Here is a 112,500-nt window from a genome sequence, read left to right as displayed (position 1 = left end):
AAAGTGTATTAAACAAATTGTTATAATAAATAACAACAAGAATAATAAATTAATAATGATAATTTAAAAAAAAATAAATCACTGTTGGATTGTGCAATTTGCACAATATTATCAACTGCATAATATTATCATTGTTTTTAAGTATTATAAACAACAACAACAAACAAACAAACAAACAAATAAATAAATACTACTATACTACTATATATTACTGCTGCTGGTACTATAGATTTAATAATAAATAAAAATTATATTATTATTATTATTATTACTATTACTACTACTACTGGTACTATTATTGACATCATTGATTTAATAATAATTTAAACAGTATATTAATATTATTATCACTGCTGGTATTCTTCTTTAACAAATAAAGAAATAATTAAATTAAAATGAAATGACTACTACTGCGTATACTATTATTACTGGAACTATTATTGACTTTAAATAAATAAATAAATAAATAAATAAATACTACTATATACTACTATTATATTATAATGGAACTATTATTAATTTAATTATTGATAATAATTATTAAATCCATAATACCAGTAACAGTATAAATAAATAAATAAATAAATAAACAAATAAATGTATATTATTATATATTATCACTAGTGGTGCTATTATTGATTTAATAATAATAATAATAATTATTATTATTATTACTATTATCATCATCATCAATATTATCATTCTTCTTCTTATTATTATTATTAAATCCATAATACCAGTACCAGAATCAAAGAAACAAATAAAAAAACAAACAAATAAATAAAAGTGTTTACTATTACATTATTACTACTGGTACTATTATTGATTTAATAAAAATAAATAAATAAATAAAAATGTATACCACTATAAATCACTATTATATTATTACTACTGGTACCATTACTACTTCAATAAAAATAAATAAATACATAAATAAAAATAACGATATATTCTACACATTCTACACATATTATATTATAATCACTGGTACTATTATTGATCTAGTAAAAAATTAAGAAATAAAATTATTTCTACTTTTACTGTTATTGAACGAATAATAATAAAAATAATAATAACAACACCAACAATAATAAAGCTTTACTGTCTGCACTCCCATTTTCCATTCATTGGATAGTGTCATGTTTTGCATAATATTATCAAATGATTTGCATAATATTATCAAACGAAAGATAGCACATGAAATAAATTATAACAACAACAACAAATAAAACAAAATAAAATTCTGGGACTGCATCACTTGCAAAATGCTGAAATGCTCAACTTGTTGCAAGCGTAATATCACAATGTCACCTAAAATCACATCAACTAAAATTCAGGTCACTCAGTCACTGTAAACTACTGTCAGTGTCAGATATGAACATAAACAAAAGAAATCTATTTATCAAGCCTAACCCAACAAAATTACAAGGTCTAAACCCAAGGTACAAATGAGAAGACATATAATTGTAAGCACACAATGGCATACAAACGGTTAATGGCACTTCCTTTCATCAGTCGGATTTTCCCCACAATGGTTATATATATATAAAACACAACAGGCGTTTTTCAAAACCAAGTAAGATTTGCTTATCCAAAAAGCATTTTCAGGCATCGGAGGCGTGTTTGACCATTCAAACACACCTCCAACCTCAAATATGTCTTGTAGACAGGCACCTCAACAGGTTTTGTGACGCATCCTGTATTTGCTGAACTTTGATCTGCCCTCAATCTCAACTTCAAGGACGACTGCGATAACAAAACAAGTTAGAAACTCTAATCAAATCACTGCTACTAGAAAGTTAAGGCCCAAAACAAAAGCACACTAGCTCGTCCCACATTTAGACCTACGTGGCATATTCTTGTGTTTGGCCCCCTACTGTTACCTGTTACTCCATATGCCGTACAGCAGCTCCACGAACGCGAACGACAGGTTCAGACACAGGAAGAAAAACAGATTGCGAGAGGTTTTATCGGCAAGAATGGATCTGGGGAAGGACACAAACACAAAAGGAGAAAGTGGTTTAGGACGCATTCATTAATGAGGTGGCCTGACCAGACAGACTGGCTGTAGGAAGCCACAGCTAGGCAAATACACTACTGTAGTTTATTAAAATAAAATGACACGTGGTCGAAATAACCTCTTGATAGACGTATTTTATCGCGGAATATCTCTGAACACAATTTATGAAGTAAAATGAAAGATATTGCAGAATGTGTCAAATGTTTACTTCGTCGTGCTAACATCTGTCTGCCTGAAAAATGACTTGAAAATGTCCGCTTTTGTGTTGTATCTATTACATTAACATTTAATCTCATAATTATTGTCTTTGAAACACAATTCAAAAGGTTAAACAGCGTTTAATTTCTAATAAAGTCGAGCGAGCTAACTAGCATGCTAGCTGTCGTAGCCGGACGGAGCCGACAGCTGTGAGTGAAACTCAATGAAATTTTTCGCATTGTGCCGTCTTTACCTGAACCAGCCCGATATCTTGACGAACAGGTTGAATTTGGCAGGCTTGTACTCGTCATCTTTGATGGATAGCGGGAGCATTTTTCAGCTAAGCGTCTCCGGTAGCCGTTGAGCAGCACTGCGGCTTCACGAGCGTCTGGACGCAACGCAGTGATGAGTCCTAACGTCGACGTCGCCTGCGTCATGTCACTGACCCGTGTAGTAGGATTAAACAAAACCAATAGAAATGTCATTCGTTCATTCATGTTAGAAGTATTCTGTTTTATTTAGAAGTCCATTCATTCATTCTTTCATTCTTTCATTCTTTCGTTCATACATGCTAGAAATTCATGCTAGGTTAAATTCATTGATGAAATATTCTTCTAATAGCCTGATAATATAAATTATTCTTTCATGCAATTAACTATTTGCTAACCATTTATTTATTTATTTATTTATTTATTTATTTATTTATTTATTTATTTATTTATTTATTTATGGTTAATGGAATACATAAATTAATTAACATTTAAAACAAAAAATAAAATATATTAATGTTTTATATATTTTGTAAGAGTAATTGTGTGGCTGTAGGCATTCATACATTATTATTTTATTACTAAATAAAAAAAAGCTTAAGCTGATTTTTTCTAATGATTTTATAAATTTTATTTTTTCTATAAAAAAAATAATGATATAATTACAGAACTATATATATATAACTCTCTATATATATAATTACAGAACTGATATAATTACAAAACTATTTTGTATTATTCAATAAGTCTGAGTATTTCTAATAAAATATTTTTTAAGATTATTAAAAATATCCTTCAATGCGATAAATTATTCTTTCATGCAATTTTTACAAACAGCTGCAAAACAATTATTTAATGTCTTTATTTGTTGTTTTTGTTATTATTATTATGCAATAATGCCATACATTAATTAACATTTAAAATAAAAATAAAAATAAATGAACGTTTTATATATTTTATAATTGTATGGCTGTAGGCATTCATAAATTCAAAGCGATGCGTGATATTTATAATTCTTTTATAAGAATTCTTTTTAAAAATGTATAAATAATTCTTTTTTTTGTTTGTTTGGATAACTTTTTAAATCTACCCAACAATTTTAAGCATTTGCTAACAATTTAACCAATGATTATTATTATTATTATTATTATGCATTAATACAATACATAAATTAAATGACATTTCAAATAAAAATAAATTAATGTTATATATATTTTGTAAAAATAACTATATGGCTGTAGGCATTCATAAATTCTTATTTTATTACTAAATAAGTAAAGCTGAATTTGTCTAATAATTTTATTGTATAAATGTTTTTTTTTTCTATAAAAGAATAATTATAGAGTTACCGAATTCAGAAACTATTTTGTATTATTTAAGGAGTCTGAGTTTTTTTCTTATTTTTTTTTTATTTATAATTATTAGAAATTTTCTTCAATAACATAATAAATTATTCTTTCATGCAATTTTCATAAACAGGTGCAAAATTATTTATTTAATGTATTTTTTTGTTTGTATTGATTACTTTTTAAATCTATCGAACAATTTCAACCATTCGCTAACCATTTAACCAACAATTTATTATTATTATTATTATTATTATTATTATTTTGCATTAATGCAATGCACCAATTAATATTTAAAATAAAAATAAATTAAATTAATTATTAAAAATAATTAATTATATGGTTGTAGGCATTCATAAATTATTATTTTAGTACTACATTTTTTTTTTTTTTTTTTTGCATTAATGTCATGAATAGATTAAAAATAACTAATATTTTAAGAACTGTTATATTAATGTTCCCCAAATGTATGTTGTTGAAGTACAAGAGTATTTTAATTAATTCAGTTATTTTTTAATACTTTATAATATCTTCTCAACACAAAAGGCAGAAGTTTTCTATGAAAATATTTTTGAACTAATACTGTTTTTCATCTCACACTGCATGTGAATTTACTGATATGATATAATATATTTTAAAAGTAAGTTGACAATGTCATATAGACACTTTTTTTTTTTTTTACAGCACAACACCAGCAGATGTCACTCTTATCTCAGGCAGGTCCATTAAAGTTACGTACACGTTTGTAGAGCAAACTTTGTAGAAAGATTTGTTCTCTTAAACTGAGTTTATAACATTTTTTTGGTTCAGACTCCAGGTCATTATAACTTCCTTTTCAAAAAAACTCAGGCCTATAAAATTTAAAACGAATAATAATAAAGAGAAATTACGATCTATGACTGTTGTTACAGGAAATACTTAAAGTCAAATAAAACATGATATACACTACTGTAAAAAAGTGAGGTATATCTCATCATTAAGATAAACCTTAGCCTTTTTGTTAATCTCTAAACTAAATAACGAAGAAATAAATTTATAAATCTCAATAAATACACATATAACGTACAAATTAAATTAATAAACTGCATGAATAAAGTACTAAAGCAGAATAAATGCAATAAATAGCTAGTAAAACACAAGTTTTAACGCGCAAAGATGAACAGAAACTAAATGCAAAACTGTGCAAGACCTGCATTTCAAATACTTCAAAACAACACTTCAATGCTCCCTCAATACTAGGGGAAAAAAGGGTGTTCCCATGGTAACTGCTTCAGCAGACAGGAATGGGAGCTCAAGCACAGCCTGTGCAACACGATCGCCAGACGCTCACAATATGCTTTCCCTGATATACAGAAATGTGAAATGACACTTCGGTTATATAACGCTGATCATAAACTAATCTGAAAAATGCTGGTTTCTTGTAGAGCTTGTAGAGCATCCACGGATTCCAGTGCAGATGAAGTGCGAGTTTTTGATCAACATTTTGCATGCGCTGATGCACTGATTCAAACAATCGGATCCTTATGTTGAATCGCAGTTTGACACGCACGAGTATCTTAAAGGGCATGGGAGAGGCTTCAAAGTGAGATTGTATTCTCAAAGACATCACACATCTCATTCATTAATCTCATTAATATGCATGAGGAGACCCATCGCGGGCTTTTGTTAGTCTGGAAATATTATCAAACTTGAGGCGCTTTCTATTAATAACCTCTCAGAAGCGCTGCAGAACGTCAGTTTGCTGTTTAACTAATGGTTAATGTGAGGTAATAGACTTGTGCAACATCTAATATAGACTACGTGTTCAAAAACAAGGAAAACATTGCTCACGTGGGACATGGTGGGGGTTTTCCGGTTTTGAACTCAACAAGTTGTTCTTTCCAAGCAAATACATGTGGGGTACAAAATACAAACAGGATACAAAAGCCTTAAATTGTATTGGATGTCTTCTCACAGTCAAGGCCTGTTCACACCAAGAGTTTACCCTGGTGAAAAAAACAGCATATGCTGGTAGGTATGTTTTGATGCTGGTTTAAGATGGTCCTTTGCTGGTTTATGCTGGTCCTTAGCTGGTTTATGCTGGTCATGTTGCTGGTCAAGGACCAGCATGAACCAGCAAAGGACCAGCTTAAACCAGCATCAAAACATACCTAACCAGCATTCCAGCATCGAAACATACCTAACCAGCATATGCTGGTTTTTCACCAGGGTAAGCTGCTGTAGTGCCCACACCAACAGACGATAACATTTTGCTGGTTTATGCTGGTCCTTAGCTGGTTTAAACTGGTCCTTAGCTGGTTTAAGCTGGTCCTTAGCTGGTTTATGCTGGTCATGTTGCTGGTCAAGGACCAGGATGAACCACCAAAGGACCAGCATAAACCAGCTCGGACCAGCATAAACCAGCAAAGGACCAGCTTAAACCAGCATCAAAACATACCTAACCAGCATATGCTGATTTTTTCACCAGGGTAAGCTGCTGTAGTCCCCACACCAACAGACAATAACATTTTGCTGGTTTATGCTGGTCCTTAGCTGGTTTAAACTGGTCCTTAGCTGGTTTAAGCTGGTCCTTAGCTGGTTTATGCTGGTTTAAGATGGTCCTTAGCTGGTTTATACTGGTCATGTTGCTGGTCAAGGACCAGGATGAACCAGCAAAGGACCAGCATAAACCAGTTCGGACCAGCATAAACCAGCAAAGGACCAGCTTAAACCAGCATCAAAACATACCTAACCAGCATTCCAGCATCGAAACATACCTAACCAGCATATGCTGGTTTTTTCACCAGGGTAGGCTGCTGTAGTGCCCACACCAACAGACGATAACATTTTGCTGGTTTATGCTGGTCCTTAGCTGGTTTAAACTGGTCCTTAGCTGGTTTATACTGGTCATGTTGCTGGTCAAGGACCAGGATGAACCAGCAAAGGACCAGCATAAACCAGCTCGGACCAGCATAAACCAGCAAAGGACCAGCTTAAACCAGCATCAAAACATACCTAACCAGCATTCCAGCATCGAAACATACCTAACCAGCATATGCTGTTTTTTTCACCAGGGTAAGCTGCTGTAGTGCCCACACCAACAGACGATAACATTTTGCTGGTTTATGCTGGTCCTTAGCTGGTTTAAACTGGTCCTTAGCTGGTTTAAGCTGGTCCTTAGCTGGTTTATGCTGGTCATGTTGCTGGTCAAGGACCAGGATGAACCAGCAAAGGACCAGCATAAACCAGCTCGGACCAGCATAAACCAGCAAAGGACCAGCTTAAACCAGCATCAAAACATACCTAACCAGCATTCCAGCATCAAAACATACCTAACCAGCATATGCTGTTTTTTTCACCAGGGTAAGCTGCTGTAGTGCCCACACCAACAGACGATAACATTTTGCTGGTTTATGCTGGTCCTTAGCTGGTTTAAACTGGTCCTTAGCTGGTTTAAGCTGGTCCTTAGCTGGTTTATGCTGGTTTAAGATGGTCCTTAGCTGGTTTATACTGGTCATGTTGCTGGTCAAGGACCAGGATGAACCAGCAAAGGACCAGCATAAACCAGTTCGGACCAGCATAAACCAGCAAAGGACCAGCTTAAACCAGCATCAAAACATACCTAACCAGCATTCCAGCATCGAAACATACCTAACCAGCATATGCTGGTTTTTTCACCAGGGTAAGCTGCTGTAGTGCCCACACCAACAGACGATAACATTTTGCTGGTTTATGCTGGTCCTTAGCTGGTTTAAACTGGTCCTTAGCTGGTTTATACTGGTCATGTTGCTGGTCAAGGACCAGGATGAACCAGCAAAGGACCAGCATAAACCAGCTCGGACCAGCATAAACCAGCAAAGGACCAGCTTAAACCAGCATCAAAACATACCTAACCAGCATTCCAGCATTGAAACATACCTAACCAGCATATGCTGGTTTTTTCACCAGGGTAAGCTGCTGTAGTGCCCACACCAACAGACGATAACATTTTGCTGGTTTATGCTGGTCCTTAGCTGGTTTAAACTGGTCCTTAGCTGGTTTAAGCTGGTCCTTAGCTGGTTTATGCTGGTCATGTTGCTGGTCAAGGACCAGGATGAACCAGCAAAGGACCAGCATAAACCAGCTCGGACCAGCATAAACCAGCAAAGGACCAGCTTAAACCAGCATCAAAACATACCTAACCAGCATTCCAGCATCAAAACATACCTAACCAGCATATGCTGTTTTTTTCACCAGGGTAAGCTGCTGTAGTGCCCACACCAACAGACGATAACATTTTGCTGGTTTATGCTGGTCCTTAGCTGGTTTAAACTGGTCCTTAGCTGGTTTAAGCTGGTCCTTAGCTGGTTTATGCTGGTTTAAGATGGTCCTTAGCTGGTTTATACTGGTCATGTTGCTGGTCAAGGACCAGGATGAACCAGCAAAGGACCAGCATAAACCAGCAAAGGACCAGCATAAACCAGCAAAGGACCAGCTTAAACCAGCATCAAAACATATCTAACCAGCATATGCTGATTTTTTCACCAGGGTAAGCTGCTGTAGTCCCCACACCAACAGACAATAACATTTTGCTGGTTTATGCTGGTCCTTAGCTGGTTTAAACTGGTCCTTAGCTGGTTTAAGCTGGTCCTTAGCTGGTTTATGCTGGTCATGTTGCTGGTCAAGGACCAGGATGAACCAGCAAAGGACCAGCATAAACCAGCTCGGACCAGCATAAACCAGCAAAGGACCAGCTTAAACCAGCATCAAAACATACCTAACCAGCATATGCTGTTTTTTTCACCAGGGTAAGCTGCTGTAGTGCCCACACCAACAGACGATAACATTTTGCTGGTTTATGCTGGTCCTTAGCTGGTTTAAGCTGGTCCTTAGCTGGTTTAAGCTGGTCCTTAGCTGGTTTATGCTGGTTTAAGATGGTCCTTAGCTGGTTTATACTGGTCATGTTGCTGGTCAAGGACCAGGATGAACCAGCAAAGGACCAACATAAACCAGCTCGGAACAGCATAAACCAGCAAAGGACCAGCTTAAACCAGCATCAAAACATACCTAACCAGCATATGCTGATTTTTTCACCAGGGTAAGCTGCTGTAGTCCCCACACCAACAGACAATAACATTTTGCTGGTTTATGCTGGTCCTTAGCTGGTTTAAACTGGTCCTTAGCTGGTTTAAGCTGGTCCTTAGCTGGTTTATGCTGGTTTAAGATGGTCTTTAGCTGGTTTATACTGGTCATGTTGCTGGTCAAGGACCAGGATGAACCAGCAAAGGACCAGCATAAACCAGTTCGGACCAGCATAAACCAGCAAAGGACCAGCTTAAACCAGCATCAAAACATACCTAACCAGCATTCCAGCATCGAAACATACCTAACCAGCATATGCTGGTTTTTTCACCAGGGTAAGCTGCTGTAGTGCCCACACCAACAGACGATAACATTTTGCTGGTTTATGCTGGTCCTTAGCTGGTTTAAGATGGTCCTTAGCTGGTTTATACTGGTCATGTTGCTGGTCAAGGACCAGGATGAACCAGCAAAGGACCAGCATAAACCAGCTCGGACCAGCATAAACCAGCAAAGGACCAGCTTAAACCAGCATCAAAACATACCTAACCAGCATATGCTGTTTTTTTCACCAGGGTAAGCTGCTGTAGTGCCCACACCAACAGACGATAACATTTTGCTGGTTTATGCTGGTCCTTAGCTGGTTTAAGCTGGTCCTTAGCTGGTTTATGCTGGTTTAAGATGGTCCTTAGCTGGTTTATACTGGTCATGTTGCTGGTCAAGGACCAGGATGAACCAGCAAAGGACCAACATAAACCAGCTCGGAACAGCATAAACCAGCAAAGGACCAGCTTAAACCAGCATCAAAACATACCTAACCAGCATATGCTGATTTTTTCACCAGGGTAAGCTGCTGTAGTCCCCACACCAACAGACAATAACATTTTGCTGGTTTATGCTGGTCCTTAGCTGGTTTAAACTGGTCCTTAGCTGGTTTAAGCTGGTCCTTAGCTGGTTTATGCTGGTTTAAGATGGTCTTTAGCTGGTTTATACTGGTCATGTTGCTGGTCAAGGACCAGGATGAACCAGCAAAGGACCAGCATAAACCAGTTCGGACCAGCATAAACCAGCAAAGGACCAGCTTAAACCAGCATCAAAACATACCTAACCAGCATTCCAGCATCGAAACATACCTAACCAGCATATGCTGGTTTTTTCACCAGGGTAAGCTGCTGTAGTGCCCACACCAACAGACGATAACATTTTGCTGGTTTATGCTGGTCCTTAGCTGGTTTAAGATGGTCCTTAGCTGGTTTATGCTGGTCATGTTGCTGGTCAAGGACCAGGATGAACCAGCAAAGGAACAGCATAAACCAGCTCGGACCTGCATAAACCAGCAAAGGACCAGCTTAAACCAGCATCAAAACATACCTAAGCAGCATTCCAGCATCAAAACATACCTAACCAGCATATGCTGGGTAAATATGAGGGTAAATTTGACATTGTTCTCTCTTCTGACTGCCGATATCAGTCTCTCTCAATTTTTTTTCTTTATATGAAAGCTGTGAAAACACTATCTTGTAGTTTCTCTTTTGTTATTTGAGCAAATGAGAAGGCAAAAAATATATTTGTGGTACTCTCCCATTCACTGCTACGACGACTTCCACTATGAGAAACTCGGAAATGTGAGAAAGGTCCATTAAAAGAAAGACGTTTGCCGCTTTAAATGCTGGAGCGCTTCAAAGTCAGGTGGATTCTGATTGGCCGTCGTTGTCTTCAGCGTTCATCACGTGGAAAAAACGTTCCGTAAATAATTCCAACAATATTTTCCTTTTTGTCGTTATCATTAGTTGTGGTGTAGATCGCGCTATTCAGTACGGACTAAAATATAACATAGAAGGAAAAAATAGATTTTAAAGCTTCTGAAAAAAAGCTTCTGAGTTCCCCAAGATGATGTTGTGTTTCCTTGAGAACACGAGGACTTTGCGAGTGAATGTTAGCCTAAGTTTTTCATGGGAACACAAAAGTTTTTTCAATGAACGCAAAGTTTCTTCATAAAATGCAAATGTTTTGCAAATGAACGCAATGTTTCTCTGGAAAATGACGAAAGTTTTGAAAAAGTATACAAAGTGTCTCGAAAACCATTTTGCGATTAATCACCAAGTTGGTGGAACGCAAAATCCTTTGCGAGCAGACACAAAGTTTCCTGGAAAGACACAGGTTTTGCGAGCAAACACTAAATTTCTTGAGGGACTGCGAAAGCTTTGCGAGTGAACGCAAAGTTTCTCTGAGAAACAAAAGTTTAGTGAGCGAACAATGTTTCTCAAGAAAACGCAAATGTTTTGAATGCTAAATTTCTTAGGGGAATGCTAAAGCTTTGCGAGCGAACACAAAGTTTCTCTGGGGAATAAAATTTTAGTAAGCAAACAACCCAGTAAACACTCCACATCATAAGACATTGACATTTGGTTGAGACATCATGTGACCAAAATTCAATGTCAATTCAAAATCTAACCACAACGTTAATTTGATGTCCAATACCGAAGTCAGCTGACGTGGATATTTTGTTGTTTTTAGGTTGTGTAACCAAAATCCAACGTTAAGTCAATGTCAAATTGATGTCAAATACTGACGTCAGCCCAATTTTCATTCTCAACTAAAATGCGATGTCTTTTCGACATCTAGTCCAACGTCAACCTGACGTTATATTGATGTCTGGTGCCTGCTGGGAATGTTTCTTAGGAAAACGCAAATGTTTTGCGAAGGAATGCAACATTTCTTGATAAATCACAAAGCTTTCGAGAGAGAACACAAAGTTTTTTGGGAAAACGCAAAGGTTTTGCAAGCGAATGCTAAATTTCTTGGAGGAATGCTAAAGCTTCACGAGGGAACGAAAGTTTCTCTGAGGAACTCTGAGAAAAGTTCAGTGAGCAAACAAATGTTTCTCAGGAATGCAACATTTTGCGATAAAACAGAAATTTTGTGAGCCAAATGTTAAGCTTCTCTGGAAAACACAAAGGCATTGCGAACAACATACAGTTTCTCTGGAAAATGCAAAGGTTTTGAAAACTGAAAGCAACATCAAGGTTTTGCGAGCAGATGCCAAATTTTTTGGAAGGAATGCTAAAGCTTCATGAATGAACGCAAAGTTTCTCTGTGGAACAAAAGTTTAGGGAGCAAACATAATGTTCCTCAAGAAAACGCGAATGTTTTGCAAAGGAATGCAACATTTTGCAGTAACAAGGTTACAGGTTTTGTGAACCGAACCCTAAGTTTCCTGGAAAACATAAAGGCATTACGAACAAACGCAAGTTTTTCTGGCAAAACACAAAGGCTTTGAATAGTGAAAGCAAAATTCTCAAGGAAAATGCAAAGGTTTTGCGAGCAAATGCTAAATTTCTAGAGGGAATGCAAAAGTTTTACAAGCGAACTCCAAGTTTCTCTGGGGAGCAAAAGTTTAATAAGCGAACACAATGCTTCTCAGGAAAACGCAAAAGTTTTGCGAAGAAATAGAACAATTTTTAATAAAAGTGGGAACTTGGGAACATGCAGAGGTTTTTGACTGAAATCTAAGTTTCTTGGGAAAACACAAAGGTTTTGTGGGCAAATACTACATTTCTTGGGTGAACATCAAAGCTTTGTGGGCAAACGCAATGTTTCTCTGGGAAACAAAAAAACAAATATTTCTCAAGAAAACACAAATGTTTTGCGAAGGAATGCAACATTTTTCGATAAAACTGAAATTTTGTGAGCCAAACGGTACACTCTAAAAACAAATGGTGCTATATAGCACTAAAAGTGGTTCTTTGGCTCGTAATCATAGGGGAACCACTTTTAGTGCTATATAGCACTTATTTTAAAAGGTGCTATATGGCACCTTTGTCAAATGGTTCTATGTAGAACCATCAGATGTACCATACACAGTTAATGAGATAATTAGGTGATTAACAAAGTGATGATTGATCATTATTGAAGACACCTGATGTTAATAAGCAGAATCACCAAAGGAGAAAACCAAAATTTTTAAGCAACCATTATAGTGGTCAGTGTTTGCATTAGTTGGGCTCTTGACCCTTTGAGTTGAAGCTCAAGTCACTAGGTGATTATGTTTTAACATATTCATTGTTTGACGTAAATCACCTAGAATCTAATCTCTAAGTTAGTTTTATTTTTTTTTTATTTTTTTTTTTTTTACTTATTGTAATAGCCTTGACAATCCACAGAAGATCCAGCACTTCCTATACATTTTGGAAAGATTTTCAAAAAAAAAAAAAAGAAAGTATTTCACCTAGGCACACACAGACATCAAGAACCAGCCCATGAATCTCAACAATGGTGACAAACGGCATATTCAGATAAATAGATCAACTCTGAACTCTCATAATTTATTCATGCCGCAATGCATGATACGAGTCATGGATGAGTTCTGATTGGCTACAACATGCTTTTTGATGGTCACCGTTGTTGTGATTCTCACACTGATTCTTTATGTCTGTGTGTCTAAATTAAGATAAACCTTTTTTCATCATCTGTCTGATTATGGCAAAACTGATTGATCAGGTTTTTTTTTGTAATCTGTAAGGAAATTCTATGTCAAATACTCAAGTCACTATATGATGATTAAGTCAAGCACAGTCAATGCCATCTTACTGACTTTTGCTCTTTGCTTGTCTGGCTGTTATAACTCAGTAATTGCAGCCAAACAAGACCTAATATTGATGATTTAAGGGTCAAGAGCCCAACTAATGCAAACACTGAACACTATAATGGTTGCTTAAAAATTTTGTTTTTCTCCTTTGGTGATTCTGCTTATTAACATCAGGTGTCATCAATAATGATCAATCATCACTTCGTTAATCACCTAATTATCTCGTTAACTTCAACACTGCTTCAGTGTTTATATGTGTCCACACTCAGTGTGTTAAATTAACACTGGGGATTTTGCTGTGTATAGCATTTTATTACTTCAACAAAAATGGTGCTCAATAGAAACAATCATAGGGGCTTGTATTACTACAATAGTAGTAAATATATGTCTTGAATCACTTTTATGCTTTTCTAAGGTCAAAAGGTCTTATGTGGGAAATATTTCCTTATGGGGGCCTTAGGGGCAAAAAGATCTTCAGGAAATACACTGTATGTTAATGTTGTTTTTAATCCTTTCCCCAACTGAAGAGTTTAAGAGAGAGTTAGAGATCCTTATTCAGAGGCTTAACAGGTTCTTTGTATGGCAGTGGTGCTATATAGCACCTTAACGACCCCAAAGAACCACTGAAGAACCACTGAAGAACCAGACAGGGGCTTGACCGGTTCTTTATACATTAACGGTGCTATATAGCACCACAATCACACCAAAGAACCGCTGAAGAACCACTGAAGCACCATTTTTTTTCTGTGTGTAAGTTTCTCTGGAAAATGCAAAGATTTTAAATAGTGAAAGCAACATTCTCGGGAAAATGCAAAGGTTTCGAGAGAGAACACAAAGTTTCTAGGGAACATAATGAGATTTTTGGACTGAAATCTAAATTTCTTGAGAGAATGCAAAGGTTTAGCGAGTTTTGCAGTAAAATAGGTTTTGTGAGCTGAATGCTATGTTTCTCTAAAAATCATAAATATACTGTGAGCATACGCAAAGTTTTGCAGAGACTGAAAATGCACATTTGAAAACACAAATGTTTTGCGAAGAAATGCACCATTTTGCAATAACACTGAAATTTTGTGATTCAAATGCTCAGTTTCCCTGGAAAACGCAAAACGTATTGCAAGCAAACGCAAACTTTCTCTGTAAAATGCAAAGATTTTAAATGGTGAAAGCAACATTCTTGGGAAACCGCAAAGGTTTCGAAAGTGATCACAAAGTTTCTTGGAAAAACCCAAAGGTTTGGTGAAAAAATGGTTTGTGAAGGAATTACATATTTTTTCGATGAAACACGTTTAGTAAAGTTTCTTTGGAAAACACAGAGGTGTTCAAACAAATGGAAAATTTATCTGGCGAAAGCAACATTCTCAGGAAAATGCTGAGATTTTTTGTTGTGGGGGAGGCGCAAAGGTTTTGCAAGCAGGTGCAAAATTTCTCAGAAACCTCTGGCTGGAATGCAAAACATTTGTAAGAGAATGCATTGAAAAACACCTAAAATATATTTCCCTCCAGTCTGATATTTTATCCGTCACCATTTCCCTTTAGGGGGTTATTTTTATTAAAACTTCATGGTTATAGTTAGCACTTGGTGTGAACGACCCTTTAGAAGTGTTTACAAAGCCATAACAGGATTTTGTAGTCCGACAAAGTTTCAACAAAATTAAGGGGTCATGATCTCATATTACAACTGCTTATTTCCATAAGAAAATGAATGCAAGCTAAGAACACAAACGTGTGTATGTTGTGAAAGGACTGGAGATGGTTTTTCACAGTATTCGAAGTTTGGACTGGACAGATACAGCATTAGATATTAAACATTAGAGGCCTCTATTTGGCTACATTAACTGTAAATTAAACAGGAGGAAGGTACAAATGTTTGTTCTGGTCGGGTTGTATCTGATAAAAAGAGAGAAAGAGATAGTCAGTGGGGCGCTAAAACTTAGTGGGAGATGTTTTTGAATAACAACATAAGTGAACAGGGTATTTTGCATGTAGTCATTTAAAGTGCAAGTGTAATTTAAAGGTATTTAAACCTTAGTTTTAATTCACATGTTCCGGTGTTTCCTTTTCAGTTGCTAGGGTAAGGAAGAAGGTTGCTTCAAAAGTATTTTTGGCCAGGTTCATCGTCCACTAGGCGAATAAGTCAAAAGTCCAACTGGTTAGAAAAATAATTTCTTCTCCAAAAGCATATTTGAGATATTAATGTGTGTACCACAAACATTACGGTTAAATATAAGCAAAAATAATAGCAATCATCACTAACGATGATGAATCTCAGTGCAGTTTTCTAAATGCTCTTGTTAATCAGAATAAACAGGGTCAATAAGTACTTTAAGACCACTTAAAAAGTCTTCAAAACTATTTTCCTCACAGGCAGCTCGTCAGGTCATAGCGTCACAGTGTCTGAACAACTGAAGCACAGTTTGTACTGTGGTTGGCAGACCATGTGCTGAGCTTGCACCTCAAGCGTCACGCCAAACATGTCTTAATAATCACTGTCTTCAAGATGTGCGCCGTATACATGGGAAGGTCACAAAGCCGTATTGTGGGTCAACCTGTGTTCCGGAGTACATGCTGATAGAGTATACAAACCTCTGCTTCCTGTGGAACAGCATGAGGTTTATGCCATGTTATGTCACGAATTCATTATGCATGGTATCCTCACAAATTTGAAGAAAAGCCAATGCTAACAGAAGGATTTACATTTGACATTTTCATTGTGCTAAGGTGGAAAACACACGTTTCACATGAATGGGGCCAGAGCTCAGAGAGGGCACTGGATATTCAAGGTCATTTCGAATTAAAAATAGACCACTCTGGTAAATATGTAGGCATGCATGCTTATCTATATAGGCTAGGCTGATGTGGGCATGAGTATTACATTACACGAACTATGGTGAGGTTTGTATTGTTAAAGCAAGGCAAAAATCACTATTACTATTGCTTATGCTCGAGATTATGAATTTAAAAAAGAAGCCTAGCTCTAAAAATTGATTTTCTAAATGAAACTTTTGATATAGACATAAACGTTACCTCAAATCATAACAGAAAAACGCGCATCATACACAATATAGTATCTGATGCTGGAACGGCGTTTCACGTGTCGTCTATTTAATAAGAACGCTGTGACGTTTCGCCGTTTGAACACGCCATTTCGCGGGCTTTTTTAAAGTTAAGCCGTTTGTGTTTACCTCGTGTAAATAAGCCGAGCGGTGTGACTAGCTCAGCAAGGAGCGGGTTTTTTTTCAATGTCGGACCGAACGCGTTTTCTCGTGCGACTTTCTCTGACGTTCCGAGCTCGGTTTGTTGTTCTGTAAAGGACCAGTATTTGAGGTAAAAAGAGGAGTGTAATTAATTAAAGAATGATTACAGAATGTACGGTTATATATCACTGTTGGGCGAATTTTCGCGGGCGATTTCCAGTCATAGGAATAGGAATGCGATAGGAATGCGATTGGATTTCCAAACGCAGATTTTGTATCTGATCCACACATTTTTTTGCTGTGTTGCTACTTCGTTTGAAAGTGTGAGACCCTAAATTTAGCAGAAAATTGAAATAATAATAATTTGTGTTGCTGCTTAACTCCTACACAAAAATCTGCACAGTTTATGCATTACTTGGAAACACACACAGGATTTGTGTGGTTTTGAATGTTTTAGGTTGGCATATTTTTAATGTGCTATGTTTTTTTATTATTATTTAACAAAGGCGTTTTTATAAGTATTTCTTATATATACACTATACCAGTCAAAAGTTTTTGAAAAGTAAGATTTGTAATGTTTTTTAAAAAGTGTCTTCTGCTCACCAAACCTGCATTTATTTGATCCAAAGTACAGCAAAAACAGTAAAATTTTGAAATAGTTTTACTATTTAAAATAACTGTTTTCTATTTGAATATATTTTAAAATTTAATTTATTCCTGTGATTTTAAAGCAGAATTTTAGCATCATTACTCCAGTCACACGATCCTTCAGAAATCATTTTAATATTCTAATTTGCTGCTCAAAAAAACATTGAAACATTGATTATTATTATTATTATTATTATTATTATTATTATTATTATTATAAAACAGTTGAGTAAAAAATATTTCGGATAAATGCTGATCTGGAAAGAATCTTAAAAAAAATGTACTCCACTGTTTTAAATATTATGAATAATAATAATAACAATAATAAATTAAAATTACATTTTAAAATATATTTAAATAGAAACCAGTTATTTTAAATAGTAAAAATGTTTCAACATTTTACTGTTTTTGCTGTTCTTGAATCAAATAAATGCAGGCTTGGTGAGCATTAGAGAATTCTTAAAAACATTCAAAACTTTTGACTGGTAGTGTAATATGCTTGCATATGCATATGCTGATATTCATACTGACATCAGCATCTTTTTGTTGCCATGCTCACATAATCCAAGTTTTGACAAACAAAACTAATGTTGCTACATTAAAACGGATGTTGTCTTACAAAACTACAGTACATGGGAAGTTTTATTGCATAGCACTCAGTGCTGTCTGATGTTCAAAAGCAACATTTGGGGGAGTCAGCATGAAACAGTCTGTAAGTGATGAAAAGAATACTCATCTGACTTGCTCTGATGAACTTGCCAGCCAAATGAAACATTCCTCATGTTATTGCCTGTTTTTCTTGGAAGAGATAATCTTCCATTTAATACACAGATGGACCTGTGAGGCATCTGTGTGCAGTTTAGTGCTTATCTGCATCTGTTTGTGCATATCTATAATGTACCAGTGCCCAAAGAAATACAAATACATGTAAGGGAAACAATAAAAAAAAACACAACAAATCTCTTTTGGAAAAGACAAAGCACTGGGGACGTTGTTAAAAAGCTGCTGATCTGCTATATCGCCAAAGGATGCGCCGCAAGAACACAGAGACCCTGGGTCAAACGCCATCTGCTGAACCAGGGGGTTCATCTCCATAAATATTCTGTTTTTCTTTTTAGACGGCAATCAAACAAACAAGCTGGAGTGGAGGCGTTCAGAGACGCTATGCTCGAGAGATGTTCTGTGTCTGCACAGAACCAGGAAATACCAGTGTCTTTAAGTGATTAAAAAAGACAGGACTCTGCACAAATCATTGTTGCTGTTCTTTTTCACTGGAGGGTTGCATAACCAGGGGCTTTTAGGGGCCTTCGGGTTAAAATGTGTGACAGTCTTGCACAAACTCATCATAAGAAAGCTTTTAAAGTGATGGTGGTTTTGCAAGCTGTATAAACTATTGATCTTTCTCGTCCTTGGAGGGGTTTTGTGCTAAATGTCACAGGAATGGTTCATTCCCCTCGTCTAAGCAAACAGAGTACAAAAAAACATACTGTAACTGTCAGGGACCACCACAATGGCCAATGAAAAACAAGCAAACAATGATATTGTAATTCACTGTAATGGTGTATTAGAGGAAAATTGGGAAAATGCAGTTTCTAAGGTGTTTTAAGTTTTAAGCATGCGGTGTTCTGAGTGGTTTCTGGTTTGAAATAACTGCCCAATTTCTATCATAATAGACCTTAGGGTAGGACCATATTTAATCTTTAACAGAAATTAGATGAGGGACAAACCTGTGAGGGTTAGAAGTGTAATGTGTTCATTGAACTGTACTGTTTAACAACATATCAACTGTTCAGCTGATGAAAGATTTATGAAAAAAACAATTTTGAAAGTTATGAGACTTTTATAGAGTGCACTACGTGCCATTGTAAAGACAGCAAATCTATCCCTCACATCTTATTTTTCATTAAAAAAAAAATCAGTATTGCTCCTAAACTGACTAAGGTCTATTTTGCTGGATTTTTGACACCCATTTTGAACAAACCACACATTTTGAGGTGTCATTTATGGCCGTAATACAAAACTGCAGGCCAGTGTTAGGTGTTTGTTAATTTCACTCATAGAGAGTTGGTTTGCACTTACGTCATACTGACGATACTCAGATGTAAACAACAGCATGGACTGCATGGTTAATGCACTACTGAATATGTTGTTCTGCTAATTTATGTTGTCTAAACCACAGACAAATGTGTGGAAGCTGTTAAATCATACTGAGAAGGACTTAGTAAGCAGGAAAATATTTTGACAAACTAAAGTTAATAGGTGGTAAAGATACGTACGAGCAGTATTAATTAAAATATTAGCCTAATATTTCACCTACCTGACCGAAAATGAAAAGAACAAACACGAATATTGTTAACATTCTTGCCCTGGAAATCCTGGTTCAGCTTGGCCAAGACAAACACCTGTTGTTCCTCAGTTTTCTCCACTCTTCTCCTTGATTTGTTACAACTTTTGGCAGTCTATAGTAAGCTACTCAAAGTGTTTTTCCTGGTCCAATGATTAGTACAGCCCAAAACAAGACAATAATTGACCATTTTCAGCAGAAATAATTAGCAAAATATGCTAGCTTCGCTCGGTTCATTAGCATTGTTTACTTTCAAGGCCGCCTATATGGAGGATTTATATTGGGAAAGAAACATGAATCTTAAAAATAAAGACCTAACCTGTGGTTGAGACTATACGACCTAAATGCGACAAAAAAATAAAAAAATACCACAATAATATTTTAAAATCTAGTCAGACATAATTCTATTAGATATATCACCTGGTTATTAGAGTTTGCGCCAGTTCCTTCACGCAATGATTCTCGAACGGTTAATGACTGAGATCAAATTCACCACACAGTTTTGAACTCCCTCACAGGTTGGCGGTTTCATACTCACGTAGTCAGTGAATCATTTACAGCCGTTAATAAATTCCGCGAGTCGTTTTGCGATTCGAAATTAACCCGGAATCGTTACTCAAAGTGATTCGGTCTGAACTTGTGCCGCGCAATTCTCTAATTTATCAACTAGAAATGTTTTACGGCTCCTAAATGTTTTATTCCTGTAGCCAACAGCATTATTTTTTTCTGGGGCCCTGCTAAAAACTAGATACTAGATAAGAATCACTGTTGAAGTGTTATGAGTCACTTCAAAGAATCAGATGTCAGCAGACATACTGATTCTTTATAAGGGGTTTAGTGACTGAGATAAAATAACTTAATTAATTAAAATGAATCGAATTATTAAATTAACTCGCTCGCAGCTTAGCAGTTTACTCACGTGACATAGTGAATCATTTAGAGCCGTTGATGAATTTCGCGAGTCGTTTTTCGATTCGAAATGAACCGGGAATCGTAAAGTACATCGGTCTATTTATGGACTGGTCTGAAGGAACCGTGCAATTCTGTAGTTTATCAACTAAAATATGGCTCCTAAATATTTTATTCTTGTTACCAATAGCATTTATTTTTTTCTGGAGTCCTGCTAAAAATACACTAGATAAGATCACTGTTGAAGCTTTCTTTCAAACATGAGTCACTTCAAAGAATCCGATGTTAGCAGACATACTTATTCTTGTAAAGTGGTTATTTTAAATGACTGAGATGAATTTAATTAATCAAAATTAACTGAATTATTAAATGAACTCGCTCGCAGGTTAGCGGTTTGAATCATACTCACGTAGTGAATCATTAGAGCCGTTGATGAATTCCGCGAGTCGTTTTTCGATTCGAAATGAACCGGGAATCGAATTCCTTCAAACATGAGTCACTTCCAAAGAATCAGATGTCAGCAGATAGACTGAGTCTTATGAACCGGTTCTTTTAAGTGACTGCGATAAAATAATTTAATTAATTAAGATATATTGAATTATTAAATTAACTCGCTCGCAGGTTAGCGATTTAATTCATTTAGAGCCGTTGATGAATTCCCCAAATCGTTTTTCGATTCGAAATGAACCGGGAATCGTTACTTAAAGTGATCTGGTCTTTTTACAGACTGGTCCGAACAGCCATTTGTACCACTTAAAAACGTCATATGGCTCCTAAATGTTTAATTCTTGTAGCTAATAGTATTCATTTTGTCTGGAGCTCTGATAAAAAAATAGAAACTAGATAAGATGAATCACTGTTGAAGTGTTCCTTCAAACATGAGTCATTTCAAAGAATCAGATGTCAGCAGACAGACTCCGAAAACAAGAATGAGATGTTCTTGACCATGATCCAATTATTCTGAGTAGGTTCACAAGGACGGCACTTACAGCACTAACACACAATTCTCACATAATCACCATGTTCAAAAACACTTCAAGTGCAATGCCCATAAGGACGTGGTAAGTGTTTTACTGTTTTACTGGAAAACGCTTATAAATCAGGATGTCAGTTATCACTATTATTACTCATACTTAGTCAAACACATGCAGCTTATTTGGAAACATTTGTGAGGTATAGTGTCAAAATAAAGACAAATATTAGCGCAAGTATGATAAAATGCTGCCATTTTTATTACACAAGAACATCACATACTGCTGGTTCTTTAAAAGGACTGTGCTAAATTTAATATCAAGAGGTTAAAAAAAGAAATGGGTGAGTGGCACTCCATCTTTCTAAAAGAACACAGTTCCATTCGCACCTTTGCTTCTCCTTCTTTTCCCTGTGGAACATGAAAACACGACCCACCCCCATTTCCCACTGCATCTGGATGGTCACCATAGCAACAGCCTTTTATAGCAACACTGACAAAAAAAATCAATAGAAGACACTAAAAAAGGAGCGAGGAACTCGATTTTGAATCGCTTGGTCTTAATTTGCAGGCCAAAATAAATGGGGACCAAAAACGGGTGTTTTTCAGAGGGTGTAATTGGTCTTGAAAGCTAAGGACGGAGGCACATGCGTGGAGTGGTTTATTTTTAGAACATGTGCTAGTTGTTATTTTGACTTTGTCTTGTTGGAATTTTGGAAATGCCTTGTGCATATGCAGTGAAGGTGCTTTTCCAAATCACCCCACCTTTCATTGTGCTTAACAAATAGTTTACAGGAAAGCGAAAGTGAAATATCAAAAAGTAAGTGAAGCTAAAACAGACGCTGTGGATTCCTGTTACTCCCCAGATTTTCCAATAAAAACTTCCCAGATCAAATCACAGAGAGCTGCTAGTTTAATAAATATGAAAATGTATTTGACAAGACTTCACACATAATTAAATACAGATTTTTTTAGGACATAGTATTTACTTCGGTACATCAGATATCTAAAATGTACCAAACAGTTCAGCTAAAACTCTGTGGTTATTTTCTCTCAATGCTAAAATGTTTAAATCTATATTTCATAGTTTTACATTCATGCTTCAAGCTTAGACTTTCACACTTCTTTAAGTGGAGACAAGGTGGTTTTTAAAACAGCAGACACTTCCCAACACAAAGACCACGAAGAAACCGCACCGCTTCGATTTCCTTCCTCTGCGGATGGGCAGCAAATCACGGTCACATTGATTGTCTCTGGCTGTGGAGAATGCAGGTTCCCATCCAGCTGGGGTTATTGTCACCTAATGTTCAAGGTGATGAATCCAGTCACCTGCAGTTCTCACTTTAGGGGGGCCCTGGGCCCTGACAAGACAGTTCAGCCTAGCGTAGCTGCTTCCAAATCAGTCCATGGAATGTAAACACAGTCTACACAGTACTCGGATTGCACTTGGTGAGGTCGTATGATCCCTTCTTTCTAGCTCTCCACACGTACACCACAACACCGAGCAGCGCAGAAGCGACTCCCAGGCAAATCGCAAGGCTTAAAAAGTCATTCCAGCCTAATGGAGGATTGACTCTTTTCTCTGTAATGAAAAGTCAAAGAGATCGGCAAATTTGAAATATGTTGGAAAATGTAAAAACTGTAAGTCTCCCTAATAGCCTAATTTTCAACAATATTACATTTAAAGGGATAGTTCACCCAAAAATGAAACCTCTGTCATTAATTATTCACCCTCATGTCCTGTAAGTGTTACTGACGTGAACATGCATCAAAGACTGACACGGAAGAGAATAAAATGTTGTTTTTTTGCACACAAAAGCTCGTAGCTTCATAACATTATGGTTGAACCACTGATGTCACATGGACTATTTTAACAACATTCTTACAGCGTTCTTAAACATGGTAGCTGCTTTGCTGTCTTTGTAAGGTCAGAAAGCTTTTGGATTTCATCAGAAATATCTTAATCTTTGTCCCATAGATGAACGAAGGTCTTACAGGTTTGGAACAACATGAGGGTGAGTAATTAATGACAGAATTGTCATTTTTGGGTGAGCTATCCCTTTAATGTGGCATATAACCTGACTGAAAAACAGAATGTGAAAACAGTAATATGTCTGAAGTTCCTAAAATATTCATAAAACATGCTATCAGGCCATGGGAGAGAAGATATCTGATGCCGGATATCAGTGAAGCGATGCAATTAATGCTGGATATCACATAACAATGACAAGTTCATTCCTCGCCAAATTTAGGACATTCAGAATACTTCACATAAATGTACATTAAGCATAGAGGGCCAGATTTACTAACAGCTTGCACCAGCACAAACCGTCTTTAGGCGTTAAAATAGTACTGTCAGGATTTACAAAAGGCACACAGTGAAGAATTAGACCTTATTGACTGACCTTACTGAATATGCATTTGTAGGTGTTTCCCTTTCAGACGCAAGATGCAAAATTACTGGTATTACTCGTCAAATTACTGGTATTTGCGCCATTATTTAACGCCCAAAAGAACCTTGCACTGGTCATTATGATAATGATCTGGCAGCGTCTGTGTTCCTTAATGTGCGCGCTGTTAGTAAATCAAATGCAGAATTTCCCCTCCCATTTGCGTTTTTATGGGATTGTGCTCCAACGCTAATTTGCCTTTTTCAGTAAATCTGGCCCCAAATATGTTTCAATCGGTTGGAATTTTGCCAATTTAAACAAGTTACTTGTGCAAATGTTGATTATGACATTGTGTTCATTCACAAGCTGTTTTATTTAGTCAAAAAAAGCAATAACCTAATATGAAGTATGACCAGTTGCACTCACCAATCACGTTGATCGTAAAAGTCTCCGTCTCGTAGCCCAGGTCGTTGGTGACGTTGATCTGATATAGGCCTGTGTCGTTAGGAGTGAGGTTGATCAGCAGGAATACACCATCAAGGGAGTAGACATTTTTCTCACTATCCAGCTTGCTGAGGACCACCGCAGGTGGAGGAAAGCTCACGGAGCGACAACAGATGGTGATATTCTGCCCCTCTTGAACATCCGTAGATGGAAAGATGTCTACTGTTGTATTTCTGGGTGGTGCTAGAATAAAAGAGGCATAATAATAGTCAGTCCCTTAGACAGGATCCACTTAATGAGAGCAAAAGCACAGTGGAATCGAAATTTATCCATTTTGATAAAAAAGGAGAACAAGGCAAAATGGAGAGCAAGGCACTTAAAATGTTTTAACTGTTGATATTTCAAATACTTCAACATGTTGATACTATGGCCACTGATTGATTTTGACCGGATGCAGTTAGTATCATACCTTTCACGGTAATCTCCACACTATCATTTTGGCTTCCATACATATTTGAGGTTTCGCAAATATAGATGCCTGTGTCATCCAACTTGACCGAAGGAATGGTAAACACTGTTTCAAGCCCATCGCTGGTCATTAGCTCTGTTTGTACGCCATCCATCACCCTGCTCAGCACCATACGCCCCACTGGAAAGCTGTCGAAAAGGCAAGAAATGCTCATGGATTCTCCTTCTTTCAACTCCATCAGTGGGCTCACTGTAATTCTGGTTGCTCTCGGTGGATCTGTAAAAGGAATGTTAAAAACCGTTAAAAAAGAGCCAAGACAAAGTCATTTTTGAAAGGAACAAAGAAAAATCCTTCACTTACAGTGAACAGACAAAGCAGTAGATGCTGTCTTTACTGCTTGAGCAGCTGGCATTTCCAGCAGAACTTTGCAGGTGATGCGTTTGTCCTGGTCTTCGGTGTTTACGCGGTAAGAATACTCTGAAGTCAGATTTATTGTACCACTTGAAAATGACCCAGTTTCCGAATGCATTTTTCTATCTCCATCCATCCATAGGATTTGGAAAAGGTTGGCTGGGAAAACTTCCTGAACAGTGCAAGTCAATTTCATCATCTCTCCCACCAGAGAAGGTCCAGAGTTCTTTACGACGGGACTTGTTGGAAATGCTGATAAGAGAAGAAAATGGAACATCTAAGTATTTTCAAGTATAAACTCACACCGGCTAATAAATACAAAAAGATTAAGGAGAACCTTGAATGAGGACATCCGATATGTAGTACAACATGTAATGTAAACAAAGCTACACTCCCTCGCACATTCTAAGAGCTGACGTCCACTGAGAGCAACCAAACATTTTAAAGAATTCTCTATGACCTTGAAAGCAATAATGCTTTCTATCAGAGGAGTGTTAAATGTTGACAACATTATCCATTTAGATAACCTCTTCATTCTTCAAGTCTTCATTCTCATTCTGGAACATATAATAAATGCTCTATTTCCTGCATCAAGTCAATGTCAAAGTCAAAGAGAGCTATTTTTAAAACTTTCCACAAAGAGACTGGACTGAATTACTGTTCCCCGATGATTCACAGTTCACATTTGTTTAATTGCAACTCAAAATCCAAGGAGTTAAAGGGAAGGCAACCCCAACTCCCAACTAGCCAAACACAGCAATATTGGGTCAATAAGTTTTGGATGGGATTATCTGTTTTGTCGACCAACGGTAGATGTGGGGAATGTTCAAAAAACTTTTTCGATTCCATCTGGTGATGCTAGTGATGTGGAAATTACTAGGGCTGCGGCGATAAACCGATGCATTGTGATTTGTGCATGGATTCTGAGATTTTCCAAATGCATCGCGATTCTTTAGTTTTTATCGTAATTTTTAACAGCAGATGGCACTCTGCTGCTGAATTGTTCATGAAAGAATCGCAATGCATTTGGAAAATCTCAGAATTGATGCGGAAGCATTTCTCGATACACGATGCATCAATTTATTTTCCCAGCCCTAGAAATGACACATTTCACCTTGAGATGTTGAAAACTTGATTATACATTCTCCATTGGTCAACCAGCTGGAGAACTTTTCCCCATACAAACAATTTTTTACGTAAGCTCGAGGCTGGATAGTAAACCTTTAGAGATACTTACAAAAAACCTTCAGGTTGGTCTGTTTGGACTTCATGATCGAGCCACATGTGACCTCACAAAGGTAAGTTCCCTCATCTTCCAACTCTACTAGATCGAAAATCAGCTGAGACTGGAAGCCATCTGTCTTAATTTGCCTGAGGATTGGATTATTTGCAAGATTCTTCCAGGAGAACTCGGGTTGAGGGCAACCTGAAGCCTGACAGGAAAGGACCAAGTTGGAGCCTTTCTCCAACACATCCTCTGTGTCTGGTTGTAGCGCCACTTCTAGCAAATGAGCTGTAAGGGAAAAAAAGAGTCAGTTTTACTTGGTGCCTCGAACTGAATTTGCAGGACATTGAACTACATAGACTACAACTGATTCCACCTTTCTATAGGCGCTTTTGCATCGTGTAGCTCCAAGAACTTAGTTCTAGGAACTAGCCAGCATGGTGGTTCCTAGAGAAGGAACTAACTTCAGTTCCTGAAGTAGGAACTAATTTAGTTCCCCCAAATGGAGTTCCTAGAACGAAATACGTTCTTAGTTCCTGCAGTGCGAATACCCCAAAAAGTGGGAACTTCTGCCAGTAGTTCTAGAACCTATGAAAAGGTTCCTCCAGTGTAAAAGCCCCTAATTTTACACACCATTACAACCCAGACTGTAACTGTGCTCAAAAGATCAACCTTTGCAGCAACAATATCCACTCATACCAGATGTTTAAGGTCTTACCTTCAACGGTTAGATTGAGAGTGGTCCTCTGACTGCCGTACTCATTGAAAGCCTCACACACAAACGTGCCAGAGTCGGCAAGCTTGACGGAGGGGATCGTATGTGATGTTTCAGCTCCTTTACTAGATTTTAGCTCTGCATCTACACCGTTCACCCTCCTGCTGAGCACCACGTGTGTCACTGGAACGCCGGTGGACTTGCAGAATATGCTCACCGAGTCTCCTTCCTTCAGAGTGGTTTGTGGACTTGCTACAATGAGGGTTTCCATAGGAGGTGCTGTCAAGAAATTCAAAAATCTGATTAATTGAGAACAAAGCAATGTTCTCATCAAAGTTTTTTGGCAGTTTTCCTAGTATTTAGATAGTACAGTAAAGTTGAAGAAAGAACAGGAAACGAAGTGGGAGAGAGGGCGACGGGATCTGGGAAAAACAAAACGGCTGGGAATTCTGTCACTAATTACTCCCATTAGGGTTTAAAAAAAAATGTAAGTCCTTCGTTCATCTTCGGAAGACAAATTAAGATATTTTTGATGAAATCTGAGAGCTTTCTGACCCTGCATAGACAGCAACACAACTACCATGTTTAAGGGCCAGAAAGGTAGTAAGGACATCAATAAAATAGTCTATGTGGTTTAACCTCTCGGATTTCATTAAAAGTATCTTAATTTTTGCTCTGAAGACAAACGAAGGTCTTACAGGCTTGGAACAACATCAGGTTGAGTAATTAATGACAGAATTTTCGTCTTTGTCTGAACTATACCTATAAATAAACCACTAACCTTGAACGACTACTGAAACGCTGGCCATTTGGCTTCCCAAGTCATTGCTAACATCACACTGGTAAGTACCAGCATCCGATAAGGACACGTCTTGCACGAAGAGAACTTGGTGCTTTCCCATTTCCACAGACTGGCCATCTGGTTTAAGAGCCGTCCATGTAAACGCAGGCTTTGGCTTGCCCTCTGCCTCACAGGTCAGATTTAAACTGGATCCCAGTGGGACGGCGGTCACTCCAGATACTTTAACGTTATGCGGTGCAGCTGTGAAAGCAATGGGAAAAACCAATGATCACTGGGGGTCATCTTCTTTAGGGAGGAAGTTTAATTCCCACATCCGTTTTGGGTTCAATTTAAAAATATGATAATAAATGCAAGTGTAGCTTACAGAGAACGTTCATGTGTACAGACGTCTCCCTGGTCATCTCTTCAGATGGTATACCATCCACATTGAGTGATACTCTGCATGTTATTGCCTTCCCATCATCCTCACTTGAAGGTGTGAATGTGTAAGAAAATGAAAATGCATCTCTGTCAGGTTCTCCCTCATCACTGTAAACAACTTTGTCTCCATAGAGCCACTCCACTTCAAGGAACTCCGAAGGATGTATAGAGGACACTTCACAAGTCAAGGTGGCTTCCTCACCCAGTTTCAAGCGATCATGTCCAGATATAACTGGGTTAGTTGGGAAAGCTAAAATGGAATCCAAGATTTAAATATTAGCCAACAAACACAAACTATAAAATGAGTTTAGATATTCAATGCTTATGTGATATGTAGCATCTATTATGAAATAAGCAACCTGATCTCATGACGAAAACTTACCTGTGGGAACTCTTTCCCAAAACATGAATGTGAAATGTCCACTGAGTGCAGTGTTGCCAAGTCTGTGGTTTTCCCGTGGAATTGGGCTACTTTACAGGGATAGTTCACCCAAAAATAAAAATTTGTTGTTTATCTGCTTACCCCCAGAGCATCCAAGATGTAGGTGACTTTGTTTCTTTAGTAGAACACAAACATAGATTTTTAACTCAAACCGTTGCAGTCTGTCAGTCATGTAATGGAAGTCAATGGGACCCATGGCTTTGAGAGTCCAAAAAACGTACACAGACAAAACTAAAGTAAATCCTGCGGCTTGTGACGATACATTGAGAACTTAAGACACGAAACAATCAATCGCAAGAAACTGAATAGTATTTACATAAATTTTTACTTCTGATCCACCACAATGTCCAACTGCATCAACGTGCTCTGGCATAGCAGACACATGCAGGACAGTTGGACATTGTGGTGGATCAGTGGTAAAAAAAATTATATAAATACTGATAAGTTTCTTGCACAGACCAATTGTTTTGTGTCGTAAGACCTCAACGTATTGTCACGAGCCACAGGGTTTAATTTGGTTTTGTCTCTGTATGTTTTTTTTTTTTTGACTCTCAAAGCCGTGGGTCCCATTGACTGCCATTATATGACTGACAGACTGCAACTGTTCGAGTTACAAATATTAGTTTGTGTTCTACTGAAGTAACAAAGTCACCTACATCTTGGATGCCCCGGGGGGTAAGCAGATAAACATCAAATTTTCATTTTTGGGCAAACTATCTCTTTAACACTGTTGCCATGAGTTGTTTTTAGTGTCTGTGGGTTTAAGCTACCCCAATAACGTCATATTTAGCAAGTTTACTAGAGGATCCCACACAAAAAAATGTGTATTTTACACCCCTGAAGCTAATTTTTAATGGGGGACCCCCTCGAAACGGTAGTTTTGAGAAGCAATTGGGCAGGTTTTGTTGTGAAAACCTGGAAACCCTGACTGAGTGACTAAAACAGTGTTCGAAAATCGAACGTTTTGAGACGTTTTACGTGAAATTGGTTTTGTAGGCGTCACCGCAGTTCTAATTTGAAATGTTCGTCGAGTGGCGTTATGGCTCTAACGCTTTGTGACGTTTTAAAATAACGTACCATCTTCACTACACCTAAACCTGCCCGATAGGAACAAAAGTGAATGTGAGGTAAAAACACAATCGCAAGCATGACGTTTTAGCTTGTTTTTCTGTCTCTTATCTTTCAGCTCTTTCATCGTGAGTCTTGTTTTTGACGGGATTCGTAGCTAACTAGCAAGTTTGTCACGTCCAAAAGCGAAACATATGGAGCTGTAATCATACCTCTGTATGAAAATGATTACAAGCGCTCGACGTTTTACCTTCTCTAGTGTTCATTTCTGTTGGAAACTGCAGTGATATGGATTATGTACTTTATTGGTACGTATTTGGCATCTTGCGAAAAAGTTTTCACAGGTACGTTTTCCTCATGAGATCAGGCGGGAAATAAGAGACCGGGTCTAGTTGTCACGCATCTCAAAAGGTGACAACTTAACCCGGTCTCTGCGAATAATGCATTATGAAGCCTGCTGAATCCATAATGAAACTGAAAATGAACTCACAATACACTTTAATAGTCGTTTTCGCCTGTTTTGTCTCCTTTCCACAGGTTGCTTTGCACAGTATGGTGTTTTCGTGATTCTTCATCACACTGTCGAAGACCAGCATAGATTCTTTGTCCTGTGGTTTAACAGTGGCGAATATCGGTCTGTCCTCTAATGGGGTCCAAACAAACTTCACTGTCTCCGGACAGGATAAGATGCTGCAAGTCAGCTCTCTCCTGTCGCCCACTTTGAACAGAACTTTGGACGGCAGGTTCACTACGTGGGAAACAACTGTACGAGAGAACACTGGCCGTTAGTTCATTATTAAGTTATCAGTAAGTCTTACCTTTAAAATATTTATGCAGTTATGTGTAATATTTAATTAAACTCCTGCTGAAAAAACAACAGAACCATCACAGAAAATTCTGATGGTTTTTTGTTGTTGTTGTTGTTTTCAGTAACATTCACAGTTTTAACGTAATTAGAATTTCATGCATCATTAACTAAAAATGCACATTTGTAACTTTGTAACCACATAACCTGAAGTAGCACAGGTATATTTGTATAGCCAAACATACATTGTATGGGTTAAAATTATCAATTTTTCTTTTATGCCAAAAATCATTAGGATAAAGTAAAGATCATGTTCCATGAAGATATTTTGCAAATTCCCTACTGTAAGTATATCAAAACTTAAGTTTTGATTAGTAATATGCATTGCTGAGAACTTCATTTGGACAACTTTAAAGGCGATTTTCTCAATATTTTGATGTGCACCCTCAGATTTTCAAATAGTTGTATCTCGACCAAATTTTGTCCTATCCTAACAAACCATACATCAATGGAAAGCTTATTCATTCATTATTTACTATCAAAAAATGACTGGTTTTGTGGTACAGGGTCACATTTATGAAGGAACTTACTAAAGAGGAAACCTCAAAATGCACAATTATATATCAGATGAGTTGCATATGCAGTAAATATGTTTTATAATGCTTAAATGTGCATATATGATTAGCCAAATAGATAAATAAACAGTTACATTAAAATTTCGATGATTAAAAATGACATAATTATACAAAAAAATACCAATCGAATAAAAATAACTTCAAAAACTTTTTATATTTTCAGTTTTCGTCTTAAATTTTATTTAAAGTTTTAGTCATTTTATTATGTGTTTTTGTCAGTTTTATTAGTTTTTATTTAAATGCATGTATATTTTTTTATTTTAAACTTCTGTTTTAGTTATTTTAGTACATATTCAGTTAAATTGCAATGGAAAATGTTGTTTTGGCAGCTAAAACAGCTTTTTTTTTTTTTTTTTTTTTTTTTTTAATTTATTTCAGTTATTTCGAATAAGAACCCTGCTTAAAGCTGCAATGCCTTAAAGAGGAGCAGATGGCAAGACTCTAATATATGTTAAAATATTCAGGATACTTAGCATACAAAACACTGACATCTACGAGAAAGTCTTAAGTAAAGTTACAAACTTACCTGCAACTGGTAGAAGCAGAGTCAACAGTAAAGCTGAATCCATGCTGTCCACTTCTGAAGAACATTCAAGAGCTCCAAGATGGTAAAACTGAGTTAATGTGCTTTCTTTCATTCAGTGCTGCATCTGATTTATAGGAGTAGGGGGAGGGACCCTAACCCACCTCCTCAGCACTCCAAAAAAGCCGTGGAGGAATTCTCCATCAGACCCGTTGCTTTGTGTTCTCCGTCCCTGCACAGGCTCCCTCTGCTGTCCTAAAGGGATTCTTCCCAATTACAGGAAACTGCTTTGAAGATAAGATTTCCATTATGAACTACCACTGACATATTCAAATTAACACCGATGTTTATACAAGCTCGTGCAGATAAATTTTTCCCAGAAATGCTGAGTGTACAAGAAGCAGCTCTATTTATGGATATGGAGGTTGTGGTGATTTATGTAATTCATTCATTTTAAATTGTTTTAATGATTTCTCATAAGTTATGATTTATCCATGAATACATTTTATTAATTTATGACGTTAAATAGTGTAATTAAAAGACTTGCATATGTAATTCAACTTATAAAACTAGGTTTTATAGGTAATTATGTTTCATGATGTTTTTCACTTGCAGCTGTATTTGTACAGGTGCAATTTTACAACTAATGAGTCTACAAATCAGTGTCATCTTGCGGGTCGCAAGCGAAGATGCTGGCTCAGGTTTTTAACAATAGAGTCTGAGGATTATGTAAGCCAGAGTTGAGAGAGCGGACGTGACTGGATGGAACTTTTTTTATCTTCATGTCAAAGTTTCGTCCTGTTCAAACACGTTTCTCTGCACAGAGCTTCACTACAAAACACATTCTTGCACTGATTAACTGTATAATATTGTGATTGGCTAAAAGAAAAGAACAAAACAGAAGATATTTGACTATTAAAATGGTGTGGAAAAACCTTTACATAACTGAGTTATATAAAAAATTATATAAAACTGAAAATATTAGTGCTTTTACAAAATAAACAAGTTTATTTTATTGAAACTAGTAAACTATATGAATATTAATGGTGTATAAATGTGTAAAATATATTAATATATACTGACATTTAAACAAGCTGTAAACAAAAAATGCACTATTTAAAAAAAAGTTGTTTTTTAAATATATATATTGTTATTATCCTGTATAGATATTATTATTATTATTATTATTATCCTTTATGAATATTAAGTCCAAATAAAATATTTATAATATTTAAAAATAAATGCGCTATTAAATATAAATATATTTTATTATTAATACACTTTTTGAACATGATTTAAAAATGACAAGCATTTTGCAGAATAATATTAATACACTATGGCTTTTTATTTAAAATAAAATCTATTAATATAACTGATTGTTTAAACAAGCTGTTAAATTTAAAAATGCACTATTAAATAAAATGTTAAGAATTATATATACTATTATTCTTATTATTATTCTATACGGATATTATGATATTATTATTATTATTATTATTATCCTTTAAGAAATAAAATATAAATAAAATACTGTTATATTTCAAATTAAATGCACCTTTAAATAAGCATTTTGTATATTTTAATTATTAATATTTTTTTTACATTATTTCAAAATGACATACACATATAATTCATATTTTTAACATGCAAATAAAATACATTGCTAAAATATTAAGCATTTCATAGAATATGATTATTATTATATTAATAGAACTTTTAAACAAGCTGTTAAATAAAAAAAATGCTCTATTAAATAAAATGTTAAGCATTTTATATATTATTATCACCCTATATGGATATTATAATTTTATTATTATCATTATATTATTTATTATTATATGAATATAAAGTACAAGTAAAATCATATTTAGAAAAAACAAATGCACTTTTAAATAAGCATTTTGTATATTTGTAATATTAATACACTTTTTGAACATTATTTCATAAAATACACTGTTAAAATGTTAAGCATATCATAAAATAATACATTATGAATATACATTTTAAAAATCTAAAATAAAATTAAATATAAAATTAAATATTACGCATTTTATATGAGATTATTAGTATACTTAATGAATATTAATTCAAAATAAAATATGAATATAATTGACAATAAACACTTAAAATAAAATGCTCTATTAAATAAAATGAACATTTGATATAATATTAATACACTATAAATATTAATTAAATGAAAATATACATTTTAAAATGTTTAATAATTAACATTACACTGTTAAACAAAAATCATTCTTTAAATATATAAAATATTAACACATACTGACATTTAAACAAGCACTATTAAATAAAATGCATTTTATATATTATTATTATTATTATATGGATATTATTGTTATTATCTTTTTGAATATTAAGTATGAACAAAATCTTAATATTTAAACATCATTTTTATTATATGTATTATGCATATTTTTATTATTACTACACTTTTGAACATTATTTCAAAATTATATATAGTAAAATATAATTGATATTTTAAACATGTTAAATAATATAACTGATAAACACTGTTAAAGTTTCATAGAATATTTTATAGAAAAATATTAATACATTATGAATATTAATTCTAAATAAAATTGATTAATCTAACTGATATTTTTATCTTAACAAGCTGTTAAGTAAAATCCTATATTGAATTTAATATTAAGCATTTTACATAATAACATTATTAATAAATTAAATGAATGTTAATTCAAAATAAAATATGAATATAATTGACATTAAACTCTTAAAAATTAAATGCTCTATTCATATAAAATACTTTAAATATTAATTTAAATGAAACTATAATTAATAAACACTTCAAAATCTCAAATAGTTGAATCAAAATTACTCTATATAAAATATTAAATCATTAATATTAATTTAACACTTTTTTAAATTACAAACGAAGACAAGAAACGACACAAGCTGAGATTTTTCTGATTTATTTAAACATTCATAAACATCTCTCATTGAAAAAGTGGCAGTGCAGCCTTCACAGTTGTGCAAAAACACTTCACACTTCCACAAAAAATGTTACAAAACCTTTACAAAACACTGTAAAACACATGCAGCTCATCGTGACTTAAAAACAATCACCAGCAGATTGTAAAGCATCTCGGACAGGCACGAGCGAAATTTGCCCACAGTATTCGTCGTAAGCTTTCGCAGATCTCAGTTCATCTCTCCCAGAAAAGCCCTGCGGCTGTTTTGTCTGGGGAAGATGTGAGAAATGGTATTGATGGTGATGGGCTCGACTCCAACCGTGGATCCGCGCAAGAAATCTCCTCTCATCACAGACCTGAAAGACTTGCGAAACTCCTCGTTCTTCCAAGTGTACAGAAAGGGATTGGAGACGAATATAGTGCAAAACACAATCCACGTCGACGTCCAAAGCGCGACGGACACCGGAGCGAAAAGTCCAGCGACGAGAACCCAAAAAATCGGTTCGGTCGTGAGGATGAAAATAAAGCAGACCGCGAGAACGTAAAACCCAAGTCGTTTGTCTTTTCTGGGGAACGAATAGGGAAGATTGTTCACGATTTGGAAATTCAAAATACTGACTCTTTTAACACTTATTTGTACACGACGGAAGATTTTAAAGTAGCAGTACAACACAACCAAAGTTTGGCCGATGATAGTGAACGCCAGGGTGCCGGTGGCAAACCGACTGGACAAAACAGACACCGACGTTCCCTTAGCGAACGAAGCGCCTTCGGCGTCCCGGCACCTCTCGGGCGGATACCGAAACGACGTGATCCACGGAAACAAGGAGCCCAAAGAGATCAACCACGATCCTGCGATCATCCATTCGGTGTTTCTCTTCTGATACAGGCTTTGATACACAGCAGGCGTTTTGGTGATCAAAACATACCTGTTGACTGCAATAAGCGAGTGTGAGAGGAGCGAAACAGTGATTCCCAGAAAAAGCAGCGCCTCCTTGAACGCCTGGTAGCCGATCACCAAAAAAGTCCCGGTGGACGTGGCCACCGCTTCGTGGGGCATCCAGAAAGCACAAACCAGCAGGTCGGCCACGCAGCCGTTGACGATAAACGCATTGCTGGCTGTGCGGAGCTTCTTGAACGTCACCACTAAATAGATAACCAGCAGGTTGAGGACGGTTCCCAGAACGCACATGAAGGAGTAGACGGTGGCGAGGGAGATGCGCGAGCCGCGTCCCAGAGCGCACGCCGACAGCGGCACATCTGTTTCGTTTGGCATGATGCGAGATGTGCCGATAATGTCATCTCATCTTATCCCATCTCACATCGTGTGAGGAACGTGTGCGAGAGAGAGCGCAGCTCCCTTTGGCGATGCTGCGGTGGAGAATCGAGGTTTATATGTGTGTGTGTGTGTGTGTGTGTGCGCGTGTGTATGAGAGGCGTGAGATCAACAGGAGCCCACGCTGCATTCTCACGTGTTGTTCATTATTCCCCAAGGCGCACAATCACCATGAAGGCAAGTAATTATTCATAATGGATTGAGTCTGGAATAATCAATAGGGCGGCGTATAATGGGCTTCCCATTGAGAACCTTTAGGAACAAGAGGAAGGGAGTCGGATGTAGTCAGTGTGAATCTACTATTGATTTGCACTTTAATCATAATCTACTGATAATCTACTCACCCCTTGTCATCCGAGATGTTCGTGTCTTTCTTTTTTCAGTCAAGAAGAAATTAAGGTTTTTGAGAAAAAAAATCCAGAATTTTTCCATATACACTCTTAAAAATAAAGGTGCTTCACGATGCCATAGAAGAACCTTTTTTGTTTAAAGGATAAGTCCACTTCCAGAACAACAATTTACAGACAATGTAGTCACCCCCTTGTCATCTAAGATGTTCATGTCTTTCTTTCTTCAGTCGTAAAGAAATTATGTTTTTTGAGGAAAACATTTCAGCATTTTTCTCCATTCTTCCAAAATGCAGTGATAAAAATAATACATAAAAATAATACAGTTTATATACTTTTTAACGTCAAACGCTCGTCTTGTCTTACTCTGCCTGAACTCTGTTTTTTTCCGGTTCGTGACAGTTAGGGTATGTCAAAAAACTCCCATCTCATGTTCTCCCTCAACTTCAAAATCATCCTGTATCGCTGTTTTACCGTTTTTGTTAAGGGTGTTTGATCTTCTTTGCATGTTCACTTTGCAAAGACTGGGTCAGTACTTCTGCAGTGATGTAGGATGATTTTGAAATGATTTTTGAAGTTGAGGGAGGAAATACGATTGGAGTTTGTCAACATACCCTAACTGTCTTGAGCCAGAATACACAGAGTTCAGGGAGAGCAAGACAAGAGGAGCGTTTGAGATTAAAAAGTATTTAAATTGTCTTTTTGTAATGAAAATAACTGATTGTTTCGCTAGATAAGACCCTTCTTCCTCGGCTGGGATCGTTTACAACTTCATTTGGGATCGTTTGAAGCTGCATTTAAACTGTATTTTGGAAGTTCAAACTCAGGGCACCATAGCAGTCCATTATATGGAGAAAAAAACCTGAAATGTTTTCCTCAAAAAACACAATTTCTTTACGACTGAAGAAAGAAAGACATGAACATCTTGGATGACAAGGGGGTGAGTATATTATCTGTAAATTGTTGTTCTGGAAGTGGACTTCTCCTTTAAATAGTTCCACAGAGAACATTTAACATCTGAAGAACCTTTCTGTTTCACAAAAGAGATGGTTTTGACAGAATGGTTCTTCTATGGCATCGCTGCGTAGTGGACTTCAGTGGGGATCAAAGGGTTGAAGGTACGAGTTGCAGTTTCAGTGTAGCTTCAAAGGGCTCTAAACGATCCCAGCTGAGGAATAAGGGCTTTATTTGGCAAAACGATCAGTTATTTTCTAAAGAAAAATGTAAATTTATATACTTTTTACCACAAATGCTCATCTTGCACTAGCTCTGCGATACGCGTATAAGACTTTACGCATTACGTAATCACGTTGGAAAGGTCACACTTGGTTAGTTCTTCCTGTGTGTACTCCTGTTCAAAAAGGTAGGGTAGGGCAAAAAACTCCAACTCATTTTCTCCTCCAACTTCAAAATTGTCCAACGATAAAGCTGCATTTCCATTACCCATCAAATTGCACAAATTAAAATTGGGAATTGAATGGAAATTGCTGTTTCAATGCAGCTTCAAATGGCTCTACACAATCCCAGCTGAGGAATACGTGTCTTATCTAGCAAAACAATTGGTTATTTTTGGAAAAAATTACATTTATACACTTTTTTTAACCACAAATGCTCATCTCATCTCATATATCAAAACTTAATTTTTGATTAGTAATATGCATTCCTAAGAACTTTATTTGGACCACTTTAAAGGTGATTTTCTCAATATTTTGATTTTTTTTTTGCACCCTCAGATTCCAGATTTTCAAATAGTTGTATCACAGCCAAATATTGTCCTATCCTAACAAATCATACATCAATGGAAAGCTTATTTATTATGTATAAATCTCAGTTTCAAAAAACTGACCCTTATGACTCATTCGAGAATCAGACTACCATCACTCTATGTGTTTTTGATTCACGAAAAATAACAAGTCATGCAGTTCACTCATTGGGAATCGGACACTGATCGCAATGTTTCTGATTTTACTAAAAATAACTAGCTCATAAAGTAATTTGTTCGAGAATCAGATTACAACTGGTCATTCGTTGGGGAATCAAAAAACCACTGATGCGATTTATTCATCAGGAATAGAATCACACTGACTGCACTGTATGTTTCTGATTTGGTTACAAAAAAACGGGCTCATATGAGTCATTCATTGGAGAATCAGACAAACACTGATCATGCTATGTGGTTTTGATTTACTAAAAATAACCAAGTCATGTGATTCATTCGTAGTATGTTGATTTACTAACAAAAATGGCTCATAAAAGTTATTTCCTTCAACAATCAGATGACACTGATCGGTCTATTCAAGCTGATTTCACACGGCGAGCGGTGAAATCACCGCGAGGCTGCCGCCTTCTCTTGTAGTGGAAGCGTTTTGTGCCGTTGAGGCGCGTTCAAGGTAACTGTCAAGGTAACATTTGCATTTACTAAAAACGAAATAAAACTTAACGAAAATTTGTGTTTGTGTCATCCTGTCATTAATTATTGTCATTGTTATTTTTTTCTGTTTGGCACAAGTGGAGTTGTTTTTGAAGAACTGCCTTAAGAGCATAAAAAACTCTTAAAGGAGTCATCGGATGCTAAGTTCACTTTTACATGTTGTTTGAACATTAATGTGTGTTGGCAGTGTATGTACAAATCTACCCTATAATGATAAAAATCCATGCAGTAGTTTTTAATTAATCGGTAAACATAATATCCCCTTTTTTAAATCGAGCCATTTTCAAATGCCTGTCGTTGTGGCGTCACACCCACAGAGGCCGCTCCCACAATAGTTGATTGACATGAGCGTCTTACCTCAGATCAGCTGTCAGAGTCCGACCTCCATTGTTTCGATGCCGGAGCAGGGATGTAAGTTAGACAAGAATATCTCCGATTGAGCGATTGAGGTGTTGTGTTGCTGGATGTGATAATGAACATAGTGGTCGTCATTTACTCCCGACATCTGAGCCGCTGAAGATGCAGTTGATTACGTTTGTTTGTGAAGGGAATGCGGCTCCCGATCTACATATATCCGTCTGTGTTCGCGCAAATCATTCGTGATCAGCTTCACTTACAGCAGAAGTGTGTATAAGTTTTTTTTATGAATCTTTGCGATCGCCTTTCCCTTATAATGTGCTAGTTAGCAAGTTTAGCGGCTAAAGTAAACAGGCTCGTCACTCCACAGAGAGAAGAGAGGGGCGGGGCGAGCAGAGCTCATTTGCATTTAAAGCAGCCTCAACCAGAATGAGATGATTTTTGCAGAGCTGATTTTGGCAAGGTAAAAAGGGTGTCGTTTTACAAAACCATTGAGAATTTTTAATCAAAGTGTGTTAGAGACTTTTCATTAAGACCCTAAAGAATGGGCATCCGATGACCCCTTTAAAAATAAAAATAAAAATCTTCTCCACTTCAACTGTCCGTTATAATTTCAGTTGTTAATAATCTGTTCACTGATTGGTTAAAGCCGACGCGCTACCGCTGGCCCTCACAAAAAAGATAAAATATTTTTTATCGTGCTCGTGGAAGCGGCAGGATTTTGGGTGCATGAGCACCGCTTCCGCTCCACCACCGCGCCGCCATCGGTTTGCCGCTTTCCGCAGAGACACTCGCCGCGTCCTGTGTGAAAGGGCCTTTAGCAGTGCAGGAAACACAGCTTGATTACGGTGTTGAACATCGGCGGAAGCCGTTGAGTTTTTCCGTCATTTAAAAGACCAACGTATTTTTTTCATCCGTTTCTCAAGTGCTCAAATCAAGTATAGGTTATGGAAAGAACTATCGTGACGGTTTTCACATCAAGCTGCCTTTCCGAAACCATTTCAAAGATACTTAAGGTCTATTATTATATAACGAGTACAGCAGCAGCAGCCTTGAAACCTGCTATTTGCTTCGAGTTGATCATTGAGTTTAATGTACGTTCAAAGACAGACATTACACCATTAAAAGCTGAATGAAAGGGCTCGGGAATACACGAGACCACGGTTTCAATCAAATATATTACACCTACGACGGCTATAATGTTCAAGTACCGTAACTGAACTATAGAGGCCAATTACATCTCTTAAGATTGAGTGACTTCTGAACATTTGGGCCTACAAAACGGAGATATACAGGCATCTAATTGTGAAGAAATTGAAGCCACATTTTGAAATACTTACCGAATTTATGGCTGTGAACAGTCACTCGACTAGCAGCCATTTTCACAGCTGTCTCCAAACGCCCACAGCCCGACGCCTGCTGCCAGATAGACTCAAAATGAGATTTTAGTTCACAAATGTGTGGCAATTTTTTGCAGCTCACACTTTGTTGGTTGTCAGGGTGAGAGCATCGCTGACAATTTACTTTTGTGGAGCTGTTATATTACAAAAAAGGGGTATTTTTATCACAGAAGAACAATCTGCACAGCACTTGCTGAAGAGGACTAATTGGAAAGCTGCACTTGAGAGACATTATGAAAGAAAACGAACAAGCTAAAGCAAAATTAGTCTTTTATTTGTTCTGCTCTTTGAAATCGTGTTTACATCGTAAAAGAATAATGTACAACCCACTACTTTGTATTTTAAAGTCCATATGTTTGTGAAAAGCAAACACTGCTCTAACATTGTTAGATTTTCTTTACACGCTGCTCCAAAAATATGTATATATTTATATTTTTATAAGCAAGAAAGTAGTTTACATCATGTATATGTCAAAGAGGTAGAATACTTCAATCAAATAAGATTCTCCCAAAACATATATACATACACATAATTCATAACACCATCTGGAATGTACAGAGTGCTACAGGACTAATAGATACAGAACAGTCAAAATATAATTGCATAAATTTGCACTGAAGTGTCTGATCAAATAGAAACTCTTAGGTTAGTTTAACCCCAAAATAAAAAGTGTTATCACTTATTGAACTAATATCCACCTGTATGAGTGACTTTCCTCCGTGGAACAGAAAATGTGATATTGAGAAGAATGTTCAAGCTGCTCTTTTCCATTTAATAAAAATAAGTCCAAACGTGCACGTGCAAGTATTTTTTGCTGTTTTCTGAAGAAATATGATACTAAATTTTACCATCGTAATGGCGTTTTGCGCCAGATTTGAAATCGTGACCTTGATGAGCGATTTTTCAATTTAATGAAATTTTACGAATTTATTTTTAACCTGTATAATTACGCAAAGATATCTTAACGTAAAATTGATGACTTGCGGTACTTTTATGGTGCTTTCTTCATTAAAAGAGCTCTGCGAATTGCACAAAATCTTATTTTGTGTTTCACGGAAGAAATATGGTGAAGTATGGAATAACTCAAGGCTAAATGTATTACTACGTGAGGTAAATAATCCAATTGTAATTATTTATTGAACTAATATCAACTTGTATGACCGACTTTCCTCTGTGGAACAGAAAATATGATATTGAGAAGAATGTTCACGCTGCTCTTTTCCACTCAATAAAAATAAGTCCAAATGTGCACATAACCATATAAGTATTTTTTGGTGTTTTCTGAAAAAATATGATACTAAAGTTTACCATCGTAATTTGCAAAATTCTTCCCTGCTTCTATAGCTCAACAATTTTTTTTATGATGCTTTGCGCTAGATTCGATATCATGATCGTAAATGAAGCAATCTGGAGCAAACATGTTTTGACGAGCGTTTTTTGCAATTGAATGAAATTTGACAATTTTTTTTTTTATCTGTAAAATGATGCAAAAATATTGTTTAACGCAAAATTTACGAATTGCGGTACTTTTATGGTGTGTTCTTTATCAAAAGAGCTCTGCGAATCGCATAAAATTTTATTTTGTGTTTCACGGAAGAAATATGGTGAAGTACGGAATGACTCGAGGCTAAATGTATTATTACGTTATGCAAATAATCCAATTGTCATCATTTATTGAACTAATATCAACTTGTATGACCGACTTTCCTCTGTGGAACAGAAAATGTGATATTGAGAAGAATGTTCACGCTGCTCTTTTCCACTCAATAAAAATAAGTCCAAACGTGCACCATATAAGTATTTTCTGCTGTTTTCTGAAGAAATATGATACTGAAGTTTGCCATCGTAATTTGAAAAATGCTTCACTGCTTTTATAGCTCTACAATTTGATTTAAATACATTCAATTGTATTTTTAATGGCGTTTTGCGCCATGATCTGGAGCAAACACGTTTTGTCAAGCGATTTTTCAAATGAATGAAATTTGACGAATTTACTTTCAATCTGTATAATTGCGCAAAGACATCTTATTAACGTAAAATTGATGACTTGCGGTACTTTTATGGTGCTTCATCAAAAGAGCTTTGCGAATTGCTCAAAATCTTATTTTGTGTTTGACAGAAGAAATATGGTGAAGTATGGAATGACTCGAGGCTAAATGTATTATTACGTGATGTAAATAATATGTAAGGTTTTATCTTAAACCCTGCTGGTCACCTTTAAGAACACTGTACTATAAATAATTTGCGCTAGATTGTAAACATTCTAAAGTAACCAAATTTGAGACACCGCTGGAACAACCTATTCAGATTAGTTTGTACATTCATTATGTGCACTAACATAAAAGTTTAGTTATGCATATTACTGCCTACACATAAGCTCATCTACTGTAACAGTTATTTGCATTTATACTTGTATATTTAAAGCAGTTTAAGCTACTTTATGCAAAAACGGTGCATGTTCATGCACTCGTACATTCTGAGATGTTATATATCAGATGTGCTGGTGAAATGGACACTCGTAAAATAAGTGAAGTGTTGACGGTTGTGTTCTCAACAGCCCTTGATGCTCTTGAAACGCGTGCGAGCTCAGATCTGCGTTCGTTTAATAATAACGCACATTGTGATGTCACAATGGATGGGAAAAAAGAAAAGGAGTTCACCCCGTTACTCATACTGAACAAACAAAGCCCTTCATTTTCTCTGAAAAAATAAGTTTGCTTGCAAATTGGACGTGGTCTCATTAGCCGTCCGCCGTTGCATGGAGACAAACCCACCTTAGACCCCCAAATGAAGAGAAAACACACTCTTTATGGCTTTCGTGGGCCGCAAATCCCTTTGAAGATGACACGTAGCTGTCGAACCATTTTGCACCTTTCAAAAATAGCCCTCGCACTTGATATGTTACTCAGTAAGCACACTCGGGAGACAAAAACGTGATATTTACGTCAGAACAAATTCCCTAATCCAAAGCTACACAAATATCAACAAACCTTGTCGTCGAGCATAAGAATTGTAGATAAAATAGTACAAAATTCATTATCTAAAAATATTTGCCTATGCAAATTCATAAAAAAAAAAACAATGAAAAAAAGAAAAGACGTTTTGAACGGCCAAGGCAAGTTCGTGTCGTTTAACAGCATGCAGCAGATTCCACATCAGCCCTTTTGTAGCAGGACATGTTATGACCATTCAGTCTCAAAGCATTTTTCGGTCTTCGTTTCGAAGTCAGCAAATCGGTGGTCACAGTAAAGGCGTCACGGGTCGGAACCAGGCCGGCAGCTTGGGACGGGGGTTAGCGGAAGGTGGCGGCTTTAGTACTGAACATACTCAGACTGAAGGGACTGCAAAAGAGAGAGAGAGAGAGAGAGAAAAAAAACGAAGATGAAATGATTACGATGCTGAATGTAATTACAGAAAATTACATGGCAGAGGGTAGTTAAATAATAGTCTAAAAAGCCAACCTGAGCCCTCGCTGATGTAAATGAGGGTGAGATGAGAATAAAAAGTCAAAGCTTAGACAGGAAATAAATTTGCATTTAATGTGTGGGGGGAAGGAAACTGAGTTTGTGCAGAAAAAAAAAAGCCACTTAGGTTAGAAGACACAGGTGTACAACGTGCATAGCTGAATGATAATTATTCGTAATTGCACCACAGCGGGGGTGGGGGTGGGAGGATTGGGGAGGAAAATTAAAAAAATAACATGAACAGCGGACAAACGGGAGCAACAAAGTATTTTGTTCTTTTTTGTGTCGTCAGTTTGTAGTATGTATTCGCACTAGTGCTGTCAAATGATTAATAGCGATTAATCTGGGAAGTTCGGATCATTTTACCGACTTGGATCTTTGAGTCTCGTTCAGCAAAATGAACGAATCTTTTTGAGTCATTTCGTACGTTTTAGCAAAATATAATTAAAATGTTACGTGTTACTTCCCTAACACATCTACCGCTTACACGAACGTTGATCACACTTTAAACAAAACAAAACTATAATGCTATAAGAAACAGAAAAGATTCATTCATTGTTTACCTGGGTCTTTAGTCTATGATTCGCTCACCTCACCTCTTATCTGACAAGTTTTCGTGTTTGAGTCGTTCGTTCATCACGTGACAGCCCTGATAAGATGAACGAACGACTCGGAAAAACCCAAAGACTCGAAACAGGAGAACTAATTCCAGTACAGAACCTAATAAGATGTTGCGCACGTGCGACTGAACGAATCACTCCCCGAGACGACTCGTTCTTCCCGAGTCACATTAAAGATTCGTTCAAAATGAACGAGTCGTTCAAGAACGACCCATCACTAATTTTAAAATGAAGTGAGTAAGCGTACATGCCATCTAGGTGGATAAAATATTTAACGTTTCTCGGTTACACCATTTGACATTTTCATGTACATTCAGAAAAAAAAATGGTGCATGTGTCATTTTTAATTACATAAAATCAACATAAACACGCAGTGTACATTTTAAATACCTGATGGATGTTTTTAAAACAAGTTTTTAAATTTTTTTTACATTTCTCATCTGGCCAACCCCCTTTTGTCACTGATCCAACATACATTATGCGCGCTAGCATAAAAAGGTTTTGTTTTTCATATTGTAGCCTACACAGAGCACCAAAAAGCATTACTTTATGTTGTCTGTTTACAAACGTTTTTGACAACACAGAATCATATTCATTCAACAATCGTAAATAATCATCTGCAAGTTGATGTTAATTTGGTAAATATTCTTTCAGATACCTAAAAATATAGTTTAAGCTCCATTTTATCATTTTATAATTCCATAGAATTCTGAACTGCAGAACATTCTAAAAAAGTTGCGTTACAAATCCAACAACATGACAGTGTTGAGAAATTACAAACTTTATGCTAATTTATTACGACCTAAAGTTGCTATTTTTAGCAGCAAGATATCGAATGGCATCTTGATTGTAATGACCGTTAAGGCGGCAGCAAACGCCGTCAGTTGAACGCCCTTTGAGGATGAACGTTTAACAGTGCAGTGCTGCTGTCAGTGCAAGATGGAAAGTGATATTTATCATCGCTGCAGTGAAACTTTGAGTCACTAATGCTATATGTAGGCGTTGTGATGTTCTGAACAAAGACAGCACACTACACTCCAGAACGGGGATGATGTGAGCCAATCATCAACCACATAAATAAGAAATTCTGCTTAGAAAGTTGTGAAATCACATGATTAATCTGTACAGTAACATATGCATGAAAAAAACCTCCCTCACAATGGACAAAAGCCACCAACAGGAAATTGCAAGGGGAACTACCGAGCTCCCTCTAATAGGACAACTTCCAAAAGGTCTGGAGACGGCCCAAGAACAACAGAGCACTAATATCAAGCTCACAACCTTTCCATCCGGCCTGAGCGACCTTTGGTCACGCAATGCATAATGCGTTTTCTTTGTATCGGACGAGCATTTCTTCTAATCCTAGACCTGTTCGACATCTTCCTTTTCCGATAACATTTATGGACGAGGAATAAAAACAATGTTAAAGAAAACGTTACCAGTTTAACCAAAATACAAATCAGTTCTTGCTTAACCTTAATGGTTTGACGTTTCAAGGTGAAGATGACAGGACTTGAGGCGAGGGACAATTTGTTTGATGGATTCAAACAAATATTGAATATTGTAGCATTGTTTTGCTGCATACACCACTCCCTTTGCATCAAACAGCAGCATTGAGATGCCATTAGTACTTGTTAGTAGACATGTTACTGCCAAACCAGGCTAAACCTGTCAGCCTGCCACCATATTCTAATGTATTAGCTACGTTTTAAAGCCTTTATTATATCTCCCTGCTTTGGCTTTTTAATATTTGTTTATTTAGTATTAATTTTCATTTCCTCAGAGTATCAGCGTGGGATGCAATCATAGAGTTAAAGGGCGACGGATTAGCTGAAAATGAAAAAATTAGTCTCATCCTGACCACTCGATTAAAGCTCACTTGACAATGGTAATTAGGTAAATATTAGATCATCTGAGTGAGAGCTTTATGAGAACATACTAGAGAGTGAGTGACGTGCACGTGAGTATGTGATTGGTAAAAATTGATGAGATGCAACAGAAAGAGTTTACAAGAATGTGTTAGGAAAATCTGAAGGAGGCTGCAAAGGATTGTGTTAGAGCAAAGTGAGGTAGTAAGGAGTTTTAAAAAAATTAAAAAGGTTTCTCCTAGGAAAATGTACCATGGTAACCACAGTTTTCACAAAAATGCCATTAGTATGACTGTAAAACCAAAAAATAAAAGGAATCTTCTTCAGTCCAAAATCGTGTGACCATTTAATATTTAATAATTATTTAATTATTATTTAATTGTAAAAAAAAAAAAACATTCAACATTCAAATACATTCAAATAATTATTTAAATAATTACGTATTTAAAAACTACATTAATTTCATTGAAAAATATTATATTAATATAATATTATTGAATAAACACTTTATCTTTTTGTATTTTCATATTTTTCAGTAAATATTTGTGTGCATGTAAATATGTCTGTGTGTGTGTTTTATATATATATATATATATATATACACACACATTTCAATATATTTCAATAAATCAAACAATAATCTATAAAATTTCATATTGTTCAAATCAATATCTGGTGAATAAGTAAGTGCTCATTTTATTTAATTTCAGTAATTTTATGCACATCATCACATAATGTATAAATTTTAATGACAGAAAGTGAAATCTCATATATATATATATATATATATATATATATAGTATTAATTATACATATTTAATAATTAATTGTAAATATAAATTACATTACACATTTTTTTAATTAATTAATTATTATTATTATTATTAATTTAGAAATTTGCAGTACGAAGTCATAACCATTGCATTAAAATTAAAATAAATTAAAATTAAATGCTTAATTAAATATCTATTTAAAATTATATTCACTTTAGTATTATAAAATTAATCAAATTACAATTATAAACACTTAATATTTTAATTTCTCCTAGTAATATCTTCAATTTTCATTTTTAGATTTTTCAGCAAATATTTTGTGAATAAGTAAACAGGAATTTATTTTATTTAATTTCATTAATGCTATGCATGTAATTTTCTAATTAAAATTATATAAATATAAATTATATAAATTAAAATTATATAATTTATAATCATTTAATGACAGAAAAATAGATATGTATCTTATGTATGTATGTATATATATATATATATATATATATATATATAAAGCATTAACTATACATTATTTATGGTAACTATAAATTATTACGTTAAACAATTTTTTATTAGTTTATTACATTCTAAATAATTTAGAAATGTGCAGAACAATGTCAAATAACCGTTGCACCGACATTATAGTTCATTTAATAAATTAAAATAAAACGCTTAAATATGTATTTAAAATGATAAATACTTACATTTCTAAACATTTTTTAATGGTCTTTCAGTAAAGCCTTAAATTTTCATTTTTAGATTTTTCAGCAAATTTTTGGTGAATAAGTAAATAAGTGTTCATTTCATTTAATTTCATTCATGTAATTTTCACGCATGTAATTTTCTAATAAATTATTAATTAAATAAATGACAGGAAAACATATGTATCTAATTTAAATATAATAAGAAAATTACATAAAATATTAACTTTAAAAAGTCATTTATATATTATACATACATACATGCTTACATGCATGTTGTATGTATGTATGTATACATACATAGTGGTTGGCATATTGGTTACTATGGCATTTTGGCAGAAACCGACGGTTACCATGGTAAATCTTCTGAAATGCTGCTGCTGAGTGTGTGTATCTCGGGAGGGTTGATGGGATGCAAGACGACTTACAGGAATGGAGCGGCTGAGGTATCGTGCCGAGAGCCCGCTCAGCCCCGTCGGGGGGCTTCTGTGGTGCCCCTGTTCACTGGCCCCCAGCCTTCCATTGGTGGAAGGTCCACTTGGGCTGGTGTGGTTGAGGTTGTAGGTCAGGCTTTTTGCCCCGCTGCTCGGGCTCACCCCGTTGCTGTTGGGGGTGCTGGTGCTGTTATACTGATTGTTGTTGTTGTTGACCTCGTAGTGGTAATTGTGGGTGGTGATTGGGCCGCTGTAGCCCGTGCGGACGGGGTGGGAAGTGAACGAGGAAGGGGAAGGAGGCTTCCCAGAGCCGTTGGCTTCGCCGTTTGGTTCGTACAGGTTACCCAGAGAGCTGGCTAATCTGGTGCTGGAGGATGGGAGGGAGGGAAACACACATGAAGGGTGGACGACAGGGAGGACACACACTCTACACCACAGGACACGGAGATCGTGGAAACTGGTCTGATAATGAGACGAGGAACTGCATGCATTCTGGACGTGGAGTAAGGCTGGGCGACTTATTCAAAACTGACAATGTTTCTAATTGTAAATATAGTTTTTAATGCAATATTGATTCTGCAATCAAAAGTTTTTGAACAGTAAGATTTTTAATGTTTTTTTTCCAAAGTACAGCAAAAACATTATAATTCTGAAATATTTTTAGTATTTAAAATAAGTGTTTTCTATTTGAATATATTTTAAAATGTAATTTATTTCTGTGATCAAAGCAGAATTTCAGCATCATTACTCCAGTCACATGATCCTTCAGAAATCATTCTAATATGCTGATTTGCTGTTCAAGAAACATTTATTATTATTATCTATATTTAAAACAGTGAAGTCAACTTTTTCCAGAATTGTTTTTGATGAATACAACGATCCAAAGATCAGCACTTTTCTAAAATAAAAGCTTTTGTAACATTTATACACTATACCATTCAAAGTCAGTAAAATTTATTTATTTATTTTGGGGAAAAAAATGATAGAAATTAATACTTTTATTTAGCAAGGATCCTTTAAATTGCTCAAAAGTGATGATAAAGACATTTATAATGTTACAAAAGAACCTGAAAAAAATTCTACTCAGCTGTTTTCAACATAATAATAATAATAATAATAATAATAATAATAATAATCAGAATATTATAATGATTTCTGAAGGATCATGTGACTGGAGTAATGATGCTAAAAATTCAGCTTAGAAATCACAGGAACAATTTACATTTTAAAATATATTTAAACAGAAATCAGTTATTTTCAATAATAAAAATATATCAAAATTTTACTGTTTTTGCTGTACTTTGGATCAAATAAATGCAGGCTTGGTGAGCAGAAGTTTAAAAAAAACATTAAAAATCTTACTGTTCAAAAACTTTTGACTGGTAGTGTATATTAAAATGTTAAAGTGAACATTAATGTGGGCACATGTTGCATATTTATGAATATAAAAGTATATTATTTAGCTGCAGTCAATCATTATGCAATAATGAAAATACATTCTTTAAATGTATTTTTTATATCATATATTGCATAATATTATATAATAATATATTATTTACCTTTTTTTTCTCACATTTTTTTTTTCTATAAATGACATTTTTGTGCTAATGTTTAGAGAACGTTATAAACCAGATAACCAGAAATTATATATGTAAAATGTTATTTCACCAATGCAAATTTGTTTTCATATATTAAAATGTTTATGTAAAATAATGAGGGCATACTGCTGTTTATTAGCAGGTATGTTTGTACTTGATTATATAAAATAAAATTATTAAATTATACACACACACACAAACAAAGTATTAGGAAAAGTTACTTTTAAAAGTAATGCATTACAATATTGCATTACTCCCTTAAAAAAGTAACTAACTGCATGACTTTTAGTTACTTTTTATGTAATGTGTTACGTTACTTTTGGGTTACTTTTTCTCATCTAATATAAATAAAAGTTATATTTTTGGCAAATGTAAAAACCCTGTCATTTTTCCAGGCTGAAGGAAATGTAAACAGACATTCGTGAAGTAAGTACCTGGTGTTACTTATCTGAAAAAATAACGGATTACATTACTAGTTACTTGGAGGAAAAGTAATCTGTAATGCGTTACTCACCTTCATGTCGTTCCAAACCTGTAAGACCTTCGTGGTAGTTTCGTTGCTGTCTATGGGGGGTCAGAAAGCTCTTGGATTTCATCAAAAATATCTTAATTTGTGTTCTGGAGATGAACGAAGGTAATACAGGTTTGGTCGACAAGAGGGTGAGTAATTAATGACAGAATTTTCATTTCTGGCTAACTCTTTAGCTAAAATCACCCAGCCCTAGTTTGGAGAGTGTTCAAAAGTGCTTTTTAACATGGTTTGAACAATACTAGAAAGTAGTGGGTATGTACTCGGTCCAAAAATACACAACAGGTGCTGGTTTGGACAGAGAGTGATAGAGTAGTAGGTAGGTGATACGGCTCTGGGTATCTGATTACATAAACAGCAGGGAACGAGTCGCTTGAAACCAACAGCACGGAGCAACCAACTTGGTCCCTTGCGTTTACGGCTCTCTGTTTCAGATCATAGGGTAATCACAGAGAGGAAAGAAGGCCACCAGGGAGCTGGGAGGACAGATCGATGGGGAGAAAAAGAAAAAAGGAGGAATAGGTTATACGGAAGAGTCGGAAATAAAGAGATACCAAAGTAAGAGGTGGATGAGTGAGAGAAAGGAGGAGGAAGAAAGAAATGGAAAGTGTAATGAAGATAGGAGGAAAGCTGATTAGAGGGAGGTCAGGCTCACCTCTTGAGGTTGGTTGATGAAGATGAAGAGCGGCCAATTCGCTTGGCAGAGGCAGAGACGGAGGAGGATGGTGGGACTTTAGAGGATTTGAGGGGGGAGACAGAGCCCTGGCCAGCGGCTGCCGCTTTCACTCGGCTGTAAAACACACAAATGCAAACACAAAAATCAGATGAAATCAGGTAACAAGCATGTCATCCTTCTTCAGGTCGAAAAGAAATTAAAGAAGTCAACTTCCAGAACAAAAATTTACAGATAATGTACTCACCCCCTTGTCATCCAATACGTTCATGTTCATAAAGAAATTGTTTTTTAAGGGGAGACATTTCAGGATTTTCTCCAAATAATGGACTGCTATGGTGCCCCGAGTTTGAACTTTCAAAATGCAGCTTAAATGCGGCTTCAAACGATCCCAGCCGAGGATGAAGGGTCTTATCTAGCGAAACGATCGGTTATTTTCTTTAAAAAAAAAAAAAAAAAAAAATACAATTTAACCCTTAAAAACCTAGGACATTTTCGGAGCACCTGACACACCTGCACTTTTCTTTGTTTTTCAGACCTATTCTAGCAGTCAGCATCAAGTGCTATATATCATTGTAACAGGAGGCCTAATTTTTCTTTTGTCTTCTCCAAGAATGAATGCATTTCCAAAATTTTAAGAAAATTGCAAGCAACAATTGGAGGTTTTTTACTGTGCGCTCAAACAAAAATTCATGAAGTTTTGATTTTTTTCTTTAGAAAGTCGTATTTGGGTGTTTTACACTTCAAAATAACATTTTATCTATATATAACATTTATTACAATATTGTTATAGGCGCTTTTCAGTTAAAAACAGGTCTATTTCATTTATTGACTATAGATGTGTTAATAAATGTTTAGGAAGTAAAGTAAATGGAAACAGTATTATGTAATAAGAAAACAGTAAAAATAAAAGGAGTTTTTTTTTCAGAGAAATATATTTTCAAAAAATGACAGACAATATGCAGAGTGCACCAGAAAAAAAAAAATTGTGCAAATGACCTTCATACACTATATGAGAAAATTACCATAATATAACAGTCAAATGGATCGATCCACTGGCTGTATTCGCGTTTTACCGGACAGCGCATAGAGACGTGAAAACAAATTCCAGTGCATTATCGAATATGTACTGCTGTTTCATTCTTGTTTTTGTTTTGTTATGTGTCAAAGTGCTCTGTCGTGTGTTTTTCTATGCTTTTTTAGAGAGTGCTGTCATGCAAATGTGCTATTTTGTGTTCGTTTTCATGCACGCACGACGTACTTTCACTTTGAGTTTGTTCAAATTTCCAAAGAAACATGCTAATTGGTTGTTTAAAAGTCCAAAAACTATGTTTATTGGTTAAACAGATGACAGTTTGCACCAATCTGGGCATGGGGGTGGGACTAAGCGTCAACAATGGCTGAGAGGAACGAAATGCATTGGTTTCCTCTGACGAAATGAGACAAATGATACAATGAGACAATGATACAGGAAAAAAGCAAAATCTCAGCTTTGCGGTGGTTCAAAAGTTATTAGATATTTACTAACAATAGTTATTTTTAGCCGTGGGCAGCTGTCTCGGTCTTTGAGGGTTAAATACTTTTAATCTCAAACGCTCGTCTTGTCTCGCTCTGCCTGAACTCTGTGTATTCTGGTTCAAGACAGTTAGGGTATGTCGAAAAACTCTGATCATATTTTCTCCCTCAACTTCAAATATCATTTAAAAATATATCGCTTCAAAATACATTGCCTACATCGCTGCAGAAGTACTGACCCAGTCTTTGCAAAGTGAACATGCAAAGAGAATCAAACACCCTTAACAAAAAAGGTAAAACAGCGATACAGGATGATTTTGAAGTTGAGGGAGAACATGAGATGAGAGTTTTTCAACATACCCTAACTGTCATGAACCGGAAAAAACAGAGTTCAGGCAGAGTAAGACAAGACGAGCGTTTGACATTAAAAAGTATACAAATTCCAATTTTTTTTATGAAAATAACCGCTAGATAAGACCCTTCTTCCTCGGCTGGGATTGTTTACAACCACATTTGGGATCGTTTGAAGCCACATTTAAACTGTATTTTGGAAGTTCAAAATCGGGGCACCATATCAGTCCATTATATGGAGAAAAATCCTGAAATGTTTTCCTCAAAAACATAATTTCTTTACAACTGAAGAAAAACAGACATGAACATCTTGGATGACAAAGGGGTGAGTACATTATCTGTAATTTTTTGTTTTGCAAGTGGACTCCTTTAAGGTTTTTGAGGAGAACATTCCAGGATTTTTCTCCATATAGTGGATTCAATGGGGATCAGCGGGTTAAAGGTCCAAACTGCAGTTTCAAAGCAGCTTCAAAGGGCTCTACACAATCCCAGCTGAGGAACAAGAGTCTTTTCTAGCAAAACAATCTGTCATTTTCTAATTAAAAAAAAAAACAAATTTCTATACTTTCTAACCACAAATGCTCATCTTGAACTAGCTTGACTTCATGCATTATGTAATCGCGTTGGAAAGGTTGCGCGTGATGTAGGCAAAAGTACCGACCCAGTGTTTACAAAGCGAACGTACAAAGAAAGTCAAATGCCCTTTACAAAAAAAGGTAAAAGAGCAATGTTGGATGATTTTGAAGTTGGAGGAGAAAATCCCAACTTGATTACATAATGTGAGAAGTCCTCCGCATCGCAGAGTTAGTGCAAGATGAGATTTTTTTTTTTTTTTAGAAAATGACCGATCGTTTTCCTAGACAAGACTTCCTTGGCTGAGATCATGTAGAGCCCTTTGAAGCTGCACTGAAACTTTAATTTGCACCTTCGACCCATTGATTCCCACTATATGGAGAAAACTCTGGAATGTTTTCCTCAAAAACCCTCTTTTCGACTGAAAAAAGAAAGACATGAACATCTTGGATGACATGGAGGTAAGTACATTATCAGGAAATGTTTATTCTGAAAGTAAACTAGTCCTTTCATTTCATAAGTGAACTTGGTGAATTTGAAGTAAAAAGAAAGCAAAAGTCTTCTGCAGTTATTTAAAAGAGCACTAAATAAGCAAGATACCGTAATTCTAGGCAGCTACTGTAAATCTGACCACTGAGATATCTGACTATATCATTTGATCAGTAAATTTAACTCCCACACTGGCTTCATGAAAAACACCAGGCTATCTGTTCATAATGACAGAAACTTCCCATTGCTAAGTACATTAGTAAGAGCCGGTAATGTGTACTTGCCAAACACATCTACTGGGAATTGAACTGTTTGGGAGAAAGTTTTAAAAATAACGGGGTCATTATGTTTTGGAGAGGCTTTGTTTAAGGAAAAATAAAACAGGATGAAAGTGGGAAAGTTGTAGGCGAGGAACTAACAATTCTGGAATTCAGTCAGCTGGCACTGTGGCCTTGTAATTGCTGCAAATGTTCCATATATAACTTCAAAACTTTCTGCTCATACAGGAATTCAGATCTCTTTCAAATGTAGCTTTCTCTTTAGTTTCAGCGTTTTTTTTTTTTTCAGGTCTTCATTCTTCAGTGCTCTTTTTGCTTTATTAGTTGCCCTCCCTAATGCTACTCATAAACTCCCAGACACGTTCTCCTTTTTCACCCACTCCAAAAACTCCTCTTTGAGTCACAGTTTAATCGGACAAAATGTAAAAAGCAGTGATGCAAATGATCTGATTCATTAATTAATAACCTAAAAAACAAAACAAAACAAAAACTATCAAATACGTCAGTATTTAACATTTCATGAGCTCAAGTTTTCACAAGAACTCTAGAACTCTGTTGTTTTGAATGAGGAAAAAAAAGTGTGTATATATATTTTTATGTGAAAATACACTCTTTATTTCCTCATTCAGAATGAAATGAAATAAATACATATAAAATTGAAATAACAGAAATATAAAAATACATTTATAAAAATATACAATTTATTTAAATTATACAGTCGTCTGTGTGCACATTTGTTGTTTTTAAAACTTTAAAGCCATGTAAATAAAGGCTTTTTATATTTCACATTATTCGAGTGACTGGACTTATGAGTTTTTAACTTTTGCAAATTGCAAAGTCTTATGTCACAGGTAAATATATATTTTACATATAATACATTTCCAAAAAAGGGTTTTAAAGTTTAAAACGTTGGGTAAATTAAAAAAAAAAAAAAAAAAAAAAAAAAAAATAATAAATACAACATTATTTTATGTGCTAACAAATTTAGGAGCTCAGGTTTTCACAGGAACTCTAGAATTAATTTTAATAAAATAATCATTGTATTTATATCCACATAGTTAAATTTGTTTCTAATAAATAAATATAAATATGAATCAATTCCCATTATTAATTAATACATAATACTTTTTTTTTTTTTTTTTTTTTTTTTTTTTTGCAGGAGTTATACAGTTTAAAACTTTGGGTAGGAGTTTTGTTCATTTTTATTTTTTCCAATTTATTTTAATTTTTAATTCAATTATATATATATATATATATATATATATATATATATATATATATATATATATATAATATTATTATATTAAATGTAGTAATTTAACAACTCAAAATAATAATAAAGTATGTGATTTGGATCCATGAAGTTAAATTTGTTTCTAATAAATGCATAAATCGACAAAAATATCCTACTGAAAAATAAATGTACTAAAATGTATTTAAAATACATTTATTTCAGGATAAGTATACTACAAATACATTTACATGTTATGTACTTAAAATACTCTGCAGTTGTACTTTTTGTATACTAAACTGGTAAGTCTGCTAAATTGGAACAACTAATTTTGTACATAATGCACTTTAATTGTGCAGAAGTAGTGTCAAAATCCAACTAAAGATATACTTTTGGTACACTTTAAATATTTTGCACTTAAAGACCAATATTATTTAAAAATCATACAATCCTCATCAATAGTGACATTAAAACACATTTTAGACTTAATATTAAGAAATGTGCATTGTGCACAAGTACTCCAAATATTAATTACAATTTTTATATCAGTAAGTCTTGAGTGATATGTCAGTAAATATGTTAATACACTTGAACTATACTTAGCATAAAATAAATGCATTTTAAATCTATTACTTTTTTACTAGGGTAGTCATTTACAAATGCTTTACAATCATTTGCAAGATGGACCGTGTCTATACTTTGTTGGACAAACTAACTGAAATACATAATACCTAGTAAATACAACTAATCTATAACCAAGCTCTCTCCCCCTCTCTCAGCTGAACACAAAACAAACAAATTTGCCAAGAGCTCATCTTTCATTCTTGTGAGAAAGAGCTGCGACAGGAAGAGTAGGAGGGCCAGTTATGTCCGCGAGGGCTCTTCAACTCGCCACTCTTCATAGGAAATTAATTAAGGACTGCACATTTGCTCACAAGGGGGTGTTTAATTTACATCTGGGTTAAACGTGCTAAAACGGGGCCTGTTCAAATTATTGACCACATCATCATGCACACAAGGATGCGGCGTCCTGTTCTCATCGAGCGGTACTTGAAGATCTCCTTTTATTAGCGTTGTTTGCAAGGAGGGGCTGAAAACGAAGATACGGCGGGGTATAATTTGTCTTTGAGTGGCTGAAGTGCGTAAAACGGAACGTGTAAAGTAGGCTGTGTTTGTTCTTTGGGCTATTTTTGTGGACTTGGAGAGGTCTGAGGTAAAATAACTAGTGTAAAGAGCCAACAGCTTATGCAAAGCATTTAGATAAGATTTCATAAGCCAAAAAACAGGCCACATAAGCTTTTTCCAGGCTGGTACTGTACCTTTAAGACTTCTGTATGTAAATGACCTCTGTTTTAAAGAGACTTGAGAGAAAAAGTTACCTGAGAGGCTGAGATGCAGACCTAGTGTGTATCTTCATGTCCTCGAGTCTGTTGGAAGAACATTGAGATGTCACTGGGTTCAAGCACACACTGCATTGTTACATAAACTGCATCTGAAAACAAAGAAACTGGAATCGAATGCAACGGCAGCGTTCCAAATGATGCACAAAATGATGCATACTACTTTTTAAAAGAAATTAGTAAGCCGTATGCATACTTTGCGCACTGTGCATTTTAGTAGACAATCGAGTATTCATATTATCTGCTACATTTGCTGAACTGTGCAGGGTACAAGCAGAGCACACTATGTGGAATACTATATCCCACAATGCAGTGCGCTAAACTTTATCTTCAATTTATAATAATAAATGAATTGAAATCAACTTTTCAATTGTCTGTTACAAAAAAAGACATTTCTACAATAATCATATTTCTGAGGTAACATAAGAATGCTAGTAGTAGTGAGGTCACGGTTAAAACGTTTAGTATACTATTTTTCTAAAAATAGCACACAGTATACATTATAAAATGCGTAGTATGCAATAAGCAATCTATTCAAATTAGCATTCAAAATAAAGGTTTTAAACAAAATTAGTATGCAGTATGCATACTTTGCACAGTATGTGTATTAGTATGCAAAATTAGTATGCAGTATGCATACTTTGCACAGTATGTGTATTTTTACTATGCATTAAATACCCAGATCATCTACTACATTTTTAAACTGTGCCGTGTACAAGCACACTACATAATACTATAAAATAGGGATGCACGATATTATCGGACTGATATCGGAATCGGCCGATAATGACGTTAATTGTAAATATCGGCATCGGCCCGATATGAAAAATTATGCCGATATGTCTTGCCCATAAGATGAATATGTTAACTCACATGTGCTGAGGGTGTGTTAGGGATTAGATCATGTCAGCAGTGTGGCTCATTCTTGAAGCAAAGTTTTGACTGAATGAGGAGTAGAATCACTGTTTTGGATCGCTGCATTTAAACTGAGAATACACATATAGAATGATGCATAGCAATAGCACGTGCATTGGCAGCAGTGGCTATAGGAGAAAGCGCGCCGTTGTTCCATTTGGGATCATTTACTGTTCGCCTGTTTCATATCCAGTCACTAGATCGCTAAATGCACATTTTAAATGGTCTTTGTTGTATTTTGAAACACAATGGCTATTTTTGCAAATGACATGATCTGCATTTAAAATAAAATGATCCCAAAAATAATTACGGCGCGCGGTCATTGAATTCTCTTTCTCCGGCGGCGCAAAGGCAAAGCACAATGTTGAAACATTTTTGGATTCATGCGGTTCGAGCCCATACATTTAAAGCTATAAGCGGCTTTGTGTCGTGTTTTCCCGGTTGGTCACGAATTGCCACAAACTTCATAATATTTATAGTTTCTTTTCACAAATCATCACCGTCTCACCCTTTAATTTCGCAGGTTTATTTTCTTGTCATTTAGTTTTAATCCATGTTGTCGTATCTTTTATGGTGGTAAACTGCGGGTGGGAAATAAAATATTTTGTGGCAATAAATTTAGAATTCGTTACAACGACTTTTTAATTCGTTACCTCATTTTACAAATTAATAAATTAATAAATCGTAGGAACGAATTAACAAGTTGTAGGAAATAATTATGTCCTGTTCGTGTCCCGCAGCCCTGTCAAAGAGCAGTGATCCGTATAAAATAATTAAACATGACTTAGTGACTACATTTCTATTACTTTCCATGTTGAACGCCTTAGTATTGCAGGGCTCTAGACTGATCAAAACTGTCACATTTTAGATAATTTTATTTATTTATTTTTATTTATTTATTTATTATTATTATTTTTTTTTTTTTTTTTTGGTGCAAGTTAAAATTTGACGTGGTCGCATTTGTGCGAGTGCATGCTCTGCAGTGCTGAAGCATCTGCTCCATACAGCGGGAGTTACAGAGTTATAAAGCCGTGGCATATTCAGGATTTCACTGATCACGCGAGTATAGTTTTCGTTGTGAGCGCTTTGGATGTAGAGCCTGGTTTGTATTTGTAGGGTCAGCACGAGGGAGGAGGTGATAGCAAAAATTACGTGACTATTCTGGAAATGATGGCGGACGGAGGATTTGGTAGGGTAAAAGACCGCTTGTTAAACCATAGAAGGTAAACATGTTGGTATTCTTGTGCAAAAAAAAAAAAAAAAAAAAAAAAGTGTACTGTTTTGCCAGTTGGTCACGAATTGCCACATAACTTAATATTTTTCTTTTCCCAAATCCTCACCGTCTCACCCTTTAATTTCGCAGGTTTATTTTCTTGTCATTCACTTTTAATCCATGTTTTCGTATCTCTTACTGTGATAAATTGCGGGTGGGAAATAAAATATTTCGTCGGAATAAATTAATAATTGGTTAATACTACATATTAATTCGTTGCCTCATTTTTCAAATTAATAAATTAATAAATCGTATGAACGAATTAAGAAGTTGTAGCGATGAATTATGTCCAGCTCACGTCCTGCAAAGCACCCTCACAGTCACCCTGGGGTGCTTTTCCCAAAAGCATCTAAGCTAACTATGGTCGTTAGTTCCATTGAAATCTATTGGTAACGATGGAACTTACAAACATAGTTGCTTTCGGGAAACGCACCCCAGTTTAGTTCTACTTTTCTTTTTGTTTTTGTTTTGAAATGTTGTTTTCAGATTGCGAATTCGAAAGTGAAAGCATCCGAAATTCGGCTTATAGCAAAAGTAAACATAATTCACAAAATTTAGATCATAAATAATGCTAGCCTACTGATGGAAAAAGGGATTGAATGTAAACCACTGGTTACTATTTATTTAATCCTAACAAATAAGTTATTGTTAAAAACTAACTTTCCAAACAAAAGGATATATATCGGTATCGGTATCGGCCAAAATGAGATGAAAAAATATCGGCATATCGGATATCGGCAAAAATCCAATATCGTGCATCTCTACTATAAAATACTATATCTTAATGCAATGTATACAAATGATATTCTAGATAAATTTCTACATATTTCTGAGGTAACATTTGCAAAGTAGTGATATTTGCATACTATTTTACTAAAAATTGTACGCAGTGTACATTTTACACTGCATAGCCTGCAATAAGCAATCTGCTAGTATTCATTCTAAGCATTAAAACTAAACATTTTAAACTTTTAAGGATTAGTATGTAGTATGCATGCTGTACACATTATGTTTATTTTAATATGCTTTAAATACCTTAATTATTTAGTACTACTACTTTCTAAACTGTACAGTATACAAACCACATTTTTTAATTGACATACAAAGACTATTTTAACAATTTATTACGTATAGAAATAACATTTCTATGCAATTTTGCATTACAAATGCAGAATAATCTAATTTCCGAGGTAATATCTGTACTCCAGTTGCACTTAAATTAAGGTCACGTTTAAAATACTCTGCATACTATTTTCTTTTCTAAAAATAATACACAGTTTACATTATACAGTGAATAGTATGCAATAAGCAGTCTGCTAGTATTCCAATTCAAACCAAGCATTTAATCAATTTTGATAGAAATTAGTATGCATACTGTGCATTTTTAGTGCAATATCTTTCATCAGACTTCCAAATGTTACAACATGTCTGTAAAAAACTGATTAAAAAACTGAAAAAATATATTTCGAGGTTAAAACTGGAAGCCAGTCGCTAAATTAATACAAACAAGTAAGGTCATGTTAGGTCAAACAGTTTTTGCATACTATTTTTACAAAAACAGTACACAGAATATATTATACACTGCATAGTATGCAATACACAGTATGCTAGTGTTCAATTTCAAACTAAGCAATCAAACTAAACATTTTTACACAATTAACAAATAAATTAGTATGCAGTATGCATACTGTGCACAGTATGTTTATTTTTAGTATGCTTTAAGTACCTAGATAATCTAGTACTACCACCTGCTAAACTGTGCAGTATATAACCCACAATTTTTAATTTCTATGCAAATTTGCATTACAAATGCAGAATAATCTAATTTATGAGGTAACAGAAATTTTAGGTAACAGCACATTTTATGCATGGTACAGTATGCAATAAGCAGTATGACAGTCTTCTATTTTAAACTAAACATTCAAACTAAACATTTTACACAATTTTTAAATGATTTAGTATGTAGTATGCAGACTGAGTATGCATGTGTATTTTTAGTATGCATTAATACCCAAACATTTTACACAATTTTTATGTGATTTGGTATGTAGTACGCAGACTGAGCACAGCATGCATATTTTTAGTATGAGATAAATGCCCAAATTATCTCTATAGTACACACTCAACAGTACACACTGCATAGTATGCATAATAGCTTGTATTTCAAACTAAACATTTTAAACCAATTTTAAAGTAAATTAGTATACAGTATGCATACTGGGCACAGTATCTGCATTTTTAGTATGATACATTTTTGTACAAAACTGATTACTGGAAGCCAGTTGCTAAATTAACACAAGTAGGGTCATGTTGTAACAGTTTAAAATGTTTTACATACTATTTTCACAAAAACAGTACACAGCACATTTTGTACACTGCATAGTATGCAATAAGCAGTATGTCAGTCTTCTACTTTAAACATTCAAACTAAACATTTTACACAATTTTTAAATGATTTAGTATGTAGTATGCAGACTGAGTATGCATGTGTATTTTTAGTATGCATTAATACCCAAATTATCTACTAAATTTGCTAAACTGTGCGGTATACAACCAAAGTACACTGCGTGGAATACTGTATCCCACAATGCAATGCACTCAACTTGATCTTCCATTTTCACTGACGAATTAACCTAATTAAAAAAAAATGAAGATGATTTTAATTATTTATTTGATCAGACTTCCAAAAGTAACAACAGCTTGGCACAAAATTGGGGGGAAAAGGAATCTGAGGTGATTAACTGAACACTAGTCGCTGAATTAAGCATGCAAAGTAGCATAAGTAAGTTTAAAATGTTTTGCATACTATTTTCACAACAACAGTACACAGTAAACACTACACACTGCACAGTATGCAATGAGCAGTATGCTTGGTTCCATTTTAAACTAAGGTGATATAATGGCAGAAAGCATAATGTTTCTCGAGGGTCCGCGTATCCAGAGGTACAGGGAAAGCATCTCTCCAAGATGCCATGTTACTATGCCAACCAGCTCTCCGCCTGGTACATCAGCGCTGTGTTCCTTTGTATTTATTTTAGCTCGGTGTCTTGCATTTAAGAGTGGACTGGAAACACTAACCGTGGCCTGGCGTCATTTAGCTCTTCACTGAGCTAAAAGCTAATGGAAGTTGAAAGAGTAGTGATAAAAGGCTTCATTTATGAACGGAAGGAACGAGTGTCATTTATGTAATGTGGCTCATTATGGCGTGTATATGGAGACATGAATAGAAGATGCAATATTGGTCTTAGTCCAGCTTTGCTTTGCTTTTTATGTCCGGGTTGAGATTTAGACCCAGAATAGAATACTGCATTACGAAATGCATCCTAACGCAATTTATAATGCAGTAAGTATGAGTTGCATTCTCACTGTGGCCACAGGGGGCGCTATTGCATGTTGCATTATAGTTAAAACAATTAACAATTACATTTTTTATGTCCGGGTTAAGATTCAGGCCCAGAATTGAATACTGCAATATGAAATACTTCTGAATGCAATTTATAATGTAACAAGTATGAATTGCATTTTCAGTGTGGCCACAAGTGGCGCTATTGCAAATTGCACTAACAAATACATTTTTAAGGTCTGGGTTGAGATTCCGGCCCAGAATAGATTACTGCATTACAAAATGCCTCCCAAAGCAATTTATAATGCAGCAAGTATGAGTTGCATTCTCACTGTGGCCACAGGGGGCAGTTATTACACGTTACGATATAGTTAAACCAATTAACAACTTAATTTTTTATGTCCAGGTTGAGATTCATGGCTAGAATGGAATACTGCATTACGAAATGCTTCCGAACACAATTTCTAATGCAAGTATGACTTGCAATCTCAGTGTGGCCACAGGGGGCGCTACAGCAGGTTGCATTGTAGTTAAACAGATTAACGATTTGTTTTTTCCTTCAGCAGATCAAGGGAATGGCATCTTACCTTATGGCTCCGGTGGTCGCAGACCTCGGTTGCCGTCGACCCTTTAAGGCACGCAGTTTGTCTCCTTGCGTCATACCGAGATCGTTTTCTGCGTAATCGTTCTGTTGAGAGTTAATAACATAGTTTATTTTTATATTCCTTAACATATATAGTGATTATGACCTTCTCAAAATAATAAACTACCGATATTAAAAATAACCGATATTAAAATTACAGCCCATACTGAAGGTACTAAATATTTGTTTTTGTTTTTTTTTTCCACTTATATATTAAATGTATATATAAATGTTACCTCTCCAACATCATACTCTTTTTGTGTCAGATTTTGAAAATATTAAACTGTTAAGCAGTATTAAAATAGTTATTAAAATTTATATTATATTTCTTAAATGTTAAAAATAATTATTTTCTTTATCTTATACTTTTTTTTATGGATACAGTGGGTACGACCAATTCTAACATTATACTATTATCTCTGTCAGTTTTCAAAAATAATAAAATATCATTTTAAAGTAGTAAAAAATTAACATTTTGGCCAATATCGATAAGGCGATAAATATTTTCTTATTTCTATTACACTTTATATATTTTTACTCAATGTATACAAGTAGCTACGACCAGCTCCAACATTATACTCTTTTCTGTTAGTTTTTAAAAACAATAAAATATCGGTTTAAAGTAATAAAATATTGATATGAAAAAATTTGGCCAATATTGCTAAGGCGATAAATATTTTCTTATTTCTATTATACTATATATGTATTTTACTCAATGTATATAGTCATTACGATCAATTCCTACATTATACTCCTTTTCTCTGTCAGTTTTCAAAAAGAATAAAATATCGGTTTAAAGTAGTAAAATACCCATATTTACATTTTGGCCAATATCGTTAAGGCGATGAGTATTTATTTAATTCTATTATAATTTATAAATTTTTTACTCAATGTATATATTAGTTACGACCAACTCCAACGTTATACTCTTTTCCTCTGTCAGTTTTCAAAAAGAATAAAATATCGGTTTAAAGTAGTAAAATATCGATATTTAAAAATTTGGCCAATACTGCTAAGGCGATAAATATTTTCTTATTTCTATTATACTATATATATTTTTTTACTCAATGTTTATAGTAGTTCTGACCAACTCCAACATTATACTCTTTTTCTCTGTCAGTTTTCAAAAATAGTAAAATATCGGTTTAAAGTAGTAAAGTACCCATATTTACATTTTGGCCAATATCGTTAAGGTGATGAATATTTATTTAATTCTATTATACTTTATAAATTTTTTACTCATTGTATATATTAGTTACGACAAACTCCAACGTTATACTCTTTTCCTCTGTCAGTTTTCAAAAATAATAAAATATCGGTTTAAAGTAGTAAAATATCGATATTTAAAAATTTGGCCAATATTGCTAAGGCGATAAATATTTTCTTATTTATATTGTACTTTATATATTTTACTCAATGTATACAGTAGTTACGACCAACTCCAACATTATACTTTTTTTCCTCTGTCAGTTTTCAAAAACAATAAAATATCGTTTCAAAGTAGCAAAACATTTAAATTTTGGCCAATTTTCTTATTTCTATATTTTTTACTCAATCTATATAGTATTTACATCCCTCTCCGATATTACACTCTTTTTCTGTGTCAGGTTTTAAAAATACGAAACTATTCAGTATTAAAATACCGATATCAAAATTATATTACTATATAAACTATGTAAGTATTTTCATGTTTCATGGCTGATAACCACAAGCTTCTTCTACATACTATTACTAATATGAATAACATTTTACATTTATTACTATATACACTATATATTATATACAATTACTATATATATATATATATATATATATATATATATATAAAATACTTTACGCATAATAAAGAAGAATAAATATATAGAATTTAATTTAAAAATGATTAAAATGTAGACAAAATTAAGCACAAGACAAGATTTAAACAGGGTCTGAGAGCTCTCGGGTGCGTTCCAAAGATGGACGAAGGTCAGGATTGGAACATCATGAGGGTGAGTAATCAATAACAAAATTTTTATTTTTGGGTGAACTAACCCTTTAAATATCCATCATCAACCACTGCAATAAATTAAAAATCCTTAATATATCAACTGATAATTGATATGGTACCTTTATGGTATATTGAGCATGCCTCACCTCCTCCATACGGTCCAGGCTGTGTGATTTAAAGATGGAGGTGTTGATGGAGAGGTTGTCCATACTGGAGATGAGGTGAGGCACGGATCTGTCCTCATACTGCCGCTGTTTGGCACGGTGAATATCTCCGTGCGCCCAGAGACTCGCCTGCTTCCTGTACAGTTACAAAGAGCACAGTTCACCATCAGGGTCCAATGCATATCTTGTTTTGCACAAATAATTCAGCCGTATGGGAAGAAATCTGGTCTCGGACCGAACAATTCATTCAGTGTTAATGCCAGATAAGAGACGCTTTGTGTCCCGCACACAGGAATGGAATCTCGCACTTCTCACGATGGCCTAAGGAGGAAAATATGTCTGAAGATAACATTAGTTTGTCCCGCGGTGGGCATTCTTTCGCACTGCGGCCCGCAGCGTCGTGTCAGCCCAACAAAACACTTGAGAGATTAGCTTCAACTGACCCTCACATGACCAGCAATCTGTTTCAACTCAAACATGACAGAAGTGAACCATGCTCTGGTTATATGGTGCACGCAAGGCCTTATTGATACACAGACGCTGAATCAGACGTACACTCCTTTTCCCAAATCAGAGTTGGATGACTCAACCAGATCTGGAACATCTGCTGACCCTCCTGTGCGCTCTTGAAAAACGCTTACGCTTTTAAAAATACACGACTATGAGCCAAAGTTAGAGCACTTGTCGATATTATGTAAAAGTAATGAACAAAAAGAAGAGGAAAGTTTTAAGAGCCCAAAAGTGGTGCACTGTGGGTCATTTTCAGGACTTACTCTTCTAGGTAATGCTGTTGGGGTCCAATAATAGAGCCGGGTCTGCAGATGCGGATCCAAGCGATGGCTTCTGCAGCCGTGAAGCGGTAATGCTTCATCAGGTAGCAGCCAATCAGAGTCCCCGTCCGGCCTAATCCCGCTGTGATTGGTTGGAAAAAAGTCAGTTGCTTATTCTTATGTAAAATGAACTGTTAAATGTAAATATTATTAAATAAACATTCGATTTGATCTTGTGAATTTATAAGCTACAAAAAACCTTTCGAGTCTGATCTCAATAATAGGGTATTTAATTGTGTAGTGATACATAAAAACAAAGCCATTTTGACAACAATTATCCTCCTTTGCTTCAAGTAAGTAGGTCAATAAGGGTGGATTTCCATGTCTTTGATATAAGTGGCGTCTCACCCTTGCAGTGCACCGCCACGGCTCCATCCGTGCTCTCGCAGACGTGCAGGAAGCGGCGGGTGATGACGTCGCTGGGCGTGCTGCCGTCCACAAAGAACAGGTCATAATGGTCGAAACCGGCGTCTGTGAAGCGCTTGGCGTCGTAGATCTTCTTGTTGAGGCGGACTATGGTGATAACGTTGTGCTTGCGGAAATATGGGAAATAAGCCTCCGGGGCGTGTAGAGGGTAACCTGACACACAAGAGAGCAGGAAGAAAATAAAATAAGAATAGCATACTATAAATACATACACACATGTTTTTTTAAACTGCAATTCATAAATATTTATTAAGTTATAACAAAGGATTTTTAGTAAATATATAATAAAATCAAATAAATGTGCCATGCAAGAGAAGAGAAAGTCCATCTATTTAAAAATATATCTTTAAAAATAAAATAAAAATAAATTCACTCGATAAATATATATTTATTTAATACATATTTCCCAAATTTAGTCATAATAATAGGGGAATTATTTCAATACGTATGCTTTTAAAATATGTATATTTATTTAAAACTACATATTTTAAATCTAAAAAAATATATAGATACATAACTACATGTCTAATATATTTCCCATATTTATACATAATATGGTAAATGATTTTTTTTAAATTATATTATTTAATGAAATTTACTGGGAACTTAATTGGGAACTAAATATGTAATATATTTACCATATTTAAACATAATATGGGAAATAATAATTCAATTTGTATACGTTTATGAAATCTAAATATATTTCCATATTTAAAAATAATAACTTGGGTAATGGGTAATAATAATTTAATTAATTATTATTTCATTAAATTTTTAAATACATATTTTCCCATTTTTAGATATAACAATAGGTAAATTCATTCATGTTTTTTTTAAAATATGTATATCAATTTACATTTACATATTTTGAATAAAATAAAATAATAAATATGTAACACTATAAGTATGTATATTCACTTAAAAAATTACAAATTTTGAAAAAAACAAAAAACTTTAAATATATAATTAAATATCTAATATTTTGATATAATATGGGAAACAGCTACATATAAGATCATTTTTTAAGATACAAGATAAAATAAAGTAAATAAATATACATTTATTTAATAATTTTTTCCCAAATTTATATATAATAAGGGAATTAGTTCAACACAGATATATGTATATTCATTTAAAATGACATATTTTAAATAATAAAAACATGAATAAATGCATAACTAAATATGTAATATATTTCTCATATTTAAACATAATATCATGGGAAACAACAATAATGAATATATGTTTATTAAAAATAAATATGTAATATTAATTTATAAATTAATAAAACTAATGTACAAATATAAAATATAAATATATAAGATTATAAATATGTATATTAATTTAAAACATTATAGTAAATATATATAATTAAATATCTAGTATTTCCCATATTTAGACAATATGGGAATCAATATTTATTTAAAATTGCATATTTAAGAAATATCAAATATTTATTAAACACATAATTCCCATATTTAAATATAATATGAGAAATAAATATGTTTGTTAAATATCTAAAAATATTTTAATATCTAGAAAGAATTAAATATTTAAAATTACATATTTTCTCTCTCTATATATATATATATATATATATATATATATATATATATTATGGGAAACAAACTTCCCATATTTAGATATAAAAATATGTAAAATAACTACGCAATAAAAACATTCATTAAATGTCTACATTTAAAATGACATATTTATTTTAAAAATAAATATATAATTAAATATCTAATATTTCACATATTGAGACATAATGAGAAACAATATTTCTATATTTCTTTAAAATTGCATATTTAAAAAAATATCATAAATATGTATTAAATGCATAATTCCCCTATTTAGAAACAATATTGAAAATTATGTAATAAATACTTTCAATAAATATCTACGTTTCAAATGACAGATTTTGAATAAAAAAATAAATATATAATTTAAAATCTAACATTTACACATAATACAAATATCATAATTATTTATTAAATCCATAATTCCCATATTAAGTTTATGGAAAATAATGATTCAGTAAACATACATTTCCCATTAACCTGTCACAAAAGAAAGTACATCCCTACTCATGCAAAGCTAAAATAGGACTTAAATCCCTATGAAAACCAACTAAACCATTTGCTTGTGGAAGCTACTTTTATAATAACATCTAATATGTTGCAATCTGGGAGATCAGTGTTTATTAAGACAAGGGTGCCCTCTACTGTCACATTAGTGAATTACATCAAACACCATATCTGAGAAAAGTGCTTCAATGAATTCAATATACACCTATAAAATAAAAACCACCCTTACCGTTCTCTATTTTACTTTTCGGATGCGGCCCGCTAAAAGCGAGAAGTTTGCCCGGGATGATCCAGTTCAGATCTCCATTCTCAACCCGCTGGAAAAACAAAAAACATGTTAAGAAGAGACAGAAAATGAATAAAGATTAAGTTAACAAAAACAAGGTTTGTATTAAAACCAAACGAGTGCGTTTTATAATTGCCGAGCTGTGCTGTCCTGAACCGCAGGGTTGCCAAGACTGTCGTAACCCCTTCAAAGCGAAGGGCGCAGTGGGCGACGGATTACCACAAGCTGGACAATTTACATAATACTAAAGGACAAATCGATTGAATGCTCGTTTGGCATGAACTGTTACAGCAATTGTCTAAATAACAGCTGAGATTATAAACACAGGTAGGCGACGTATAATCACGACGTGTGCGATTTAAATCAAATTGAACGAGCCTAAACTATCATTAGGTTAAAATGTCTTTGGCTCCCGGTGGAATAAACACGATTATGTAACCGGCTTGAGGAGCAATGAATGCATTTCTGGGTAAAAACATCGCATGCTGCTTCTCCTAATGAGCGCGAGCATGTCGCATTTCATAACGAGGGGGCATCGTTTACCTCGTAATGTTCATACTCGTTTACGTCGAACGCCTCGAAGTTCAAGAATCCGTGCTGGAGGGCCTGAAAAACAAAGTTTGGAAACATTAGTCATATGAAAATTGCAGAAATGTGCATTTGTTTGGTGGATTTCACCTGAAAGCCACAAAAAGTCCTTTTTTTGCTCACGCTGTACACAAACATCCTCATCCGTCTGACTGCGTTTAACCAATTAGTCAGTGTAATGGGGCTGAAGCGGGCTGTCTGGTGCTCAATGAAGAGCTGCGGGGGAAGACGATTAAGGAAAAAGGCACATAAGCCATGGCAGAGGGCGATGAGGGCCGCGTCTAATGGAGTGTCGGGTTTCTGATTCTCGCCGGACACGGCTGCCTCTGATAAAACTGGTTGAAAGTGTACAGAGTGATGTTTCTGTTTTGCTGACTCTTATTCACTTCATTAATAACTAATATGGTAGTGATGTTGGACTTCGTGCTGCTGTACACATAAACACATAAATATTGACTGAAACTGAGTCTCTTATACTATTAGTCGTTTAGCTCATCTGTGTTTAGATCCAGAGGAAATACGGAGTGACAGTTTCTTCAATTTTAATGTAGTTCCTGCTTTTCGTCATTGTATTGATCCTAAGTTTAAAGATGCATGTCAACCATGAACAGCTCAACAATATGGATGAATCACTTGCCCAATTTTGTAAATTTACAATAATGTTTTGTAAAGAAAAAAAGCTAATATATATATGTGTGTGTGTGTGTGTGTAATAAATAGATATATAAACAATCAAGAATTTTCAAAACAAGACAGACATTTATATTAATATTATATTAGACATCTATATACTGTAATATTTTTAAAAAGTATTTTTAATAATAATAATAATAACAACAACAACAACAGCAACAACACATTTTATTTTATAAAACAATTATTTTTGTTTTTGGAAAATATATAAAAATGCATATAAAATCTCAAATATGTACAGAAAATGTATATTATTATTATTATTATTATTGTTATTTAAATAATAATTAATTTTACAAATATTTTTGTTTTTGGCAAATATAGAAATATAGAAATATATAAAACACATATTTTCTAAACTTTTATTCACTAGGAAAAAAAGAATAGTTCAGAAAAAAATCTCAAAATATAACAATAATAATAATAATAATAATAATAATAATAATAATAATAATAATAATACATTTTATGTTATAACATTTCTTTTTGTTTAGGCAAATATATAAAAATGCATATTAAATTGAAATATGTAAAGAAAATGTATAGAAATTATTATTATCATCGTTATGTATTTGTATATTATTATATTTTGTAAAATGTTTATCCTCACTAGGAAAAAAAGAATAGTTTAAAAAAAAAAAAAAAAAAAAAAAAAAAAAAAAAAATTATATATATATATATATATATATATATATATATATATATATATATATATATATATATATATATATATATATATATATATATATATATATATATATAAAATATATAATAATAATAATAATAATAATACTACTACTAATAATAATAATGCTACTTGAAAATATTTTATTTTTTGGCAAATACATAAAAATGTACATAAAAACTTAAAACTATGTAAGAGTAATGTATATATTATATAAAATGTATATATTATTTAAAAAAAAAAAAAGTTTAGAAATTGTTAAAAATGTAATAATAATAATAATAATAATAAACAACTACCACCACCATAATAATACATTTTATTTTATAAAAAAATATTTTTTTTTAGCAAATGCATATTAAAGTTTCACATAAATATGTAATATGTAATATATATATATATATATATATATATATATATATATTACTATTACTATTATATATTATGTATTTGTATATTATTATTATTACACTGTATATTTTCTTGAGGAAAAAAGAATAGTTTAGAAAAATAAAAAATACATTTTACAAAAAAATATAATTGTAAATATATGTTAATACATAAAAAATGCATATAAAAACTCAAATATGTAAAGAAAAAAAAAAAAAAAAAATTATTATTTTATTATTATTATTATTATTATTATTATTATGCATGTGTATATTTATTATTATTATTATTTTTATATATTTTATAACTTTTTTCTTCACTATTTTTTGTGAGGAACAAAAGAATAGTTCAGAAACATTGTTAAAAATATAAGAAGAAGAAGATGATGATGATGATGATATTTATGATTATTACTATTATTATTATTTAAAGAACATTATTATTTATAACAAATATAAAGACATGGTTCTGAACCACAGGGTTGCACCGAACAAGACATTTAAAGAGTGGGATTCGTCTATTCACATTACCTTAAGATGACGGCCATCATAAGGAGAAAGTGTTGTAGTCTATGTTTATTTTGTGCACCTATCAGAAGCAGTATGGAAACAGACTGACACTGAGAGACTGTCACCGCAACCATCCAACCGTGAAACATGCTGTTCTGAGCTGCAGGGTTGCACCCGTCAGTCAAAACCTAATCAAGGCTGATAGAGGGCACAGCGGGTGAGTGATTATCACAAGCTGGCAAAGTTACATCACCCTAATGCACCAATCAGCGGAGCGCTTTCAGGTATAAAACTTCACAACTCTTCTACAAACACTTTACTCTGAAGTCCACACGTGCAGACGTACAACAGGCGGCCGTGTCCGTTTACTCCGTCTGGGTGAAACGACAGATGTGTGTGCATCTGATACAGCGCACCGTCTCGCTCTCAGGCTGTGGTTATGTAACTGTTCCTGGTCAGGTTTAATCGAATGAGCCCAGCCGCCCTCCTCCCCTCCACTGCTGACTGCGGGAAGAGCTTACAGCAGAAATCCTCTTCTGCAGCGTCAACGGACGGTGTGGATGAGCTGCGCTTAATTACCGCCAACATGGCCTAAATCTCCAGTCTCCTCATTTTACCCTTGCAGTGGTAACGGTGGAGCCTAGTGGTTCAAGATCTGGGCTGGTAATCTAGCCATCTTCACCGTGTCCTTAATCGAGACTTTTAACCTCAGGATGTTCCAGGGAGGATTGGCAGTGTAGTAGCATATTAAAAGGTTAAGGCTTCAGGTAAAAAGCGGCTAGCTTACAAAAACGTAGCCTAAACAATGTCCAAATAGCTACTGGTGCATTTCAGAGGAAGTCATTACATGTTACACACACAGTTTAAATAAAATCAATTTATGAGCTATTAAGTCGCAATTACTAGAAAAAAAATTGTAAGTGTAATTGTATTTGAGACTCTTACAATTGCTACGTAAGGTGCGTTTCCGGTACAGATTTGCACAAAACATTTGCAATATTTTGTAAATGTTGATAAAAAAAAAACGACTGTGAAATTTTCAAACTGCCTGAAAAACTGCCTCATGCTAGCGTAAATTTTATTTTTTGCGATATGGGATGGCATTTTCAATTTGCGCACTTTGAAGGGTAATGGAAATGCAGCTATTGTTTCTGACCGTTTGCAAAAATCTCCTACAATCTGACCATCCAAAAATCCCAAAATTGTTAGATTTAAGATGCATTTCCATTAGCCTTCAAAGTGCGCAAATTAAAATTGCGAATTGAAAATACACCCAATGGAAACATGTCACATTTCACAAAAACTCCTGTAAATTTACATGAGGTTGTTTTTCAGGCAATCTGAAAAAGGAATATTTCGCAAAACTGCAATGGAAAGTTTTTTTTAGTGCTGCGATATACATAAACCTACCAAGATCCGTCAGCATCACTTATCATGAGAGGACAAAATTATGTTTTAGTCGCATAACATTGGTTAATTGTTTAGTTGCGACTGTTTCTTACAATTTTCCTTAATTACGACTTCATATCTCAGACAATGTGAATTTATCTTAATATCACATTTTTTGGAGATTGAGAAAACTTAAAATTGCTTTCCGTAATTTAGAATTTTCTCACAATGTGACACTTCACAATTGCTACATTTCTGTTTCTGAAAATTGGCAACATTTTCCTTATAATTATGACTTTTTATCCAAAAATGTGATATTGGTAGATATTCACAATTACGAGAAACAAATTTGCATTTATGAGAAAAGGTCATCATTATTTATCACAATGTGACATCTGACCATGTTTCTAGATTATTTGCCACTTTTCACCTTGTAATTGCAATTTTATATCTCACAAAATGTGACTATTCAAAAACTGTGATACTATGGGATACAGTCATAAGTGTAAGAAATTATAACTGTTTATTGTAATTGCGACTATTTCTCACTATTTCTAGACTGTTTGCAACTTTTTACTTATAATTGCAACTTTCATCACACAATGTAACCATCTAAAAATTGCAATACTGAAAACTGAATATTTTGCAAAACTGCAATGGAAATAGACTTATCGTGAGAGGACGAAATTACGTTTTAGTCGCATAACATTGGTTAATGGAAAAGCTGTCATTTCACAAAACTTTATCAACATTTATAAAACATCGCAAAAGTTTTGCGCAAATCTGTAATGGAAACGCAGCTAGTCACTATTGCGAGAAAAGATAAAATAGTTTTTTGTATTCTGATTTTTCACAATTGCTACATTGTTTCTGACAATTTGCAACATTTTTCTCATAATTATGAATTCATATCCAAAAACTGTGATATTGTGAGACAGTCACAATTATGAGAAACAAGTCTGCAATTATGAGAAAAAAAAAATCGTAATTGTTTCTCAAAGTTACGACTATTTCTCACAATGTGATATCTGACGTTTTGCAACTTTTTCCTTAGAATTTCAACTTTATATCTTAGACAATGTGACTACCCAAAAAATTGTGATGCTGTGGGATATAGTCATAATTGCGAGACGTTATAATTGTTTATCATAATTCCGACTTTTTCTCACAGTGTGACGCTACATTGTTTTATACAATTTGCAACATCTTCGTCAATTGCAACTTTGTATCTCGGACAATGTGACTTTATCTCAATCACATTTTTTTAGCGCAAAGTTGCAATTGTTTTTCATAATTCCTATTTTTTTTTTCACAATATGACACTTCACAATTGCTGCATCATTTCTGACAATTTGCAACAATTTCCTCATAATTGCAACTTCATATCCAAAAATGTGATATTGGTAGACAGTCACAATTATGAGAAACGAGTTTGCAGTTATGAGAAAAGGTCATCATTATTTATCACAATGTGACATCTGACAATGTTTCTAGATTATTTGCCACTTTTCACCTTGTAATTGCAATTTTATATCTCACAAAATGTGACTGTTCAAAAACTGTGATACTATGGGATACAGTCATAATTGTAAGAAATTATAACTGTTTATCGTAATTGCGACTATTTCTCACTATTTCTAGACTGTTTGCAACTTTTTACTTATAATTGCAACTTTCATCACACAATGTAACCATCCAAAAATTGCAATACTGTGAGATACAGCCTTAATTGCTTAAGTTAAAACTGTTTATCATAATTCCAGCTTTTTCTCACACTGTGGAACTAGATTGCGTCTTACAATTTGCCTCAATTGCGACTTTGTATCTCAAACACATTGCCTGTGGGTCATATTTTTTTTAAGATTTTTTTGAGAAAAGTTATAATCGTATAATATAATCGAAGCGTTATATTATAATGTATATTATTTTGAAACGTTTTCCTCATATTTGCAACTTCATATCACAATGTGACTTCACATCCACATACTGTGACAGTGAGATCACAATTACCAGAACACAATTATGAGTCACAATTACAAAAAACAAGTTCACAATCATGATGAAAAGTAATTGTTTGTCGAAACTGCAACTCCTGTTCACAGTGTGACATCTGACTTTGTTTTTGACAGTTTGCAACTTATTCATAATTGCAGCTTCATGTCACAAAAACGTGGATTTTCCAAAAATTGTGATATTGTGAGTCACATAGTTTCAAACAATTTGCAAGTTTTCCTCATAATTGCGATTTAATCTCACACAATGTGACTTTGAATCCAAAAATTGCTATTCTGTCACAATTAAGAAAGATCTGCAATTATGAGAAAAAGTCATAATTATTTCTCGTAATTACAATTTGCTAATTTTTCCCCTCATAACTGCAACTTCATAACTCAATGTGACTAATGTGGAATTTCAAAACTAAAGTTGTAATTACAAGAAACTAACCTGCAATGGAAAAAGTCAAATTGTGAGTTACAAAGTCGTACCATAAAATATAAAGTCGCAATTACAAGAAAAAAAAAAAAAAAAAGATAAATTCAGAACTGTCTCTCTGTAAAAAATGAGGTAAATTTGGATTTCATGTTAACTTCAGATGACTAAAGTCTGTGGAGTATGAACCTACAACATTTTGGTTACCAGCCTAGATGTTTAACCATTCAGCAAACCCAAAAGCAAAAGAACTGCTCTCATGTTGGCAAACAGGGCATTAACTCCTTTTGGCAGCTTGAAGAGAGGCAGCAGTGGTGATTTGATCATTAACAAGATTCAGTGTTTATCGCACTCACAGATGCCGTGTGTGACTCATGCAATTAAGGAGCTGTTAAAACAAGCTGTTAATTAGAGCCAGAGGGGAGGCACTGATGAAACTGTCACATACGTCTGACTCAAAGCACAGGAAGGCATGAGGGCCCGAAAGTCTTAAAAATGTAACTTTTAAAAGGATAAAGACTGTTTAGAGACAGAAGAATATACTCCCGCCTGTTTTTAAAAATCTGTTAATTATTTAAAATTTGTATTTTTTAAATACATACTCAAAATCAATTTGTTGAGCATCTTGCCCACTCCTACTAAAAACTCACCATGACTTAATAAACAATAGTAAAGGAGAGACGCGTGTTGTCAGGGAATGCCGCTGCTTTTCTATGACGTAGGCTGAATGTAAAGAGAGCGTGAAGAATGTTTTGTAAATGACAAGCATGTAAGAATGCACTCAAAAACGTACGCCGTCCATGTTTAACAAGTCTTTCTGGCAGGTCAAGCTGAAGAACCATCGATACCTACAAACATGTTTGGTTGTTGCTCAGATACTTGCAAAACAGACGTGATTGACCTGCCAGCTAGTTTTACAACGTTGAGCAAAGAATTGAACAGAAACACATTATTAGAAAACAATGTTTGTTTTGACAGATCCTAGAAAGCGTCTGGAGTAAAGTTACTTTTAAAAGCAATGCATTACAATATTGAGTTACTCGCTAAAAAGGTAATTAATTACATTACTTAGTTACTTTTTATGTAAAGTAATGCGTTACTTTTGCATTACTTTTTAAATCTGGGCAGGGCTTGCTTGTTTGTTTTTAATATAAAAAGTTATATTTTTGGCAAAGGTAAAAAGCCTTTTTTCACCAAAAGCCTCAGGCTTTGAGAAATTTAATTTCACGTTTGTACAATAGACCGCAGAAGAAAAAAAATGTCAACTCTTCAGCAATAAAAAAAGGAAAACAAATGTTAGATTATCTTGAGTAATTTTATGCTTATTAGTATGGTTGAATTGGATCATCGAAAGTCGGCAGCAAAGACAAATGGGATTAAAATGTGATTAAATGCATCAAGGATATTTGTATTATTTAACATATTTAATTATTGCAGGTTTGCGTCAAATTCTGAGTTGAATTTCACTGTTTTTATTCATTTTGAGGAATACTGAATATGTTTTTTGTGAGTGAGATGAATTAATGCATGTTCATCTTACTCCCGATTTCTCTCAACATGGGGACAGGGGAGCTTTTAATCAATAAATGGGGGGAAAAGCAACTGGCGTTACTTATTTGAAAAAAGTAACTCAGATATATTCTTGTCAATTAAAAAGTAATGCGTTACTTTACTAGTTACTTTGAAAAGTAATAATATTACATAACTCGCGTTACTTGTAATGCGTTACCCCCAACACTGGTCTGGAGTGGCATCCTTTCCAAACTGCAATGATAAAAGCTTAATTTTAAAATATTTTAAAAAAGTAAGTCTTCAGATGTTTTTGCACATGTATGTTATACAATTCTGTTCAAAAGTTTGGGGGTCAAATACTTTTGAAAGAGTCTCTTATATTCACTAAGGCTGCATTAACTTGATCAAAAATGCTGTTAAATTCTTAAATTTATTGCTAATTTAAATACCCGCTCTTTTATTTAAATATATTAAAGGAGACGTCCACTTCCAAAATAACAATTTACAAATAATTTACTCACCCCCTTGTCATCCAAGATGTTCATGTCTTTCTGTCTTCAGTCGTAAAGAAATTATGGTTTTTAAAGAAAGCATTTCAGGATTTTTCTTCATATAATGGACTTCAATTGTGCCCCTGATTTTAACTTTCAAAATGTAGTTTAAATGCAGCTTCAATGGGCTCTAAACGATCCCAGCTGAGGAAGAAGTGTCTTATCTAGCGAAACGATCGGTCATTTTTTTCGAAAAATAAAAATTTGTATACTTTTTAAGCACAAAAGCTTGTGTAGCACAGGCTCTCGGATGCGCGTCCACGGGTCAATCTTGAATGATTCGTTCATTTTGAACGAATCTTTAATGTGACTCGCGAAGGACGAGTCGTCTCGGGGAGTGATTCGTTCAGTCACGCATGCGCAACATCTTATTAGGTTCTGTACTGGAATTAGTTCACCTGTTTCGAATCTTCGGGTTTTTCGAGTTATTCGTTCATCTTATGGAGCTGTCACGTGATGCTGATTTTGCTAAAATTAATGAAATGACTCGAAAAAGATTCGTTCATTTTACTGAATGAGACTCAAAGGTCTGAGTAGGTAAATTGATCCGAACTTCCCATCACTACTACGAATCACGTCTAAGTTCATCGTCTGTGTACTCTGGCTAAAAAAGGTAGAGAATAGCGAAAAACTCCATCTGATTTTCTCCTAGAAATTCAGAATTTACTTGCACTTTCTTAGTCTTTGTGTGTTCGCTTTGTAAACACTGGGTCTGTAGATCCGCCTACAATCAGCATGATCTTTCGACATGATTCAATACATAGTGGCGTGAATGCACATCCCAGAACCTGTGCTACACAAGCTTTTGTGCTTAAAAAGTATACGCATTTTTAAAAAAATGACCGATCGTTTCGCTAGATAAGACCCTTCTTCCTCGGCTGGGATTGTTTAGAGCCCTTTGAAGTTGCATTTAAACTACATTTTGGAAGTTCAAAATCGGGGGCACAATTGAAGTCAATTATATGAAGAAAAATCCTGAAATGCTTTCCTCAAAAACCATAATTTCTTTACGACTGAACACAGAAAGACACGAACATCTTGGATGACAAGGGGGTGAGTAAATTATTTGTGAATTGTGTTTTGGAAGTGGACTTCTCCTTTAAGATGTAATTTTTTTTCTGTGATGCAAAGCTGAATTTTCAGCATCATTACTCCAGTCTTCAGTGGAAAAAAAAAAACTATTTGAAATTGGATTTCAAAACTAATACAGATGTGCTTTGTTCATTTCAAGTAGTCTTTTGCTGTTGAGATTAAAAAACAAAATGGATTTGAGTCAGATACATCAAAAAACTGACTGCCTATTTGAACAAAGACACAAAAAAGCTGTCATCATGCAAGTCTTCAGCTCACACACTCCCACACCCGCAGACAGACAATCAGAGAAAGACTGTACAATAGAGGGCTGGAGAGAGGTTCATTGCCCCTGCAGCTCAAACTGAAGACACCTGTTGTGTTACATAAGCCGTCAGCAGCATAACCTGCCTCAAGCACTTTTTCCAACACATAGACACAAATGTTCCTTGTCTAATGTACAGGTTTCCAGACTCATGCTGACTGTACAGGGGGATTAAGCAGTCGATTAGTATCTATGAGTATAATCCAGGATTGTGTGCATACTTGAGTGCTGAAACACTTAAATCAAAATCTTTCTTGCTAATGTAGAATTTGTATAATAATATTTTTAGTTGTGGCAATGTTATAAAAATGTAATTTTATATTTTTAGATTTTGTGAAATAATACATTACATATAATATGGTGAGGTTAAATTATTTATATAGTACTATAGTGTAATCTCACCTTCCTAATGCCTTGCAAGCAGTCGAGAACCGTCAGGTTGTATGTGCAATTCCCAAATGAAGCATCCCTGAAAGAAAAGAGAAGGCATGTTGAAATTGCGTGGGTGTATTTTACACAAGATTCAAACGAACAAAAAAGAAACACCCACAGGAATATAAACAAGAACATCAAGTCACGTTATGCGCAAAGAAACAAGAACACAAGACATTGATTTCAAACCGTGTCTCTCAGGTGGTCTTCTTTCATCCGGAGTAAACCATTACCTACCCATGAATACAAGTAACTGGGTCAGGGCCTTTGTGTTTGGATGTGGGAGTGAAGGTAAAGCGACAGGCGAGACTGTGTTAGCTTTTATCGTGCGTTTTTAAAGAAAGAAAACCTTGTTGTGGAGGGTTTGTACATGTACATGTACATGTGGGTGGCCTGTAACACGATGGGTCTACAAAGTCAAGGCAAAATTAAGGTCATGGACAAGAATGTTTTGATCACATGTTCGAGGAAGTGCAATTCAGGTTTGTTTGTGTACCTACTGTAAAATGATGTCACTGGGTCAAGAAAAGCTATGGTTGTAATGAAAGGCCTATTGCTTCAGAAACTAAAAGGGGTCACTACACCATCCCTTGAACGCACGTCAAGGAACAGGTTCTTTGTTCCCGCTTTAATTGAGTTTTGCATTATGCATGTGCTTAATTCGCTGTTTATGATGCAGGCTGGGTTGCATAAAAAGTGGGTCAGTGTTCTGCTGGGATCCTTTCATTAGTCTCCCAGTGTGCCTCAATGGAAAGTATCAGGCTCCATTTACCCACAAAAAACACCATGTACTCACATATGCAAACCTATAACTCCCAGAAGAGGGCATGGATGTCTTGTGTATGGGTAAATCAATATAGCTGCAAGCAGGAATTAAAGGGCTTCAAGGCCTTCAAGGTTGTATGCTTTTAGGGTCTAAGCCAACCTGAAATGAATGGCTGACACTGTTTTTTGAGATACGTTAAATGTCCTCACAGTCTCTTCTGGCACTTTGGACAAAGACGTGGCATACCACTTTTTAAGTCAATCAGACTAACCATTGCACAGTTATAGCCGTTTTATTGTTTTTCCCTGTTATAACGCCACCAAGTGGCCAAACTCTGCGTTTTTTTTTTTTTACTGTGACCTTAGAGCAGGGGTGTCAAACTCAGTTCCTGGGGGGCCGCAGCCCTGCAGAGTTTTGTTCCAACCTTGCTCCAACACTCATACTATGCAGTTTTCAATTAAGCCTGGAGGACTTGTTTAGTTGGATCAGGTGTGTTTAATTAGGGTGGCATCTAAACTCTGCAAGGCTGCGGCCCTCCAGGATTGGAGTTTGACACCCCTGCCTTAGAGTAAGCACTTACATATGTATTTCGAGTTTGGTGAAAATATCTTTTTTCATTTAAGAGTTATAGGTGTTTTAGTAAAAGCAGCTCCGCCCCTTTGCAAACTTTTTGGCATTGTGTCACAACGATGAGTTGAAAGTTAACACTTTTTTTTAAAAAGTATTGATAAACACTTTACAGAGAATCTTTCTGCACTGGAACTACGACTAGTTCGCAAAAATATTTAAAAAAAAATCCAAAATACCTGAAATTTTTGCCAGGTGGCGACTGAATCCATGGCGTGTGTTTTTGTCTGTTGTGGGCCAAGTATTCCAATATAGGACACTTGAGTTATGAATAATAGAGTTATGGGTAATTTCATACTTTTTAATCACTGCAGCGCCACCATCAGAACGATTGGGGGAGCCTTGGTGATGTTGTAGACAGTGTGAGTACTACCACTTCTCCAAGTTTCTAGTCTCTATGACTTTCTTCACTGGCTTGGTTCCAACTGGTTTTAAAAACCTAGGTCTAGTTCGCAAAAGTACGTTTGTCAAAAAAAATCCAAAACACCTGAAAATTTCACCAGGTGACGATTGAATCTGAGGCATGCGTTTTGTCCGTTATGGGCCAAGGACTTTAACAATGAAGGACACTTGAGTTGCGACAAATGGCTTAGGAGTTATGAGTGATTTTGTACTTTTGATTGCTGTAGCGCCACCATCAGGTTGATTGGGGTGAGCTTTGTTGATGTTGTAGACTGTGTGAATGCTACCACCTCTCCAAGTTTCAAGTACAACTTTCTTCACTGGTTTGGTTCCGATTGGTTTAAAAAAAAAAACTAGGACTAGTTGGCAAAAGTAGCTTTTTCAAAAAAAATCCAAAACACCTGAAAATTTGGCCAGGTGACGATCGAATCTGAGGCATGCGTTTTGTCCGTAGGAGTGTCATCCTTTTGATCATTGTAGAGCCACCGTCAGGCCAAATGGAGCAAGCCTTGGTGATGTTGTAGATGATGTGAGTACTATCACCTCTCCAAGTTTCAAGTCTTTATGACTTGTGGTTTGGTCTGCCCGATCACTTTTAGTTGGAGAACACTGGTCCTTGGCCATTGTAACAATTACAATATGGTTTCAGCGCTACGCTTGATGGATTTGAACTTGCAACTTTCAGTGACTACCCCAGGTGTTTAACCACAAGGTTATAGCACCACCAACTCACATATGATGAAACACACTAATAAACAAGCTCAGTCATATTGTAAAAAGAAATTCGAGACAAAAAGAAAACCCAGGCAAGTTTCCAACAGAGCTTTGCAGAAAAATTTCTTTTGATCACACAATTATCTGTACCATATACCGACAGTAAGATCCAAGATATGTTTGAAGAAACAGCTGGATACTTTCCCACCAGCCAAAGGCTCATTCATCTTCCTTCACACAGCACAGAAAAATGTTGAGCCAATCGATTTGGCTCTAGAATCACAGCGGCTTACCGGCACCAATTATAGACTAACATCCTGAGTATTATGTAATGTCTCACCTCCGGGAGTGGAGGCCAGGAGTTAGACAAACCTCATTTAAAACAGCACATCTTTGTCCACTTTTACTAGTTGGTCAATCAGTAGATGCTTTCATTCAGGGTGACTTGGAATGCATTACAAGGACAATCCCCCAGGGAGTACACCAAGGTCAAGTGCCTTGCACAAAGGGCACGTTGGATTCGCCCTTTGTGGGGTCAGGAACTTTCGGCGATCAGCCCAAAACTCAAATCTCTAGACTACACAACATGACGAATGGTTTTGACTGCACAAGCAATTACAGGCTCATGCGCCATTACCATAAGTGGCAAGTCAAACAATGTTATCTCATGGGAATGCATCTACCCGCAATTAGTTCCTCCAACAAAGAAGGAATCAGAAAGGGCTGGTCAAGGCGTTCACATATAAATCTGCTTCTTTACAGTCTTAGGCTGGGTTCAAAAGCCTGGGATAAGCAGAGCTGTTAAGCACAGGGTGTGTCCTGGGCGAGCACTATAGAGCAGCAAAGCAGAACAAGCTTACAGATGCCAAAACCACAAGCAGCACTTTAGTGCCGTTACGTAACCACCACTGTGGACATGATGTGTTTTAGCAGATACAGATTTACTGCCAGCAGTGGATTCTGTAATCACACAGGGTCAAGTTCCTCTGAGACTTAGTAGGGTTGGTAACTTCACGATTCAAATATGATTTAATAAGTCTAAAAGCTTTGAATGCACACCACAACTTGGCAAGACAGACATGGCTTAGCAGACCTAAAGCTAAAAGAAATGACAGGGCAATGAAAGCCCAAGAGAGGAATTCTGATTGGAGTTTTATTAGTTGACCCAAGATCCAAGATCATATGTAAGGTCTTGGTGATGTAATGCACCAGTGATCGAATGAGGATGGAATACATGAGTTCATCGGATTAAATTTGGCATACACACGCAGTAGTGAAACCGTAAAGAAACAGGAAACCAAATCTCGGAAATGAAACCCACCCTTGCACATACAAGACTGGGTGTGGAGTTCCTCAATGAGACCCTGAAGACTATATTACTCTATCAAGCTAGATCAGGATTACTTGGGCTCAAATAGGCAAAAAACTTGACTAGATCTTGCCATACAGGGCTGAGTAGGACTTGCCTACTTCCTTTGGAAGACTGCCACTGTTTTCCTCACGGTATTGCCAAATATTTGGGCAGACAGAGAAAGATTCTTCCCCGTTCTTACATAACAGGAGAGCAATGCCAAGGTCTGAATTGTCGACTGTAGACTGTAGCCCCCCATCCAGGTTACTAGAGCACAGTCTCCAAACATGTAACAAACACACATCAGTTCACGTGAGTGTAGATTACACTGCCAACAAACCATCTGAACTATCAGGTTACTTCAAATGTCGACCTAAAAATACATTGCTTAAAGACTTCAAGTCATGTTGTACATACCATTATTAGGTGTATACTTGTAGGTTACGTAAGTTTATTTCCAAGTAAGGCTTGATGTGGGAAACTGCTCTGCAACCAGGATCAATGTGCAGATATTTTGGCCAGATAGCAAGACGTTGCTTATGCAAGATGGATCAAAACCTTACATTTCCAGAGTGCCTTAAATGTGAGGCTACTTTCAAGCCACAGTGATCCAAAATGGATCAGGTCCACAGCTAAAAATAGTCTCAAAACTCATCTAAAATCTATTCAAGCCCTGTTCCTGGAACAAGAAAAATGTGATGCAAGAGGTGCAGACTGTTTAATTCCAGAATTAAATATACCATCTCATCCAACATCTTGTAATTTCTTCCTCTGGTGACGTACTCAAACATGGGTCTTACACAGAGCTTCCCATTATTCAGTGGTATGGCCCATTCATTGTTTCCCATCAGGACCCCCTTCCCTCTAATAGACAACACAACTGTTTACTTTGTGAGTTAACCAATTTCTAAGCATTGCGTAACCATGTCGCACTGTTTGTCTCCACGAGTAGCATGGCTACAGCAGCCAAGTGGGGGGCACACTGACAAAGCGCTTTTCTTCCCTTGCGCAGCTACGCCATTAACAATCACATCTTTGTAGCGAAACAAGAGCCCAATTAACCTTCAAGATGGACAGGACAGCAAACAGAGTAAAAGAAGTGCCATAAGAAGCACGACTAGTAAAGGTACTGCAGGATTTCTTACACAATGTACACAATGCTTCCTTCTGAACGTGAGTCTTAGTTGTTTAACCTTTATTTAAGCCACATATCAATATCCTGCTCCAACCAGGTCCACTGATTCGTGTTTTAAAAATGTAGTTTCTTATTGGCAATGTCAGGCACACAATAAGCAAACACTGATCACAATAATGGTGAGCCACTACACATTACAAACTGGCAAAGATAAACAGTTGCTTCCCTACAAGTGCAGACAAGCCCAAGAAGCAGTTATGATTTTATAATCTAAGTTAGCCTTTGAACATTGTGATGAGTAAGTGCCTTGTTAGTGAAGAAAAACATTAAATATTTAAGAAATGCCATCTGAAAGGCATCATTTCATAACCAAATATTTTATTTAATACTATGAACTGTTTTGCACACATCAAGAGGAGTACTAAAATGTTACTACTAACACTATATAGAATATTTAAAAGCTTTTTTAAAGGGAAAACTTAATTTAAAAACAAACATTACGCAAGTCAGAAAGTCAAAATATTTTTAAGAATGACTCAAATGTTACTCAAAAGGAAGTGTTGGATAAAGGTTAATCTTTTGAGAAGTGCAAGAGCGTTTGAACTGATGCCCACATACAGTGAACCGACTAATAAGTAAGATAATTCCTGATTTCAGAAACCAGTAACAGTCAATGAGTAAAAAAATAAATAAATAAATAAAAAAAAATTCCCTTGATGACATGAGAGTATGTGTTGTAAAGAAAACCAAATGGGGATTTTGCCCTTCTGGGAAAAACACTAATAACAGCACTTTAAAAACAAAGCTGCCATTTCCTGTTTGCATTCAGTGACTGACTTACAAACTGTTTGAAGGCCAGAGCTAATCTATACCGGAAGCACTTACAGCCCATCTCAGAAAGCACCAATATACACGGTCTGTTCCATAAATTCATAAACCCATGGCTAAAAGCATCAAGGGACTACACTGAAGATCACAGATTTAGAAAATGTAGGCCTCATCGCTATTCAGTGTATACAGCTCTGAATCATTAGCCAGCGAGAGTCCACTTTAACAATGAGTGTTTCTGTTCGATGAGGCCATGGGTCACATTATGTATGCGCACATAACAGAATACGCAGTTATGTTCTTGGCCTGGGTGAACTTTAAGACTTTGTGTTTCTGGGTCAGTGAATGGGGAGGATAGAGATGAGGGGTCAAACCTCATCTGGTGGCGGAGGCAAACAATCAAACGACTGACTAACCCAGAATACTAACTACATGCTAATGAAAAATGCTATGTGTCTGTGATTTCTGTGTGATGGAGTGGTTTTAAAAAAGAAAGGCCACAGTTTTTGAAGATGACATAATATCTCCATGGGAATTCCTCGTCATTTTGAGAAACAGCAGGAGGGCGTCTTGGAGCCACGGCTGGCATCTAACAGGGCGACTGGGTGGTGGAATAACCAAACAGCAGTCACGCTGGCACAAATCCACAAGTGTCTTACATAGAGCATGACAGGAAAAATATACTCGCACTCACGTGGAGACACATTAATCATCATGTGACCACAAAAAAAAAAAAAAAAAAAAAAAAAAACACTATACAATAAGTTTGGTAATTTTAGAGAAATGCTTAATAAATGCATTCCACTGTAACTAAATCCATTAGATTTTAGCTGACTAAATCTACTGTAGATTTAGTCAACTACAAACTTATGATGTTTAGTCAACTAAAACTACACTAAAACAATTTAGATTATTAAAATATGAGTAAAACTAAATTACATTTTAGTCAAAAGACTATGACTAAAACTAAATTGAGGCTAAACGCCAAACCATGAATCCAACACTACTAATTTATTTTATCGCCCTTTAAACATTTTACTGCATGAGAGCACTACTAATAAATCACCACTAAAGTCTAGTGATTCAATCCCAATAGTAACACCTTCCAATAAAGAATCTAATAAAGGTTACTCTCGTTTCCAACAGGACGACCCATTCACAACTTTCTCTAACAATTCACAAATCTGACGGAGCAGATTACCACTACACACCATCTAGAACCTGCAACAGATGGTTTACCTCCTGCTCAAGGGCCTTGCGTATGTCCTGCTCAGTTTTATGTATGGAGGTCAGCTCAAAGGTTTAACATCCTGTCCTTTGAGACAGTTTGGAACCGAGTCCAGAATTCAGCTCAAGAAAAGAGATTACATGAGTGCGCTGACCCAGCCGTACGCTGTAATCCCAAATTAAAGGCCAGAGATGTCGACCCGTAGCAGCACGATAATCTAATCCTGCTGCAATTACGAGCATCACGATATAGATGCACGACAAACTATCTGGCCCGTCAGCTTCATGGTTTGCAAAAACAGCCGTGCTGTTTTTCCCACTTTGCCTGTTCATTTATCTGGGCAAAGAAGTTTATCGCATTACAAACCCTGTGAGCCGCAGGAGAGACAATATTTCGTGCGAAAATCAGATTAGAGTGCAGTGTAAGCGAGTTATATGCGAGGGAGAGAGAGGGGAAAGTGGGGGGAATGAGGCTAAATATATATTAGCAAGGGTTTAGCAACAACTGAGAATTTTTGCATTTTTTTTAAATTCGATTTTGCGGATGATGTGGATATGTGGCTGTCTTACCTGAAGGGAAGATATGAGGCATTGGAGCCGGAGATAAGGGCTCTGTAGGCTTCCTCTGGTGTTTTCTTTAGGTAAATCACCTGAGATGGGAAACAGGAACAGGAAGTGACATTTTAGTGCACCACAAAGCAGCTGAATGCTAGGTACTAATTCACTGTTAAAAATTTTGGTAATTACTGGTAAAGTTATTATTTTTAAACGTTGGTAATGTCATATTTAATAAAGGTGAAATAAAATTAACTATAAATATTAAATGAAAACTTAAGAAATGTAATGAAAATAAGCAAGTATTAACATTTCTAAAACTAAAATTTAAATAAAATTAGAGCTATACATTTCTAAATAAAGTTACACATTTCTAAATAACATTAAATATATTATAAATATAATATATTTAAATAATATTTTTTAAAATAAATAAAATATATAAAATATAAAATAAATAATAAAAATGACTAACACTTATTAAAATCAAAATAAAAAATAAATGAAAATAAATATTAAATTACTAAAACTGAAATAAAAGTACAACTATACAGAAATATATTTCTAAACAATATTTAATACAGTATATTGTAAATAATATTGAAGTGATATATTTAAAAAGAAAATATATAAAAATAAAATAAATTAAAAACAATAATAACACTAAAATTAAAATGAAAAATAAAAAGTTACATGAAAAATAGCAAGCAAACTGAAATAAAATTATAGCTATACAGAAATATTTATATTTCTAAATAATATTTAATATATTGTAAATAATATATAAAATAAAATACATAAAATATTACACATTTATAAAAATGAAAATCTAAAAATAAAGCCAAACTTTGAATAAATCCTGTAATAGTATTTAAATAATACTAAAATAAGAGTTTTAAAACAAAAATCTTTTTGGAAAATATGCTTTAAATTAAATGAGTAAATCCTATAAAAGTATTTAAATAATACTAAAATAATAGTTTTAAAACAACCTTCTTTTTTTTTCTTAAATATCCTTTAAATTTAGTCAAAATGATCATTTTAGTCCATTTCACTATGCCCGAAATTAAAATAATATTTTAGTTGACAACTGTGCAAAATTACATGCTTCCAGACTTCCAGAAAGAACAATTTGTACATAAATCGGACATCACCACTTCCAAACTGCCTATTCAGTCTTTTTCCTATCCCCTTCTGTCCGTGTTCCTCTTTATCCCATATACAAATGCACTTTCAGGAAAGTGATATTCGGGCAGAATGTGTCACACAGATGAGATGCTGTGGCTCAGCACAATGGGGCCTTTCTCAAGCTGGGACGACTTGTCACGGCACAGTGTGGCAGTCGCATACACGGACTTGCTGAAGCGACGAGTTTTAGCGGTCATCTACTTCCTACATCCACGTCAATCCCTCTTGACATCATGGAAAGAAAGGACTCTATAATAAGAACTCCGCTCACTCCTTCAACATTTTTGTGGCTTGATGTCAGAATGCAGCAGGACGGTGCCAACGGAAAAGAAACGTATGCGAAAGCTCAACACGCATTAAACACAGAAAAAAAGGGATAGGTCGACTCAAAAATTAAAATGGTGCAATTTCCACACACTCCACTCCTTCTAAAAGTTATTTTGTCCTTGAAATAAAAATGAAGAAATTTTGAAGATTGTGCTAATTGCTGTTTTCCATGCACTTACACTGATTGTGAAGCTTTAAACCAGATGCAAAAAAGGTTAAAATATCATAAATTTTCCTCTATTTGTGAGCAAATCATTTTTTTTTTTTAATTAAACTGAGTTCACTCAAAAACTCAACTTAAAAGAATGATTCATTCACAAATCTGTAATTTTCTGAAAATAATGACTTCTGTAAATAACTAATGTATATTCCAGGAAAATACATTGCACCTGACTATAAATCACACTCAAAACTGCATCAAAATTGCATTATTGCGCTCAAAATTGTGTTGAAATTGCATTATACCACTCAAATTTGCATAACAATTTCACTATTGCGATCACAATTGTCAAAATTGCATTATTGCAAAATTGCACTGCACTCAAAATTGCATCAAAATGTGATTGCACTCAAAACTGCGTCAAAATTTGATTGCACTCAAAATTGTCAAAATTTCATTGCATTCACAATTGTCAAAATTGCATTATTGAACCCAAAAAGCAAAAATAATTCGCATCTATGCAAGTTGCATTTTATTATTACATTTAATAATTTTCTGTAAATAATGACTTCTGTAAATAACTAATGTATATTCCAGGAAAATAAGTTGTACCGGACTATAAATCACACTTTTGTGTCAAAATTGCATTATTGCAAAATTGCGTCACACTTAAATTTGTCAAAATTGCATTATTGCATTCACAATTATGTCATAATTGCATTATTGCACTTGAAATTGCATCAAAATTGCATTACACTTATAAAAAAAAAAAAAAAAAAAAAAAAAGTCAAAATTAAATTATTGCATTCAAATTTGCATTACTGAAAAGTTGCATTTTATTTTTTGACTCAATTTTGCCTCAAAAATGAGTCAAAATTGCATTGCACTCAAAATTGCGTCAATTTCATTATTGCATTCACAATTGTCAAAATTGCATTATTGCATTCACAATTACATCAAAATTGCATTACACTCAAAATTTAGTCAAAATTCAGTGCACTCAAAATGGCGTCAATTTCATTATTGCATTCACATTTGTCAATATTGCATTATTGCAAAATTTCGTCAAACATGCATTATTGCATTCAATGTTGCATTAAAAGTTCTTTATTGCACTCAAAATTGCGTCAGTTGCATTACACTCAAAATTGAGTCAAAATTGCACTACGCTTAAAAAATGTAATTACTGAATTATTGCATTCAATTTTGTGTAAAATTGCATTGCATTGAAAACTGAGTTAAAATTGCATTATTGAAACAAAAAAGGAAATATAAGTCGCATCTACATCCAAGTTTTTTTTTTTATTTCACTCAAAATTCTCAAAATTGCATTATTGCAAAATTGCGTCAAAATTGCATTACTGCATTCACAATAACGTCAAAACTGCATTATTGCAAAATTACATTATTGTAAAATTGCGTCAAAATTGCATTACTGCATTCACAATTACGTCAAAATTGCATTATTGCAAAATTACATTATTGCAAAATTGCATCAAAATTGCATTACTGCATTCACAATTACATCAAAATTGCATTATTGCAATTTTTTTTAAAAATTACATCATTGCCTAATTTGCATCAATTTGATTATTGCATTCACAATTACGTCAAAATTTGATTATTGCATTTACAATTACATCAATACTGCATTATTGCAAAATTACGGCAAAACTGCATTATACTCAAAATTGCATCAAAATTGCAATACACTTAAAAAAACAAAAAAAAAAAAGAGTCAAAATTGCATTAATTGCATTCAAATTTGCATCACTGCACTCAAAACTGAATCAAAAATGGAAAAGTAAGTCGCATCTACGTCCGAGTTGCGTTTTATTATTACATTCAGAAATAATGTAAAACACTGGTAAATAAAATTCAATACGTTTACAACCAATAACATTTAAAATTATGTATTTTAGTTTCCTTCACTCCACAACCAATCCTCTAAATTTAATGGTATTCATAAAAAAAGGCAGTAAAAATATAAGTATAAAATAAACAAACGGCTTCAGAAGATCTGGAACATAGTCATATAGTCATATGGATGATTTTACGATACTTTTTTGGTGCTTTTGTGTCTTTTATGAAGCTTGAATCACTGTAACTGACACTCACCGGGAGTTTGATTGACATGTGACCTAAACAAATCAGATCATTTCAGAAGTCTTTTAGCAATTGAAACATGTATTTTGTGCTATAACTAGTAATAGATGAAATAGATGATCGGTTCACGTGCAGCTCTGAACTGTCACAACACATTAAAGAGCCACAAAACGATATTTATTGTTTGAATTTCTTTAAATAAATGACAAAACCTGAAAGATGAAACTTTGTTTCATATTAAAAAAGCAACCTGTTCTGACTTGTCCGTCGGTGAGTTGTCAGTGTCCTCTTTGCTCAGCAATGTATTTTTCACTCAATGGCTTGTCGGATGTAGCAGCAGTAACAAATGGGAGCAGGTATTTGCGAAAAAGTCATATGCATGGAAAAGAGCAACTTGCACACTCTACAAAATGTCTTCTTTTTTGTTCTACAGGTTTGAAACGACGTAAATAACTAAATTTTCATTTTTGGTTGAACTAATCTTTTTAAGATCTCCAGCATAGACATTTGACCTCACTCGTAGTTCGTGTTTTGTTTTCAAAGGCCATGTCTGTTCTGCAGGAGGCCAGAGCTTTATAATTTGTGCACAAGCTCATGAAATATGCACCGACCGAACAATTAGCTGAACCGTTTGGCAGATTAAGTTCAGTCCCGTGAGAAGGGTCAGTGGTTGTTTGTTTGTGTTGCGCCCTACTGTCCCATGTGACTCCGATGGAAGATCTTGGCCCAGCTGTTCAACCAGTACAAATAATCTCCTTCATAGGATAAAACTGGGTCGTCTACTGCAGGGCAGATCAGCAGCAAACATCTGCGCTTGCCAGAGGAGAACATCCCACACAAGCCTGGATCAATAAAAACCTACTTACAGAAGATTCACTGCAAGCGCATAAAGACAAAAACATTACATGGAATGCACGTCCATGCATGCAAAGAGTGACGGGCAAGATCACGCAGAGCAGAAAAATGGTTTTACGCAATTTGGAGATAATAAGAGTGGTGTACGAAAGAATTATTTAAAACGCAAGTTCATCTACAGGAGAGAATATGCATGATTTGATGGCCGTCTCCAGAGGTTGGGTTTTTGAAGGTAGCTAAAATGAGTTTCCATTTAAGACAACTAAATTAAGACCAGGATCAAGGTTCAAACTAAGTTTAGACTGGGAGGGTAAATGTGACCGTTCCTAGTAGACCGATTTTGAGGAAGTACACCAACTTTGAGGGATATTTGCAAGATTATTAGAATTGCAAAGATGAAGAAAGCAGCCCATGTTTTTGTAGATTATTTGTCAGGTTGTTTGTGAGGTTTTCCTCACGATCTTTTGAATGACATACACTGTCATTTCAAGTTCATCAAACTTAGGGTCAAATTATATCATTTTATGTTTTTATTTACATTTCTCCCCAAAGCATATGTACATAAGTTGTTTTATCCTAACTGTAAATTGTTGTGAATTGCATGTGATGCTTTACAGTTAATTACACAATTATGAATGTAGATTTATGTAAATACATTAATTCTGATTAATTCCGTTCACACTGAATTCATATTGTGAAATAAAATCTGTTATGCATCTGGTTAATGCATATGTTTATGGTTCAGACCGGAATTAAAAATGCCAGATTTAATGTGCGCAACTGGTCAAATGTTTGGAATAGTTACAGTTTTCTTAAATTAATGTCATATTCCCACCAAAGCTGCATTTATTATTTTTATAATACAGAAAAAAAACGTAGTATTGTGAAATATTAAAATTTTTACAAATACAACTTTTTCTGTTTTCTATTTGAATATATTTTTCAAATATAACTTATTCCTGTGATGCTAAGCTGAATTTTCAGTAGCCATTACTCTGATCTTCAGTGTCACATGATCCTTGAGAAATCATTCTAATATAATAATAATAATAATAATAATAATAATAATAATAATAGTTTGAGCAGCAAATCAGAATATTAGAATGATCATGTGACTAGAGTAATTCAGCTAAAAATTCACTTTTGAAATCACAGGAATAAATTACATTTAAAAATATATTCAAATACAAAACAGTTATTTTAAATAGTAAAATATTTAAAAATTTTTGCAGTACTTTGGATCAAATAAATCCAGGCTTGGTGAGCAGAGAAGACTTCTTTAAAAAAAACATTAAAACTCTTACTGTGCACTGGTAGTGTACATGGAATCCAAAAAAAAAGCGGGAAGTTGAGTCGCAGCTACAAATATCCAACACAGGATTTACGGTGGCACACGGCCATTGCATCACAGTCCAAAGTAAGATTATACAAAAAGCCAGATTATAACTCGACATGGCCTTCGTCCAAAGGAAAGCAAGGGAACATTAGATTCCCCCTCTTCGAATAGACCAGAATTATAAAAAAGGATGCTGATATTGTACAACCCCCCTCCCCCCTCCCTTTTCAGTTCCCTAATATTTCAAATTGCACTTCTAGTAAGAGAAAGTCAACAATGGCTTCTTTGAAGGAAACTGGAGAAGCATCTCTCATAGCACTTCCTTTCCATGTTGCCATTTAGGACTCATCAATATTTATGAGGACAGGAGCGTTCTTATCTTCCAGAGCTTATCTCATAGCGTGAGACAGTAGCTTCTTTGTCAGTACAAATCAGCACAAATGAACTTGAGCAGATGTGCATGATATGCTAACAAGTTACGAATATTACAAAAAAAAATTGGTGCCATGACCCGATAAAAGAAGGGCTTATCAGAAGTCCACTGACCCACATTACAGCTGGCACCTGTGCCTTTGACAAAGCCAACGGTGCCATCTGAGCAATAAATCTGCCCAGACCGGAGTTCTTCCTTGAGAGCGCCAGGAACAGGAAGAGTGGAGATGTCCAATGGCGCAATCAGCTGGCATGGCTCGTACGGTCATCGAGTTTCACAAGGGCCACTGTGTACATGGCAAACTAGATGAATGAATGCAGTGGAACAGGACAAACTGGCACGCGAGCCAGTCAAGGACGTAGTTATTGTGCCGCCACGACGCGGGGGACGTACCAGTCAGTCAGCACTCTGTCCATGTCTCTGAGGGGGAGTCTGGCAAACATCCGAGAAGACTTTGTACGACAAATGAATTCGCTGTCGATGTGGGAGGACTGTTGGTTTTGATGGAAACAGCTGAGTGGCTAATTTGCAGGGGCATGACAGATTCTGTCCAGGATGCGAATCCTTGAGACTGCTGAAAGCAATTAACGGCAGTGACAGAGGAAGACAGAAGGATAGTGGGATACTCACAGCATAAGCACCGATGAGCACAGCAGCGTTAGCCCTTTTGCGCTGGTCGAAGCTGGTGTAGTGCACAATCCTCTTTCTGGTCAGTGTAAACGACTGGAGAGAAAAACAAATGCGTTAAATTGCAATCAAAGTTCAAGGATACATTTTAAATAAGCAATTTATTTTGGCTAACTTGCATTACATCAATTAATCAATGTAGTTTTCATTACATTTTATTGGAAATGAAACTGATAACTTATCTGTCGAAAATTATTTCGTTTTAGTAGTTCAACTTTCCTGTAAGTTTTTAAACAAAAATTACATTTACAACAATGATTAAACTTTGTCATTTAAATACTTTTTTTTCCTTCACTAAACCTTTCGTTAATATTTATTATTTTAACAAACACCAAGTTTAGTCAAATTAAAATTTAGATTTTCATCTGTTTTTCAAAATGTAACAACATTTGCATTTTAATTTCTTTAAAATGCTACTCAAATTAAAGCATCTGAATAGCATTTAAAACATTTTAATGTAAAATTTGTGTCACTAAACAATTTGCATCAAACTGAAACACCAAGTTTAGTCAATAAAACTAATTTTCAACAATCTTTCTACATGTTAAAACATTTGCAAATTAATTTTTGAAATTAATTTGTAGATTACATAGTTATATTATGCACTTCCATCAACCGTTAAATTTCTTGCAAAAGCAGCAGCATTTTAACAAACTAAAGAAATTGCAAAAAAACTGCATTAATCATTAAACTTAGTTTTTGTTAAAATAGAAAATTAAATCCATTTTTCATTTTTTACAAAAATTGGAAATTATATCAATAGTAATGTTTTTTTTTTTTTTTAAAGAAAACAAAATTCATCATTCATTTACAGAGGCGGACAGTAGTGAAGTATTTTTACTCTGCTGTAAAAGTACTTTTCAAGTGTTTTTCTTTAGAAAACTTGACTTCACAACATTCCAAAGCATGATATTGTACTTTTTACTCTACCACAATTCATATTAAATATTATTTAATACTTAATTACATTAGAAATGTACTACTGTTTTACTTTTACTCAAGTAAAAGCAATTCAAAGACTTACTTGAGTACAAGAAAGTTTTGAATGTTCTTAACTATTAAGTAAAACAAACAACAACTTTTATTTATAAAATGTAGTGTAGTAAAAAATTACTTATGCTTTAGAATATAGTGAAAAAAGTTTTCCAAAGAAAAACACTCTGATAAACTACAGATCCTTTTGAAATTAACTTGAGTAAAGTATAAATACTTGACTACTGTCTGCCTCGGTTCATTTAACATAATTTTCTTTAGAGTAGTGTTTAAAGAAAATCCAATATTTTTGCATAGTTTTCTTTAAAATGCTATTTTAGCCTATTTTTGTATCAATCACTGCATTAAACGTTTTGTTAAAGCATTTTAACATGAAGGGAAGAAGTACTGCAACAATCATTAAACTTGTTGGTTTGTCTTGATTAAACATTAAAATCTTGGTTAATGTAAAAATCACTCCAAACTCATTTACAGTTAACATGACTGGTTAGATGTTTGGGAAACAGGTTATGAGAATCTCATCCGCGAATATCTCAGTAACAACCTATAACACACACACCTAACAAAAACCCTTTTTCCTGCTTAAACTAGCTTGAGGTGTTTTCTGGATGACTCAACTGAATGTGTTTTACATGAGGGAATTCAGAGGCAGATGTTTTAGCATCTGCCCCAGCTGCTGCAGGTGAGCCGAAAAGTGCGCATAAGAGAGACAGCATGTAGCTGCTAAAAGGCAACTCATGCACAGACACACGCCAAAAGCTTCAGAGTAATCTGTGCTGGAGCCGAGATGAACTGAAAAGCCCTCGAAGCATCTGTTCCTGTGTCGCTCCACATGCTGCAGAGTAAAGATTTGGCTGGGATGGGATAACAGTGAAATCAAACTGCCGGCACAACAAATGAGGATTCAAACTTGTCCACCTACAATCCGCCCCCAAATAAAAGGGAAAACTAAAGAAAAGGAATTTTCCAAAGCTCTGTAAGCTGAGAGCTCTGTAAAAATAATTTTTATTATTTATTTTTTTTACAGGAGAACCTTTAAAAATGTGACTTCTTTGCTTCCTTTTTTTTTCCTATTCATTTTTAAAATGAATATTTGTTTGCCTTTACAACATTTTGGAAAGCCATAGTAACAGGGTTGAAACCTTTTATCTGTCCAATGATAAGCACAGTAATATTGAATGTCAACTAGTTTGGAAAGTGAAGGCCATCTTTTCTCAGAGAATATAGTAACAATATAGAATAGTAACAGGGTTGAATGCTTTTATCTTTCCGACATGAATCACTGAGCACAGTAATACTAAATGTCATCTAGTTTGGAAGGGGAAGATCTAGGGGTTATATTTTCCCATAAAGTCAAGACTTGAAGCATTTTATCTTTCCAAAAATTAATCAAGTAAAACAATACTTCACATCAATTACTTCGGAAAGCGGTGATCTAGAGATCATCTTCTCATTCTCATAAACATAGTTAAACTTTATCTTTCCAAAATAAATTAATAAGCAAAACAATACTGAATTTCAGCAAGTTTGGACAGTGAAGATGCAAAGGTAAGCTTTATCTCATTGAGTCACAGTAACAGGGTTGAACCTGTTTATTATTCCAAGGTTAATCGGTAAGCAAAACAGTACTTAATGCCAATTTGTTTGGAAAGTGATGATCTAGAGGTAATCTTTTCTCATAAAGTAACAGAGTTGAACTATTTTAATCTTTCCAAAATGAATCAATAAGCAAAACAGTACTGAAGTCCAACTAGTTTGGAAAGTGAAGACGTAGAGGTCATCTTTTCTCAATAAGTTACAGTAACAGGGTTGAACTAATTTGTCTTTCCAAAGTAAATCGATAAGCAAAACAATATTGAATGTCAACTTGTTTGGAAAGTGAAGATGTATAGGCCATCTTTTCTCTAAGTCATAGTAATAGAGGTGAACTATATTATTTATCCAAAATGAATCAATAAGCAAAACAATACTGAATTTCAACTAGTTTTCAACCTGTTTATCTTTCCAAGGTAAATTGATAAGCAAAACAGTACTTAATGTGAATTTGTTTGCAAAGTAAAGATCTTGAAGCAATCTTTTCTCATAAAGTCATAGTAACAGAGCTGAACTATTTTAACTTTCCAACATGAATCAATAAGCAAAACATTACTGAATTTCAACTAGTTTGGAAAGTGAAGATGCAGAGGTCATCTTTTCTCACTGAGTCACAGTAACAGGGTTGAAACGGTTCATCTTTCCAAGGTAAAACGATAAGCAAAACAATATTGAATGTCAACTAGTTTGGAAGCTCAAGATCCTTTCCTTTCTCTAGCCATCTGCAGATCATCTCTTCTCACAGAGTCAAAGTAACAGGGTTGAACCCTTTTTACTTCCCAGGCAAATCAATAAGCAAAACAAGGTTAACAATCACTTATAGGGATGCACCGAAACGTATCGGCCGAAATGCTTGCGCGTTTTGTCAGTAAAGCCGGTTCTGTAATCAGCGGTAAATGCCATCAGGTGCGTGATTTCACGTTGAGCCGTATATACTACACACAGCCGTTGTTCACTGACGAGCTGCGCAAATTCACACTGATAATGAACATGGATTTGCGCAGCTCGTCAGTGAACAACGGCTGTGTGTAGTATATACGGCTCAACGTGAAATCACGCACCTGATGGCATTTACCGCTGATTACAGAACCGGCTTTACTGACAAAACGCGCAAGCATTTCGGCCGATACGTTTCGGTGCATCCCTAATCACTTATAAAGTTAATTGTCATTTAAAACAGCAGCATCCACATGCAGGAGGTGGTTATGCTAGTGAGAGGAAGAAATCTCTGTCAAAATTAAATTTAGCTTAAAAAGAAAAACAATCTCAAGATTGACAGTGTTTTTTAATCAGATTGTGCTTTAAAAACACCAACTTGAGATTGCACAAGCTCTGCTCAGCAATGCTAGAAAGCTGATCTTACGATAACCAGATACTACCCAAGCTTCCTTTTCTTGCAGTTTGGTTCCTCCAGCCTACAACCAATCATGCAGGCCCAAACCGGTGAGGTTAGAAAAAAAAAAAAAAAAAAAAAATCTCTACAGCAACAACTTGTAAATTACAAACAGGCGGGGACATTCGCGTGTGGTTGGATGGGTGTGGATATAGTGAAAGTGGTTAGGAGGGAAACACATCATGCTTTTACCACAGGACATTACCTTTAAAATTCCAAAACATGAACACATGAGAGAACTACACCTTGCCAGCTTTAGGAACACAAAACACAAAGATAAAATGGTTGATTATTATTCAAACGCCTTCCTTTGGACAGATGCTTAAGAAAGTGGACATGTCAGCAGAATTAACTACAAGGACACTTGTGTGCTTTGGGTTTGGTCCTCTTTGCTGACCTCTCAATTTAGGTTAATTGGAAACTAAAGTTGGAGTTGTGTCAAATTAACCGTTTTATGCTCTTGAAGATTGATGAATATCAACAAATCCAAGTGAGCTGCCTACCTAGACAGCAAAGGAAGCTCACTAGGTTTTGGAAAGCAGTTAGTGTAATCTTAGTAAAAACTAGAATTTCACAATACGTAAACGAAACCAAACAGTTCTCTTTAAACAGTGTCTATATTAGCAATCATATGAAAAATCTTGAAGCTGATGGATTGGGACCCTCCCCCATCACAACTGATGTGTGCAGAGCAATATTTGGACATCTAATCCCACTCCATAAATCCTTGGGACACGCATGAACCACGCGCCAACGCCAGTCTGAGTAGATGAAAGAAAAAGGTCACATCTAATCCCAACATTTGTTACATCTGATAGAAGGAAGGATCAGGCCTAAGAGATCAAGAATGGTGACATAACACGCAACTCAGTTTCTCAACAGACTGTGAGTGTCGAGATTGAAGTAGATTGCAATCTGTACCTTGCTGACATTCTGGTAAACGCCATGATAGTGGTGGGGGTAAAACTTTGGCCTTGTAGATAAGTTTAAATCTGGCAACCCGGAAGGTGACTGGTTCAATCCTCAAAGTAATAAAAACGCACTATTGTGCAAGGCACTTCACCCCAGGTTACACTTGTGTAAGCTTGTCCTTGAAAAGCATTTAGATAAAAGCGACTACTAAATTATTAGTTACTAAACCACTGGATTAAGTCTGAACTTTAAGAGGCTAAAAGAAATTAGGTATATTTTTGGCTTGATACAACAAGCTGAGGTCCAGCTGACGTTTGAATTCATAAAAATGATTCCAACTTGTTCCTCTTTTTCTTTAAAGCAAAAATGAATGTTGTGGTGAGGCACTTACAATGAAAGTGAATGGGGTCCATTTATAGAGCATTTAAAAGTATAAATGCTTGTCATTTTATCAAAGCACTTTAATTACTTTATTAAAACTAAGCATTTAAAGCCATTCCAATGGCTACAAGGTTATAAAACTGGATACAGGTTGGCGCCAGTACACTGTAAAAAACAATTTGTTGAGTCAACTTAAAATAATTTGTAATCTGGCTGCCTCAAAATTTTAAGTTCAGTCAACTCAAAAAAAAGTTTATTCAACATAAAATGTTAAATTATACTAAGTGACAACTTAGATATTTGAGTTCAATCAACTTAAAATTTTAAGGCAGCTGGGTTACTAACCCATCTGTTAAGTTTAGTAAACACAAATATCTAAGTTGTTACTTAGTACAACTTAACATTTCAAGTTGACTAAACTTATTTTAGTTAAAAGGCACAAAAAAGCCCAAATATATAAATATGTATATACACTACCGTTCAAAAGTTTGGGGTCAGTACACGTACATGTGGGGTCAGTACATACCTTTTTTTTTTTTTTTTTTTTTTAAGAAATTAATACTTTTATTCAACAAGGATGTATTAAGTTAATAATTAAAAGTTTATTAAAAGTTAATAATAAATAATTTACATTGTTATAAAATATTTATATTTTGAATAAACACTGTACTTTTTAAACTTGTTATTCATGAAAGAATCCTAAAAAAAAGAAAAAAAGAAAAAAAAAAATTACAGGTTCCAAAAAATATTTGGCAGCACAACTGTTGATATTATCCAACATTGATCATTCTAATAATAAATCCGCATATTAGAATGATTTCTGAAGGATCATGTGACACTTAAGACTGGAGTAACAGCTGATAAAAATTCAGCTTTTCATCACAGGAATAAATTCTACTTTAAAGTATGTTAAAATAAAAAACATTATTTTATATTGTAAAAACATTTTGCAATATTACTGTTTGTTTTCTATATTTTTAATCAAATAAATGCAGCCTTGATGAGCATAAGAGACTTCTTTAAAGACTATTACAAGTCTTACTGACCCCAAACTTTTGAACGGTAGTGTATATATATATATATATATATTACTTTCAAAAGTGGCCCCATTCACTCCCATTGTAAGCTTCTCAGTATAATGTACATTTTTTGCTTTTTTTATTTAAGAAAATTGAAAACAGGTGGAAATTCATTTTTGTAATCAGCATTTGGGAAGAAATCTTTTCATGGCCTGAACTGCTGAGCTTTAGCGAGGCCCTGAGCCAAGAACATCTTGTGGTCCCAGGAGACACTTTCGGTCCACATTAAAATGTCAAGACAGGTGAGTCACGACTAAAAAAGACAAGAGACACATGGCTAAAGATGCACGTGACGTATCCCTATTGAGCCTCTGGTCGGAGTAGCTTTTATTTAAAATGAGCACACGCGGTTTTGCCTTACAGACATTGCAGAAAACAAGCTGATGGCTTGATAATAAGAGGGCAGAACGGGATGTTTTCTAGCTGTAGCTAAAGTTAAATGCTGTATCATTAAGTTTAAACTCTCATTCCATAATACAAACAAAGGAAACGTCAGCACATCGGACGGCCCAAAATATCCAGCGCCGGGGCGTGAGTGCAAATTCTTCAGCTTTTTTAATTGGTGTAACAACATACCGCACATTCTTCAGGAGGAACGTAACAAATTGAGCAGGTGTTTGACTCACCTTGAGCTTTTTGTTGAGTTTACAGCAGTATCTGTACAGCATAGCCAGGTTGAGGGGTCCAAAATCGGCATAAAAGCTATGAGAGAACAACAATGTTAACTATTTAATAAGGAAAAACACTGATTTATTTAAAATATGGTTCAGGCATATATATTCGCCCCGGGGACTTTGACTGTCAAGGGCCTTAATCTTTGTCTCATAAATTTGCATATTGCAATGTACGTGTTATTCAAACATTATATTTTGCAATTATGATAAGAGGGATCTTCTAAAAAGACCATAACCCCTCGATGGAAGTCAGACTCAAACAGCGTTTTCTTTCAAAATATCTGTCAGAATGATGCGAAGAACATCAGTTCCATTTTTCTCTAATCTTCCCACATGCAAAAATTCTAAACAAATGATTGACAGGTCCATTATGGAACGTTGGAGATAAAAATGCAACTTTTACTAAAGGAAGCGTTCGATTATAGAGTTATGTAACAGGCTTTGGAACAGTTTCCTGCCTGCTGAGGGGTTTTGGCTCTGAAAAATGACTCTGAGGGAGGGAAAACTCACTTTTCGTACACAAACTCCTCATCCGTGCTGAAGTAATGCGTGTTTGTGGTGCTTTTCGGCTTGCTCCGCAAGGTTGCAAAATAGAGTCGATCTGAAAAAAAAAAAGAAAAGATATTATCCATGGCTGATTAAACACTATGGTACAGTTATAAAACAACTATTAATACTCTTCAGAGATAAGATTGTATCATCGGATTATTGGCTTGGGTTTAATCATCTGCAACAATGGGCTTATCCCACTGTAGCTTGAAATACAGTGAAATGTGAATGTGAATTATCACATTACTGTTTTAAATACATTTCTTTTTTTTTTTTTGACAGATTTGATAGGAAAACATAAAAGTTTAAGAAGTGACACCATTAGGTTTAGATGCAAGTATAAATTGCATTGGGACAATTAAAAAATTTTCATTATATGAAGGTATGCACTACCAGTCAAAAGTTTTGTAATGATTTGTAATGTTTTTAAAAGAAGTCTTTTCTGCTCAACAAGCCTGCATTTATTTGATCCAAAGTACAGCAAACAGAGTAAAATTGTGAAATATTTTTACTATTTAAAAAAAAAATGTTTTTGATTTGTATACATTTTAAAATTAATTTATTCCTCTGATTTCAAAGCTAAATATTCAGCATCATTACTCCAGTTCAAAAACTTTTGACTGGTAGAGATAACAGGGTTGACAGTTCATTACTTGTCATGTGCTTAAACTACCAAGTGTTTATTAAAAATAAATACTGATATTTCTGCAAATGTGCAATTTTCAAGAACTGTTATATTTATATACTATATAAAATCAGAATAATAGGGTTGACCATTTAAGACCTTTTTTTTAAAAGACAAGAGATTTGTCCTCAAAGAAGTGATGGCTTTATGACAATAATAAGTTTTGCACATAATTCTAAGAGAATTTTGTAAAAGACAGTTATCATTGTAACAGGGTTGATGCATTACCTGCATAAATTCCAAGCCTGCATTTATTTAATCCAAAGCACAGTAAAAACAGTAACATTTAAGTTTTTGTACTATTTAAAATAACTGTTTTCTATTTAAATGTATTTAAAAATGTTATTTATTCCTGTGGTCAAAGCTGAATTTTCAGCATCATTACTCCAATCAAAACTGTTCAAAAACTTTTGACTGGTAGTGTATATAGCAGGAATAACAGTGTTGACAGTTCATTTAAGCAGTACTAGTCATGTGTTTGACATTATTAAACTACCAAGTGTTTATTAAAAAATAAATGTTGATATTTCTGCAAATATCCCGTTTTCGCTAACCCACTGTTTACTATATAAAATCAAAGTATCAGGGGTTGACCATTTAAGTCCTTATTTTAAAAAAAGACAAGACATTTGCCCTCAAAGAGGTGATGGCTGTATGACAATGTTTTGCACATAATTTTAAGAGAATTTAATAAAAGGCAGTTATATTGGTAACAGGGTTGATGCATTACTTGCATAATAATACCACGCCTGCATTTATTTGATCCAAAGTACAGCAAAAACAGTAAAATGTTGAAATATTTTTACTATTTAAAATAACTGTTTTCTATTTGAATATATTTTAAAATGTAATTTATTCCTGTGATCAAAGCTAAATTTTCAGCATCATTACTCCAAACAAAACTGTTCAAAAACTTTTGACTGGTAGTGTATATAGCAGGAATAACAGGGTTGACAGTTCAATTAAGCAGTACTAGTCATGTGCCTGACGTTGTTAAACTACCAAGTGTTTATTAAAAACGAATGTTGATATTTCTGCAAATATCCTGTTTTCGCTAACCCACTGCTTACTATATAAAATCAGAGTAACAGGGTTGACCATTTAAGACCTTATTTAAAAAAAAGACAAGACATTTGCCCTCAAAGAGGTGATGGCTTTATGACAATGTTTTGCACATAATTTTAAGAGAATTTAATAAAAGATATTGGTAACAGGGTTGATGCATTACCTGCATAATAATACCAAGCCTGCATTTATTTGATCCAAAGTACAGCAAAAACAGTAAAATGCTGAAATATTTGTACTATTTAAAATAACTGTTTTCTATTTGAATATATTTAAAAATGTAATTTATTTCTGTGATCAAAGCTTCATTTTCAGCAACATTACTCCACAACACTGCAAAAGTTGCAGGTATCTGACTGAAGCAAGTACGTCTCAGTCTGAGGTGACACAATGAATCAAAGTTATCCAAACAGAAGCTCGTCCGAAATTTCAACTCACCTTTAATAAACTCCGAAGCACCTATTAAATCATTATCGTCAGACATTTTTAATAAACTTGTGAGTATCGCGGAATGTTTGAAGTTGTCGAGAGTCATCGAGGGAGAGCGAGTGAGGCGCAGCTCTTTCTAAAAGAAGAACAAACTACTGCTGGTTTAAAATCCGTTTCCTCTCACGGATGCAACTTCTCTCTCAACTGATGGCGCAAAAAATCCGAGAAGCTCAAGAACAGAAGAGCCAAGTGAAATGTGTAAACAAGGCACTTGAATCTTGTGGCATTCTTCTTCCACGCGTCAAAAAGCTGCAACTTCCCAAGCTGTTAAAACAACTCAAGGTGCGTCACTTCGACATCCCAACTCCTGCGTCCCGCGTAAAAGTGCTTGAATGATCAGGGTTTTTCTCTGTCGCGTGTGCCGTCAAGGCGCCAGTCGTCGTATTATATATCCGTTTTCGCTTTAAACTGGGCAGATACGAGGCGCGATTCTTTGCATGGTAACTCTGCCCTGGTCATTAGGTGGAAATCTTTCTCTTGCCATGGTCGCGGACAGTCAAGAGAGATCTTAAAGGGACGTCACGTGGTGCCGAGATGTCCAATCAGAAGCACGGAAGGATGTTACTCGGGTTAACTCTCACTCGACCAATCAAAGGACGAGAATTTGTTTCACTCTGAGAGAGACAACAACCTGCGAGTCCACGCTGTAATTCGACCTGTTTGTGTTGTTTTTCTCAATGCCCTGCTTGATGTGTTTGTAGAAACAGATAAACTGAATATTGCTATGTTTTGCTATGTACATTGTTGTACATAAAAGGAAATTATTATACTGAATATCTATCTATCTATCTGTCTGTCTGTCTGTCTCTCTGTGTATGTCTGTCTATCCATCCGTGCATCCATCACATTTATCTATCTATCTATCTATCTTTCTATCTATCTATCTATCTATCTATCTGTCTGTCTGTTTGTCTATCTATCTATCTATCTATCAAATTATCTATCTATCTATCTATCTGTCTGTCTGTTTGTCTATCTATCTATCTATCTATCTATCTATCTATCTGTCTATCTGTCTGTCTGTCTGTTTATCTATCTATCTATCTATCTATCTATCTATCTGTCTGTCTATCTATCTATCTATCTATCTGTCTGTCTGTCTGTATCTATCTGTCCATCCGTCTGTCCATCTATCTAGCTGTCCGTCCATCTTTCTGTCTATCTGTCCATCCATTCGTCTATCTATCCATCTATCTATCTGCCCGTCCATCCATCTATCTGTCTGTCTATCTTTCTATCTGTCCGTCCATCTGTTTATCTTCATCTGTCTGTCTGTCTGTCCATCCGTCTATCTATCCATCAATCCATGTATCTATCTATCTATCTATCTGTCTCTCTGTCTATGTCTGTCTGTCCGTCCGTCCATCCATCTATCTGTCTGTCCGTCTATCTATCCATCTATCTATCTATTTGTACACCCGTTCGTCCATCCGTCTATCTATCTGTCCATCTATCTATCTATCCATCCATTCGTCATCTATCTATCTATCTATCTATCTATGTCTGTCAGTCCGCCTGTCCGTCTGTCCATCTATCTATCTATCTATCTATCTATCTGTCTGTCTGTCTATCATCTATCTGTCCATCCATCCATCTATCCATCCGTCTATCTATCTATCTGTCCGTCTGTCCATCTATCTATCCATCCATTTGTCATTTATCTATCTATCATCTATCTGTCTGTCAGTCCACCTGTCCATCTATCTATCTATCTGTCTGTCTATCATCTATCTATCCATCCATCCATATCTGTCCATCTATCTATCTATCCATCCGTCTATCTATCTGTCTGTCTATCTGTACACCCGTTCGTCTATCTATCTGTCCGTCTGTCCATCTATCTATCTATCTGTCCATTTGTCATTTATCTATCTATCTATCATCTATCTATCTATGTCTGTCAGTCCGCCTGTCCATCTATCTTTCTATCTGTCTGTCTGTCTTATCATCTATCTGTCCATCCATCCATCTATCTGTCCATCTGTCTATCTATCTGTACACCCATTCGTCCATCTGTCCATCTATCTATCCATCCATTTGTCATTTATCTATCTATCTGTCTGTCCACCTGTCCATCTATCTGTCTGTCCATCCATCGATCCGTCTATCTATCCATCTGTCCATCCATCCATCTGTCTATCCATCTATCTATATGTCTGTCCATCTGTCTGTCTATCTGTCGATCTATCTGTCCGTCCATCTATCTATCTGTCTGTCTGTCTATCTGTCTGTCTATCATCCGTCTATCTATCTATCTATCTATCTATCTATCTATCTATCTATCTATCTATCTATCTCTGTCTCTCTGTCTATTTATGTATCTGCTTTTGAAACATTTCTTTGTTTTTATTGTACATAGATCTGTGAACCCAAACACACAAGTCGTCAGACAGTCTGTAACACTGAGCTCAAATATCACTGGCCCGCAGCAGGCTGTTTATTCGGGTCATTCACAGCAGCAGCTGGAGAGATCATGTATGAGGCTGGTCACACCGTGGTCAACGCAGCTTCTAAATACTTCAGTGTGAGCAGATGGACGTCATGAAGCAGATTAGTAATGTAGGTCCATTCATGACAGCTCAGTCTGATCTTTCTGTATTGTTTTTTAAATGCGCAGGCAGCAAACAAAGCAAACCAGGATGTTTTGGTGCACTGCGCCTAGGATTTGAATAATCTGCAAATGAGTAAACAACACAGTGAACCTGCTGCCCCTTGGCTAGAGGAAGTAGCTTGTGCTTCTTTTTGATATTATTATATTAGCATAGTAAAGCCTTAAAGGTGGGTGGGGTTTGTTTGCAACCAAAAAATGAAAATTGTGTCATTATTTATTCATCCTCATGTTGTTCCAAACATCCTTTCTTTCATTTGTGAAACACAAAAGACATTTTGAAAGTCAATAGGGTCCATTTATATATATATATATATATTATTACGTATTTGTTTTGTTTTAAATAGTTATTTAATAATTGTAAAAACTCAAAAAATTAGTTTTAATTAAAATGAGTTTTTTTGTGTGTTTGTTTGATTATCCAGCCATATGCAAAGATTTTCTTATATATAGTTATTTTGCCAATAGCTTCTTGTATTTTTAATAATATAGTATTTTTTTAATAATTATAGGAATTTTTAATAATTTTCAAATTCCTATAATATTTGTTACAATTAATAACATTAATTTATTAATAATATAATTATATAATATAATATAATTTATTTATTAATTTTCATTTTCTATCAATTAAAAAAACTTTTAAATGAATCTCAACACACCATTTTTAAATGAATATTTAATAATAACTAATCAATAAAATAAATGTAAATACATAACATTAATTTATTTTTTAAAAATTGAGTTTTAATATTTTTTTTGTTTGATCATCCAGACCATATGCAAAGATTATAATAAATAAATTATTAATTTATTATTTAAATAATAACTCTCAAATTATTATATTTGTTACAATTAACTATTTATTAATTTTCCTTTTTATCAGTTGAAAAAACTTTTAAATGAGTCTTAACATACCATTTTTTAAATAAATATTTAATAATAACAAATAAATAAATAAATGTAAATATACAACATTAGTTTATTATTAATATTTTTTTAATGAGTTTTTTAGCATCCAGGCCATATGCAAAAATAATAATAAATAAATAACCATTTATTGTTTTAAAAATGTAGTCTTAATTTTTTATTATTGTTGTTTGATCATCCAGACCATATGCAAAGATTTTCTTTTGCGAGTAGCAAAAACAGGAATTTGTATTAATTTTCAAATTATTAGAAATTTGTTACAACTAATAACTATTATTAATACATTTTTTATCAATTAACAAAAACTGAATCTCAACACATCATTTTTAAAATAACATTTAATAATAACAAATAAACATATAAATTAATAAATGTAAATATATAAAATTAATGTTTTTTAAAAACTGAGTTTTAATTTTTTTGTTTGATCATCTAGACCATATGCAAATATTTTCTTATATATGTATATATATATATTATTATTATTATTATTATTATTTTGTCAGTAGCTTCTTATATTTGTAATAATGCAGTATTTTAGAAATAATTCTAATAATTTTCATATTATAAAATTTGTTATAATTAATAACTATTTACTAATTTTATTTAAATAGTTATTTTTTGCATTTAAATTTTTATTTGTTTGATCATCCAAACCATATGCAAAAAAAAAAAAAAAAAAACTTAAAATATATATTTTTTCAGTAATTTCAGTATATTTTCAGTAAATAATATCATATAAAATTAGTAAATATTTATTAATTTTACATTCTTTTTTATCAATAAAAAAATCTAAACATATCAATTAATTTATATGAACATCACAAACCTTTAATTTTTGGGTGAAATATTCATATATATAGCCATATTTACTATTCAAGACTATATACTATATCAGTGCATCATATGGTGTCATATTGAGCAGGACCAGTGTCACATGCAACTTCCAAGTCATATAAACAAAGTCCATCTTACCTCCTACTAAGGAGATCCAGACCTTGTGGACGCCTGTGGCTGACTGGCTCCATTCGCTATTCTCCTGGGATCTCCAGGATCCAGCGTCTGACATGCCTTGATGGACGTTTAGCAGAGCCGGGTTTGGTGGGACCCTCTGGAGCGGACCCTAGACCAAAATGTGCGACGGTCTGCGGGGACAGAGTGTGCCAGTGGAACAGAACAGGGAGGATCCGGTTCACGCGGCCCGCTCAGGTTTCCTCACATGCCGCTCGTGTTACTATCCTGGCAAGGTGTGACTTTCAAGGTTCCTCGCGTTACTTTTCCGAACGGAGTGCACCGATGTGACGTTTCTTCCTCTGGATATGGTTCCAGGTTGTCATCGTGTCAGATATAGTGTATCTATGGTTTTTAGAGCATGCTAGCTATTGTTTTGGTTCTGTTACAGGCGCATGTTGCGCTGACATCACGGAAAAGTCAATTACAGGTTCACGTGTTGGTGTGCTAGTGAAACTGAGTGTTTTCACTGTGTGTTTTGAGGTCAGCTATTGATGGCTTTCAAGAGGTGATCAGGGTCACGTAGACGACTTACTGTAAGTTGGGGTTTTTATGCCCAGTGGTCAAAACAGATTGAAAAAGAGAAGTGATGTGATCCTTATACCAACATAATAACACTACTAGAGTCTTTAAAAGCCACCCAAAAAGAAAAAAAAGGAAAAAACGGAGCTATAATAAAATATTATTAAAATAAATATATAATTAAAAAACTGCTTAGTTGAAATAAAATATGAACTGAAATTAAATACTATAAATGATAAAATAAACATTTCTCATTTTCATTTAGTTGATGATGAACTAAAATAATTCAAACTAGACAAGAAATAAAATAAAAATACATCGTATTATATGTACGTTTTGCTAAAATATGATATAGAAATAAAATATTAAATAAAATAAATTATAAAATATTGATAGTAAAAATGTTGTATTTCAGCTATTGCTCAGGTCATTTTAAAATGTCATACTAAAATAATTAAAATTAGACATTAAATAAAATAAATATACATATTATAATAAATTTATAATTTAAAATATATTTGTTAAAATAAAATATTAAATATAATATGAAATATAAATAAAATATTAAATTAAATAAAAATGATAAAATAATAATAAAAATGTTGTATTGTATTTCAGCTATTTGCCCAGGCAACAATTCTCATTTGTTTAGTTTAGTTTAGTTTAGCATGATGTAATAAAATAATTAAACGTAAATATGAAATAAAATAAAATAACAAAATATGCATTTTATAATAAACACATAATTTAAAATATTTTTGTTAAAATAAAATATACAATATAACATAAAATATAAATCAAATATTAAATTAAATAAATGATCAAATCAGAATAAAAAATGTTGTATTGTATTTCAGCTATTTGCCCTGGCAACATTTCTAATATTTCTTTTAGTTTAGTTTAACATGATGTACTAACATAATTAGACAGATAAAATAAATACACAATTAAAACGTTTTTGTTAAAATAAAATATAAATAAAACATTAAATTAAATAAATAATAAAATAAATTAAAAAACTGTGCTCGGCCAAAATTAAACAAGAAATAAAATTAATATACATATTATAATAAATACACAATTTAAAACATTTTTTGCTAAAATATAATATAAAATGTAAATCAAATATTAAATTAAATAAATTATAAAATAATCATAAAAATACTGTACTGTATTTAAGTTATATGCCCAGGCAAATTTTTGTTTTTTTAGTTTAATTTAACATTTTTTTTTTGTTTAGTTTAGTTTAACATGACGTACTAAACTAAAGTAAACATGAAATAAAATAAATAAATATACATATACATATTCTAATAAACTGACGTAAATTCTAATAAATTTATGTTAATGTTAAAATAAAATGTTAAAATAAAATATAAAACAAAATATATAATATACATGTTAAAAGAAAATATGAAATATAATATAAAACATAAATCAAATTTTAAATAAATAAATTATAAAATACTACTACTACTACTACTACTACTACTACTAATAATAATAATAATAAAATGTTGCATTTTATTTCAGCTATTTGATCAGGCAACATGTCTCTTTTTTTAGTTTAACATGATATGCTAAAATAATTTAAACTAAACATAAAATAAACTAAACATTAAATAAAATAATATTTCATAAAAAACTTTTTTGTTAAAATAAATTATAAATAATTATAATTATAAAACATTAATAATAATAAATGTTGTATTGTATTTCAGATATTTGCAACATCCAACATTTCTCAGCTTAGTTCAAAATAACTGAAACTAAACATGAATAACAGTAAAAATAACAAAGAATCCAACAAAATTCCAAAATATACAACTAAAATGTAACAAAAATTAAGATTAAAACAAGAAAAAAGAATAACAAAATATTTAAAAAATATATTAATTAAAAAAATATTTTATACATGTATGTAATGTATATATTTATTACTAGGCTTCATACATAATCTATAGACCTGCCTTATGTGTTTATACATAAATCATGCTGTTATCATAACGTGAGCTGACTAAACATCCATGCACACACACACACACACACACACACACACATATATATATATATATATATATACTCCATATGTTGTGCCATATTAGTTAGGAAAAATATTGAAATGGATTTATCACCATGGAGTTTTATGCTTTGGTGAATCCAGTGTGCTTGTATTATCCATCCTGTCACCGTATCTACACTAATGTGGGGCTAAAGTCCATCTGGTTATTACAGTTTAATAGAAAATAAATGATTATGTAAGTGGTCATCTGTTGAACATTACAGGTGTATTATTGCCTGCCATTAATCTTTATGCTGCACGTCAAAGTAGGTCACATAGATATTGTTATCTATGATGTCATATTTGGGCACTATCATAACAGCAACAGCAAAAAAACAACAAAAAAATTTCAATTAGGCTCTATTTATATCTAAAATGAATTCATTTAAAGCTCCTAGATTTGTTTGAGCATCCAGATCATATGCAGAGATTTCCGTTTGAGCTCTGCCAGCGTTTAATTACTCCCCACAGCAACAGATGCACGGGACAGCCAATGATCAGACTGACGGCCCACTGAAAGCGCTTCAGAAGCCACACCCACCGCCCCCCGCGGGGAGCCTTCTCCTTTTAACAATGTAGATGTGCCCTTTCCAGACCCAAGGGCTCCATGCATATTCACGTATCATCACATGGCTTCCCCTATTCTCTTCTGCTCCCCCTATTGTCCTGGCATCTGCCGGCAGTAATTGTGGCGGCCCGGAGCACAAAGGAGCCGAGGGAAGACACTCCAGTTGGACCGGCAACAGCTAACACTTGTAGGCCGTCTCTAGGGTGAGCTAAATGTGAAGATTTGCATTGTGAGGCCGACAAGTGCTTTTACTTAGGTAAGTCGTTTAGTCGCCCCGTTTATGGGTGTAAGACACATAAAACGGCTTCAAATGCCCATAAGAGTCTTTAAGACAGACAAATAAAAGAAATGCCTGAATGCCTGAATTACATTACAAAGGCCTGGGATATGGTGCCATTTTAAAAGAGCAAAACAGATTAAAAGGGATTGTTCACCCAAAAATGAAAATTTTGTTATCATTCCAAAAGTTTGTTTCTTCTGTTGAGCTCAGAAAAATAGTGATTTCTCAATTTTAATCGATTCTTAAATCCCAAGAAGCGCCGTTTTGCCGCTGTGGAGTGTACCATTTAACG

The 112,500-nt window shown here is 34.5% G+C and overlaps 4 protein-coding genes across 11 annotated transcripts in view; all 4 read right to left on the bottom strand.

The window, feature by feature from the left end:
- slc30a7 (solute carrier family 30 member 7) overlaps positions 1 to 2,643 on the bottom strand; it is a 28,606-nt gene extending 25,963 nt beyond the window's left edge. Inside the window, exons 1-2 of the mRNA XM_051094972.1 lie at positions 2,472 to 2,643; positions 1,884 to 1,985 (exon numbers count right to left, since the gene is read on the bottom strand). Coding sequence (XP_050950929.1) covers positions 1,884 to 1,985; positions 2,472 to 2,551 — 182 coding nt within the window. The 5' untranslated portion in view covers positions 2,552 to 2,643. The remainder of the gene's footprint in view (positions 1 to 1,883; positions 1,986 to 2,471) is intronic.
- Positions 2,644 to 21,762: 19,119 nt separating this feature from the next.
- On the bottom strand, positions 21,763 to 32,012 carry vcam1b (vascular cell adhesion molecule 1b). Its single transcript, XM_051094783.1, has 10 exons — positions 31,876 to 32,012; positions 30,400 to 30,672; positions 28,344 to 28,649; positions 27,959 to 28,219; positions 27,181 to 27,456; positions 26,475 to 26,750; positions 25,187 to 25,489; positions 24,827 to 25,102; positions 24,340 to 24,600; positions 21,763 to 23,105 (listed from the first exon to the last, which is right to left on the bottom strand). The coding sequence occupies exons 1-10, from the start codon at positions 31,985 to 31,987 to the stop codon at positions 22,948 to 22,950; spliced, it is 2,502 nt and encodes an 833-aa protein (XP_050950740.1). The 5' UTR covers positions 31,988 to 32,012; the 3' UTR covers positions 21,763 to 22,947.
- A 2,811-nt stretch (positions 32,013 to 34,823) lies between these two features.
- gpr88 (G protein-coupled receptor 88) lies at positions 34,824 to 36,619 on the bottom strand. Its single transcript, XM_051094215.1, has one exon. It carries the CDS (start codon positions 36,097 to 36,099, stop codon positions 35,053 to 35,055), a length of 1,047 nt encoding a protein of 348 aa, XP_050950172.1. The 5' UTR covers positions 36,100 to 36,619; the 3' UTR covers positions 34,824 to 35,052.
- Positions 36,620 to 40,947: 4,328 nt separating this feature from the next.
- On the bottom strand, positions 40,948 to 108,886 carry cdc14ab (cell division cycle 14Ab). Of its 8 annotated transcripts, none has more exons than XM_051094249.1 (17): positions 108,741 to 108,886; positions 101,950 to 102,040; positions 101,392 to 101,467; positions 98,599 to 98,646; positions 94,358 to 94,450; positions 87,338 to 87,417; positions 79,688 to 79,754; positions 69,686 to 69,748; positions 69,086 to 69,173; positions 66,692 to 66,922; positions 66,287 to 66,425; positions 65,469 to 65,649; positions 63,307 to 63,407; positions 57,168 to 57,215; positions 51,334 to 51,468; positions 48,546 to 48,918; positions 40,948 to 44,035 (listed from the first exon to the last, which is right to left on the bottom strand). In XM_051094249.1, exons 1-17 carry the CDS (start codon positions 108,832 to 108,834, stop codon positions 44,006 to 44,008), a joined length of 1,938 nt encoding a protein of 645 aa, XP_050950206.1. In that variant the 5' UTR covers positions 108,835 to 108,886; the 3' UTR covers positions 40,948 to 44,005. The 8 variants fall into 8 exon arrangements, with proteins under 8 accessions (XP_050950206.1, XP_050950207.1, XP_050950205.1 ...); XM_051094250.1 differs by lacking the exon at positions 108,741 to 108,886 and adding an exon at positions 104,177 to 104,758 and having other exon boundaries at positions 65,496 to 65,649; XM_051094248.1 differs by lacking the exon at positions 108,741 to 108,886 and adding an exon at positions 104,177 to 104,757.
- Positions 108,887 to 112,500: the final 3,614 nt, after the last annotated feature.

The sequence above is a fragment of the Labeo rohita genome, chromosome 22, assembly GCF_022985175.1.
Source record: "Labeo rohita strain BAU-BD-2019 chromosome 22, IGBB_LRoh.1.0, whole genome shotgun sequence".
In the NCBI taxonomy this organism is placed as follows: domain Eukaryota; kingdom Metazoa; phylum Chordata; class Actinopteri; order Cypriniformes; family Cyprinidae; genus Labeo; species Labeo rohita.
The sequence above is the reverse complement of the archived record's forward strand: the minus strand, read 5'-3'. Positions and strand labels throughout refer to the sequence as shown.

Bases quoted from the DNA above. Each gene is read 5' to 3' on its own strand.
- vcam1b (XM_051094783.1), bottom strand. From the start codon at position 31,987: ATGAAAGAAAGCACATTAACTCAGTTTTACCATCTTGGAGCTCTTGAA. The intron at 26,751-27,180 runs GTAAGACCTTAA...TTTCCCTTACAG, and splicing joins TCTCAATCTAACCGTTGAAG to CTCATTTGCTAGAAGTGGCG. The intron at 25,490-26,474 runs GTAAGTATCTCT...TTCTCTTATCAG, and splicing joins GACCAACCTGAAGGTTTTTT to CATTTCCAACAAGTCCCGTC.
- gpr88 (XM_051094215.1), bottom strand. From the start codon at position 36,099: ATGCCAAACGAAACAGATGTGCCGCTGTCGGCGTGCGCTCTGGGACGC.
- cdc14ab (XM_051094248.1), bottom strand. From the start codon at position 104,273: ATGACTCTCGACAACTTCAAACATTCCGCGATACTCACAAGTTTATTA. The intron at 101,468-101,949 runs GTGAGTTTTCCC...GTTCTCTCATAG, and splicing joins GAGGAGTTTGTGTACGAAAA to CTTTTATGCCGATTTTGGAC. The intron at 66,923-69,085 runs GTAAGGGTGGTT...CTTGTGTGTCAG, and splicing joins GAAAAGTAAAATAGAGAACG to GTTACCCTCTACACGCCCCG.